Source organism: Daldinia loculata (assembly GCF_022478755.1).
Source record: "Daldinia loculata strain CBS 113971 unplaced genomic scaffold F4817scaffold_11, whole genome shotgun sequence".
NCBI classification, from domain to species: Eukaryota; Fungi; Ascomycota; class Sordariomycetes; order Xylariales; family Hypoxylaceae; genus Daldinia; species Daldinia loculata.
In genome coordinates this window covers 532,192-662,204 of record NW_026054865.1, presented here as the reverse complement: position 1 = coordinate 662,204, position 130,013 = coordinate 532,192, and the positions used below count along the sequence as shown (strand labels likewise).

The 130,013-nt window shown below is 47.9% G+C and overlaps 39 protein-coding genes and 1 non-coding gene across 40 annotated transcripts; 21 read left to right on the top strand and 19 right to left on the bottom strand.

The window, feature by feature from the left end:
• Positions 1–2,051: 2,051 nt before the first annotated feature.
• On the top strand, positions 2,052–2,906 carry F4817DRAFT_331063 (uncharacterized protein). The gene is made up of 3 exons (XM_049302469.1): positions 2,052–2,116; positions 2,182–2,535; positions 2,638–2,906. The coding sequence occupies exons 2-3, from the start codon at positions 2,245–2,247 to the stop codon at positions 2,710–2,712; spliced, it is 366 nt and encodes a 121-aa protein (XP_049161390.1). The 5' UTR covers positions 2,052–2,116; positions 2,182–2,244; the 3' UTR covers positions 2,713–2,906.
• A 183-nt stretch (positions 2,907–3,089) lies between these two features.
• On the bottom strand, positions 3,090–5,112 carry F4817DRAFT_28015 (threonine synthase). Its single transcript, XM_049299539.1, has 2 exons — positions 4,878–5,112; positions 3,090–4,819 (listed from the first exon to the last, which is right to left on the bottom strand). The coding sequence occupies exons 1-2, from the start codon at positions 4,974–4,976 to the stop codon at positions 3,275–3,277; spliced, it is 1,644 nt and encodes a 547-aa protein (XP_049161389.1). The 5' UTR covers positions 4,977–5,112; the 3' UTR covers positions 3,090–3,274.
• A 1,685-nt stretch (positions 5,113–6,797) lies between these two features.
• F4817DRAFT_331060 (OPT superfamily oligopeptide transporter) lies at positions 6,798–10,039 on the top strand. The gene is made up of 6 exons (XM_049302468.1): positions 6,798–7,163; positions 7,326–7,530; positions 7,595–7,716; positions 7,771–9,317; positions 9,373–9,485; positions 9,544–10,039. Exons 1-6 carry the CDS (start codon positions 7,027–7,029, stop codon positions 9,616–9,618), a joined length of 2,199 nt encoding a protein of 732 aa, XP_049161388.1. The 5' UTR covers positions 6,798–7,026; the 3' UTR covers positions 9,619–10,039.
• Positions 10,040–10,096: 57 nt separating this feature from the next.
• On the top strand, positions 10,097–11,254 carry F4817DRAFT_313790 (dienelactone hydrolase; the record flags this gene model as incomplete). Its single annotated transcript, XM_049300303.1, has 6 exons — positions 10,097–10,160; positions 10,219–10,261; positions 10,324–10,364; positions 10,439–10,590; positions 10,654–10,779; positions 10,829–11,254. The coding sequence occupies 6 exons, from the start codon at positions 10,097–10,099 to the stop codon at positions 11,252–11,254; spliced, it is 852 nt and encodes a 283-aa protein (XP_049161387.1).
• A 1,194-nt stretch (positions 11,255–12,448) lies between these two features.
• F4817DRAFT_27742 (heat shock 70 kDa protein) lies at positions 12,449–15,084 on the top strand. The gene has a single exon (XM_049299506.1). It carries the CDS (start codon positions 12,903–12,905, stop codon positions 14,850–14,852), a length of 1,950 nt encoding a protein of 649 aa, XP_049161386.1. The 5' UTR covers positions 12,449–12,902; the 3' UTR covers positions 14,853–15,084.
• A 98-nt stretch (positions 15,085–15,182) lies between these two features.
• F4817DRAFT_331055 (uncharacterized protein) lies at positions 15,183–16,607 on the bottom strand. Its single transcript, XM_049302467.1, has one exon. The coding sequence runs from the start codon at positions 16,125–16,127 to the stop codon at positions 15,348–15,350; it is 780 nt and encodes a 259-aa protein (XP_049161385.1). The 5' UTR covers positions 16,128–16,607; the 3' UTR covers positions 15,183–15,347.
• A 189-nt stretch (positions 16,608–16,796) lies between these two features.
• On the top strand, positions 16,797–19,808 carry F4817DRAFT_27704 (RNA12 protein-domain-containing protein). Its single transcript, XM_049299501.1, has 2 exons — positions 16,797–17,195; positions 17,296–19,808. The coding sequence occupies exons 1-2, from the start codon at positions 16,985–16,987 to the stop codon at positions 19,647–19,649; spliced, it is 2,565 nt and encodes an 854-aa protein (XP_049161384.1). The 5' UTR covers positions 16,797–16,984; the 3' UTR covers positions 19,650–19,808.
• Positions 19,809–19,988: 180 nt separating this feature from the next.
• Positions 19,989–22,828, bottom strand: F4817DRAFT_331053 (Mif2/CENP-C like-domain-containing protein). Its single transcript, XM_049302466.1, has 4 exons — positions 22,534–22,828; positions 22,311–22,480; positions 20,628–22,256; positions 19,989–20,567 (listed from the first exon to the last, which is right to left on the bottom strand). The coding sequence occupies exons 1-4, from the start codon at positions 22,611–22,613 to the stop codon at positions 20,449–20,451; spliced, it is 1,998 nt and encodes a 665-aa protein (XP_049161383.1). The 5' UTR covers positions 22,614–22,828; the 3' UTR covers positions 19,989–20,448.
• A 104-nt stretch (positions 22,829–22,932) lies between these two features.
• F4817DRAFT_27661 (ribonuclease H-like domain-containing protein) lies at positions 22,933–24,379 on the top strand. Its single transcript, XM_049299496.1, has one exon. The coding sequence runs from the start codon at positions 23,106–23,108 to the stop codon at positions 24,180–24,182; it is 1,077 nt and encodes a 358-aa protein (XP_049161382.1). The 5' UTR covers positions 22,933–23,105; the 3' UTR covers positions 24,183–24,379.
• F4817DRAFT_357360 (root hair defective 3 GTP-binding protein) lies at positions 24,360–27,101 on the bottom strand (the record flags this gene model as incomplete). The annotated part of the gene is made up of 4 exons (XM_049305911.1): positions 24,360–24,649; positions 24,699–26,449; positions 26,511–26,939; positions 27,010–27,101. 4 exons carry the CDS (start codon positions 27,099–27,101, stop codon positions 24,360–24,362), a joined length of 2,562 nt encoding a protein of 853 aa, XP_049161381.1.
• Positions 27,102–27,552: 451 nt separating this feature from the next.
• On the bottom strand, positions 27,553–29,773 carry F4817DRAFT_331031 (BING4CT-domain-containing protein). Its single transcript, XM_049302465.1, has 2 exons — positions 28,970–29,773; positions 27,553–28,918 (listed from the first exon to the last, which is right to left on the bottom strand). The coding sequence occupies exons 1-2, from the start codon at positions 29,660–29,662 to the stop codon at positions 27,947–27,949; spliced, it is 1,665 nt and encodes a 554-aa protein (XP_049161380.1). The 5' UTR covers positions 29,663–29,773; the 3' UTR covers positions 27,553–27,946.
• Positions 29,774–29,839: 66 nt separating this feature from the next.
• F4817DRAFT_331030 (DUF663-domain-containing protein) lies at positions 29,840–32,716 on the top strand. The gene is made up of 2 exons (XM_049302464.1): positions 29,840–30,190; positions 30,258–32,716. Exons 1-2 carry the CDS (start codon positions 30,082–30,084, stop codon positions 32,585–32,587), a joined length of 2,439 nt encoding a protein of 812 aa, XP_049161379.1. The 5' UTR covers positions 29,840–30,081; the 3' UTR covers positions 32,588–32,716.
• Positions 32,717–34,022, bottom strand: F4817DRAFT_331028 (urease accessory protein UreG). Its single transcript, XM_049302463.1, has 2 exons — positions 33,670–34,022; positions 32,717–33,474 (listed from the first exon to the last, which is right to left on the bottom strand). Exons 1-2 carry the CDS (start codon positions 33,855–33,857, stop codon positions 32,838–32,840), a joined length of 825 nt encoding a protein of 274 aa, XP_049161378.1. The 5' UTR covers positions 33,858–34,022; the 3' UTR covers positions 32,717–32,837.
• A 1,391-nt stretch (positions 34,023–35,413) lies between these two features.
• F4817DRAFT_t53 lies at positions 35,414–35,496 on the top strand. Its single transcript has one exon. It is a non-coding gene; the product is annotated as a tRNA-Asp (tRNA).
• A 3,023-nt stretch (positions 35,497–38,519) lies between these two features.
• F4817DRAFT_313780 (uncharacterized protein) lies at positions 38,520–39,758 on the top strand (the record flags this gene model as incomplete). The annotated part of the gene is made up of 1 exon (XM_049300302.1): positions 38,520–39,758. One exon carries the CDS (start codon positions 38,520–38,522, stop codon positions 39,756–39,758), a length of 1,239 nt encoding a protein of 412 aa, XP_049161377.1.
• Positions 39,759–40,113: 355 nt separating this feature from the next.
• On the bottom strand, positions 40,114–41,363 carry F4817DRAFT_27443 (uncharacterized protein). Its single transcript, XM_049299477.1, has one exon. It carries the CDS (start codon positions 41,081–41,083, stop codon positions 40,469–40,471), a length of 615 nt encoding a protein of 204 aa, XP_049161376.1. The 5' UTR covers positions 41,084–41,363; the 3' UTR covers positions 40,114–40,468.
• Positions 41,364–44,592, top strand: F4817DRAFT_27474 (uncharacterized protein). The gene is made up of 2 exons (XM_049299480.1): positions 41,364–42,055; positions 42,108–44,592. The coding sequence occupies exons 1-2, from the start codon at positions 41,643–41,645 to the stop codon at positions 44,452–44,454; spliced, it is 2,760 nt and encodes a 919-aa protein (XP_049161375.1). The 5' UTR covers positions 41,364–41,642; the 3' UTR covers positions 44,455–44,592.
• A 1,016-nt stretch (positions 44,593–45,608) lies between these two features.
• Positions 45,609–47,673, bottom strand: F4817DRAFT_313777 (uncharacterized protein; the record flags this gene model as incomplete). Its single annotated transcript, XM_049300301.1, has 6 exons — positions 45,609–45,810; positions 45,884–46,185; positions 46,251–46,527; positions 46,588–47,191; positions 47,248–47,512; positions 47,566–47,673. 6 exons carry the CDS (start codon positions 47,671–47,673, stop codon positions 45,609–45,611), a joined length of 1,758 nt encoding a protein of 585 aa, XP_049161374.1.
• A 1,456-nt stretch (positions 47,674–49,129) lies between these two features.
• F4817DRAFT_313776 (uncharacterized protein) lies at positions 49,130–49,835 on the bottom strand (the record flags this gene model as incomplete). Its single annotated transcript, XM_049300300.1, has 2 exons — positions 49,130–49,700; positions 49,756–49,835. 2 exons carry the CDS (start codon positions 49,833–49,835, stop codon positions 49,130–49,132), a joined length of 651 nt encoding a protein of 216 aa, XP_049161373.1.
• Positions 49,836–50,834: 999 nt separating this feature from the next.
• F4817DRAFT_27307 (HIRA-interacting protein 5) lies at positions 50,835–52,617 on the top strand. Its single transcript, XM_049299450.1, has 3 exons — positions 50,835–51,929; positions 52,155–52,339; positions 52,472–52,617. Exons 1-2 carry the CDS (start codon positions 51,147–51,149, stop codon positions 52,311–52,313), a joined length of 942 nt encoding a protein of 313 aa, XP_049161372.1. The 5' UTR covers positions 50,835–51,146; the 3' UTR covers positions 52,314–52,339; positions 52,472–52,617.
• A 5,649-nt stretch (positions 52,618–58,266) lies between these two features.
• On the top strand, positions 58,267–61,074 carry F4817DRAFT_313774 (uncharacterized protein; the record flags this gene model as incomplete). Its single annotated transcript, XM_049300299.1, has 3 exons — positions 58,267–59,680; positions 59,733–60,408; positions 60,459–61,074. 3 exons carry the CDS (start codon positions 58,267–58,269, stop codon positions 61,072–61,074), a joined length of 2,706 nt encoding a protein of 901 aa, XP_049161371.1.
• Positions 61,075–62,640: 1,566 nt separating this feature from the next.
• On the top strand, positions 62,641–63,766 carry F4817DRAFT_330993 (uncharacterized protein). The gene is made up of 4 exons (XM_049302462.1): positions 62,641–62,733; positions 62,803–62,926; positions 62,989–63,135; positions 63,195–63,766. The coding sequence occupies exons 1-4, from the start codon at positions 62,694–62,696 to the stop codon at positions 63,700–63,702; spliced, it is 819 nt and encodes a 272-aa protein (XP_049161370.1). The 5' UTR covers positions 62,641–62,693; the 3' UTR covers positions 63,703–63,766.
• Positions 63,767–63,989: 223 nt separating this feature from the next.
• On the top strand, positions 63,990–65,271 carry F4817DRAFT_330992 (60S ribosomal protein l15). The gene is made up of 4 exons (XM_049302461.1): positions 63,990–64,106; positions 64,176–64,267; positions 64,467–64,623; positions 64,689–65,271. Exons 2-4 carry the CDS (start codon positions 64,181–64,183, stop codon positions 65,054–65,056), a joined length of 612 nt encoding a protein of 203 aa, XP_049161369.1. The 5' UTR covers positions 63,990–64,106; positions 64,176–64,180; the 3' UTR covers positions 65,057–65,271.
• Positions 65,272–66,510: 1,239 nt separating this feature from the next.
• Positions 66,511–71,465, bottom strand: F4817DRAFT_27146 (ARM repeat-containing protein). The gene is made up of 5 exons (XM_049299430.1): positions 71,064–71,465; positions 70,896–70,910; positions 70,294–70,757; positions 69,428–69,623; positions 66,511–69,004 (listed from the first exon to the last, which is right to left on the bottom strand). The coding sequence occupies exons 1-5, from the start codon at positions 71,286–71,288 to the stop codon at positions 66,815–66,817; spliced, it is 3,090 nt and encodes a 1,029-aa protein (XP_049161368.1). The 5' UTR covers positions 71,289–71,465; the 3' UTR covers positions 66,511–66,814.
• A 4,659-nt stretch (positions 71,466–76,124) lies between these two features.
• F4817DRAFT_26967 (beta and beta-prime subunits of DNA dependent RNA-polymerase) lies at positions 76,125–80,109 on the top strand. The gene is made up of 3 exons (XM_049299401.1): positions 76,125–76,379; positions 76,446–76,458; positions 76,517–80,109. Exons 1-3 carry the CDS (start codon positions 76,253–76,255, stop codon positions 79,827–79,829), a joined length of 3,453 nt encoding a protein of 1,150 aa, XP_049161367.1. The 5' UTR covers positions 76,125–76,252; the 3' UTR covers positions 79,830–80,109.
• A 67-nt stretch (positions 80,110–80,176) lies between these two features.
• Positions 80,177–81,536, bottom strand: F4817DRAFT_330967 (uncharacterized protein). The gene is given in 2 exon segments (XM_049302460.1): positions 80,177–80,306; positions 80,319–81,536. 2 exon segments carry the CDS (start codon positions 81,274–81,276, stop codon positions 80,281–80,283), a joined length of 984 nt encoding a protein of 327 aa, XP_049161366.1. The 5' UTR covers positions 81,277–81,536; the 3' UTR covers positions 80,177–80,280.
• A 1,606-nt stretch (positions 81,537–83,142) lies between these two features.
• On the top strand, positions 83,143–84,858 carry F4817DRAFT_26923 (uncharacterized protein). Its single transcript, XM_049299397.1, has 3 exons — positions 83,143–83,576; positions 83,631–83,817; positions 83,872–84,858. The coding sequence occupies exons 1-3, from the start codon at positions 83,354–83,356 to the stop codon at positions 84,773–84,775; spliced, it is 1,314 nt and encodes a 437-aa protein (XP_049161365.1). The 5' UTR covers positions 83,143–83,353; the 3' UTR covers positions 84,776–84,858.
• Positions 84,859–85,344: 486 nt separating this feature from the next.
• Positions 85,345–88,689, bottom strand: F4817DRAFT_26819 (choline/Carnitine O-acyltransferase). The gene is made up of 3 exons (XM_049299386.1): positions 87,895–88,689; positions 85,835–87,838; positions 85,345–85,762 (listed from the first exon to the last, which is right to left on the bottom strand). Exons 1-3 carry the CDS (start codon positions 88,295–88,297, stop codon positions 85,611–85,613), a joined length of 2,559 nt encoding a protein of 852 aa, XP_049161364.1. The 5' UTR covers positions 88,298–88,689; the 3' UTR covers positions 85,345–85,610.
• A 2,568-nt stretch (positions 88,690–91,257) lies between these two features.
• Positions 91,258–94,108, top strand: F4817DRAFT_26892 (MFS general substrate transporter). The gene is made up of 9 exons (XM_049299395.1): positions 91,258–91,816; positions 91,872–91,909; positions 91,972–92,789; positions 92,841–92,879; positions 92,956–93,013; positions 93,062–93,253; positions 93,306–93,526; positions 93,578–93,625; positions 93,681–94,108. The coding sequence occupies exons 1-9, from the start codon at positions 91,563–91,565 to the stop codon at positions 93,888–93,890; spliced, it is 1,878 nt and encodes a 625-aa protein (XP_049161363.1). The 5' UTR covers positions 91,258–91,562; the 3' UTR covers positions 93,891–94,108.
• F4817DRAFT_26893 (uncharacterized protein) lies at positions 94,107–95,600 on the top strand. Its single transcript, XM_049299396.1, has one exon. It carries the CDS (start codon positions 94,497–94,499, stop codon positions 95,502–95,504), a length of 1,008 nt encoding a protein of 335 aa, XP_049161362.1. The 5' UTR covers positions 94,107–94,496; the 3' UTR covers positions 95,505–95,600.
• On the bottom strand, positions 95,545–96,981 carry F4817DRAFT_330937 (uncharacterized protein). The gene is made up of 3 exons (XM_049302459.1): positions 96,800–96,981; positions 96,378–96,725; positions 95,545–96,321 (listed from the first exon to the last, which is right to left on the bottom strand). Exons 2-3 carry the CDS (start codon positions 96,649–96,651, stop codon positions 95,696–95,698), a joined length of 900 nt encoding a protein of 299 aa, XP_049161361.1. The 5' UTR covers positions 96,652–96,725; positions 96,800–96,981; the 3' UTR covers positions 95,545–95,695.
• Positions 96,982–98,579: 1,598 nt separating this feature from the next.
• On the top strand, positions 98,580–99,476 carry F4817DRAFT_313763 (P-loop containing nucleoside triphosphate hydrolase protein; the record flags this gene model as incomplete). The annotated part of the gene is made up of 4 exons (XM_049300298.1): positions 98,580–98,813; positions 98,870–98,917; positions 98,979–99,206; positions 99,279–99,476. 4 exons carry the CDS (start codon positions 98,580–98,582, stop codon positions 99,474–99,476), a joined length of 708 nt encoding a protein of 235 aa, XP_049161360.1.
• Positions 99,477–100,276: 800 nt separating this feature from the next.
• On the bottom strand, positions 100,277–100,988 carry F4817DRAFT_330933 (uncharacterized protein). Its single transcript, XM_049302458.1, has one exon. The coding sequence runs from the start codon at positions 100,610–100,612 to the stop codon at positions 100,346–100,348; it is 267 nt and encodes an 88-aa protein (XP_049161359.1). The 5' UTR covers positions 100,613–100,988; the 3' UTR covers positions 100,277–100,345.
• F4817DRAFT_26750 (uncharacterized protein) lies at positions 100,277–104,288 on the bottom strand. The gene is made up of 2 exons (XM_049299383.1): positions 102,007–104,288; positions 100,277–101,945 (listed from the first exon to the last, which is right to left on the bottom strand). Exons 1-2 carry the CDS (start codon positions 104,142–104,144, stop codon positions 100,691–100,693), a joined length of 3,393 nt encoding a protein of 1,130 aa, XP_049161358.1. The 5' UTR covers positions 104,145–104,288; the 3' UTR covers positions 100,277–100,690.
• A 2,149-nt stretch (positions 104,289–106,437) lies between these two features.
• F4817DRAFT_330929 (WD40 repeat-like protein) lies at positions 106,438–108,602 on the bottom strand. The gene is made up of 3 exons (XM_049302457.1): positions 108,266–108,602; positions 108,043–108,208; positions 106,438–107,985 (listed from the first exon to the last, which is right to left on the bottom strand). Exons 1-3 carry the CDS (start codon positions 108,304–108,306, stop codon positions 107,017–107,019), a joined length of 1,176 nt encoding a protein of 391 aa, XP_049161357.1. The 5' UTR covers positions 108,307–108,602; the 3' UTR covers positions 106,438–107,016.
• Positions 108,603–108,673: 71 nt separating this feature from the next.
• Positions 108,674–111,591, top strand: F4817DRAFT_330928 (WD40 repeat-like protein). The gene is made up of 2 exons (XM_049302456.1): positions 108,674–110,667; positions 110,717–111,591. Exons 1-2 carry the CDS (start codon positions 108,826–108,828, stop codon positions 111,389–111,391), a joined length of 2,517 nt encoding a protein of 838 aa, XP_049161356.1. The 5' UTR covers positions 108,674–108,825; the 3' UTR covers positions 111,392–111,591.
• A 1,903-nt stretch (positions 111,592–113,494) lies between these two features.
• Positions 113,495–115,596, top strand: F4817DRAFT_26675 (uncharacterized protein). The gene is made up of 6 exons (XM_049299370.1): positions 113,495–113,824; positions 113,884–113,976; positions 114,035–114,071; positions 114,130–114,197; positions 114,277–114,677; positions 114,745–115,596. Exons 1-6 carry the CDS (start codon positions 113,705–113,707, stop codon positions 115,304–115,306), a joined length of 1,281 nt encoding a protein of 426 aa, XP_049161355.1. The 5' UTR covers positions 113,495–113,704; the 3' UTR covers positions 115,307–115,596.
• Positions 115,597–115,786: 190 nt separating this feature from the next.
• On the bottom strand, positions 115,787–120,556 carry F4817DRAFT_313758 (ABC-2 type transporter-domain-containing protein; the record flags this gene model as incomplete). Its single annotated transcript, XM_049300297.1, has 2 exons — positions 115,787–117,569; positions 117,621–120,556. 2 exons carry the CDS (start codon positions 120,554–120,556, stop codon positions 115,787–115,789), a joined length of 4,719 nt encoding a protein of 1,572 aa, XP_049161354.1.
• Positions 120,557–123,589: 3,033 nt separating this feature from the next.
• F4817DRAFT_330919 (uncharacterized protein) lies at positions 123,590–125,103 on the bottom strand. Its single transcript, XM_049302455.1, has 2 exons — positions 124,487–125,103; positions 123,590–124,419 (listed from the first exon to the last, which is right to left on the bottom strand). Exons 1-2 carry the CDS (start codon positions 124,717–124,719, stop codon positions 123,852–123,854), a joined length of 801 nt encoding a protein of 266 aa, XP_049161353.1. The 5' UTR covers positions 124,720–125,103; the 3' UTR covers positions 123,590–123,851.
• A 3,455-nt stretch (positions 125,104–128,558) lies between these two features.
• F4817DRAFT_313756 (uncharacterized protein) lies at positions 128,559–129,076 on the bottom strand (the record flags this gene model as incomplete). The annotated part of the gene is made up of 2 exons (XM_049300296.1): positions 128,559–128,738; positions 128,861–129,076. 2 exons carry the CDS (start codon positions 129,074–129,076, stop codon positions 128,559–128,561), a joined length of 396 nt encoding a protein of 131 aa, XP_049161352.1.
• Between the last annotated feature and the right edge of the window lie 937 nt (positions 129,077–130,013).

Here is a 130,013-nt window from a genome sequence, read left to right as displayed (position 1 = left end):
TTCCTTATTCGAACTCGAGTCTTTATATAGACATATGGTCTAGAGCATGAGACTGCTGTTTCCTGCCACCTGTTGCTGAAGCGGGGATGAGGCCGATTCGTACGGGTATTAGTTCGGCATACATACTATTCAGCTCTAATATGAACATCTGCAATTTTACGCTAATAATAGACCGCCAGTTGGCAAAGAGAATTAAGTCCAACTTCTTCTAGAAAAAGGCACGGGGTAAAGTGCATTTTAGCTCGTATGGCCAACGCATCGAATGACTTCTAACAATCTTAGGGGCGCAATCGAAGTATTTGGCAACCTACACGTTGATGCAAGACTCCCGAAGCTAACCATCAATGGGAGAATCAACTGGCACTAGGGCCAGGGCTAAAGAATCCTCTATTTTTAATGCTTAATGTCTTGAACTACCTTGTTTCAATTCAGCCGCATATCCTTTGTTGTTCTAGAATCTAGAAATACGGGACCAGCATTGAGTTTTAACCGTTATAGCTTCGGAGCAATAGCCTATTCGAAAATAGTCCAAGTACCTTCGAGACTTAACTACTGTCCTTCATTCCAGAAGCCTAATCAAACCGTTGCCAAATGTCACTTGTAAGAGACACCATGAGGCTTAATGGTAGCAACATACATATCATTCTATAGAGCTGAACTCGCTACCGGCTTTTATCGACAAGACATGTCCGTTTACAGCATGATTTAAAAGACAACAGCTAGATTTCGAGACTTGGAAGTTTAACTAAGAAGCAATTAAGCCAGTCTTGTCTTTGAATAGGCTATTGTTGTGGAGTTGTATAGTTGTCAATGCCGGCCCTAGCCTGCCTGGGCAGTAACTAGGGAAAACAAACGAGTGTAAGACGGGAGGATTGAACATACCATCTTGAAGTTGTTGACATCAGCATGATGCCTTCATAGTGGAGGTGGCAACGGATACAGTCGTTGAATCTGAGTAAGAATTGTAAGAGTGGCTGTTAATCAGGCCCGATTCGGTTCGTAACTCTCGAACACGAAGAATGAAATGTGTAACCTCTTACCCTACAGCCCGGATAATTTTCAACTGCGGCCGCATATTATTACGTGACACGATGTCACGATGTTCCCTCCTCACGCATAGATGAGCAGTTACGCATGTACTCACAGACCGTCCCAACATCACAGCACAGCACAGCACAGCACAGCATAGAAGTAGTCAGCAGGCTAATCAATACATAGCCTAATACCGATCGAAAAGAAGCAGTTAAACGGATCGGAGCACGCGGCTCTGGCTCTGTTACTACCCACGTAACCGTCTTTGCAAGGGGCGCGGGGCGGCACGCCCCTGTTGGAATACGAGCTTGGCGCTGCTGATCTTTCCCCCGTGTGCCGTCTGCCGGCTTCCAACGCGATCACAGATCTCAGAACACGGTCGATCCTCCACAATTTGGCGTGTTCGCAAGCATGGGTCTTGTTCTGCGGGCTACCAGCTGCATATGTATACTACCTACTACTTGCGCCGGATCGAATGGAACCCGAACCTAACCTGACCTGACCTGAACCTGACCTGAACCTGAACCTTCGACCGCCGGCCAGACGCTACGTACATATCGAACTAATCGTAAATCATGCACCACCCGTCCCCTCAATGCCCCGTAATCTCGGGATACGAGGCCGGGGAGGTACCTGACTGGGCCCGCGCGATGGGCACCTGTTAGGCATGTAGGGAGCCAGGTAACTCCGATTTGTAAGTCGCGCCGGGTCCAGGGGCTGCAGAGTGTGAATGGATGCAACGGAATTCCAGATGGGTACTGGTAGTAGCATATAACGTGAGCAGCCGGGGAGGTACCCTACCCTTCAAAGCAGGCCGGGAATAGTCTCAAGCTACTTACTTACCTACCTCTATTACGCTATACTACACTACACTACACTACACTACTACACGCCTCATCATCGACCGGCCAGGGATACATACATACATACCTACATACATACCTACATATCGTATTCGATCGAGTATATATAAGACCTCAGCATCGCCCAAGACACCGATCTTATTTATCCTCACCACTCAGCTTTCACCTACTTAATTCCTAGTAAGCAGTCGACTTATAACAAGCCCTCTACCTAATACTTAGTAAATAATATTCCCCCCCGTCACCAACCAAACCTCAACCTCACCACCACCCTCAAAAAATGCAGATCTCCGCCCTCCTCTCCGTCATCGCCTTCTCGGCCGCCGCCGCCCTCGCCCAGCCGCTCTCCATGGCCGCCAACGCCGCCCAGTGGACCATCACCGGCCTATCGCGCGCCGTCGACGCCGCCGACACCTCTAGCGACTGGACCTTCGGCATCGACAACGGCGCCGGCACCACCGCCGTCAAGTACACCGTCAAGGCGGCCGGCTCCACGCCCGCCACCCGATCCCCCGGCGGCCCCGTCACCGTTGGCGATTTCACCATCACCAGCGGCTGGAGCGGCCAGTTCGGCGACGACAAGGGCTTTACTACCTTCTCCGTCGTCGACAATGCGAAGCGCCAGATCGTGTATCCTGCCGTGAGTACCTAACCCACCCTATCTACCTACCTTTTCCTTCCTGTCTATGAAATATATATATATATATCGGGATTGTTTGCTAACACGATGCTATATATATAGTACACCGACGCCCAGGTCAAGGACGGCCAGGTCGTCAAGCCCGACCAGAGCTACCCCGTCCAGAACCTCCCTTAAGCGGCGAACTCGCTAGCTAGCTAGCAATGGGGTTCAGACCTGGGGAACGAAGTAAATGGAAACGACAAGCAACGAGGCTAGGTTAAGGGGGCAGGGTAGAGTCCGGGGTTCCTTTTTGGTCGTAGTATGTACATATGGCGACGATGGGGATTCGATTCATAGATATATATAAGTGTTAATACGAAAATGTATATCTTCTGAATTGCTTTGCAATATATTGCATATTTGATTTGATATTTGATTTGATATTTGCCAGTGTGATGATTATGAGCATATGTTATGTCGGCCGGGTAGAATCTCGATTGGTGTTTAATACGAATTAGATCTTAACGAGTAGTATTGCTTGCTTATATCAATAGCATGTAGGTAGACGCGAACTTGAATAAAAAGCCTACGTTATAACTGAGGTGTAATTTCTATCGTCGGTTGATATAGATTTCAAGGATATCAATTCATATAAAGTAGCCCACGTAGCGTGGGCGGATATGCAAGCGAGTGAGCCCAATGCAAGTTATCTAGGAATGCCACAATGCAGAAATCAAATACAATTCCAAACGCCGCCCTATGCCTGACCCTTTAGTTCTTCCTCCACTTGATTCTTTACGATCTCCCTGACCTTCTGCCAGTCGTTTTCTACTTCCGTAACCCTCTTTTCCTTTGCCTCTAAGCCTAAAAACTCTGGCGGCAGAACCTTCTCCTCGAAGTTAAAGCCGGGCTCATCTTTCAACGCAAGGTTAACGGCGCCGGCAAACTTGGCCGGGTGGGCGGTTGAAAGCGAGATGTGAGGAACCTTGGAACGCTCTAGTGACCGTAATGATGCGGCCACACCTATCGCGGTGTGAGGGTCCAGGACGTATTCGATCTTCTTAAAGTAATTCTTAATCGTATCGATCGTCTGCGAATCGCTCACCCGTTCGCTTTCAAAGTCGCGCTTAGCACTAGAGTGTACGTCCCGATAGACTGGACCAAAACCACCGCTCATCTTTAGTTGTTTCATCCATGCGGCCACCTCCTGGCCAGCCTGTCTCCTGTTCCACTCAGCGTCCATACCGGCAACGGCGGCGAACTCGTAAGCCAGGAACCAAAGCAATCGCTCGAAGTTACTCGAGACGAGGATGTCCATTGCGGGGCTCAGCGTTTCCTTGACGCCAACTTCGTGAGCCTTGACGCCATCGACCGCTAGACCCCCTTGCGCTTCCGGACCATGGGCGGGCTTTTTCTCGTATTTTCCGGTCTTCCAGAATCGGTCAAGGATGTCATTCTCGTTTGTCGCAACTACTAATTTCTCCGCAGGAAGACCCATCTTGTGCGCAAAGTAGCCGGCCAAGATATCGCCGAAATTACCGCTAGGTACAACATAGCGGATTTTTTCGCCCATGGTCAGACCGGATGACTTTACAAGCGAAAAGTAAGAGTAGAAATAGTAAACGATCTGGGCGAGAATTCTTGCCCAGTTTATCGAGTTTACTGCGCCAAGGTTAAGAGTTGAGTTAATGTCGGGATCGGCAAACAAAGCCTTTACTATGTCCTGGCAATCATCGAATGTGCCCTTAACTGCCAAATTGTGCACGTTTGCATCCAACACCGTGGTCATTTGTGCTTCTTGAATAGGGCTAACCCTGCCTTTGGGATGAAGGATAAACACCGATACGTCCTTCTTTCCTCGTAGACCGTAGATGGCCGCCGAGCCGGTGTCACCACTTGTGGCGCCTACGACAGAGAGATGGTGTCTGTCGGTGCCCGTCTTTCCCTCATTCTTCCGTACCAGGAAGTACTCGAAGAGGTTGCCTAGAAATTGGAGAGCGACATCCTTGAAGGCGAATGTAGGGCCGTGGAAAAGCTCTAGTAGGTATAGGTTATCGTGAAGGTGTCGTAGCGGTGTAGTTTCAGGGGCACGAAATGTCGAATAACTCCTGTCAATGATTCCCTTTAGGTCATCGCGTGGAATTTCCGATGGCGCTATATATAAAGATAGGACCTCGAGGGCAAGGTCTGGGAAGGATAAGTCTTTCCAGCTCTGCCAATCGCTCGCCGAAGGGATCTCCTCCGGAATGTAAAGCCCGCCATCGTTGGCTAGACCTTTTAGAACAACCTCTTCGAAGGAAAACTAAAGAAATCAGTTAGTGAAGAGTTACTGTAGATAATTGCACCACTATAACTCCTACATCATAGTCCTCGCCCCTGGTACTCAAATACCTTTGAGAGGCATTACGGTCGTCCGAGGAGCTGGCATCTGTCGTCTCGCCATTGGTTCCGTTCGACATGGTGGAAATCTAATACCAGGGACAATGGCTAGGTGTCTTACGATCTCCAAGTTCCCTCGAAGGGTATATTTCGCCTGGCGATGACGAAAGGAAAAAAAATAAAAAATGGAAGAGCGAATTCGGCTGATAGTTGATTACTACCCCGCACTAGCCTGATCTAGATAAATCTGAGTTGGGAAAGAGGGGACCACTTCCCCTAGTCCCCTATTCTCTACCTTCCTTTGTGCCTGCCGACGATCAAATAGAAGGAGGCCAGCTGAACAAGGCTCAGCATTATTGCCCCTGAACACTTGATTGGTTTAATCCTTGCATCTTACTTTCTTCCAACTCTATTCTATGCATATTCCATGTTGCTTTACGAACTGCATATTGTTTCTTTTTAATGACTTGCATAATTATGAATATACTTAACTACCTACTTACCCGGGTGGGGGGGGTTTTAAAACAAATTGATATTAATTTATTAATATTATAAAAAAAAGTTAAAATAATTTATTTAAATAATAAAGATTTATACGTTTTATATTAAATATTATTTAATTTGGAAATTTTAATTATTTTAATAAAAATATTTTTAAAGTTTTAAATTTAATTTAAATATAATAATAAAAATAATAATTTGGTAAAGTTAAATTAATATTATACTTTTAATATTATTGTGTTTTTAATAATGTTTTAATTGTAAAATTTTAAAGTTACACGAATAAAATGTATATTATATATAATTATATTATATATATAATAAAAACATTAATGCGATATATATTTTAATATAATAATAATAATGCCATTAATGTATTTATTTAATGGGTATTATATATTAAAAAATATATATATTAAAAAAAATATTTAAAAAAAAAGTTATTTTAAACACTTTTTATTTTAAAATTTTTAAAATTAGTTTTTTTTTTTATTAAATTACGATAAAATTTAAATGATTATAAATTAAATTATAAGTTAAATTAAAAGTTAAATTATAAATTTACGGGTTATTTAAATTAATTATAAAACATTACATTATATTATATTACATATACATGTAAAAAAATAATTTATTATTTTATATAAAATATATTAAAACGTTTATTTTTTTTAAATTAATTAAAATATTTTAAACTTTTAAAAGTTATTATAATAATTATATTAAATTAAAATTAACGTGGTAAAACAAATGTAATAACCGTATTAATAAATTTTATTATATTAATAAAAGTTACTTAATATCGACGGTAATAACATTTTATTTTTAATAGTTTTTTTTATTTTTACAAACATTATTTTTTTATAAAAGTTTTATTTTTATTTTAATTTTAAAGCTATAATAATATTTATTAAAATAGTATAAAATCAACAATATTAAAGCTATTTTAATTATAGTATTATTTTTATAAAAAGGGCCCGTGCTGAAATGTATGGTTAGTGCGTGTGTATATTTTTACGGAAAAGATCGGAAGTAAGGTTATCATTATTTTATATAATTCTGGTACAGCTCTATTAACAGGCTTTTCCCGAATTGACATTATAATACATTTCAACATTTTAAAGTTATACTGTCCTAAGACCCCCCCCACCCGGGTAGGTAGGTTAAGAGCAATAAGTATTAAGAACTTGTTTCTTTTTTTGTTGATAAAATGGCTAGATACATGTTGAAGTTGTTGCGATAATTGCGATAGACAGGTACGTGAGTGAGTATGGACTTACCTAATACAGCAGGTCTGCTGTGAGGCCTAGGTTGGCGTTGATTCGCGGGAATGTGAGATTGCCCATGTACCTATTTTAGCCACTGTGAGATAGCGCTTTCTTGATATCCCCGGCTTGGTCAGCAGCCATTATCGGTACCAGTCCTCTCGTTGTCCCATGCTTTCTATTTATTATTTCATCCGCTCAACTTAATTTCATCATTACATCAAGTGTGAACTATCCATCTCAATATGGACTGACTAATTATAGACCATCGTTCTTACGCAGTAGTGTTTTCTTAAAGCTATAGAATTGGCCCCTGCTATCTAAAGTTACAGCCTGTTATATTCCGACTCATCGCTTCGCTACTATGGCTCCCGGCAGAGCAAGCATCGAGGTTACGGCTCCCCCGTATCCGCCCGGGACCGAAGAAGAGGTTAAGTGCCTTCCAGAGGGCCGACATTTTACTCTTCGAGGTGTTGCCGCCGGTCTACTCGTCGGGCTGATGTGAGTAGCACGTATATTTCTTTATTTCCCTTTCATAGCAAAGCGTAGACGCGTCCCCATTTCTTATATAAGCCATTATTTTTAGAGTACGATGTAAACCCCTCCGTTTAGCAGTAGATAAAATGTATCAAAACGGTAGTCATTACTGACTTCATATTGTAGAATATGTTTCAGTAATATGTACTTCGGGTTACAGACTGGCTGGATTTCTATGATGACAATGCCTGCTAGTCTATTAGGCTTTGGTATCTTTAAGACTCTGTCACGTCACCTAACGTTTCCATTCTCCCCCGTGGAAAATGTGCTTGTGCAATCTGTGGCAGGCGGTATGGCAATCATGCCTCTTGGTTGCGGATTCGTAGGCGTGGTAAGTAGTGATGGGCCCAACAAGAAAAGAATAGCCATACTAACTAGATCTATTCCGATCCTAGATACCGGCTATGGAGTATATGATGGACTCATCAGAGCAAGGTCCGATAAGACTAAGCATGTGGAAACTCATAATTTGGTCTCTAGGTCTTTGCTACTTTGGTGTCGTATTTGCTGTTCCGTTGTAAGTCAACGGTCCTTTCTGATCTATTCGATATTGGCACCTAACCTCAATTAGGCGTCGTCAAGTGATCATCAGAGAACAATTGAAATTCCCAAGTGGATTCAGTACCGCGGTTCTGATTGGGGTCCTTCATGGCAAAGGACAAACTCAAAACAGCGGCGCATTGGATACATCGAAAGCTGCTACTTTTGGCAGTCTAGCACTTGAGAATCAACCACTTCTACAAACCGAAGGTGCCGATGACGGGGGTGATGTAGCTGATTCGACTGGTGGACTACCGCCCGCTGCTGAGTCGACAAAGCCTTATAACTGGGGTTCTAATATCCGGCTACTTCTGATTACGTTTGGAATATCTGGCTTATACACCCTCTGCACTTATTTCTTTCCCATACTTAGGAACCTCCCTATCTTCGGAACGGTGGCAGCAGACACTTGGCTCTGGACTCTAAATCCAAGCCTCGCGTACGTCGGTCAAGGTATTATAATGGGTCCTTCTACAACTATACATATGCTTCTTGGAGCGGTAGTTGGCTGGGGCATTCTATCTCCCCTTGCTAAATCTCGAGGCTGGGCCCCAGGGCCGGTCGATGATTGGGAGGAAGGTAGTAGAGGCTGGATTGTCTGGACTTCTCTTGCTATTATGCTATCAGATGCCATTGTCAGCTTAGGATATATTGCCTTCGCCCCCCTTCTAAAGAATTATCCGTCTATCTTTGCCAGCATCAGACGGCGATTTCAGTATGATGGGCTCAAGAGTTTATTCTTTAGTCGATCCAGAGGGTACACAGCTATTCAGAACAGCGAAGACGACCCGAGAACTTCAGTAGCCACGAGGCGCTCAGAGGACGTAGATGGTCTACCAAGCCCGTTAGTTGAGCGCAGGAATCCTTTCGACACACAACCGACTGATACCCAAAGAGCCTGGGATCAAGATGACGCACCCCCCGATCAACTAGTCGGAAACAGAACAGTTAGTGTTGGTCTCGTTGCATCGGTCCTCTTTTGCATCGCTAGCATTCATATCACGTTTGGCGATCTAGTTCCCCTATATGCCACTATCATAGCCGTTCTAATGGCAATGGTTTTGAGCATAATGGGAGTTCGAGCGCTAGGTGAAACGGACCTGAATCCCGTTTCCGGAATCAGCAAGCTAGCACAGCTTTTCTTCGCATTAATTATCCCACAGTCTCACAAATCAAGTGTCCTCATTAATTTGGTGGCTGGCGCTGTATCGGAAGCTGGTGCATTACAAGCGGGTGATCTCATGCAAGATCTGAAGACCGGCCACTTACTGGGTGCAGCGCCGAAAGCGCAGTTCTGGGGCCAGATCATCGGCGCGACTGTGGGTGCTGTTGTCAGTGCGTTCATCTATCGGTTATACACTGCTGTATACGAAGTTCCTGGGGACCTATTCCAAGTACCAACCGGCCGCGTGTGGATCGCAACTGCAAGATTGGTCACTGGGAAGGGATTGCCAGATATGGCCAGGAGTTATGCTATCGGTGGAGCGGTTATTTTCGCTATCTTCACTGCCCTTCGTGCAAAGGCGATTGGAAAGAGCTGGCATGCGTATATACCTGGCGGGATCGCCGTGGCAGTTGGTAAGAACAAACAAATATAATGAATTAGGTCTATTGCTAACAAAATACTTTTTAGGCATGTACAATGTCCCATCTTTCACATTAGCAAGAACTATTGGTGGTTTGATAAACTGGTACTGGAGGATATATCTGCGAAAGGATGATACACCGCTTATTATCCTTGCGTCGGTGAGTGACTTATTATTATGGTTAGCTTTTTGAATAGCATCACTGACATCAATTATAGGGTTTCGTTCTAGGAGAAGGAGTTTTGAGTATCGTCAATCTGCTATTACAGAGCTCTCGAGTTCCTCACCTCTGAAAACAGTAGCACTGGCCAATCGGGGGGTTTACGTAGTTCAGCCTGAAATAATCATACGATGTTTGGTCTATCTAGGTAGGTAGTATATATTTGTCCTATTTCTTAGTTTATATTACTACTTACCAAGCGATCTCGGTATGCTTACCAAATGGTATAACTGGAGAACATGAGACGATGATAAGGACAGCATCAAGTAGCATAGTAGCATAATATTTGGATATACATAAATCCATCTTTGTATGGGGCAGCCTGGTCCCGACGATCGGATATCATCTAATGTACCAGGAAATATCCGGGCTTGTGATCGCCCGATCTCAGCCGGAGCCGTGGTTTTGTGGGCTGATTTTGCCCCCGCATTTTAAGTTCCACAGCCGGCGCGGGGTCTTAATATATCGGTGGTATCCCTCTCGAAACGCGCGGGCCAGCAAAGTCTCGCATCTCACATCGTAGTTGGCCCGATCAGTGCTATACAGTCAAGATGCTGCTCAACGAAAGCCATACCGACGTGCAAACAACCGTGGATGGGAAGGAGACGTCGATGAGTGAGGAGGGCCCCCGCGACAGTAGAGGCTCCTGACTAGAGACGCTAACGTTGGGCAGGAATTTTCACATTTCATCCCACCATCCCGCAATATCCTGATGCGTAAGGCCTTTATTTTCTTTCCATTTAAGGACTTGGACATAAGTTTGCTGATGAGTTGGCAGTCGATTTCCTGGCATCGTGTTATTCAGCGAGATCTATCAAGGTATCATCATCGTCGAGCATCTAGCACGGCAAGTCGTCGACTACTATGCAGCTCGCTAACTAGCGTGTGGACAGTCACGGGTCCAGTAGCGCGATTCGCGCGTCAAATCGCAGGTCAGGGCTATATTGTTGCTGCTCCATCGTCGTATCACGACTTCACTGGCCCCGAAGCCCTAGCCTACGATGACCCGGGAACGAACCAGGGGAATGAGTGGAAGGTGAAGAAGGTAAGGTCGTGGCTCCATGTAACATATCGACTAAGTGCAGGCTGACCGCGAGCATGGTTGCAGACTCTTCAATCATATGACGAGGACTCTCACAAGGCGGTTGATTACCTCCTCAGTCTTCCTACGTGTACGGGCAGGATAGGCAGTACGGGAATGTGTCTGGGTGGCCATCTTTCTCTACGAGCTAGTGTACGACTCTTACTTTCGATTAAACCTTCTTGCGCTGACGTGCCCCTAGCTTGATCCGCGGATAAGCGCAACCGTTGCGTACTTTGCTACCGATGTACACTCCCGTACGTTGGGGCCTCATTCGGGGGCCAATTTGTCAGTCCAGGGCCCAGAAAACAGTAACCACACGATCGACAAGCTCGGCGAGATTAAGGGCGAGGTAGCCATGATTTTCGGCATCAAAGACACCCACGTCCCGGACGAGGGCCGCGACTTGATTCGACACAAGCTGAGGACCTCTGGGACGGTCTTCAGTTTTTACGAGTTCGCGTGGGCGCAGCACGCCTTCATCCGCGATGAGCTGAGCAAGGGTCGCTACGATCCGGCCATCACGAAGATCTGCTTCGAGGTGTTGCTGGAACTGTTCGGCCGAGTGCTAAAGTCAGACCTGGGACAGAGGGACAACAAGCCTCAGAAGATTGAGCACGTCTGTTGATGAGTCTCTGACATCGGCAGTCTGTATCAGTAAAACCGAGAACAATCTCCGTGGAAATATCCACCAACCTATTTCCTAGGAGTATTGATTAGCTACATATCCGCTCATTATCTATCCAAATTACATATTATGTATACCGACTTAATCCCCGAAAAATGGAGGTAAGGCAGGCAATACGTAAATCAAAACATGTAACCCTACTTAGAGGCTACTTGATATTTCAACAGGCCAGAAACGGCCGCTAAAATGCCTTACCATAAAGTAGATGTTGGACTTGCCCGCATTTGTTGAAAATGAGATATGTAGATATTCGAAACGTTTTCGGAATAATTAGTCGTCCGTTGGGGGCCGTTGTGGCTGATTTGAGGTCATTTCTGGTTACATTACAATTGCAGGTATGCGTCTCGAAGATAATATGCATATTTTCTCCTATAAGGCTGCCTACCGAAGTATTAAGTTCCCAAATAGGTATATGGAATATTGGAGAAATCAGGTATTGGTCAGCTTAGTATTTTGATATCACGAAGCCTCACATTGGTCTATGTAAAAGGTGGGCTTGCGAACTATGTATGTAATAAGAAGGCTGCTTGACGATGGTTGGTATGAGATGGTACGAAGTTACTTCTAGAGGGATTGTACACTTTTACCTAGACGATACCTGCCGCTTCTGAATGCGATTCTATGAATGCCATTGGATTTGAACTCGAAAACACGTACATGTACATACCTCATGTAACTACCTATTGTAGATCCTCCAAGAGACTTGAATCTTCTAGAATTACATAATGACGTCCTTCTCGCGGCTTTGTATGTACACAAATCAGACAAGGCAGGCAGATTGTACATAGAAGGCAGAGGGCAGTAGGCGAAGCAATTGGAAGTTGCCTTATCAACGGATCCGTTCCTGCCTGACAGCGAAAAGAAGAGCAGAGAAGAAAAAAAGGTACATTGGGATAGGTATTTTGTGTTTCGTGCATTTTTAGTGGGTCATAAGGCGGGCAACCAAGCAGTGATGTCAGTACCTCTTACCTTGTGTACTGAGCACTAGGTATGGCGGGGTAAGTACCCAGAGAGGTATCTATGTACTCAGAATATGTGATGTGCATAGTGTACCACCTAGGTAGAGAATAGAGACGATACTTAGAGGTTTGTACCGTAGGCCTGTTGCTCCTAGAGACCTCTAGAATTAACAGTGTACTATTACGAAATTCAATTCACTTATATCCTTAGGTACACTTCTGAGATGTAGGCCAGAAAATACGGTACATGCAGTACATAAGTGTGTACTGAAAATTCTATTGTTTTCAGTTACCTAGCAAGTTAGGCGGAAAGTACCAGAAGCGGGTACCAACTTCCAGCAATTCGAGAAGATTCCCTGGCCCCACCATAGCTTCCACTTCTGATTGTATAAACTCTTGCTCAAGTCCCAAGCACATTTCTCTTTTCATCATCAATCTCAGACATCAACAACACCAATTCACACACAAACAACGCAAAACACATTAATTTAGATACCCGTCCCATTTGGGTACAAAATTCTGTCGCGTTTTGACATATCTACAACGTTATTACACCTCTACAACGCACATCTTTCTATTACCCCGCCATACCTACTGTTTGACTCTAAAAAGTCGTCACATCTTTCACAATGGTTCCCGCAGTCGGAATTGACTTGGGCACGACCTATTCGTGTGTAGGCGTCTACCGAGACGACCGAATTGAAATCATTGCCAATGATCAGGGTAACAGAACCACACCCTCCTTCGTGGCCTTCACGGACACGGAGCGTCTGATCGGTGATGCCGCCAAGAACCAAGTCGCTATGAACCCTCAGAACACCGTCTTCGACGCCAAGCGTCTGATCGGTCGCAAGTTCTCGGACCCCGAGGTTCAGGCTGACATGAAGCACTTCCCCTTCAAGGTCATTAACAAGAACGACAAGCCTGTCATCGAGGTTGAGTACAAGGGTGAGACGAAGCACTTCACCCCCGAAGAAATCTCCTCTATGGTCCTTACCAAGATGAAGGAGACCGCTGAGGCCTACCTTGGTGGCACTGTCAACAACGCTGTTGTTACTGTACCTGCCTACTTCAACGACTCTCAGCGACAAGCTACCAAGGATGCCGGTCTAATTGCTGGCCTGAACGTCCTCCGAATCATCAACGAGCCCACAGCTGCCGCCATCGCTTATGGTCTCGATAAGAAGACCGAGGGTGAGCGCAACGTTCTCATCTTCGATCTCGGTGGTGGTACCTTCGATGTCTCTCTCCTAACCATTGAGGAGGGTATCTTCGAGGTCAAGGCTACTGCTGGTGACACTCACTTGGGTGGTGAGGACTTTGACAACCGACTTGTCAACCACTTCGTCAACGAGTTCAAGCGCAAGCACAAGAAGGATCTCTCTAACAACCCCCGTGCTCTGCGACGTCTCCGAACCGCTTGCGAGCGTGCCAAGCGTACTCTTTCTTCTTCCGCTCAGACCTCTATTGAGATCGACTCTCTATACGAGGGTATCGACTTCTACACGTCTATCACCCGTGCCAGATTCGAGGAGCTTTGCCAGGATCTCTTCCGATCCACCATCCAGCCCGTCGACCGCGTCCTTGCTGATGCTAAGATCGACAAGTCTCAAGTCCACGAGATTGTCCTCGTCGGTGGCTCCACCCGTATCCCCCGTGTGCAGAAGCTCATCACCGACTACTTCAACGGAAAGGAGCCATGCAAGTCTATCAACCCCGATGAGGCCGTCGCCTACGGTGCTGCCGTACAGGCTGCCATCCTCTCTGGTGACACCAGCTCCAAGTCGACCAACGAGATCCTGCTTCTCGACGTCGCCCCGCTTTCCATCGGTATCGAGACTGCTGGTGGTATGATGACCAAGCTCATCCCCCGCAACACCACCATTCCTACCAAGAAATCCGAGGTCTTCTCCACCTTCTCGGACAACCAGCCTGGTGTCCTGATCCAAGTCTACGAGGGTGAACGTCAACGCACCAAGGACAACAACCTGCTCGGCAAGTTCGAGCTGACTGGTATCCCACCTGCGCCTCGTGGTGTCCCTCAAATTGAGGTCACTTTCGATGTCGATGCCAACGGTATCATCAACGTGTCCGCCGTTGAGAAGGGTACTGGCAAGTCCAACAAGATTGTCATCACCAACGACAAGGGTCGTCTATCCAAGGAGGAGATCGAGCGTATGCTTTCCGAGGCCGAGAAGTACAAAGAGGAAGATGAGGCTGAAGGTCGCCGTATCGGTGCCAAGAACGGCCTTGAGTCGTACGCATACTCTCTCCGAAACACCCTCTCCGACTCCAAGGTCGACGAGAAGCTCGACGCTGGTGACAAGGAGAAGCTCAAGGCCGAGATCGACAAGGTTGTCGCTTGGCTCGACGAGAACCAGCAGGCCACCCGCGAGGAGTACGAGGAGAAGCAGAAGGAGCTGGAGGGCATTGCCAACCCCATCATGATGAAGTTCTACGGAGCTGGTGGTGCCGGTGGTGTTCCCGGTGCCGGCGGCCCTGGCGGCTTCCCCGGTGCTCCCGGCGGTGCTCCTGGCGGTGGCCAGGATGACGGCCCCACTGTTGAGGAGGTTGACTAAACGGTTTCGCATTCATGATATCTCTTTTCCTTTATTGTTCCGGCGTTTTCCTCAGGTGTTTAATGACACACTGTGTGGCGGTCTCGGATTTCACGGGTTTGCACTAGATTCTTACTGGTAATGAATGATACAGGGCAAAAGTTGCGGTTTATGACTTGCATGGGATGTATTCTAGGCAGGAATAATCCTTCTACGAAGCAATGAAGTTAATTCATAAATAAATACTGCGGTCTTCATGAATGTGATATGTGTGACATGATTATAAGCTTTGCTACATATTTAATGGTTTTCTATGGTTGAATTGTTATCATTAGATGTAGGACTTTGAGGTAAGCTTTAAGAAAATTTGTAAATTTCGTAGTGCTCCCATTTCCACGATGCCGTGTTGCTATATCTTGGTACACTACTGACTTAAACCCTACCTATTCAACTAAAACGAGATGTCTGACTGAAGCCTTCTATACTTTACATAAATGCACACATTACTATATTAGTCTAAGCTGACTCGCGCGACTGCAGCTGTTCCTGGACCCTCCGTCTCCGCTCAATCTCAAGCCGGCGCCACTCCTCATCGCTGATACTCGGCATGTCGAGGTGTTCGCGGAAGGCGGTATCAGGCTGGACCTTCTCGTCCCTGGGCTGCCAGACGTCGGCGCTGCTGGGACGTCCGGGGGCGTGGTACTTGAGGTACTCCTTGCGGCGATAGTAGGCGCGGATGGCTTCTTCTTTCTGGGGGCCCGAGTAGGTGCGGGTGCGCATGCAGAACCAGAAGTCGTCCCAGTGCTCGGAGCAGGAGCGCATGGTCCCGGAGCGGTAGACGGATACCCATTGGCCGCCGAGGGAGTTGCAGTGGTAGGCGGCGTCGAAGGCTTGGCGGCAGGACATGCTGGTTGGGAGGAGGGATTCGGTTATTGGGTCTAGGTGGGAGGGGATGGGGGGGTCGGTTGTGGTTGTGGTGGGGGAGGAGGTGGTGGTGGACCAGAAGAGGGAGGAGGAGTTGGAGGATTGGAAGGAGGAGGACTGTGATGTTGTTGTTGATGGGGGAGTAGATGTGCTTTTGGTCGATGGTTCGGGGGGAGGTTGTGTGGTGGCGGGTTTGCTGGTGCTGCCGAACTCTGCTTGCAGCTGGGCCATGAACTTGGCGATTTCGGGATCGCCATAGTCGGATTCGGGCTGCTTTGGCGGAGGCGCTGCGGGCTTGGTATTAGACTCGTCGGCGGTAGGATTGGGGCTCTTTGGAGCGGAGGGGGATTGCGATGACCACATCCAACCCATGGTGTCTGTTGTCAGCTGGTTTGCTGTTATAGCTTCGTATATGTAGATTTGCCGATTGGGATTTGCGATTAACTTTGCGCTTCTGTTGAATTGGTTCTCTTGGGAATGAAGACGGTAGTGATTCGTAAAGATGAAGCAGTTAGATTGAAGGATAGAACATAGGTGAACAAAGGAAGGTCTCAGTGTTCGGTCGAGTATGTGCGGGGGGTTGACGCGGGGTGCAGTATTGGAGTATAGTAGTATTTGCTCTCGTGATCGATTCCCTCGAAGGTGATGCGATTTTCTTTTTGGACCAATGACAGACAGAGTCGCTGATTGCAGCTCAAATCCGTGGTACGATGGATCTGGTACGGGAAGCAGAGATGGTCTGATATACGGAATAGTGACCTCAGATATGCAGGTGGGTTTTGGGTATCACTACATATGTAGAAGTTCTGTAGGTTGTTGCATATGCCCGTTCAAATTTCGATATATTCCTTAGGTACCTTTTAACTTCGTCTCGACGGTTTCTCAATTGCTTCGCGCTATATAGGTTAGAAGCTTTCATCCCACCAAGACTGTGGCTTAATAGCTGTGGCACACTATATATTCAGGTACATAATCCGTACAGTGGTGGCTTGACTATTTTGACAGGTGGGGAGGTACAATTACCTAAGATAATTTGATCTTAGCAAGAGCTAGCTATGACCTCATCGGCCTTTACGAAACTTGTTGAATTGAGCTGAACTAAATAGTTGAACACTAACTAACAATAATAAATTCTAACACGTTCAGCACAATCCCTACGGATCTCATATCTCCTCATCCGGCTCATTGTCGACTATGAGCATGGGGAAGAGCTTCAAACTATCCAGACGATGATCCCAAGATACCCATGTCTCGGCCCTAGGAGCTTGCCTGGGTTGAGGGGGTTAAGAACCCCGGGCTCATTCGCGAGACCTATTCTCACACAACGTTACCAGCCACGATGGACATCGGTACCGAGAGCTTGGGAGAGTACTACTACCGGAGAAGGGAAAAGTGGCCATATAGATGCTGCTCCGAATGAATCCATTCTTTGGATAGACAGTATGGCCAAATTCTTTTTTTTTTTTTTTTAATATTTTTTAAACAATACTACACCCTTAATATACTGAGATGAACTAAGATAACTAACCAAACCTGTTAGATTTATTCCCCCTTAAACTCTCCGGATTACTACGAGCACCATGGAAGAGTTCCGACCTGGACGTGGCCGAGCTTATGAAGCGATTTCAGAACTCAACTCTAGGCGCCCTTGACCCTATGAACATGGTCAAACGAGCCATTCCAAAGACTGCCCCAATTAATATTACTGAAATCCTACCTCGCCTTAAGGACGGTGGAGCTTTTGTGAAGTTCACACATCCTGCCGATGTACCTGCCAAGGAGATTGAGGCAACCATCTCTAAATACCTCCAGGAGAAGCCCGTAAGGCCATTTTTCAGTCCGTTCAGGGGAGTCCGGGCCGGACTAGTTAATGGTGTTCCCTGGCTAGAAGACCTGCATAGATTCCCTAAGGATAGACTAAGGGTTGAATTTGTCCCTAAGAATCCGGGTGAGGAGGCGGTCGAGTTGTCCCAGGAAACCTTGTACAGCTTGTTCCGCCGGTACGGAAAGATTGCCGACATCGTCTCACAACCATGGGATTCTAAAGTCCTCCCTAAATACGCCTATGTTGATTTTGCATCCGTTAGAGATGCTATCATGGCCAGGAACTGTCTGCATGGTTTCGTCGTGCCCGAAGATCTTGGCGGTGGCAAGTCGGGAACTAGGCTACGCATGTCCTATGAACAGCGAGTGCAACCACACCGGTTCTGGGAATGGATATCGAACCATCCGAGAATTGTCATTCCTGTCTTGGTCGCGTTACTAACTGGTCTCACTGTTGTTATATTCGATCCCATTCGATCATTTTTCGTCAAAGCTCACGTCACAGGCCGGTTCCGGCTCAGCAACAGTAAGCTCTATAGATGGCTTCGAAGGCGGACTGTTTATATCTTAAATCTCAAGAGAGAAAAAACGGATCAAGCAGGACTAAATGCAGTTTGGACTCACAGGAGGGACCTAATCGACCAGATTCAGAAATGGCTACTAGAAACTGCTGGAACTTTCATCGTCGTTCAGGGACCCCGCGGCTCCGGTAAGAAAGAACTGGTCTTGGACCAAGCCCTAAAGGAGAGAAGCAATGTTCTAGTCATCGACTGCAAACCGATAGTAGAAGCTAGGGGAGAATCTGGAACGATCAAGGAGATGGCGGCGTCTGTTGGTTACCGTCCTTTATTCTCGTATGCGAACAGCATGAGTAGTATGGTCGATCTTGCTGTCCAGAGCACAACCGGTGTCAAGGCAGGGTTCTCCGAGACTTTGGAATCGCAGCTTCAGAAGATCTTGCAGACAACAGCCGCTGCTCTCACGGACATTGGTATCTCGGATCGTAATAAGACGGATTCTGACGCTTCACTCCCTGTCGACGCCTACCTGGAAGCACACCCTGAGAAGCGACCCGTTGTAGTTATCGACAACTTCCTACATAAGGGCAGTTCTAACGCCATTGTTTATGATAAGGTGGCCGAATGGGCTGCTGCTTTAGTCCAATCTAATATTGCTCACGTCATATTCCTAACCACCGACTCGTCCTACTCGAAATACCTATCCAAAGCTCTTCCCGACCGTGTCTTCCGCCAGACTGCCCTGGGAGATCTCTCACCCGACATAGCCAAGCGCTTCATCCTAAGCCATATTACCAACGGAGAGGAGCAGACCGAAGCGAAAGAGGGCTTGAGCGACTCGAGCGAGAAGCAGCCAGCATGGGCCAGAGTCCTCCCTGACTTGGGAGAACTTGACGAATGTATCGGTACTCTAGGCGGCCGTCTCACAGACCTGGAATTTCTAGCCCGCCGCCTGAAAGCTGGTCAAAGCCCCAAGCAGGCGGTAGAGGAGATCACGGAACAATCCGCTTCCGAAATTCTCAAGTTCTTCCTCCTCCCCGGCAAGACGACCAGCGACGGCGAGCACAAGTGGTCCGTGGAACAGGCCTGGTACCTCGTCAAAGCACTCGCCGGCAACGATTCCCTACGCTACAACGAAGTCCTCCTGCACAACACCTTCGCATCCTCGACCTCCGTACCCGACGGAGAAGCCGCGCTCGAAGGCCTCTCCAACGCCGAGCTCATCACGCTGAAATGGCGCAACGGCCGCCCTGCTCTAGTCGCTCCCGGAAAACCCGTATACGCCGCGGCTTTCCGCCTGCTGGCACGCGACCCCGTCCTAGCCGCGAAAATGGACCTTGCGGTGCTGACAGAGCTCGCCAAAGCCGAGGCCAAGAACATAGATAAGGCGGAGACGGAACTCGCGCTGCTAGGTGCCTTGCCCAAGCAGCCGGCGCAGACGGCGGGACGGACGACGTATTTGCTGGGCAAGATTGACGCTGCGCAGAGGAAGGTCGAGGCGTATGAGAGGGAGATGGGGGTGTTGAAGAAGGTGCTTTGTACTGAGGCTTGATTGATGTTGGTGGTGGGTGGATGGGATGGATAGGTGGTTAGGAGGTAAGGGTGTTGTACATATGGGTAGTAGCATGACATGATTCCAGTCGATACCCAGCTCATTTACTCGGTTAGAGGAGAACAATCGGTATATATAAAATAGCAAATAGCATTATATTGCATTTCACATCTCGCACCGATTTCAACATCTACCTCTCTTACCTGTGCTTAGGTATCTTAGGAACAAGCAAGCACAAATTCTTCCCTTAGTCTACGAGAAGGGGATTTCGTATAGCTAGCTGACTATAGCTATTTATACGCAGGAAAGCATAGATACTAGTTAGTCAAAGGACAATAGTTATATAAAAAAAGAAACTTTTGATTTGGTATCACAGACGCAGCAGCAGCAGCAGCAGCAGCATCCGAGTCCATAACGACCCGGACTCTTCTAATGACTAGGCTAGGGAGCTCATTGCCAACAACCTCGCCTCCTACCATTGCAGGAAAACGCCACGAACGTAAGAAATGCAATCAATGCCCACACACGTACAGGACCTAACAACGCCGTAATGCCGCGGAGGGAGGGAGAGTACATATGTATGTAGCGAGTATGTGATAGGCGGAAACAGAGTATGTAGTAGTAATGACGACGACAGCGACGACGACAGTAACAACGATGCGATGAAATGTCCCCGAAAGACCGCGCACTTGAAGCCAGCCCTCTCCGACCAGCCCGTCCTTTCTATCTCCTAATTCGTAATAACCTACATACCTACCTAGCCTGAAAGCGAGTTAAATATTAAGCAAGGCTAGGCAGATTAGCCTATCTGCGTCTCCTCGACATCTCCGCCCTCGCCCTGGACGAAGACCTCGCAGCCCTGCGCGAAGAAGATGCGTGCGGGCCTGTCGGTGTTATTCGCGATGCTGTAGTGATTTCCTGTAGACAGGGGTTGTTAGCTTCAACTTGAACAGTTGCCGTGAGAGTAGGTGACTTTACCTCTGGGCACAAACCACATCCCTCCCATGCCAATCCTAAACTCCGTCTGCGCCACTGTAACATCGACAGTCCCCTTATGCACAAAAAATACCATCTGCATCTTCCTCGAGTTCTTAGTGCGCTTCTCCGAGCCGGGCGGCATATCCACGATTCCCGACCCGAAGAACGGGAGCGTAAGCGTCTTGGCGAACCGGAACGTCGCGTCCTTGATATCCTTGAGCTGGATGGCCGCTTCGGAGATCGCTAGTTCTTCTTCCGCGACTTCGAGCTGGTCCTCGTCCGCGGGCTCCGTCTCGTACTCGGGCCTCCAGTAAAGGCACTCGCCCGCGATGCGGCCCGGGTCGTACTCCCAGTCGTCGCGCTCCACCTCCTCTTCCTCGGGTATCGCGGATACGCGGCGCCCGGGTCTACCGCGTTGTTTCGAGGGGCGGCCGCGGCGTTTCTTCGTCGGTAAGTCTTCGGTTTCTTCGGTCCGCACGACACCATTGACGACGGGCATTACGAACTTTTGACCTTTGTCTTCGAACACATCTACGCCCTCTCGCACGGTATGCTCCCCCTTCCACCATTTTAGGGGCTGGTATGAAAGCCGGCCCGACCGTGTAGTCCGCATGTTGTCTTCGTCTTCCCGGCGTAGAGCGACCAGGCCGCGACCTTTGGGGAGGGGAGGACCGCGCTGCACGACAGGCTCCTCGACGCCAATTCCAGAAGACTTTCGCTTTCGACCGGGCTTACCCTTTTCCTTTGTCGCAGTTGGCTTCGACGAAGAAACCTTGCTCTCCTTTTCCACAATTCGTTGGCGCTTTGTCTTTCTTTCGTTGGCATTGTCCTCCACCTCCACCTCGTGCTCCTGTTCCTCCTCAACACTACTTTCGGATTGCCTTCCTGACCTACGCTTTTGGGTCTTCTTTGGAGGCTCGTGTTCTTCGACAGGTGATGAAGCCTTCGCGGGCCGTCCTCGTTGCTTCTTTTTGGCGGGTACATCATTGACTTCTTCAGTTCGTGCAGGTGGTGCTTTTGGGACTGATGGCTCTCCCTCTTCTTCTTGGACAACGGGTGATTTTGGCTTACGACCTCTGCGTTTTTTAGGCTGTTCGGGGGATTTTGGTTGCGGGATAGGCTCTTCCTCTTCTTCCTCAATTTCTGGTTCGAGCTCTAAAAGGGGTTCGTCTTGTTCCTCGGTTACGTCTTCTACCTCGTCACCGCCAGCATCAAGCACGTCCATTGGTTCCTCCGGTTCTTCTTCTTCTTCTTCTTCGATATCTTCTTCCTGTGGCTGGTTTCGTCTGCCTCGTGGAATAACCTCATCGTCATCATCGAAATCGTTGGCATGAGCATGGCCGTTAGTGAGCTTCCCGTTCCTAGGTTTCGGTCCGTTCACTCTCGGTTGTGGAAGGGCTGTCTTATTTGAAGAGCGTTTGGAGAAATCTAGCTTGCGATTTACAGATTTAGGAGGATTAGGTTCGCGCGCGGGTATAATGGAACCGCGAGCAGGTGATGAAGTAATACCGAGATGCGGATTTTGGCGCGCTGGTGACTGTAGATGTGTTTTGATAGGGGATCGAGCGCGCGGCAGTGATGGACGAGACTGTCGCTGTTTCATGATAGTAGCTGGTCCCATTTGAGATTCTACAAAGCGTGAATCAGCATGCAAGAACGAGAATCACGTAGAGCGCGGCATACCATCGTCTATTTCCATTTCTTGCTCCTCGTCAGATTCAGCGTTATGCCTTCCATTAGCGCCATTAACGCTGACATTGTTAACATCCTTTTCGGGCGAAGAAAAAAGGGAGTCGACAGCTTCGAAGCCATGTGCGTCGCGCTCGCGCTCTGCTAATGTAAGGCCCGTTTTTCTACTCTATATCAGTCTCAATTTCGCTGGGCCGGAGCGCAGTATGGTGAATACCTTCCAACTACACCGACATCGTAGACCTGTTCATTTTGCGACTGCGTTATGCGCCGCTGCGACTGTGCTTTCGTAGGCATAGCAACGGGGAAGCGCCGTCTACGGCAGTGGGACTTCGGGAAAACTATCAATCGCTCGAGTTTCAAATGTGATGATATATGAGAATGATAGTGGCTAGCAATGAAAGTCGCATTTAAGGTTGAAAACGCGTGAAAAGTATAAAATAGCGATTCCTTGCGGGGAAGGTGGTGATGTTTACTTTCTTTGATGAGGTGCACTTTCCCGTGGCTGCTAGGTGACCCAATTGATTTACTGCACGTCCCTGAAGATAATTATGGGTCGGATTTTTCTAAATATCCACTTTAATTGGCGGCACGGACGCGCTTTCAAGTAAAGACGCGACTATCGGAGGCAGCTTCTTCCACTTAGTCTTTGAATTACTACTAGGTAGTTAGGACCTATTACAATATTTCTAATTGTATTTCTAGTTACGCTCAGGTGTCGATGTACATAATAATATAATATAAAACCACAGAAAAACACCAATCCCTCAAACCTCTACAGCTCTCACCATGGAAGACACCCCAATGGACGACGGCACCGTCGCCCTCGAAACCCCAGCCGACAACGTCTTCGTCCCGCCCTCCATCCACCACGCCGCCACCCTCTCCGGCGAGACCTACACACACTTCTCCGCGGTACCCCCAAGTCTCCTCCCAGAACCCAACACCACCTCCCCCTCCCCCTCTAACCCATCCTCCAACCAACCCTCCCCAACCAGCCCCCCCTGCGTCCTCGGCGTCGACGAAGCCGGCCGCGGCCCCGTCCTCGGGCCCATGGTCTACGGAGTATTCTACCTCCCCGTCGAGCTCTCCGACCCTCTCCTAAAGCAAACGCACCACTTCGACGACTCCAAAGTCCTAACCCCCGCCGTGCGCTCCCACCTCATGCAATCCCTCTGCACGCCCTCCACCGACCTATTCGATTCCTGCGGCTGGGCCGTATCCTGTCTCTCCGCGCGGGACATCGGCGCGAACATGCTGCGCCCCGCCACCAGCGCCGCCTACAACCTCAACGCGCAAGCCTTCGACGCCACCGTGGAGTTGATAAAAGGCGTCTTCGCCCGCGGCGTCAACATCGCCGAGATATACGTCGACACCGTCGGGCCCCCGGCAACCTACCAAGCGAAGCTCGCCCGCGTATTTCCCACGACCAAGATCACCGTCGCCAAGAAGGCAGATAGCTTGTACCCGTGCGTCAGCGCGGCGAGCGTGTGCGCCAAGGTCACGCGTGACGCTGCGCTGGAGGTCTTATACGAGGCTAGGGCCGCGGGAGATGCGGCGAGAGGGGAAGAGGGAGAAGACGGGCAGGAAAGTTGGGGCTCTGGATATCCGTCCGATGCGCGGTGCGTCTCCTGGCTGAGGAGAAACATGCATCCCGTGTTCGGCTGGGGGCCCGAGTGCAGGTTCAGCTGGGGTACGGCGAAGGACATGTTAGAGACGAAAGGCGGCGTAAAAGTCGAGTGGCCAGTAGAGGAAGACGACGAGAATAGTCGACTTACTGATTACTTCGCTGACAGCAGTAAGGAGAAAGATGCCGATGAGCTAGGGTCTTGGTTTGGTACTCCAGCTGGTTTAGAGGCGTTTTGACCTAGAGAAGATTTCGTTATTGCATACCCAACTAAGCATAGGATCACGGCGTTCTGGAAGAGACAAATATTGGATTATCAAAAACTTGTTTGTTCGGATTAGGGATTTGTCCACGAGAAATATATCTTTACTATATCCTGGCCCGCCTAGCCGTCTATGAATAATCAACTGAACTTATTACATATCGTCGTCGTCATCAGTTGCCACACGCGACTTCTTCTTTCCCCGGCTGTCTAACGTGTCCATGCTGATCGAGTCGCTATCCCGACCCGCCATGCCAATTGCCTGTCTCGCAGTCTCATTGTTCTCGACGAACTCTCGGAGACGTTGCTTGCCAATATCCGAGGCCTGGTTCCAGGCAGCGTTGCTCATCTGCATCATAGGGCCTAGGAGATTAAGGCTGTACGAGACGTACAACCCACCGGCAATGATGACCAAGAGTACAAAAAGAACGGGGTTGCGCAGAACTGGTGAGGGTTAGCATAGCAACGGTAACATCGTGTAAAAGTAACTCACCTGTCAGGATCTCGTTCCACCCCAGTGCCAATAGCAGCCCGTAGAAATACAAGGGGACCTGCGTAATCCCACCAATGGCACTTCGCTTAGCTTCCACATACACACCATCGGCAGTCTTCTTGAACCTGACCACCAGATCTTGACGCTTGCTTTCGCTCAAGACAGTCATCTCTTCCTCGAGACTCTTCCCTTCTTCCTCATCAATACCACCAATAGGTGCCAAGTCGTCCTCATCTTCAGGCTCCGCCGCAGGAGGCTGGTTGCCAATAAACTCTGGGAGGTCCGGAGGTGCATATGTTGTGGACAGCCTGAACCTCGACAACAGGGGAATAAGGGTAAGAGTTGATTCTCGAGCACGAGTGTAGATGCCCTCGATGTCATCGGCTGGCCGCCATATGCGCGGGACACCCGCTTCATCGTATCGGAATTTATCCTCGAAGTTTTCGCGAAGCTTTAACAAAATGTTTCCTTCCATTACTTCTTCCTCGATCTTCTCTCGGAGAGCTACCCAACTCTTCCGTCGTAAACGCCATAGTCCGACCTCAACCTCGTCTTCACTCGCCTCAAAGCTCTTAGCCCTGTCTGCGAAGCGGCCCTCGGCTTCCTTGACAACAGAAGTAAAGAGGTTCCAGATACGATCCCAGAGGTCTTTCTCAGAAGGAGGCTTCTCGCCATCTTCAGGGGCTCCAGATCCTCCTCTTCCCGATCCAAGCTTATTGAATTCAAGACCAACCGAATCGCCTAGACGAGATTTGACCCAGCGTTCAACCCGATTCGCCAGTCTTCGCATTTCCTCTTTTCGCAAGCGAGAGCTGACTTCATCAAGTTCTTTCTCGAAGAGAACATATTGAGGCTTGAAGTTGGTCCACGCCACACCCGGGATAAACAAGTCCTGTGCCTCTTTCCTGAATGTGTCCAAAGTTCTAGTCTTCTCTGCATCCACGATCTCAGCAAATTCGTAGGCTCCTCCAGACTTTTGGCCCTGCTTAACGGCACCGGAAACGGCGTCGCTGAAGCTAGTAACGCAGGCTTTGTGGGCGGCAGACAGTTGGCCGTGATACAACGCCTTCAAACGCTGATCGATCTTCCCCTCCAAATCCGCTCGTTTATCCGAGTAAACTTTCTTGTGATATCGGCTAGCCTGCGTCTCGAAAGACTTGACGCATTTCTCCCTAGTTGAGCTGCCAATCTTACCGAGGTCCGGTAGAACGATGGGCCTTCCGCTGCGAGCGGATTCCGCCTGTTGCTCCTCCAGCGGAGTAATAGCTTCATCGAATGCTACGAGGACTTCTCGCGAAATCTCATCGCAGCGGAACTGGGCAAGGAGTTCTTGCTGTGTAGGTAGATCGAGATCCTTATTATGAACAATCTGGTCCCAAATGCCATTTGCATAATGGGAGAATCCATCGGCCGGGATTCTTCGGTGGTATTCGGGTAGGAAGACGCCACCCTCGAGTTCCTGTTCGCTGTGCTCGAGCTGGTTCTTCGAGTTCCGGCTTCCAGTCACAAACCTGCCTCCTAGGTTCTTGACTTCGGCTTCGAACTTATCTGGCTGTAGGATCTTATGAGGGAGCGCAGCAAAGGCGAAGTCGAAGTAATCTTCTATATTCGCCCCCTCCAAACCCGCTGGCTTCGAAATCGAGGACCAAATCTTAGTAAGATCTTGGATTAGGGTATTTCGAAGGTTCGATAGGGGAGTGTGACCAATATGATCACGGATAACGAAGAACAGGAGAGACCTAGGGGTAGATCTAAGTGCATACATATTAGACTTCCATCCGAAACATCAGTTAGGCTTCTCATGAAACTTACTGTTTATCCTTCAAGAACAGTTGGAGGTTGACTTCGAAGACGGTTTTCAACAAGCCCATATTGGCACCTTGATACAAACCAACTTGGTGCTCCCATACGTTGACAATAAGCACTTCGCTAGTTGCAAGCGCAAATAGTGCACTCTTCCTCTCGAAATCTTGGTCCTCGCCTCTCTCTCGGCCGTCAGTACCTTCTACATCCATAACTAGGATATTGTCGGCCATAGAGCCCCTTTTGTTTTTGGACATCCATATTCCCTTGGTGGTTTGGCGTCGTTCCACCTCGGACATTACATTGAACTCGGTACCAAATAGGTAGTTGAGCAAGGTCGATTTACCGGTGGACTGGGATCCGAACACGGATATGAGATGATAGTTGAATCCAGCATCAGCGACATCGGTTGCACGCAAGTAGGCATTGATATTCTCGCTATAGTTTCGTATGTTAGTAGAGTGCAAAGAGGACGGGGGCAGTAATAGTAAGGAAAAGGACAGCTTACTTGAACTCCTTGTCCTCGTCAATAACTTGGATGCCATGCTCGTATTGAGCTTGTGTTGGCTTCTCGCCAACAGAAGAGAAATGACCGTTCATGTCGAGGCTATCGGAACAGTAATCGGAATGAATTATTTACAAGTTTATGGAGCAAAAAGAAGAGTTGCCATCTCCCAGGCCTTAATTAAAGTTGTAGTTCGAGGTAGAGCAATAGGGAGGATCGGTTGTGTAGAAATGACATTTAGAACACAGCAAGGGCATCCTTGTTTAAACCGACCGACCTAAGCTGTGTGGCGGTTCTAATTCGCTGGCTTACTTAAATCGACAGCTGTTATCAAAAGTGACGGGCGCCACTCTGCCACTGTCACATGCACCAATGGAGGGTGATCTGGGTGATGTGACACTGCAACGAAGATAAAATGATGTCAGCTGGCAACCGCACATGTACAAATGCAACTATCCAGCAAGACTAATGCACTAAGTGTACTCGGTTCGTTCAAATACTAAAGTTGTTCATAGGCAGTTTCCATGCTTTCAACATTCGATTTTGATATAGAATGTTAATAATACCGAACGATAGAATGAAAGTCACTCGGTGCAAACATCCCCTAACATACATGCTAATACAAGTTAACAAGGAGGGTTCATTCTCCCAGAAACATATCCCACGCAGTCTTCACATTAGCAGGGCTAAAACACTGCGTTGTCCTATAAAACATGATGCAAAAGGCTAGTTGGAAGCATACCGCTCAAATTCCCCCAATACGATACGGTTATTGGTATAAAATCGTTAGTGTCTCTTTCCACCCGGCCACGTAGATGGCTTTATTTATTAGAACCAAACTTTCGACATCTCCAGAGCCAACAAATAAATCATTATGCAGTATATTAAGACAGCAAGCCAAAGCCGGATTGGATGTCCGTGGGTTTGTATTAGGTTCTGGTTAATCTTTTCTGGCAAATCTTGCCAGAGCCGGGCCGAGCTCAACCTCTTTTTCCTTCTGCTTGTTCTCCCGCTGCTGTAGCTGTTCCTTCCAGAGTTCGTCAACCTTAAGCCTCTTCTCATCAATAATATTCTTGCCTCGTTGCTTTCGCAGATATCTGCGGAGCGCACTATTCTTTCCGCGGGCCCTATTTCTAATTTCTGTCTCGATATCAACGGGTTTCGCATCAAGGTCCTTCTCAGCTTGGCGTTGCTGCTCAGAACGTAGATCAAGGTTTCCAATGAAGTTGGGATCCAGTGCGATCATCTCAGGTTGCAACTTGTTCAATAACGACTTGACTTCGGTCTCTTGTCGTTGCTTAGCCGTCTCAAATGGATTGACTTCCAGAGCATCAAAGTTAGGTTCTCCAGCACCAGGGACAATGATCGACGAAAATCCTTCGTCATGACCCAATCCTAGAATATCTTCGAATGGACACCAACGCACGCGCTCGATGCGCTTACCCTCGCCGCCCCAGGCCATGTATGGGCTCTGGATCTTCTCCTGCTCGGCAGCGTGCTTGGAGTAAAGGCCTTTCCAAATTGTCGTCTTCGTTCCCCATCCTACTGCAGTGAGACCTCGGTCTGATATTGCGATCGACGATGCGGGTTGTCGCGTAAAATAGCTATTGACTTCTTTGAACATCCTTATATCCCAAACTGCCATTTTGCAATCTTGCCCCGCCGATACCATATATCGGCCTTCCCTATCCACGGCCAATGACCGGACGGGGCCTTTATGCGCCAATAGCTTCACTAGTGGTTCGGGTGAGTTTGGAGACCATAATGTAACAGTTCCATTCTGGTGACCAGCATGTAAGACGGCGTTATAGGGGTTTTGTGTAAGAGACACTGGTGCTCCGAGCTTCGTCGGTATTTCCGTCACTAGTTGACCGGTAGATACGTCCTGGTACTTGAGAAAACCCGACATTCCCTAGCCTCGTAGTTAGTATCAATAGAGCCACGGTACGCCAAATTTACTAACCAGGGTTGCCAATAAAAAGTGGTACGGCAGGAATTCCATATGCGTTACTTCTTGGTGTTTCCTTAGGCAATGTACTTCAACTCCCTGACGATCGTATATATAGACATGTTTCTTTTGCGACACGGCGAAAAACTGGTTATTGTGTAGCCACCGCGCATCACGGACCGTTTCTCCAAGTTGTAGCTCACATCCCAACTTGCCTTCGCGCCAATCCATCGTAGCGACATGGCCTCGGCGCCCTGCCAGTAGTAATTCTCGACCAGTTCGGGAATACTCGAAAACGTAGGGTCCAAGTTGGTCAAGTTTCAACTCGAATCGCTTTTTCGCCGACTCGGTGGAGACTTCATCTAATATTTCTTCTTGTCGCACTCTGTACGTCCTCTCTAATTCGTGCTCGGGTTCTAGGAAACCGCTAGTATTCTCGAGAAGTATTTCTGCATCTTTTGCCTTCACTGTAGCCTCCTTATACTTATGCTCGAGAGATTTTAGGTTACTCCGTAGCTTCTTGTCCTTGACGGCTTTGACATTGACTCTGCTCCCTCGGCCATAGTCTCTTTGCGCTTCCTTTAAACGTCGTCGCCTCTCGCGCTCTTCTTTTGGAACAAGTTCCGTTCTAGTTCGCTTAATGACACGCGCGCCATTGTCGTAATCCCTCTTAGGTGGCTTGTTCGCGACTTTCGTTTCGGCTTCCATCTTGGTTTGTAAGGTGGTTGTTAAGAAGAGAAGTATGACTTGTAAACAGTCAGTACTTGGGAGGGTTTGTAGGTCGGCATTTAACGCCAAGCCAAACTTCAAGGCGCAAACCCAAAAATTTCTGAGCAACAGAGACGATAAACCGATAAGAAATGCAGTCCCATAAAAAAGTTGTTATCGGTGGATAAAGTAGCTCGATAAGCGACGATAACTAAACCGCACAGAAAAAAATATTATGATAAGACCCATTCCGGCTGCCGATATCCTCAATTGCCCCTCCGCCCCTCCAACAGTTAAGCCAATATTGGCCCAGTGAGGTTCTTGACGTAGATTTTGATGTTGAAAGGCATTTCTACAGTATAAAACTCTCCAACCTGGCGTCGCTACCATTCCGATTCAAAGCTGGAGGCGACGGGAAAATGCCTTCCGTAGTAGCCACTCATTCTCATCGGCCGACTACGAAAGTCGCGCCCAAGACTTTCAAGTCCAAAAAAGCCACCAAAGGCGCTCTACGAGATCAGGCTAAAGGTGAGATCGCAATGATTTCTAGATGTGCTAAATGACTTTTCTCTTTACTGATACCTTAATTATAAAGGCAAAGTACCCAACGACAAGGGCCAGCGCAAAACTCCCCATCAACAAGTCATGTCTAAGTTCGATCGTCGCAACCAAGCAAAGCAGCGCCAGCTTGCGAAACACAAGGAACACCTAAAAGAAACTTCGGTCTTCTCTGGACGGGATGGTGCGCCAAGAATAGTTGCTGTAGTACCGCTCTGCGCCGACATTGACGTCTCCGCGGCCATCAAAAGTCTTAACAGCAGTCTCGATATCGAGTCCGACGCCTCCGAGTCCAACTTCCGAGTATCCGTCGACAGATTCAAACAAAAGCTTCAATATGTACCAGTCACGAGAGATCTCACTGCGTGCATTGATGCAACAAGAGTCGCAGACTTTGTGCTATTCATATTATCATCAGAGACAGAGGTGGATGCTTTGGGAGAACTTATTATCCGGAGTATCGAGAACCAGGGCATGTCTACATTATTCACAGCCGTCCAGAATCTAGATAAAATCCAACCCGCGAAGGCCCGCCCAGATGTCGTCAAGTCCCTGGTCTCGTTTATGACACATTTCCATCCAGGACAGGAAAAGATATATAACCTCGACTCGAGACAAGAATCCTCGAACCTCATGAGGTCGCTCTGTACAACGACGCCAAAGGGAATCAACTGGAGAGACCAGCGATCGTGGATGCTTGTTGACGATGTCCGGTGGCCGTCAACTGAAAATGAGCTGACAGTATTAACGGGTGTCATTCGTGGAAAAGGTCTCAAGGCCGACCGATTGGTTCATGTGGGAGATTGGGGAACCTTCCAAATTGAGAAGATCACAGCCGCACCGCTTCCCACTAAGAGACGGAAAGATGACGGAATGGCCATAGAGGAAACAGAAACCGAGAACGTCCTAGAGACCCCGGATGAGGACCAAGATGATCTTGCTGAGCTAGCCCCAGAAGAAGCGATGATGGATGACGCAGATATGGAGGAAGAGATAAAAGAACCGACAATCAAAAAGGGTGTATTGCTAGACGATCATCACTACTTCTCTGAGGAGGAGCGGGAGGAGTATGCACAGCCGAAGAAACTACCTAAAGGGACATCATCCTACCAAGCAGCCTGGTACTTAGATGATGTGTCAGATTCTGAGTCGGAAATGGATGATCAAGAAATGGAGGATGCCCAGGATGAGGTTATGCCTGCGGCTCCAGAGGACGGCATGGAGGGTTTGGCCAACGCCGAGCCCACAGAGGCCGCTATGTCGGAGTATCCTCAATCGGAGATGTTTATCGAACCAGACGAGGAGGAGGATGCTGCACAGTTAGAAGCATATCGTTCCAGGAAACGTGATGAGGTAGAGGAAGACAAAGAATTTCCGGATGAGATCGAGTTACATCCGAACGTCCTCGCGAGAGAAAGGTTAGCAAAATACAGAGGATTAAAAAGCTTACGGACGAGTCCTTGGAATACGGAGGAAGATCGTCTATTTCAGCCCGAGGAATGGTCAAGGTTATTACAAATATCAGACTACCAGTCTTCTCGAAACCGCTCAATAAGAGAAGCTCTAGTCGGCGGGGTGGCCCCTGGAACGAGGGTCCACGTTCACCTCAGAAACGTCCCTAGGGACCTGGAGAAGTCATATAACCCTTCGCGGCCAGTCTCGCTCTTCTCACTCCTACGACACGAAAACAAGAAGACTTCATTGAACTTTGACGTCACTCACAAGGAGGATTACGAAAAGTCTATCAAGGCCAAGGAGGAGCTCATCGTTCAGTGCGGCCCTCGACGATTTATCGTCAACCCCCTATTCTCGCTTCCCGGTAACACGGAGAACGACGTACACAAGTACTGCCGGTACCTCCACCCGGGTCAATCTGCTATCGCGACGTTCATGGGTCCTATTACTTGGGGATCTGTGCCGACGTTATTCTTTAAGCGAACAATTTCCGAGGGAGGAGACGGCGAATCAAGTGTTCCTCTGCAATTAGTAGCCACAGGAACAGCTCGTGCGCCTTCCACATCAAGGGTCGTCGCCAAGCGTGTCATATTGACTGGTCACCCCTACCACATCCACAAGAAGGTCGTCACTATCCGATACATGTTCTTCAACCGAGAAGACGTGGAGTGGTTCAAGGCGTTACCCCTATGGACGAGGAGAGGGAGAAGCGGATATATCAAGGAGACTCTTGGTACCCACGGATACTTCAAGGCTAACTTTGACGGAAGGATTAACCCGCAGGATGCGGTTGGTGTCAGTCTATATAAGCGGGTGTGGCCGAGGAACGCCATTCCCTTCACGGGACCTCTCCTGGAAGAGGGAGCGTCGGAAGTGCAGAACGAGGAGGCTATGGACGAGGATGTCCTATAGATACCAGGGTATATGGGTTATAGTGTATGTCTATGTCATCTTCCAGTCACATCGAAGACATACCATAGAGTCTTTAGATCTCAATCGTTCGGACTATCATGAGAGAAATGAGAAACGGTTCCAAATCTAGTACCTATTTGGTTACACATATATTTCTCGTTCAAGTTCAACCCGTCTCAGTGCCACACTTAAAATAGCATAATATGGCTAATAGTGAATCTTTAATTACCTTATATTCAACATAACCTACCTAAACCAACGTCTCCAACCCAGCCGTCGGCTTCGGCCCCCCCTTCGCCTTACACACCTCCTCAGCACCACTAGCCTTCCACGCACTAACAATCAAATTAACAATATGGTCCACACCAACCCCCTTCTTCACCTGCGCAAACACCGTCGGCCCCCCCTCCCTCATCTTCCTAGCATCGCGTTCCATGACGCCCAGATCCGCGCCCACGGCCTCGGCCAAATCCGTCTTGTTCACGACCAACAAGTCGCTCTGGGTGATGCCCGGCCCGCCCTTCCGGGGGATCTTATCGCCGCCGCTGACGTCGATGACGTAGACGATGAAGTCGGCGAGCTCGCGGCTGTAGTTGGCGGCTAGGTTGTCGCCGCCGGACTCGATGAGCAGGAGGTCGGTGGCGAAGGCGCGGTGCAGGTCCTCGAGGGCGGCTAGGTTCGCGGATACGTCCTCGCGGACGGCGGCGTGGGGGCAGCCGCCGGTTTCGATGGCGCGGATGCGAGGGGCGGGGAGGGCAGAGTGCCGCGTGAGGAACTCGGCGTCTTCGCGGGTGAAGATGTCGTTGGTTACGGCTGCGATGGAGTATTGCTGGCGGAGGGCTAGGCAGAGGGCTAGCATTAGGGCGGTTTTGCCGGAGCCGACGGGGCTGGGGGGGTGTTAGTTGTTTTTGTTTATTTTATTTTAAATATGGCATTGGTGATAATATAGGTAGGTAGGTTTAAGTATCGCGTAATTAGACGGGTGTGTATAGATTAGGTAGGTATATGTGTATACAAATATTCCCCTTTTATCTCCTTTAGGGGGGCGGATATGTATATGGGAATACTTAGACTGGACTTACCCTCCGATTCCAACGGTAAAGGCTCTCTCGTTCCAATTACGGCCCTCGATGATGGGCATCTCTCGCCCGAGGAAACTCCCAGGCCCATCGAGGATCTCGTGTGAGTGCCCGTGCTCGGCGACCGAGAAGCCATCGTGGGAATGGTTGGTGGCGCCTCCGTCGTGGGAGTGCAGGTGAGCCGTCGCCATTGCGGGGTTATTAAGGACGTGGTGAGTACGATAAGAAATTTCAGACTACGAAGATAGATACGTTTGTACGATGTAGTAGTATGTTTATGAGTCCTCAACGAAGTTTGCAAAAATAAAATATTCTCTCGACGGTGTTTTTGAAATTTCTCTTTTAGATTTGTTCTATCAAGCCTAGGTAGATTTTGCTTATTACTTACCTACACATACGTATTAGGTATCCAACTTGCTCACCGAGAAGGCGCTACAGCTATACTGCTCCTTCTCTATCCCGCTTTCCGTCTCTCTATCTCTACCTATGTATCTCTCCATTGCGATTATCTTATCTCTGGTGAGGGGCAGAAGATCTACCCCACATTCGACGAGCTAGCTAGGGGCATTGGAGCTGGTTTGTACCTATTTTAGGTGTTTGTTACGTCTGTCTTGGTCTATCGTTCTCGAATTCGTTTGAGTCTAGCAGAGCGAATATTCGTCAGAGAATGTTTCTATATATCTTATAAGTGAAGTTGAAAATTGAGGCTTTCACGATGTCGACGAGCAATGTCTTTACTAACATCTGTTACGTAAATTGATAGATACTGGCCTGTAATTGAGTGCTTGCCAATACTTGCCAAGTAAGAAACCGATGCCCTACAAGCTTGGCTACAAACCGAGGGCCCCCCGTGTGCGGGACCACAATAGCCCGACTTTTAGCAAGGCTTATGTCATCCCCGTATACCTATTATCCCCTTACGTTATTTCTTCCGAAATTTAGCTGCTTATTCCCGTAAGGTTACGTGCTGCTACGCCGGGCTGCGCGGGGGGGGCGCTCGGCCCTCGTTTTGCAAGGGCCTCGCATCCCCCCCTCGCGCGGCCCGGTAGCGGCGGCACGATGCTCTAGTTACTTTAAACTATCCTCTCTTGTGGTCTTTCCTTATTCGTGTAAAAAGAAAAAAGAACGTGTGGGATTTAAACCTGGCTTCCTATAAAATAAACCTAAGTTATATGGTGTTGTCTCGAAAAGGTTTAGTTTTGTACTAAAAACATGTAACCTTTATGTGGCCTTGTATTGGCATATAACCACTTAATATGATTGGTTAAATTTTTAGCATAAACCTAGTATACAGGCCACTTTTTTCCCCAATTTTTTTATCTTTTTTATTAAAAGCTTTATCCTTTTATCGGCTTATTAAAGGTTTTATCAAAAGTTTTATTAAAAGTTTTATTAAAGGTTTTTTTAAAAGTTTTATTAAAAGTTTTATTAAAGGTACGTACCGTTTAAAATATTTACATTAAAATTAATTTAACGTTAATTATATAGCTAAAGCCTTAGCTTTATATTTCAGCCAATAAAAAGCCTAGGATTTAAACGTTAATATAATACACAAACAAATTGCCTAATTAGGAAATACCATTTTGGCCAAACACAACATCCCTTTTAAAAGTCGGGCATATTAGCTTAGCTTCCCTTGGCTACATGTTCCGCAAGCGCCTACTAGTCTGCGATATATATGCGCTTTTTACTTACGGTTTTCCAACAACAACAACCCAATCACCATTCTCCAAAGAATGGAATTTGATCTCGATTGGTCTAGTGGTCAGGATACCTGCTTGTCATCGAACAAGTACGCAGGTGGCCGGGGTTCGATTCCCCGATCGAGAGCATCCTTTTGTCAGTTGAACATCGTGTTTTTTTTTTTTTTTTTTTTTTTTCTTTGCTGCTTCTTACTTTAAACTTGCCTCTGCTGTTAGCCTCAATAGCTCCATGTGGCATAATTATATGAGAGCTTATTTAATATTTTAGATGTCCCGATGTCCTAATATCCAATGTGTAGTCAAACCGCCTATTATTCAACAATACGCGAGCACATCTTTACCATTTTAAGGAAGATCGGGTCTCAATATCGCAATAGTTTCAATCTTAACCCTCGTAGTTCTATACCTTTTCCAGCACCATATATTAATTAGGCCAGTTAATTTGTACCTATCATTCGGTACCATCCGAAAGTTTGAAACCCTAGGGTTCTACCGCTGTCGATCAAAAACTGTCGATCAAAGAGCTGTTGGTCGACGGTTGTCAAAATCTCCGAGCCGCCATTGTACGGCAGGGAACACCACATATTGTCTCGAACCCACCCGAGATCGTGTATCATTCCTGGACCAGCGCCTCACGACTGCTTCTAACCTACCGCAGCCAGTAATCCACATATGGTATCGGTACTGGCCCGAAGAATACGCAATACCCTTGCTGCTTTATACGCCATCCTCGTATTGGGTCGAAGCATAAGCTACGGATTACAGATGCGTGGCTTTGGCGGCTCGAGTACGTAAGGTGTTGAGCAATACGTGCGTCAGCCATGACTGCAATTATCACGCGGTTCAGGCTGCGAGTAGCTGTCGTCCGCCAAAGACTACGTTCGGAATGCAAATAGAATGTCGATATTATCACGAAGGAGGCGTTCCTGGCAGGATCTACTACCTAGGTAGCTTCAGGGAATACGACAAGGATGTCGTATTTACCACAGTGTGATTGTCATTTGCCTCGATCCCTCGTGATAATTACCTTACCTTGGGCACTTACATACTGGTTGGTTAAGGGGATTACCTAACCAGGGGGCAATCTGGGTATGGCTTTAATTCCCTTCGAATTGAATATTAGATGATACCTAAGATCGTCATCTAATATTCGCTCCTCGGTTATCTCTGCAATATCAGCTTCCAAGTGGAAATAGAAGCGCCCAGAGTCTTCGAGAACGATGATTCGCCTACGGATGGATAGCTCAACGATAGCACGTAAGCGCATTTACAGGAGCTACGTTGGTCGAACCAGGTCGTTCAACCGTCTCCATCCTCTCCAGATTTGTATACCTGGCAACGGGCAAGTGGTTGAAGAATCGATAGCAATACATAAGACATAATAAGCATGGGTTACCGATTGGTATCCTTTCTACAGGGTTACATGGCTTTTCCTCGTCAGCTAGTCTACAAGAGGAATTGATGCATCCAGGCCTGCAGGTTTGTTGGTATGGTTTTCTATGTAGCAACCTAGAGTGCCGCCCGGCGAGACTCGACGGCGAGCAAGGACATTGGCGAGGTTCGAGCATATGGAGATATGTATTTGTCTACATACATGGTTAGGTATTCTACCTCTAGTCTCTCGTCTCCTTAGCGGTCGTACCACCAAACCCGTGTCTAATCGGCCTAGATCCCGCAAGGGACGCCAGTGTTCGGGACCACACTCTCAGTACAACAGGAACAAACGCAGGAAACAAAACACCGAAGCCACCACGGGAAGATACAGCTGAGAGAAATGCCGTGCAACTTACATTAGGGAGTATCCGTCATCCTTCGCCCAGCAGAATTTGGAATGAGGACGTTTTCCTATCTCGATACTGGTTCCATTCCGCTCTCTTCCCCTTGGGGAAAACATTGCTAGGATGTGATGCTACATAGGGTATGCTAGGGTACGTGCATGCGAGCTTCGTAGCACGAGCCAACTTGAAATCACAGCGTATTACTTGGAACTGGGGTCGATATGTACGACAAGGGTTATGGACAAGGATCCAACCGCCGTTGTCCCCCCATTCGTCCCCCTTCCCCCATTCGTCTATGTATATGTATCGACCAGGGTGCTCCTAAGGTTCGAAATTCAAATTCATACATACACTACATACAACATACATGCTTACCATGCTCCATATTCCATGCTTTTTAGCAGACCGCCTCTCCTTTGGCTCCCACAAGAGAGCCTGAGGTCGCAGTGCAATCATAGATCCAGAACCGGGTAAATTATGACACCAGAATTGCGTCTCGGCTCTAGAGCCAACATGATTTCCAACGCGCAGATGAAAATCAGGGCAAACAAAGGGAGGTTTAGTGTTTGCTTGGTCTCTTTTTTTTCTTCCTGAGCTAATGTAGCCTCTCTCTCTCTATATATGTACATATTATAGATGTAGATGTAGAGAGGTAGCTACTAACCGTTAGGTAATTAGTGTAATAGCTGACGATACCTGATAGTCAAGTGATGGACCGACCACTGCCGTTCGGTACCGCTCACGCGCCCCTGTATCCATGCTACCTTGGAAATAATAAGAGGCTTCATTCCCTCTTAGCCAAGCCGGCCGGATTCTGCACGCCTCTGCCCCAGATTTCAATAATAAGAGTCGACCTCCCTATTGTGGTAAACGATGGATCGCCTTATCCGTCGTTCCTAGGAACTAATGTAACCTACATATGTATGCATGTGTATGCAGGTATATATTCTTATACTTTCGCTCTATAACCTTCATGTTAGTCGAGAAAAGGTTTATCTACCCCTCGTGAGCTGAGCTGAGCTTCCACCTATAGCTCGTACAGATATACCTAATTATTAGGTCCGCCTTTCAAAGTCTATCGCTACTGTCTTACTTCTAACTCCGGGGGAATCAAGCTCGTGTCTTATGAGACGAGTTATGCATGTCATGAGACGTATGCAGCAGAACTAGTAACTTAAGAAAGGATCAAGAATAATAGTTTCTCCCAATATTTGTTCGCTTCCCGGAAACCCAATACGAACATCCGGCTTATACTTTCGTCATCCGATATTACGAAATTTGATACCCTCATTGTCGGTCTATGGAATATTTTTACAACTATATTCCGTCGAATTCAGCTGGGCAGAGACAGACGGATATAATGCAACTCACAATGGGTCGTTCCGCGAACGATCACCGGGCGTCGATGCCGGCTAGGCAAGCCGTTCCCAAGTCGGATCCATTTAGACCTAGCAGCACGAGACAACAGCGGCATTCTAAGTCGCAACCTTTTGATGCTGATGATTTGCGACGACGACTGTATATAGTTATTGAAGAACAAGAAGCGCAGAAGAAGAGACAAAAGCGAAGACCAGACGAGAGTTACCAGAGTCAAGAGCAGAGTAGATCTATGAGCAGATCAGAGGCGAGACAGACGGATGCTATAAAACCAGGAGCTAGCGAAAAGAGCTTCGCGACACGGATGGCAAAAAGCAAAGTCACGATAGCAGATTCAACAAGAGAGAACGATACCCAGCCACCAAAAATAAAAACCGGCCGGTCAATGTCAAAATCCATCCAAGACAGACTACGGCGCCGACCGTCAGAGGTAGACCCGACAGCGACCGAGAGCGCGGTCAAAGCAACATCATACCAGCACGTGCCCCAAGAAGCCGCCGCGCAATTCGAACGGACGGCAACAGCCAACAGCATGCGGGAGAGGAATCTCGAGCATAGTATATCCCAATCAACACTCAAATACCACGTCGAACGCTGGCCATCATCAGATCAACACGACCTCGACTCCAGCACATCTACCACGCACACATTAGAACGAGTACGAAGCAAACGGGAGCTCTTCCACGACCGGAACCCCTTCCAGACCCCGCAGTGGCACCCAGCCGCCGAAGAAGAACTCTACCCTCACCCTCACCACCAACCGCAACCACAACCACAACATCAACTCCGCCGCCACAGCGCCCCGCTAGTCATGCCCCCGCGCCCCTGGCGCAAAAACAGCATCGGCACCGTCCTCGAGGACAAAGCCATGGACGAGATCTCGTCCGAGGAGACCCTCGTCGTAGACCCCTTATTAACCACCACCACGATAAACGAGCACCGCGTCGACTGGACGCAGTGCGACGAGAAGCCGTCGGTTGAGGCCACTACTACTACTACTACTACTGCGACGGGTGGGGGCAGGATCCCGCTGCTAAGAAAGGCGGATTCCCTCTGGACGCTGAAGAAGCTAGGCGGGTTTAATAGGGGTAGTAGTGTTGCTCGCGAGAAGCAGCAGCAACAACAGCAGCAGCAGCAGCAGCAACATTTGCAGGATGATGGGAGTCCGACGGGTTCGTCGCCGTCGCCGCTGAAGTTTCCGCGGTTTGGGTTTTTGATGAGGTTGAGACGTTAGTTGGTGGTGGTGGCTTCGGCGGCTTCAATGACTATCAATTTACCTAATTCATTTGTTCAATCTGGGGGAGTGGTGATTGTGGTTGGTTGAAGAGACTACACTACCTAAGTTTGTGTGAGATGTATACATGTATAATATCCCGGCTGAAGCTGCGAGGATATGAATGATATCGTGATACCGTGTAATGACAAAAGTATTGATGAGACGAGGGACTGAATTATAGTTGGACTTATTATGAATCTCTCCTCTCCCGACATTGGTTCGTGTAACTATTCTAACCTAGGTACATAGGGTTTATATCATCCTGAGACCTCGTGTGTGGTAGTTGTTGTAGGCTTGATGAGTTTAGTCTACCGTCTCACTCAACAACACAAGACATATAAACTGCAATACACAACACATCCATCACATACGACTATAGGGTGTAGCGGCCGTTACGAAAGTATCGTCAATAATTCACGTAGCTAAGCAAGGTCTCTCTGACTCGTAAACGCTGCATGTTGCGCCATCTACTTTCTTAGCTTGATTTGCATAAGTATCCCCATATCGACTGCAACGATATTGTTCAACAGCGCCCAAATCTGTCGTGAGGTGCTCATATTTGCATCGACATACACCATATTACTCGAGCACTCAACCTTACCGAATGCCATCTCTGTTCCTAAAGCTGAGTTGCCGCCGAGCTCATGTTGAAGACCCTGGAGCTAGAGCTATACCGTCAAAACAATATTATTCATCTGAGAAAGTAGAAAATCATCATCTAGAAGCTCAGATTCTGGTTCCGAGTCCTCCTTAACAGTCTTGCCATCTTCGTCCCAAGCCATATCATGGTCCAGCAGCATAGTCTTACCAGTCAGGACGTCGAACGACTGTGTTTCAAACTGCGGGATTGAATGAGTCAGGATCCTTATGGTTTTAGGGGACGCCATTCGGGTTGCGAGAACTTCTGCCTGTTCCTGTATGTCGGCTATCAGTTGAAGCAGTCCTCCGGCTTGGGAACCGCATCGTTTAGCGTGAGCCGCGGACGTTATCCCCGGTAGGTCGGTAGGCAGATCTAGCACTAGGACGCTCAGATTCTCTAACGAGAGTAAACTTTGCATCGTAGGTAGCGATAGATAATCCTTCGGACTATCGAGGATCCCAGAGGCAATCAGGCTCCACAGGGTCTTCTGAGAAAGTGTGATGCACTTGAAGCACGCAGGAAGAGCGAATTCGAACCATTGGTTGCAAACTGTAAGACGGCCTAAATCCTCGCGGAAGAAATATGAGCCAATTTGATCAAAGATTTGTGTTAGAGTCTCGGGAGGTAATCGTAAAAGCGACATTGTGAAAACCGAGCAACGCGAGCCGTAGAAAGTTGTTGCAGTAGCGACACGTAAATTTGATTTATATTTTGCTCATTACAATTTACCGAGATGATGTCGGGTAGTTACACAAGGTTGATTATGTAAACTCGGGCTATTGTTGTAAACTCGGGCTATGGTGCAAACCCGCGGGGTGGCCTCCCGTATATGGTTTTTGGTGTTTTATTCCATAACACACGCTAAAAGGCTAAAAGTTTGGTGACAGCTCCATGCTTAGGTACTTATTGATATTAACTAGTTGTATTATATATCTCATTACTGGTATCATTTCTAACTATTGTGCCTTGGGTATACGACATACGTTTGCTGCTTCGTATCAAACGCTACTGGAATTGGAAGGGTGGCGATGCAAAAGGGGCTGGCTGGCTGATCAGATGATTGGGTATCAAATACCTTGGGTACTTAGACGAGGCTGTTTCTACCCCGACTTTGAGTAGGATAACAAATTTCTCTTCGTTATCTCATGGCAAACCTAAGCAATTACCAGGCGTACAACTTGACTTGTTGAACAGTCTCGGCCATGGCGGATCCTTTCACAGCTCTTGGAACGGCAAGCAGCATCCTTACCTTCGTCGAGTTCACATGGAAGCTATTTGCCAGCACATACACGATCTACAAATCCGCAACTGGCGAAAACGAAGATACCACGACCCTCTTGACTATTACAAAAGATGTTACCCGTTTTGGAGATGCTATCATCCTGGTACCTGGGTGCGAAGACGATCTACGTGTCCTCGTCGAGGAGGCGCAGAGTATTGCTCGTGATTTACACGAGGCACTGAGCAAACTGAAAGTCCGGGGCACCAACACCGGTTGGAAAAGCTTCAAGGCTGCTTTAAAGGAAGTGTGGCAAGGCAGCCAAGTCAAGACATTCTCTGAAAGACTTTCAAAACTTCAAACTCAGATCATTTTGCATATCCAGATGTTGACTCTGTAAGACTACTAAAAAGTCTCGAGGCAAAGCACAATACTGAACATGACTTAGGAGCCGCGTCTTGGAAAACTCCCACACGATTGCCCAATTTGAAAACACGAATAGAATCCTAGGGGTTGAAATGCAGACCGGATTCCAAGAACTACGCGAGGACGTTATTGCCGCTACAACGAAATTGGTGCCCGAAGATTCGATCTCCCAGCCCATAAAGAAGCATCCCAAAACCCAGGACGCTACCGACATAGTAAACGAAGACCACGTTGGCGAGATATTAGCAAATCTACAAGATCTATCCGTGAAAATCACTCGTCTCTGTGAAGCTGGCGAGAATACCCCGGACCATCAGCGCGTGCTAAAGAGCCTCTACTTTATCGGCATAGGGGCGAGACAGCAGAAGATACCGGATGCACATGCACGGACATTCGCATGGATCTTTGAGGGGAAGCCTCCGGGGTTTATCGACTGGTTGCAACATCCAAGTGGCATATTCTGGATCCAGGGGAAACCAGGTTCAGGAAAGTCTACTCTCATGAAGTTCCTCTCCAGCCACGACGACATAATCCTCCATCTGGAACCGTGGGCGCAGGGCAAAAAGCTCGTAGTCGCCAGTTTCTTTTTCTGGAACGCAGGTTCGCCGCTTCAGAAGTCCCAAGAGGGCCTCTTCCGTTCGCTCTTATTCGAAATATTACGAAGCCGTCCCCATCTCATCCCACGCGTATCTGCATTGCGGATCGAACTGAGGGGCCACTGGGATGACGATTGGTCTTGGACGGTTAATGAATTGTACCACATCTGCTACAAAATCCTTGAAGAATGCACAGATACTAAGTTCTGTTTCTTTCTCGACGGTATGGACGAATATGGAGCAGAAAAGACAGAACTAGGAAATCTTGTCAAAAGCGTCCAGAGTCTCGCTTTCCTCCCTAATATCAAACTGTGCGTTTCGAGTCGACCCTGGTCTGTGTTTGCAGAGGCTTTCGGCCAAAATCCCAAGTTGTCGCTCAAGGTTGAAGACCTTACTCGCGATGATATCCGAATATATGTCTCTGACAAGTTTGAAGGAAATCGTCAATTCGTTGAGCTACGAGATGAGGAACCGACTGCGTTCAACTTTACCGATGAAATTTGCCAGCGAGCCCAGGGCGTATTTCTTTGGGTTTATCTCGTAGTTCGTGACCTCCTCGAAGGATTTACCAACGGCGATTCTCTAGGATTTCTGCGAGACCGACTGGAAAGATTTCCGGAAGACCTCAATGCCTTTTTTCGACACATGATCGGTGACATAGAACCAATTTACCATCGGTCTACAGCGAGGATGTTTGAAATTGCTAGATTAGCAGCGGAGCCTCAGCTCTCAATTGCCTATTCCTTTATTGACGATATCGAGAGCAACCCTAAATTTGCAATTGAATTGCCCGTTGAGCCTATGTCTAAGTCCGAGGTGCAGAAACGGCAAGACATAATGAGACGACGATTGGATGCACGAAGCAAAGGACTACTAGAGTTCATGACCTATAGTTCTTCAGATCGTTTCGGAAACCTTCTGGGAGACCTTCTCGGACGTGTTGACTTTCTTCACCGTACCGTCCGTGAATTCCTTGATCGTCCCGACGGTCTAAACTCATTTCTAACACAGAATCTTGACGATTCGAATATAAGTTCGATGATGTGCAATGCAAATTTAGCAACGTTCAAGCAAATTCCGCGTGAAATTTATTGGGACGACGTCATGGAAAGCCGCATAGTCGAAAATATTATCGACTGGGCTGCGAAAGCGGAATATACTGAAACATCGAAGTCGTTCTTCGAAATCCTCGAGGCTGCAGAGTCTACTTACTACAAACATACTTCGCCTCGTGGTGAAACACCATCCGGTATTGACTTTTTGGGTCTAGTGTGCGAACGAAATATTCCTTCCTATCTCGAGGCAAAACTTAACGGTAGCCTGCCGCGTATTATTACCCACGGATCGACTCCCCCGTTACTATTCATGGCTTTAATATGGGAGGACTCGGCGGACTACCCAGAAGATGGTCATTATATTTGTCCGGGAATGATCAAAATTCTTCTGGATTACGGAGCTGATCCGAACGAGACCTACCATTCCGAAACCATTTGGGTACGCTTTCTCCGTTACCTAGACAGAAGAACCCTCGAAAGATATGATATTAAAAATGCTATTGAAAATGATATTAGATATGTGATTGAGCTTCTCGTAGATCATGGAGCAGACCTTGAAGTACCTACTTCGGAAGTGATCAAAGGCTGGTTCACCGAAGACGAATATGCTGCGCTATTAATAAGAGCCTCACTGCCGATAAGGCGTAAGCCTAGAAAGTCCAAGAGGCGCAAATTGAAATCTACCTTTCGCACTCTGCTACTAAAAATAAGGATATAAGTAGAGGCTGCAGGGGGGGAAGGAGACGCGAACCGAAGGCGGCTAGGCTCATCGTTGCATTTTAAACATATAAATGCATCGACATACCTCGTTCTGAGAACAAGGGGAAGGATAGCCCCAGATGAGAGCATAGACCGATTGTTATACTCAAACTGGAAATTTATGTAGGCACACCAGCTCCTACTTATACCTGTTAGGATTCTAACGTCACTGTTAGCTCTTTTACAAAGCAACAACGTAGGCTTCTCAACCCTAAAGAAAAGGCCTATGCTGTTCGGTCGAATATGACCGCGACAACTGGCATGATGCCCACGGCCTGTGGTGTCATATGAATGAGTGGCTATTTCTAGCCGAGGACGATAGACGCCCGGGCCTTATGGATCATACCGGATGGGAAGAACAGAGGTTAGTATCCCGCGCGGGATGACTTTGCCCCTTATCCCATCTACTGTATGTTGACTTAATAATAGTCTCTCACCATTCGGGATCCTACGGCGGCGGGTTGATGATGTGCGGTGGGGACTAGACGCCTTGTTCAAATATCAGGACCAGTCGCGCCCGCACATTATCTGTGCCATCTCTGATATCCTTCGCTGGTTGACAGCTACCCCTGTCGGCGATACTTTATGGAAGTTTGAGAGTGGCGTCGGGAATAAAGGCTAAGGGGAGTAATGGACTATTTTTTTTTTTATATAGGTGTATTTGGTATGGGTTTATTATGAGTGTATAGGGTTTTGTTAAATGTGTTTTCATATGAAATCGCTGGTATAAGCAAGGCGTTGGGGAAAGGAGGAAAGGGGGAAAACCTGGTTAGATGGCACACAAGCAATTCGTGTAAAGCATGATAATTATCTTAGAATCAACTAGGCAAATCCTCGTTCGTACGAACAATAGCATAATAACTAGGGAAATGAGGCATAGGGGCTTGGAATACGGGAGTTAATTCTCGGATCGAAGGAGGTCCTTAAACGGTAGCCATACTTCCTATAGGCAGCTCAGTACTCGAGGTTAGGCTTATATTATCACATACGTGGGTAATTTTTATTTTCAGTAACTATCTAAGTAGGTACGTTCATTCCCCATCGCCGTCTAAATGGCAATCGTCCAATTCTATGAGCGGTAGAATCCGATCCCCAATAGACATCTTTCTTACACTACGCCACCCTCTTCCACTCAACATAGCGTTCAACGCCAGTACAAGAAGACGCAAGAGCATCATCGAATTCCTCCTGGGCCCCAGGCTGTCCCGGGCATAACTTCAAAGCCGTAGGCCACGCGTCGCCAATCGTATTCTGCTCCTTCATCGCGACATGCAAGTCCTTCTCAATATCCTCGAAATGATTCGCAGCCATGTACCTAGGTAGTTAATCAACAGTCAGTCAGCCAGAGAGTCCTTCAAGCAATTGTTTTCTCAAGAACAACGACATACTCGCGGAAGAACTTATCCGCGTCAAGCGTGAAGCTCCGCGCGTCCCAGATCCGGTACATCTCGGCACCCTGCGGATTGCTCACGAGGCTGATGTCCTGGACATTGGTCAGATATTTCCGGATACGCGCGATATCGAGTTCCTTGCCCCCCCGGTTGCTGCCCTGGACGGTCTCCATCACCGCGTTTAAATACACGGTTATAAGCGTAGCGTGAGGATTTTCCGCCGGCGCCCTAAGAAGGGGCGATAGGCAGCGCAGGGTCTCGCGGGTGCCTAGCCAGCATGTATCTGAGATGTTGGAAGCCTGCCTGGTTAGCCTCGTAGAATGCTGATTTATGCGAAGCGGCATAGGGGATAGGATGAGCTCACCTCGATCCTGTCGTATGAGCCCTCCTCCAACACCAAGCGTTGGATCAGCTCTGTCGCGTTGAGGTTGAAGAGCTCAAAGTGTATTTTTCCAGTCGCAACACGGCGGAGAAAGGCGCTGAAGACGCCGCGGAGATAGGAGAATAGCTTTCCGTATATGTCTTCGGGAATGCGACTTGGTGTTGCTCTGACCTCGCTGAGAGGCCAGCCACCGAGGGGGTCTGCTTTATCGTCCAGAGGCCAGGAGGAAATTGTTTGGAATACTGTCTGGAATAGGGTCCTGGGACGTATTAGACTAGCGATTCTGGAGTTTAATACGGCTGCGTGGATAATAGCTCACGGATTAGGATAGTCAAACCCGATGCGCGGGTGACCAAAAGCCAGGAGTAAGCCGTCCTCTCGATACCGCTGCTTAGCGACGCGCATAGAGGGCGATACATCTTTGAAGTACCATCGATCTCGATAGTCTTCCCGCTCGGGTGCCAAAGTAATGGCCTGGCGTATCTTGCGAGCTTTCTCCAGGGTTAGATCTTCGGGCACGTCAAGGAATTCCATTACCCGAGCCCAGTCTTGCTTCTTTAAGACCAGGAGGAGACTACTGCCTGACTTGAAGGTCCATGTTTTTCCTATTAAGATACCTGGCTGCTTATCGACGGCTCGCTGGCACACGTCGCTTATAAGCGGTTTGACTCTCGACTGCAGCTCAGATAACGTGTCTTTCGTGATGGTGGCCGAGTACCAAACGTGGATAAGCGTTTCTGCTAATCTTTCAAAGTCGATCTGATCGGATTCCTCCTCTAATGAGCTCAATGCCAGAAGCAATATCACAGCGTTCCTTGCCGTGACATCAAAATCCCTGTCGTTGATTGTCATCTTGACCTGGCGCTCAAAATCAGGGGGCAGGTTCCGAATCGTTTGTACAGCGTTCCTCACATCTCCGGATGCTACTCCTCATTAACGTCTCGCTCGGAACCAAATGAAACTACCAGTCAACACGTACCCGCGAACAGGACTTCTACATCCTTATCGTGGGCTGGCCCCTCATTCCGCGGTAACTGGAGCACGTCCATCGCCGGCGTGTTGCCCCAGAAGTGCTTATTCGGCCCAAAGGTGTTATGTAAGTTAGTAGCGGCCTCTCCGCGAGACCAGGCAGGATCTCGTCGTTCTCGGTCCCAAGCCGGGAGCCAGGTGGTTTTTCTTAGTGGAGATTTGCACTCATTCTTGTGCTCACTCCAGTGCTTTACCTGACAATAACGACTGCAGTACTAGACCACCATTAGTATCTGTCTGTAGTGTCTACGAAACTATTTTCACTTACCAAGATTAGCTTACAGCCCCCGCAAACAAGCGTGCCCTCGCGAAAACAGACGCTACCCCCATCCTTCCAGTTGGCACATGGCGTTGGCACCACTGTGGTAGTTGACATTATGTCTTATATGTCCTCGCGACTAGAAGATTCCTACTTGTGCGATCTCGCTTCCTCGAGCAATCGTAGTTTGACAGGGGATTTCGTGGGTGCAGAATCCACGTCCTATTTGTAAATGTAGGCATGGCGATTAATTCTCCAACGCGATGTGCTGTGCCGTAGTAGCTTCTGTACAACGTCGGAGACTTGCATAAACGACTTGTCAGATATACTGTAATAGCATAGCATATACGCTACGACTCATAGCCATCTGTAGGAACGGGCTCCTACTCCTCGGCTCGATTATCGACTGGTCAGCTGGGAATGCGTGGTTTGCTGTCAGCCTCTTGCGCAATGATTATGGATTCCTACCGCATGTAAACGGGCGCCTCTGTACCGTGGCCGTTTCGTCCGATAGGCGAGGAGCGCTTATATCTTGTTGTGACGCTCAACGATACCCGGATAATCACACCTGTTGCTTTTGGCCAATCAGATGTCTTAATAAGAGTTGGGTAATAATAAAAGAGCAACAATGTCGATCTCGATGGGTGAGATACTTGCATTTTCCCATAAAACATAGTGCTTAGTAAAACCTACACCGCACAGTACAGATTGTAGCTTGCCCAAGGATATTTAAAACTACCGTTAGAAGCTTTCTTTTAATTTCTATATCGTGTATAGGATGTACTTAGCTTTCCCTCCGTATAACCTAGTCGAATTTCCAATGAAATGTCAGAGAAGTAAGACGCAAGACTCCTGGAAAAGCTTAAGTGATTAAAAGTAGTAACGCTAGGTCATAAATAGATGAAGAATCTCACGTACCTAAGGTGGTAAAAGCTAGGAGCAGTAACGAGCCAAGGCTTGGTAATCTAGCTGGCCCCCTGAAACTTACACTAGAATAGCGTCTATGCTGAACGTAGGAATACCATTCACATGAAATAAAAGCACACATATAAAGATATTTAGACTATATCTTAATTAAGCCACGGGTAGGGTAAACTATAAAGAAACTCATGCTTCTAAAGCTTTCGTTGGCGGCGTCCCAAAACTGTCACCACAAAACGCAGCTCAAAATAGGGGTTCTAGAACGACCCCTGAATGCCAAACCTAAGTACAGCAAGTATTTCCCCGATCTTGCCCAAGTTACTGGCTTAGAATGGCTTGCCTCTTTACGAGACTCAATTGATTAAATAGCCGTATACCATTTCATATACTGGTGAATATCGCGTCCATTGATGGTATGGTGGAACGCGAGATCGGCCTTTTGAAGAGCAGGTCTAGCCTTAGTTAGATGTAGCTCATACGGGTTGATCAGGTATGGCGAAGAAAAACTTACATAATCCTAGGTTCGTTTTAGTACGAAATATGCGTATCGTATGTTGAAGAGTGAAAATGCAGGGCAGTATGTGCTAGCATCAAGGCAAATCATTGTCAGTTGCCAAGATGTGTTGATTCAGTCGACCCGCAGAGAAACTCGTTAAACGTCGGCCTTTTCGGTGCGTAAAAGTTCCCCGATGGCTCTGGCATTATCTCGAGCGAGCTGCTGTCGAAGATCGGCATCCATATCGGCAGATTCTCGTCTAAAATTCCAGAGTCGGACCAGTTCACAGTACTCCTTAAGGGCGTCTCTATCGCTTCCAGGGGTATCTCGAACCTGGCGGAGCACCTCTATGCCATTCTCGTAGCCCGTTTCCTTTGACCATGGTTGAGCCGCCTTACGGCTACCTTTATTAGAACTAGGGAATGTGCTAGGCTTCCCGTTGTTATCGCCGCCAGTGGCTGGAGGGTCTGTGGCTGCAGCAATATTCCAAAGCAGACGTTCCAAGTTAGGATACTTCTTGGTCAAGACTCTGTACTCTGGCATGTCGGCGATTTCCGAACCCTTGGAGGTGGATTGATGCGTCATAGTTTCGCCGGTAAAATTGTAATTAGGTTGAGACTTAACGTCGTCTCCTGGTACTACAGATAAGGTATCTTTTGATTGCGGTGTAGGGGACTCTACAGGTGGATGATTGTCCCGATGCTCACGGAAACATGAGAGCGAGCACCTATGTACCGAAAGTTAGTAAGCTATACTAACGTCAAATATGAAACTATACTTACGTGTATAGGTTGCAGCGGGCGCATTTGTATTTGCTTTCAGTGCTATCGCAAACTAGGCATAGTGGTCTACCGTTCGCCATGGTTGGGATGAATACCCGAGGTTTGTGTAGGACAGGCGACTCGATGCAGATGTCCGAATAGTACCTAAGTATTGAGAACTTATCAAGGTCGTCCTAATTATTATCTTATTACCGAATATTAGATGAAGGTGAAGAATCTGCGCTTCAGTTGATATGTGATGAAACTGTACCATAGTTAATAACGAAAAATGTTCTGCTAATGCGAATATATTACTTACCGAAGTAGATGATAGATTATTCTCCTGAGTAGGCGTGCTGTATGCTAAAACTTAATTAATATTAGTTAGTTAATATATCTTAGGATTTGTATGAGTTTTTGAATAGCTCTTTATGAGATGTTAGACGTAAACATACCTTTTTCGAAAGGCAACACGTCACGGAAGTTTTTGATACCGCCCTCAATTGCACCGTGCTACCTGTTGCTTATCACAACCGAGGCGGGCAGTTGTATTCTGCTGTGGTTAAATCGCGAATATCTTTGAGAGCAACGAGGGGGTTTCTAGTTGCGCCTAGATCTCTGTGATTCAGGCCGCCTTATAAGACGCCGAATGATTGGCCCAGATAATTCCAATTGTTGTAGTCGAGGACAAACTACGACGACTAAGGGCCTGCCTAACTAGTGATGTTGACTCTTTTCTTCAAGAACACATTCAATGCCTTTGGTTATCACCGAACGGTAAAAGCATTGGTCACTTCCCTCTTCACAAGCGGACAAGTTTCAGACTGTGGCCTCTATGCAACTAGGCTTGAGAGATCGTTGTACTAGCATGGCTGACTGATTAACGCGGTATAGTGGTTGCCTTGTCACTCAAGTCAGTATCAGTGAATCAAATCGCAGAGCTTTAACGCGGCTGAATATAATATAAAAGTTATGAGGCTGAAAGTTCAAGGCGGGTAGGCAGTCAAGGTGTGGCTTAGGATCTACGAAAATGTCCAATAGGTAAGGATGAAATTGGAAACAAACGGTTACTCGATGGCCCGGTATATCTCTGGTAGATAGTCCCGCAAACCAATCAAAACCTGTGCAACAATCGGTTTGTCATCCGTACAATAGCCCACCTAAAATTCGAACAATGCGCTAGTTGCGTCATTGCCACTGATTGATAATCTACGGCTACTCTTATCGGCGTAATTCGGCAAACGTCTACCTACAATTAATCGCGCCTCCGATTTCACCTAATACTAATATTTAGATCTTTGTCTTATACTAGAATATATCAGACGAAAATATTCGCAGTCGCAAATAATTATCTTTACGTGTTATAAAGCCAATTGTCCCCAAAGGCGATCGGAATATCTAAGAGGGCGACTATGCCTTCAAGTCGACTTGTCCGGCCGGCAGCGGCTCTACTGTCCGCGACTACAAGAAAAGTCCGGCCCGCTACTTGCGGCCGGCTCTACGAAGCTGCGCGACATGCGCATACGAGTTCACAGGCGTTGGGTATATCAGCGAGGTCAAGACCAGTACTACAAACAGCCTCGAGGTTACCAACAGTAGCGCCGCGGGGTGTGCGAAGCATTTTCATCCAGACCGAGACCACGCCGAACCCGGATGCGCTGAAGTTTTTACCGAATCACAGGGTGGTGCCTTCGGAAGTTCCTACACCTTTCATCGAGTACCTAAATCCGCGGAGTACGATCGCACCGCCATACCCGTCGCCGCTTGCCGCACAGTTAATGAATATCGACGGGGTGACGTCCGTGTTCTACGGGCCCGACTTCATCACGGTGACGAAGTCACCCGATGCCAACTGGGTACACATCCGGCCGGATATTTTCAGCCTAATCACTGAGGCTATAACGTCGGGGCAAGAAATAGTCACTGTGAGCAATAAAGAGGGTGGAGATAAGGGCCAGGAGGTGGGAGAGGAGGACAGTTTGAGCTATAATGAAAACGATAGTGAAGTCGTGGGTATGATCAAAGAACTACTCGAGACTCGAATAAGACCCGCGATCCAGGAAGATGGCGGAGATATTGAGTTCCGTGGTTTTGAGAATGGGTATGTGAACTTGAAGCTCAGGGGAGCGTGCCGAACTTGCGATTCGAGTACCGTCACTTTGAAGAATGGTATTGAGGGAATGTTAATGCATTATGTGAGTACATCCCTTCCTCGGACCATCTTGCAACTTTCGCGTAGCCCAGTCACTTTGCTTTTTTTTTATCTTTTTTTAAAAAAAAGCATGAGACATGAGATTATTCAACTCGAGCAAGTTGCGAGGGTTGCTGAATAATCCAAAAACCCAATGATCTACGAGCCCCCTTTTCAACCTCAATAAAACTCTAGATGTATGATGCAAACAGTGCTAACAAGACGACAGATCGAGGAGGTCAAAGGTGTACATCAAGTAATGGACCAAGAGGAGGAGATTGCGATTCAGGAATTTGCAAAGTTTGAGGAGAAGCTTCGAGCACAAAAGGGGCCAGATGCAGCACCGACTACACCTGGCAAGGACTCATTGGATTCGGTCCCTGGGTAAAGCCTGAAAGACATGCTTCGTCCGATGTATGATTAGAGCGTCGTCCCAAGTACGTCATCTAGAAGAAATGAAAATACCCTAGTGTTGGTTTTTTTTAGGATGCAACTTCGGTTACCAACCTAGCTACCTAGGTTTTTGTGACAATCTCGTACCTTCAGCAGAGTTTACATCTGCCCGTGAGCCTAGGTGCCACCAGCATCATCAGCATTTCTGCGCGAGGGCTAATGCGGTCACCGGCCTATCGACCTTTTTTTCGCCATCTCTGCGTCGCGAATTAGGTTTTAGCTTTTTCTTTAGGAACCCTATCCGGCTGGGCAATATTAACTTTCACGATTAAGTAGGAAGTTGGCGGTAGGGCGCGGCATTGGCTTGGTGCATACATACATAGGCCAAGACAAGCTCCAGGATCGACCTTCTGCGCTGCTCTGCTCTGCTCTGCCTTTCGAGCCGCATCCCCGTCGTCCAAATCCCGGCGCTAGTGGTTAGGGCAGTTTCGTCGGTTACTCGTAAGTTTTATCCCATGAGGCAAAAAAGGGATGACACTACCAACTACCGGAAGGCGACGGACGCATACATATTGGACCGTGGCGGGTAGCGATTCGCACGGGTGTGGCAATGGGGGGCGAGGTATGGCTGGGGTTGCGTGGGTAACGTCCGCGTACGAAATCTCCCCGCGAGCCATGGCCATGTAGGAGGAGGTAGGAGGAGGTATGTATGCACGATGGGGGCCGGTCGTCTTGTTAGTTAGCTTGGTAGACTATGGGTTGCAGTACGTCTTACCCCGCAAAAGCTCTACCAGAAGATACGTCAAGATGCATGGAATACCGTGGGTCGTCCTTAAGAACGTACGGGTCTGATCTAGTAGAGCATCCTATCCTGAGCGTTATTACCACCTACCTTACCTAATGTGTTACTTTGGGGTCTAACAGTCTAAAGTTAGCGAGCATATCGGGGATCTGGATCATCTTAGATTCTTTTCGTTTAGATTATCCACTATACGCATATGTCATATTTACACTTCACTTACGACATCGAGGCTTCATGCGCCGAGACACGCACTTGGTAACGAGGATACCCTCTTAAAGATAGTAGCATTCAAGAGCCATCGAAGATGCCTTGTGTCTCCATGAAAATGGTGTACCCTCTAGAGTCACGGGGTCATATGTGAGACAAAAAGGGTATGTGGTGTCCAAGATACCCGGGCATATGTATTACGCATAAATGCTAAGTCTAGATGTTGTGTGAGGTCGGCAAGGCAATTCTCTCCGCGGAAAATAAGATGCCATCTCCTCTCTTCTGTAGTCCGGCGGGTTAGCGAATTCAACGTAGTGTCTAATAGAATCATCATTAATGGGGTCGTGTAATTATCTCAGGGTGGTATCGTGTTGCTGATTAGGGAATGACGATAGGTCACAATAAGTTAAAGTTATTCTCATAGCATTAGAGAAAAGACAGCTTTTCGCTAGTTTAAGCCCCTTTAGCGTCTAGGCTCTCCCAGTTGAATGTAGCAATCGGCCGAGAATATGCGTTGAGATGACCACTAGCCGTCGAACAAACACCCCGTATTATGTATATAGGAACTAGAAAAGGCTCTTTAGGTTAAGTTATGGATCTTAGCAAACAAATATAAGTTTATACTAATTAGTTAGTTAATTATAATAATTTGCTGCTGCTTTTCCGGCAAGCTTAGTGAATGACGCGGATTTCAGACCCCGTGCAGGCTCTTAGTTCTCGACTTGCTCTTCTCTATAGCCATACGGACCTTGTAACCAACAACTGCCCGTTCATGGATAGGGTTAGTAAACATGAACTGAAAATCTGGGGTAAAGCCCCTAGGGGTATACATATGTGCGACACCTTTGGGTACGGGTTATTGCGAAGCTTGCGCCACCTCCAAGGTTCGTGCAAACTAATCGTGTGACGACATCGTATATAGGTCGCTAAGGCCAAATGGTGGTATGTGTTGAACACGATACTAAGCTCGAATATCTAACAGGACTTCTAGGGGCTTGAGTATTGTATCGAATAATCCAGCAAGCGTAAATTCTTGGAAGAGCCAACTTCTGATTTAGGCTGAGGCTTGCAGGAAGAAATTGTCAAGAAATATAAAGGGTCACGACCCCTCCACCATCCCCCGGTTCAGGTCGCTTAAAGCATGCAGGAAACTGTGATATCCGCTATGCGTAAGAGGTTGGGAATACAAATAGTTGAAAATTCAAGTTTCCTTGTGTTCAAGTTATGCAGAGGGAGTAATAAACTTGAAGTATGTAATGCGACTCGTAATGCGACTTTGAAATTATTTGCTTGATGTTGACCTTCTTTTGGAGCACACAACACCATCGTACTAGTCTATCGAAGTTTCTGTAAGTCGGATCGCCGAAAGAGGGTGCGGGAATCGTTCGTTGCATCTGCTGGGCGTTGCGAGGAATGGTCCGTTACCCCTCCCCCTGTCGTCTCACAATCGGCTAGCATTAGGAGAGGTTCTACTCACTCACACCTCCACAATGTTTCTAATAACTTACCCAACTATCCTGTACCTTAGGTTTCTAATACTGGTTCTGTTGCTATATTCATACGAAGACCCCGAACGATGAGAAGCCCGTATTTTACCCGCTTCCGAATCCAATGGAGTCTCAGCGAGCTTTCTGATCGTCGAAGAGTTAAGCCAGGTAGTATTAACCCCGGAGTCTAATGCTATGTAAGGTAACAACAGTTTTGACGTGCAGTGCATGCATCAATCAGATATGCAGGAGGGCTGGCGCAACTTTCGTCGGGGTGCCATTCCCCAGATACGTGTAGTGAATGTAGTGAATGTAGTGAAAATGGAAGCTGGCCAAGTCCGGTTAAGACGGCTGCGTCTAACATGGAATAAAGGACTGACTCGCAAGCCTGGAGCTTTCGCGTCCATGCATGGCCTTTGGTACATGTACTCGGTCAGGAGAAGGCCCTATTCGCCGCACCGGGCGAGTTTTTGTCGAGATCTTCAACGGTGGGCTAAGTCGTTAAGAAATGACATCCCAACCCTTGACTCTTGATTGGTGTGGCTTATGCACACCTCTACGGAACAAGACCTTCGGTGTGTATATAGCCTAGTTATCGATAGTTTTGGAAGAGATACTAGAGAAATCCTAACCAATCTGAGTTGCCGTACGTACGGTCTCAATTCCTCGCACGAAGACTGTCCTTGTCATCCGAAGTGGCCGTCCAAAAAAGAAGGCATGTTTCGAAAGGCGGAAGCCAAAAGTCTTTTGGAGAGCAGCAGCTAAGCGCCATCATATGTCATAAATGTACTCTTTGAGCTCTCACCCACGGAGTAAATGTACATATGGATGACAACTTGTCTTATTCTGAACAAGCATATATATCAGTCCGCAGTATAATAAAGAGCTCGACGGAAATATGGATGTGCATCTCACTGGATTTGATATTGGAGAAGATTTCTGTGAAGGACTACGAACATATCAGACTGACATGTTATTGGTTGTCTTCTCGACTCCCCGGAATAGCAAGGATCATTAGCAAACCAGCTCGAGCCAATAGAAGTCTCTTGCTTAACCTCTCTCTCGCACGTTCGATAGCTCAAGATCAATCTTCCCCACACTCTTCGTATGTCCCAAGTTAGAAGTTAGAACCAAGATGCTTGAATCATCGGCATCATCGACTGGATAAGCTTCTTGGATGGGTCTAATTATGATTGCATTATACATAATAAAAGCGTATAATTGGGAAAATGTCAACTCTTGGAAGGATACTGTGTGTGAGGTACGGTGTATAAGCGGCTCGGGCTAAGCCTGATGATCATCCTTTGTGCCCTAAATTAATAAAACCCATCTGTAGGACCCGCTCGTCCCCAGACACCAAATTCCTACGCCCGCCTTTCCTCGATTTGGGAAGGTCAAGTGGGTCCCTCGCTTTGTTATTTCTTGAGAGTATTGAACCTGCCTCCACTGCTCCAGCAGCCCAGGTACAATCTTACAAATAGGTAAGCAGTTGCCTACCTAGGTACATGTAAGTACCTACTTAGAAAAATTAATTTTCTAAAGGCGCACAACCTTACCTAACCTACATGTACCTAGTAAAATACAACATACGAATTCTTTTTTCGAGACCCTTTTTTATTTTTACACATGAACCATATACGGGACAAGCTTATAGACAAGCAAGCTTGCATCGCCGGCCATCCCATCCCTATCCGCTCATCCACCCTCGAAAAATCCACTCTATTACTGCACATACACCTCCTTCGTGCTAAGTTACCACCTTACCAGCTACCTACGTGCATACATACTTACATGTATCTGCCTGCGCACAGCATCGTCAGTTCATGATCGATGTAGCCACCTTTTTCCTACCTGATCATACCTGACCACGTCTGTCCCCTTCTCACTATCTATACCTATTGGGTCGATAAGTTCCCCTCGCACTCAACTGACACATATATTTTGTTTCCGGTTTAATTCTCTCCTCTCATCTCGTTTTATGATTTCAGGTTTATATCCTCTTTCGGCCTATCTTCGCATAGCGCTGAGTTAGGCATAGGCGCTACGAGGTGTACCCTTTTATGATTTGCAGGGAGCTCAGTTACTGCTAAGACACCCCCCAAAGCCTCTGAAGACTGGTGTCTCTCCCGGGATTTAGTGGGGGAGGATTACCGCTACCGTATGTACATACATATGTATCATCCCTGCCCGCTGTTACCAGCCTAACTTTAAAACCCAGCTTCCGTTCCCCACTAGCCACTTTCCTTCATACTTTCCCTCACGCGAGGGTCTCGTGTCGCAACGTTCAACTGCTTGCACGGGTCCTGGATTTGTACTGCTAAACCAATCAGTTACTCCTACGAATTACTTGCCTTAGGTACCATACCTAAAGACCTACCTAAACTACTTCCCTTCCCCGCTCTTCAATTTCAATACCCTCCAACACCCTCCTACGCCCTCGTCCGTCCATCTGCAATTGCCGGTCTACGACAATTACGGCGACAAATCCACATCTCTACGGACCATTTGCGTGTCTTTGCTCAGCAACGGCCTTTGTGCAAACTACTCGTCACCACAGATTTCCCCGAGCCAACGATGCGCTCTTCCGAATAGCTTCGTCGCAAAGCATTCGAGGTCGTACTCATACGCCTACGAACTGACAAATTCGCACGTACGAAATCTTATTTTAGATTGCCCCCCAACACGGCGCCTCTACCTACCGCGAAGACCAAAAAAAAACTTGACAAGAAATCAGCTTGGACTGCATCTGCGACGAAAACTTCTCCGTCCTGTCCATCCTGACAACTCAATTTAGAAATCGAGAAGGGTCTTTCTGGTGGCGTTTTTGGATTTGGGACTGGCGATCAATACCGTTACTTCACTTCGGTCGACCATTCTTTTTTTCCCTTGAGATTGCGTTGCCTGCCGGCCTTTCATTTTCTCAATAGACACGGATTCTTCGATACCCTATGAATAGATCTAATATTTTTCGTTGACACCAGTAAGTATTAAATCTCTTTGTTTTACGCTATGTCCACTCTTGACTAGACCGGCTATCTCTTGAGGACGTAATTTGGTCTGCGCCGGCGTTGTGTGGTTCATTATATATAAGGGGCGTGTGGAGATGGATTCGCCGAGCACTGGCGCTCAAGATAGGAAACGCCAATCATACCTCCTTCGTCTAGACTTAAATCATTTGCAGCATTTACTTTTGGCGGGGTGATCTTCTCATTTCGTTTTCATTTTCATCTCAGTTTTGGTTCTGGTACCGTAGCATGACTAACACATCGCGTAGGTTTACACGATTTACTGCCGTCATAGACGCTCGAACACCTCCCCGGAAACCGCCTGTAAATTCTGGGTGTTATTTTTTATTACTATTTTGAGGTCTTGGTCGGTTATTGTCATTGCGTTTCAGTGTGGTTTTTTTTTCTTTCGGCGATTATTAAGCCGAAATCGATCATCTGCAGACCATGAGCTCCAGCAACATCAAGCCCAGTACCGCAACCAAGGCCGGCCAGAGCGCATACCCAGGAGTTGCGCCAAACAACCAGTCTATTCTTCTTGAAAAGCTGAATGTTCGAAGATCTACACCAGACTCTGAAGCCCTGGCAAGTTCGGACGACGAACCTGACCCTCATCGACAAGACGCGCATCGACCACAAGTACAGCCTCAGAAGCCTGTACGTCGTGCTTCTTGGTTGAATGATACATCACAAACTACGTTACCCCATCCGAGGAAAGGTTCATTTGCGAGCAGTTCTATGTCACCAACAGCCTCACACCCTAGTACCCCATCAGCCGAGCCAGGTACGACCGCTTGGGGTTCTCATACTACATCTTCGGCGGCGATGGGAAGAGGACATCAAGGACCGCCGTCTTTCCCATGGGGAACAGGCATTTGGAACACAGAGCGTAAGGAGCCGCCTTCTCGATTGACCGAAGTCCTCCCTTCGCCGACATCTACTGTCCCCAGTAATGCTGGTTTCTTCGGTGAAGATGGTTCGTTGGCGCAGACATCGCCCACTCCACGAGAGCAGAATCCTAACCCACAAATTCCTTTCGCCATTCCCTTGCACCCAACCCCCAAGACGTACCGTTCCCAGTCATACTCGGTGGGTCAGTTAGACCCGGATGCGACGACGCCGACGATTCCTACGTCCTCGGTGCTATCGGGAAGACCGCGTGCTCCCCTTGGGCATCCTGGATTGCAGCACAGACCCTCGCGCCCGAGTATGTTGAGTGAGATGTCCAGTGAAGGTGCGATGCTAGGTAAAGTGAAGGAAGTTGAGGATGACGATGATGAGAGTGCCAGCGACACAGCTCAGGCATCTCATCTGCAGCAAAGTGCCGAGGCGAAGACAATAGAGATGCTCACTCGAGAGAATGCTATGTTGAGACAGCAGCAACAACAGCAATATCACAACTCTCGGCTCAGACCCCGTGCGTCAACCGCCGCTACTTACGGATTAGGTAACGGATACGGCGTCCGCGGACCCGTTCCCGAGGAGTCTGACTTCGCGATTGATGAATTAGATGAAGCTGGAGAGGGCCTGGACAGTGCCTCGAAACGAGGATTAGGAAGGCGCATGAGCGAATACGCGTCTGCGTCTGCGGCTTTCCGTTCCCCTTATCCCCTAGAGAATAGAAAGCTCGAGAATGTTAAGAAAGCATATTGGCAGAGTTCTCTAGGTTTTGGCGGTTTAACCGAGATTTCACAGAGTCGTAGACATTCGTTTGCCGACGTGCCTACGCGACAAGGATCAATCGGTTCTGTTGGCGAGGGTATTTCCCTTCATGATGCGACTTCCGCAGAGGCAGCTCAGTCTCATTCTCAAGACTTTGGCGGGTTCCCCGAGGGCGCAGGCTTTCAAACCGCTAGTCCTGGTAAGTAAATCTCAGCTGTCTAGTTTACGTTCAGGGCTAACTTTATCAACAGTATCCTATTACCCAGGTGGAGGCAATGCTCCTAATGCACACCAAGCTATTGCGTCGTCCGCTTACGGCAATCCGTACCAGTCGGCCTACGGACTTCCTTCAACCTTTGGTAACCGTCCGCCATCGCCTCACAGGAGTATGTACGGAATGAGCCAGCCCAGACACAACCAACTGCTGCATATTGTTCTTTTCAAGTGTTCTAGGGCAGATGTATTCTACATCCAAGAAGGAACTGGCCTCACGGTTAAACCTGGAGATCTTGTCATTGTAGAGGCGGATCGAGGAACTGATCTTGGAACCGTGGCTCGCGACAATGTGGACTGGCAAACAGCTAAAGAATTGAAGGAGCACTACGCTGAAGAGCACTACAAATGGTTGATGATGTATTCTCAAAATGCCGCGGCCGCTCAGGAAGGGACCGGGGCTGGTTTGATGGCTGCATCTAATGGTCTTCAAGGCAGCGCAATTGGCGGAATGGGACCACCAAGCCAGCATCATATGCAAGAACCAAACGCGGGCGAACTCAAACCGAAGCTCATCAAACGCCTAGCACAGAGTCACGAGATTCACAACCTTCGAGATAAAGAAGGAAACGAAGCTAAGGCGAAGCGTATGTGCATGCAGAAGGTGAAGGAGCATGGTCTGAACATGGAGATTCTCGATGCCGAGTTCCAGATGTGAGTAACTATTTCTATATTTGACCTGCTACGTCGCTAACGAATTTTAGGGACTGGAAGAAATTAACCTTTTACTACTTCGCCGACTCGTATATCAACTTCAACTCGCTAGTCACCGATCTTTTTAAGATCTACAAGACGCGAATTTGGATGTCCGCTATCAACCCTGCCTCATTTGCCAGCCCGACCTTGGGGCTGCAGGCGCCCAGCGGCATCGGCCCAGGTGCTGTCGGCCTTGGAAGAGGAAGTGGATCCGCCAACACAGAACGAAGATCCAATCCACCCCAGGACTCACAGGGTGCCTTTACCAGTCCGGGTGCTGCAGGTCGACCGTTTCAGCCACCCTTCAACCAGCCATTTGGCGGGCCAGATCGTCCTTCAGTAGCCAGTTCTGCATATCCCCCGTCCGGTTTTCCATATTCTGCCTATGGTGCGTTCAGCAGTGCTCCAAGGTCCGGCGCAGTGCCATATGTCCCGAGCGTGATGCAAGGGATGGAGGCATACCCCGGCGGCTTCTCCCAACCTGGGGAATTCCCCCCAAGCATGCGAACGCGTTATCCGAGTCCCCACACGGCTCCTTCCCCTCACGATCAGTCAGTGCCTAACATGACAGGACAGAACGAATGGGTTGGAGCGTTCCAGGGGCTCTCTCTGAACTCCCGCTGAACGCGAGGAGTTTATGGAATTAGTTCCATTACGGCCTTCGAGAACTCCCTCTCGTTACTAATGAACCTGGAGATACTTCCGATTCGCGAGGATATTGTGATACCCCTTACCCCTATTGTGGTTCAACCTCGCTCTAAAATTCATTGACGCAAACATTCATTACTACCATACGGTATCTATCTTTGTTACGCACCTTCTAAAGGCACCTTTTTTTTGGAACCTCAATCATCCAGTAAAGACAAATGTCGTACACAGTAACCTCGACTCCGATTTATCATTACACTAAAATTCCATTCTCGTATTATACTTCCCTCGTACCATACCATCACTATTATACGATCCGAGACTACAGAGACGTATTACGATCGACGGATTGACATACATCCATTTCCGTTCATTTGATTTTTTTTTTATTCTACAGTTTAATTCTCTCCTTTTTTTCAGGTGGCCTTGCGGCCCCTTCAAGTTGTTTACATACAGTCAATTATTCCTAGAGGCGCCTGTGGTACATATAAGTCACAGTACGCCTAGGCGAAAACTCCAGAGGACCGACGCAATTATCAGACTTTTGGCGTTGGTCGGCACCGGCATCCATCAATTCCTTGGAATTCCTTGATTTCTCAACCTTTAAAGATTTCGGAACGAGGCCAGACGAAGACGAGTTCGAGTTCGAGTTCGGGTTTGAGGCGAGGCGAGAAGACGGACCGAAGACAGAGGGCCATCAATCATTTTGCGTCATGACGACACGGCATAAGAGAAACCATAAGACAAAAAGTAGGTTTGCGCTTGAAAGGAGATCAACATAGACGTGCTGCACAAGCATATGTGTAATTTGATATTCAAAAGGGACGGTTTGCACGAATTGTTGGGTATGGACGGATTTTGTACGACCAGAAAAGACTTTGCCACGCATGAAAGATTACACCCATTTGCCTTGCGAGATGCATTCAGGGGGGGAGTCCTCTGTTCGGTTTGTCCACTTTCACTGTTAGTTTAATGGCAGATTCGTTCTAGATAGGGTTCTAGTTACCTCCGATGGCTAAAATTGCTATAATTGCTATAATTAAGCTTTCTAATAACTATAGTCGCTGAGTTGCATGTGTCAAATTTGAGTAATGTTTAATACTGTTTTTTATACAACACTATGGATCTGAACTACACCTGAGCCCTTTATAAGTGAGTCCCTTATAAGTAGGTACTCAAAGTATACTGATGTAGAAGGAGCATTCTACTTAATGTTGGTTGTTTAGCACATGACCTCCTATTATGGAAATACATAACTGTAGAAGGAGTAAATCATATGTGGACACCCACGTACATACCCTATGTACCTAAGGTTAAGTAAGAACCTGCCATCAGGGAGGAAAGAACCACCTAGATACCTCTACGTCCTACTTATGTCACCAAGTAGAATAATAAAATGAGAATTTCTTGCCCCCGATTCTTACACACGATTCTGCATCTCCTCAATTCACAGTGCTATATGTAGCCTTGTTGATAATAATGAATTGTTTGAATCGCATCATAGTCCCCAGTTCACCTTTCATCTGATCCCGGTTTTGTTTCTATAGCGATTTACCGAAACCAGCCTATTCAACTATTATACATTTGCAACCACCATGTCGAAGAGAGTAACTAAGAGAAAGGTTGATCCCGAGTGTAAGTACGCCGCCGAGAGAACAGCGGGTTGATATAGTTCGTAGTGCCAGGCATATTCACATTTTACAGCACTGTCAGACGACCCTGAGGCGTTGATCAAGGAAAACAATACCAAGAAGCAGAAGACTGGTACGAACAGACGCCTTTCACGACTCGAAGAGTACGATGAAGACGAGGGCCGAGAGGGTAGCCGGTGAGTACTAAATTGGAAAATAATTCACAAGTCTGGCTATTGATGGTACCTGGTATATACAGAAATTTTCAACGATGGGCCGAGATTTTCGAGGGCAATACCCAAGGCGAAGTTACGAAATCAAAGACTTTCATCAAGAACTTTGCAATGAAAGTCAAGAAACAGACAGATAAGGTGCGAGAGTATATTCAAGAACAGGAGAAAGAACTGTGAGAACACTAGACCTCGCAAACTAGCAATTCAAGGAATTTAATCTAACTATCTATAGCGCCCAGAGCAATGATAAATTGGTAGAAACCTTTGGAGAGCTTTACTCAGGAACCGTTCTCTCTTACGGATTAGACGGCCAGGCACGTAACACAACCAAGGAGAGTCATATCTTATTCCAAGATGCGCAGTCTATCATATCAGGAAGCTATAAATTGCTCAGAAAGTTCAAGGAGACGGACGAGCAACTCAAGAGTTATAAGTTCGAGCTTCCCACTGCGAAATGGAAGCAGGATAAGCAGGATATGAAAGACCTTCTCTTTTGCGGCCGCGAGTACGGAGAGAAACTCGTCGAGGATAAGCTTACCCCAGAGGCTCACATATCTCGCCAGCATGATAGATCCAAGGCAAATGAAAGGGAGAGCATGGCTTCAGATCTCTTTAAAGAGAGCCGCATGGCGTTAGACGGGGATACTTGGGGTACAGTTGCAGCGGAGCAAGTCAAGAAATTCACGGCTATCGCGAAGTCTGTTCCCTTGGGAGCAAATAATCTATCGCGGGGACAGTAGAGGAGTACATAGATTGAGAATCTGTGATGATGGGCTGTAACTATTAGCTTGTATCATATGGAGCTTTAGATTTGCTATTAACCTCGAGTTTCTTGATATGCAATTATGAAATACATCTTAACCTAGATCTGTACCTATGTACATAGGTATTGTGGAGACAGGAAGGGTTCGAAGGTAAGCCAATAAGCCAAGTACCGATGTATATATGGTCAATGCACTAATAAAAGTCACACTATCCCATTCCTGGGCTAGCCCCGGGTCGCTTAATTTTCCCCCCCAAACGCACTCCCACAAACTTTGGCAAATTTCTTCACTCAATTGAAGATTTTCGCATTCCTCAATTCCTCACACCACACACAACGACACACGACCATCCATTGTTGCAGGCTTCTATTCCCAACCTGGTTTGTAGCTCTCTACTCGACATAACCTCTTTGATATTATTGCTAACCTTTGCCTTTTTCACCGCACAGTCAAGATGGGTGCCCTCAAGTATGTCGAAGAGCTTCAGAAGAAGAAGCAGTCCGATGTTCTGCGATTCCTCCTCCGAGTCCGCTGCTGGGAAGTATGTTGAAACCTCCACGATTGCTTTAAACCTTCGACACGAAAAGCGTATCATACACACGAAAATCTACAACAGTCCAAGATATTGGCGTGGATGATTATGTGGACGCTGTCTTCCCTCCTTTGCCTTTCCCCGGCAGGGAGGGAACGTGTCTCTGCTATACACTCGTTGAACATTAGCTGAGAGTGCATCAATATAGCTTCGTCAATTGAACGTCATCCACCGCGCCTCGCGTCCCTCGCGCCCCGACAAGGCCCGCCGCCTCGGATACAAGGCCAAGCAGGGCTATGTCATCTACCGTGTGCGTGTCCGCCGCGGTGGTCGCAAGCGGCCCGTGCCTAAGGGTGCCACCTACGGTAAGTCTACTACGAAACTGAGATACTATTCTCGAGGCAGACGACTAATCATGTCGAAATTACAGGCAAGCCCACCAACCAGGGTGTGAACCAGCTGAAGTACCAGCGATCCCTCAAGGCTACCGCTGAGGAGCGTGTCGGCCGCCGCTGCGCCAACTTGCGAGTCCTAAACTCGTACTGGATCAACCAGGACTCCACCTACAAGTACTACGAGGTTATCCTCGTCGACCCCCAGCACAAGGCCATCCGCCAGGACCCCCGCATCAACTGGATCGTCAACCCCGTGCACAAGCACCGCGAGGCCCGTGGTCTCACCGCTACCGGCAAGAAGTCGCGTGGTCTCAACAAGGGCCACCGCTACAACAAGACCAAGGCTGGTCGCAGAAAGACCTGGAAGAGACACAACACCCTCTCCCTATGGCGTTACCGATAAGCGCGTGCGCCTAACGGAGGCGGAGGTGGAAACTAGGGGACGTGCGACGACGGCTTGGTTGTGGATGTCGTGGTTACGGCAGGGAACAACGTCTTTCTTCAGGGTCAATAGGGCATGCGTCGGGCTCATGAGTTATGCCTGGAGTTACTGCACGTAGTCTACATAGGAACAAGATTCTTCCTGGGACGAAAAAATTATTTGCTTTCGGCTGTTTACATTAATACTTCGTGCCTGATGACACTATTTTGCTAAATGTGACTTCGTATCTCTTGTCGTTGAATGAGGCTTTCCTGCGGCGGCTATTAGCTTAAAGCAATCGACATTCAAGAGCTGCATAACCCACTACTTAGGCTTATCATAAGCCTTTGTACGGTAACTTGAACGTGATAACCTATCTGCTTTAACTATACGCGATATAAGCTACCACGGCTATAGTCTATGGTCCGTTTTTATGTCTTGTACGCCATATGCCCTATTTGCATTATAATAACTATTGCAGTACTTGTAATAGTTTTAGTAGTCTTGGTGACTTTGTTGACTTTGGTGGTGTAGTTGTTATACGTATAAAGTACCTCAGATAAGTTGTTATATTAATCGATTTAGGTTACTACGTTAAAGGTACCGGCCTCTCCACTATGTTATATTCTACGGTCATTAAATGGCAACTTAGGTAGGAAGCAGTAAGTCCTGAAAAATCATGTCACAGAAAATGGACTCGAGAAATATTTTATATGCCTCTATTAGGCTATCTGCAAAGTACAGGCGAAGAGGTTCTTCCACGGGGGAAGATACCTAGGACAGAAAATCGTTGCCCAATATCGCCAAATCAGCGAGACCGGCAAAATCCGTCGAAAAAGACATCGCAGAACAAATCCTGATAAATGAGCCTCAGTGTAAAACACAAGCCAAGATCATCTGGAACTGGTATCCAGTCGCCTCCCATCTGTATTTAACGACGAGAGCTGTTACATCTTCTGGGTCCCCTGAGCTCATCACGCTTTGCTGCAGCCGTAAGTAGTTGATTTAGGTTTCCCATGGGAGAAACATGTAGGTGTACAAGAGAACCCATTGATGCCAGCATCCCATAGCCTGCTGTCGTGTGCCATGATACGTTCGTACGAGACCAGCATGTATAGAAAGACATCTGCATAGAGCTGGTTCCTATAGAAACTGGTCGAGGAGATTAGGTGCGAGCGTATGTATGTCTATCGCAGAGCATACGTGATTAGGGCAGTGGTAGACATCACGAGAAGCTATGACGTCGAAATACCGGCCTAATGCGTGTAAAATAGGAGTAATGCATGTGTCTGCCGAAAAAGCATCCCGCAAACCGAGAAAACAAAAAGGAAATCTATGCCGAGATGTTTGAGTACACAGGCGCGGGCCACGATTAAATTCGATATGCTGTTGTGAAAGCTGGCCTTGGCTGGGGTATCGAGAATCGTGTATCGAGTGCGTAATATACAGAGCAACCCTAGGAACAATGGGCGCTAACAGTGGTACTCGATGACGCAAATGAGTTTGTGTGATATCTTGCGTAGAAAGGAAGTAAAGGTGACATGTGGATGGCGCGAGAAAAGGAAAGCGGTGTCATCAAGCTCGTATGAAGCATCTCATTCATTCTTTGCGAAATGGCCACGAAGGCCACAAAGACCACGTAATCGACCATTAGGGAAAATTCCACCGGAAATGGTTTATCGTCCGAGTTCATTATCGTACCGTTACAAGTATCATGACCGCCGTTGGCATGAGAAATATCTAGAAGAAATCACCTTCGCCAGATCCAGGGTTAACACCAGCACCAGGGTATGTAGGGTACTGGGCCATTCGCGGCGGTTGCGGAGGAGCATTACCAGGGACGCCAGGGACGCCCATGCCATTAGGGGGCGGGTATGCCATTCTGCCTCGAGTGCCGTTAATACCGTTGGGGCTGTGGCCATTCGTGTAGGGACCAGGTGGCGACACAATAGACTGAGTCGTCATGGCGCGAGTGTGGGGGGGACGAATCGCAATCTGACCCTGGGTTGCGTCGGCGGGGGTGGCCTGTCCGCTGGTATTGGCACTTCGAGTGTCGTGCTGCTGGATCTTGGCCTGGAGTCGGCGACCGTACGGAGTGTTTCTGACGGTGGGAACGATCGGACGGATGGCTTCGACCAGCGGAATCTTCATGGGGTACGTGCAATGGTCCAAGGCGGTCTGAACAACGTAATTACCAAACGAATCGCGTAGCAGGCGCTCCATCTCGCCCGGGGCCAGGAGCTCGTTGACCATCATGTCTTTAGAGTCGTCATTGCCACATCGGATGCACTTCTCCATAACGTTGGAGCTGAACTTGTGACGGGACAACTGGCTAATCTTGCCACGGAATTGCTGTATTAACGGCTCAGTGAAGACACTCTCGTTCAGGTCAATGATGTATTGAACCACATAATTGCCAAAGGGGTCTTGTACAAGTCGAGTGGCATTCTCAGTGATTTTAGTAACAAGCCACATCTTTTGTTCTCCCGAGGCGTGGTCAATGCATCGTTGGAGCACGCAGCAACCATGACGGTGGGTACCCACTTCAATACAGTTGTTGCCGACTGCACTGAAAATGAACTGGGCGTCTTCCGGGCTGAGCTTGTTAAGACACTTCTGGATCACATGGTTTCCATTGAGATCTTGGATGAGTTCGACAACTCGATATCGCAAGGCCTCAATGATGAGCTGAACATGCGTGGGAGTCGAGACAAACTCAATCATCTTCTGCAAGGCTCGCGTGCCGTGCTGGTTGAGCGCGATACGGACCATCTCTCCAGACGCGTTCTGAATCAGCACAGTACGCTCGTCGTCGTCGCAATATTCCAGAAGCTTTTGGCACAAGTAATTTCCAAAGGGGTCCGTCATAAGCTCGACGACATGCTGATTCGTCTCTAGCCAGATCATGTGGACCTGTTCGGGGTTTCGGTTCTCGAGTTGCTTCTGCAAGTATCGGCAGCCGTGCTGATCCTTGCAAAGATCGTAGATTGTACCTCCTACCTGCTCCAATGATAGGTTGGCATAACGGGTCATGGCCTCATTATCCTGAGCACGACGCTGCTGCATTACACGCTGCTGAGAGTCTCGAGGCTGCGCATGGGGCTGGTACATGGGGCCGTAGCCGACATAGTTCTGAGGAGGGTAATTGTTCATTCCCAAGTTCTGCATGCCCATTGTCATCATGTTCATGTTATATCCGGGGCCGGGGCCAGGGCCAGGACCGTTAGGGTTCGGCTGGCTGTACCCGCCATAGAATTGCTGGTAAGGCCCAAGAGATGAGGGCGAACCAGCAGCGGCTGTTCCAGTTCCAGCAGAGATAGGCGCCTGAATAGCGGCCTGGCTGGATGCAACCGGGCCAAACGCAGGAGCACCACCCTGCAGCTGGGATGAAATTGATGGATATGGTGCACCAGCTTGGGCAGCGACAGCGTGATTATCATTGGAAAGCTCACGGCTGTGGCGTTTCATAGCGCCAGGGGGGATTCGGCCAATGCTTGCATTGTGGTTGTGGAAGTGCTGTTGGGCATGGGCATTCGCATTGCTCGAAGGAGTCAAGGCAGCGCTAGGGACGTTCTTGACGGCAGCCATCTCACCTGCGGAGAAGGAAGTCTGTAGCTTGGGAGGTGTGGAAAGCACCTGAGTAGACGAGGGAGGCATGGTTGAGGTAGTTGCGGTGTCGGTACTAGTCTCCCTGTACTGACTCACGTCGAGAGAGTGACGGAAAGGGCGACTAGCAACAGAGGTACTGTCGGTCGATGACCCTGCTTGGCCAGTAGACATGCCGTCGGTGGTATTCATTTGGGCCGATCCTAGAGTAGATAGACTCTGCTGTTGTCGATGACGTGGAATGTTCGCCCAGCCGTTGGTAGGGGTAGCTTCACCACTTGCGCGGTGAGATGCGAGATCAACTGCGGCGGAAGAAGCAGATAACTGTGGGAAGATTAGCGTACTGATAACTAGCGTCCTGATAACTAGCAACACTAGATATCTGACGGAAGGGACGAGTGAAGATGCAACAGCGTTTATCAATTGGGAATAATGTGAGGAGTGAAGAATTCTTGTAAAAGATATAATCTCCAAAGTAAGGTGGAAATTGATATGTGTAGTAGCTGTGTTGAACGTGCGCTGAATTAAAACACTTCCAAGCGCAGTTCGCCTGACAAGTTCCTCAAATGTTGTTCGAGAAACCGGGAGCACAGACCATAAACAGGACAAACAAGCAAACATACAGTAGGGAACAATGCGTGACTCAGGTAAAGTGAAAGAGCAGTGAAGGAGCGACGAAGGGGCAACGAAGGGGCAACGAAGGGGCAACGACGGCAGGTGTGAAAAGTGCCTGAGGCGTTAACTTACCACGTTGGGATTTCCTTTCTGTGCGTAGAGCTGAGGGAAACCGTCCTCACTAGCGTCAATGTTAGAAATGTTAGAAAAGTTGTTCAAATCCATCGAGGATTCGTCGTCTCTGAAGAGAAAACCAGTTGTGTTGGTCTGATCGATGTTATCGTAGAGATTGCCACGACGTGTAACGGGCATAGAATACCGATTAAGACTGAAAAGGGTTCTACGTCAGTAGCTGCTAAATACCTGCAGACCGGCTGATGAAGTGCGTAAAAAGCACAAGAATGGAAATATGTTAAAACCCCAAGCGTACAGTGGTCAACAGCGCGACGTTTGGGTGTTAGGTAGAAATGGTAGAAAGGAAGGAGATATTGGTGGAGATGGGACGTATGAGTATCCGGGAAATGTGCTGAGGGGGGGAATTTATTTTTCTAAGAGAGGGATATTTTTTCTGCTTAGGTAGAAGTGGACGAAATGGTGTATCTCGAATTCAATAGGGCTTGCCAATTCAGGGCTTGCCATAATACAATGGTATAATGACAAGAGAATTGCATGAAAAGAGAGGTTGGGCCAAGTCGAGCACCTCGCTGACATTGTTTGTGAACCCAAATCGACGAACTCGCGCCCAATTAACCACCAAGGATAAACAAGACACCCGTACCATCTTTGATGAAGGAAATCCCTAGCCTTATCTACCTTTCTTGCGTCAAACACAAGGGTTTTCGCTGCTATAAATGCAAATTTGCCTTGACCGCCATGCATGGAGGTCTAGACATGACAACAATCGGTGTCGTCGCTGACAAATATTTCGGCAAGATTGCGCGTGGGTAGAAACAATGGATAAAACAAGAAAGCAGAATTCCAGGAAGTATCAGACTTACGCGTTAGTTGATCGATGACTTGTAGGATCCTGGCGAAGAGCCTCCTCCTTCTCGTCTTCGTCGCTGTTCCTACGAGAGCCCGGCACGGAGCGGGATGGTATAGCGTCGTCGAAAAAGCGGGATTGAAGAATGCCCGACTGGGGAGACGTGAGTTGAGAACCAGATCTCCCCGGTCGATTGAAAAGCCCTGGCGGAGATACGAGACCAAGGCTAGGAGTCGAATATCGGTTAGGACGAGAGAACATGGTAGGGAATCCCGAGCTCGTCTCTCGATACTCGGGCGGCGTCGTCGGCTCGGACTGGTGACCTGTCAACCCTAAGCCGTTTCCTCGGCCTAGATCCTCCTGCATCTGGGCAATATCGAATTCATCCCGCCGCTGCTGCTGGTCCAATTTATGCATCTCGGCCTCGAAGCGCCGCTTCTGCTCTCGAAGCTTTTCATACTCGATTTTCTTCTTCTCTAACTATACAGATTGTGAGCACTAACTCAACTATGCTAAAATAACGATAACCGCAAATAGGAATCTAGGTACTGAGCGCATGCGCAGAGGTGCGACTCGGGGAATGGACAGAAACGACAGGCGGCAAAGAGACAGCCTTACCAGTTGTACTTTATACTGCGTCTAGGATAACCAATGTCAGCTATGTGTTTCACAAGGGCAAGACATGCAATTAGGAGCATTGAGACATGCTCGGGGCAGTTCTAGTAAGGCCGAAGGCCTATCCCGACCACAATATTTTGCGGCATGCCCAAATTCGGGGAGACTCACGGCAGAATATTCTTGTGGTTCCGGCATTCGCTGGGAGGTAGATATAGTGGACAATGTTGGTACACGCCCCGAATCGGTGGTGAACCGTCGAGGCAAAGTCGTTCGAGGGTCTTGCGAGACTGGCTGAGGAGGCATGGGCCTGCCATTTCTCTGCGGTGAGACGAGAGAATTCATCGGCGCCTCGTTTCTCGGAGACTGCTGAGTGCGAAATCGATAATCATCCATGTTATTCTGTTGTTACAACACCAAAAGCTTTCGTACAGGCCAAATTGGCAATCACCGGATTTTTCTATAAACTGGAGAGTTCCAGAGGACGACGGTCAGCATGCTAGGGATACCCAATGAAACCAATCGCAAGAAGCCGACATCAAAAATTTTCCTCTATCCAAAATGCAGTGAAGGGATCTCAGGAGAATTGGGCAATTAGCAAGATTTGCGCCGCGCTTCTGCTGTATCGCGAGCGGCATATCCCTCGTTCGGCACTCAACTTGCGCTGGGCAGGGTAGGTTGACTTGACGATGTCTTAATGGGGGGTTGGAGAGGGTTGTCTTCGGCTATTGACAATATAGGTTAGACTCACTCACCTTTGATGAGAACAACTATAGCACACAACGCAAAATGCAGCCCTGGAGAGCCAGGAGCGGCAGCGCAGCACGGAAAGAAAAGAAAGGGTTGCAAGTCGCAAAATGCAAATAATAATAAAAGAGTGTGGAGTTGTGCGAAGAGAAGGAGATTCAAATGTTTCAATTGCTGCAAGTCTCCAAGTCTGCAAGTCTACAAGTGGACGAGGCACAGGGAGCGGCTTAGATGGAATTAGGACAAAGACGCAACCAACCCTCTTTCCTTCTTCAGTCAGTCTTGTTCCCCCAGTGTGAAAGTCCTGCGTCTTGTCTCCTTCCCACCCCCCTGGTCGAGGTCTGTTTGGTGGTACAACCTACAACCTACGGCCTAGAATACATCACTCAGTGCTTGTAGGTATGTGGTATGTACCTATTGTACACTACGGTCCTTCAGGGCTACAACTCGAAGGAAGTACAAGGCAAATACATGCGAGATGGTGGATTACGGTGGGCAAGAGTGGGCGTCTCCATGTCTTGTGTAGTACAGATTGGCCCCTCCTGCCCTCGCAAGCCCCTGGTCCCTGTCCGTTTTCCTAGAGCTAAGAGCCTGATGCTTTAACGCTTCGTGTACTAGCGGACACGCAGACTAGCATACTACCTAGGTACCTAGTCGCGGCGTATTGCTACCATTCTTTCGTGCTTACCTCGACATACCTGCTTCGATGCTTGCGTTTCATCGAAAGCATCTGTCGCTGGTGAGCTCTTATGCTTATTTTCTTCTAGTGTGTGTGCTACCTACCTAGGTAACTACATACATACTTGCGCGTATATCGACTAATAAGTGGCAAGCCGCGACTACATAAGGTATATACGCAGAATGACTATTCTGGAGAAACGTTGTATATTTCAAGAGCACCAATCGATACGCCAGAAGAGAGCAACAAAGCGGTTGTAGTATAAAAAAGGTGGGATGGGATGAGAACATCAGAATATATTGATCTATGACTACGGACTACCCAAGTAGGCAATTACCTACTTGATAGGTAGAAGCGGCTTCTTAGATCGTTCGATGGATTGACTTCATCCATTCATCCTCAGGGTCTTCCCTCCTTTGTTTCTCTTTAACCTAGAGAATTCGATCGCGACAGCGCTGGTTGCGAACTCTACATATAGGTAGTAACCAAAGACTTCAAATAGGAACCAGAAGGGTGAAGTTGGGGTCCAGCCCAGCTACACAAATTGAGACGGCTGGAGACGGCCTTGGTACTAATAATTTCATTCAACCTCCTGCATAGGTAAGGTAGGTAGGTTCAATTGTCTAACCTACGATTGTTCCTATTTACGACGCTAGGTAAGTCAGATTTCCAATTAAAATAGGTTAGGTACTCATACTCGACATCTAGGTAGGTAAAAACCTATAGCCCCCTCCTATTAAGTAGGTGTGTACGTGACCGTTTTATTGTGACGGTATTCAATACTGATAAACCCTTTTGAGTAACTATCCTAGCTACCTGGTTACCCCTGGCGTCGCTAGCGGCCGAGACTGGTATGTTAGGTATGTAGCTGGGAGCAGCTTGTTCAAACCAGAGGGGAGCGGTGAGCGGAACTTCGGTTTACCTCCTACCTGACACCAAGAGCTATTGAACAAACCAGTGCCGCCCAAGTTTCCGGCTTCAAACACCAGCGCAAGCCATGGCCGATATGCGGACTGTTCACACTTTGTCGATCTTCAGTTTGGTGCGGGGAATATTTGAGCTGCAAGCATCACGAATCCGAACCTATATACAACGATAAGATTTTGTCTATCGCGTGTAGGACCGTAGGGATACATCTAGATGTGTTTGGACTCGAGGAATCAATTCAGCCCAACTCCATGTGCTAGATGATTCACCCATCCGTTTTTTGCATCCGTCCGGTTATCCAATGCCGTCCTGCAGTCAAAGGCACATAAGCATACGCCTACATCTACATCAGTATCACCAGACGGTATATGTATGCTCTGTCTCCCGGTTTAACAAGCTCCACAGGGACGGCATGCATGCAAGTATAAATTGGGGATGTACATCAATAAGCTCTGGTTGGATGGATGCCTTACCCACGTTTGATACCAGTTTGCTCGCAGGTGGCTTCTCATAGGTCTCTTAGCAAAGGATCTCTAAGGGCCTCGAAGTTTACGAGCGTTTTCCCTATACCTCTCTATGTACCTTATACTGACCCGACAGGAGTGGATGTATTTATCCGGTTAGGGGTACTGGACGAAGAGTATGTATGTGATCGAATACTCTCGAAGCACCCGCGTCCAATGCAGATACCTATGGGCTAACAGCGCCATCTAGTGAATTCTGAGACATTGCTCGACATTCATTAGAATATTTTGTTACAGAGGCTATTTCTTCCGAGCCAAGCCCCCCCCGGCGCTTGCTCCGGCGTCGATTCTTAGCTGTTTACGAGCACCTCACCATGAAGCGCCACTTTCACATATTGCCGAGCGTAGTCTGGCAACCGTCTCATACGTCAGCTCCTTGCTTTATTAGGGTCCTTCCTCGTTAAGGTTTCGGATCGAGCCTAGACTTTCTTGATCTTAATGGGCTCTTAGCGCGGCTCAATACTGATAGACCCTTGTTGAGATGAACGTTGCCTTCTCGATCCCATTTCCTACTTAGGTACTCCGTGTACGTCTTCTACCCTATTTCCTTTTGTAGCCGTCAGGATTGCCGTTGGCATCTATCGCGTTGTCGAACAGATTCGAGGCCGTAAGCAGAGCTAAAGAGCATGGCTTTTCCAAACTACACAGCGCGGCGATCACCGATTCCGAGTTGCTCTCTAAACGTGGCTCGCAACTAGTAGTTCTCAACTATGACCGCCCTAGTGGCGACAATGAGATCGTCTGAGGTAGACTGTTCTTCGCATCGTTACATACGATGGGACGGCGAGCCTTTGGCTATGTACTCTTACTTATGTACAAGCATAACTACCTCGATAAAGGTTTGGGCGGCTACGCACAGTAAACCTATCCTTGTTCGGCTCACCGACTTTTGCCCACATACGGAGCATCTATAAACCTGCCCTAGCGAGTCTGCACGTCACCCAACCAGCCCCGGGAGAGAAATAGCCTCTTCCCCCGGATACTCTGGATCACGATGTGCGTTTTGTGGCTTGCATACGCTGGACCCAGGTGAGCTAACGTAAACTTTCCTATAAACACTAATATGTATTAGCATCTTATAAGATACAAATATCTCATTAGTATTTCTTTATTTTCCGAGTGCAGTTCTATAATCAAAACACATATTTGTGGATACGGTTAAGAGACTAGCAATACGAAGGGTCTAGATGCGAAGAGGGTGATCTTCGCTACGGATCAAGGTCTGGAACTAGCTCGAGGGAGTTGATGAGATTACTAACAACGGCGTATTAGGTAGGCATATTGATGATCCAAAACAAGCCCAGCGACATCCTGCAACCTTTTCTGGGCATTTGAATACATACTCACCAAATATCCTCGCCTACAGGCCCCTCTTCTATACATGCTTCTTATTAGACGGTCACTCGAGATATGACGAAGTAGCTGCATAGCCGTACTATTGCTCTTTTTGCAGTTACTTTACATATATAATATAGCGAAATCTTCCCTGTTTCCACATCCAACCTGAGAGGATGAGGCGGCTTCACAGACCAATGCATGACGGATCGATCTGCCAGCACAGCGTACTATTTCCTGCAGTGAGTTATGCAAGGCAAGCTGCAGAGGTGGTTAAGACGAGGGGCAGTAACTCTACGGACGAAGTTGATGGAGGGGTAAAGAGGGGTTCAAATGGCTCATTATATGGTTGAGCTTGGTTCTTGGCATTCGGCCAAACCCCGTCTACCCGCTCATTGGATTCTTTACACATGCATGTCCCTGGTAGCTATCGAAAGGGAGGACAGCCTTTGGGTAAAAATAGAGATGATTTCCAAATAGGAAGCTTGCATGGCAGCGTGGATGTTGGGCGGAGAGAAAGGTCCCATCGTGGTGACTCAAATGAGTACCGAGATAGACCTTGATAAGCGTGACGACATTTAATACGCGTATATATATATGTGTGTGTGTTGACGTAGAGAAATAATATTCCCCGGTTTCTTAGTATGGTTCCCGGTATTATTTCAAATTATTAATCCCATCGGAACATGTAAATACCAAAGAATGTGGATTTTCGGATTGATATCGTTAGGTGAGACGTTAAAAAAGTCCCCGGGTCGTATCTGTTTGTCTCATCAACTCTTTCCCCGTGGAGTCATCCACAGATTCATTTAGCTACATGTAGTTCCATAATTTTGAAAGCTTCGATTTGTTCGACGTGGGCTATAATTTAGAGATAAGATCCTATTCGCGGTACCTAGGTACATGTAGAAAACCCCATCCAAGAATCTTATATAATCATGTGCTTATATAAGCATTCGAGGTCTAAGGTACATATGTACGTACCTAGGTACTTAGTGGCGGCCCCTCCATTTTTTTTTCTTTGGTGGGGGACAGGAACAGGCCGCCACACGCGACGAGCTCTTCATTAAGGAGGCTGAATTTTTAAGAGTCATCTCACAATCACTTATCACTCAGACGCCAATATATAAAAATGCTTGGCCGTCAAAATGCCTTATATCGATGACGGATTTGAGGCTCTATTAGAGCCTTTTTACAACGGAAAGAAGTTGACGGACCCTATTTCGACTGTTGATGATAAGAATCAACTACTTCCGGCTTTTTTGAAGGTCAAAGGTATGTATGCGATCTGCATTGTGATCAAGCGGGTATTTACGGTACGCTAATATATTATTCTATTAGGTCTGGTCAAACAGTACGTTTCGTCTGATGGTTATGATATGCGGCTGGTTGATACTAATTAATGGGCTTAGACATATCGACTCCTACAATTTCTTCGTAGATCATGAAATTAAAGAAATTGTCAAGGCCAACCGCACGCTTAGAAGCGATGTTGACAGCAGCTTTTGGATCGAATTTATAGACATCCGGGTTGCACCTCCGGATCGTTCCGACTTCAGTGAATATAGGGTCGAAAATGATATCACCCCTATGGAATGCCGCCTACGGGATATCACTTACTCTGCTAAGATTCTCGTGGATATTGCATACACACGAGAAAAGCAGAAGATTATTCGCCGCAATGTCGAGCTTGCTCGTATGCCTGTTATGTTGCGGAGCAACAAATGCCGGCTGTACGGTGCAAACAATGCCCAGATGGAGCTCATGAACGAATGTCCCCTTGATCCTGGAGGGTATTTCATCATCAACGGGACGGAAAAGGTTATTCTTGTCCAGGAGCAGCTGAGCAAGAATCGAGTCATTGTCGAGGCAGACGAGAAGAATAGTATAATCACAGCTTCAGTGACGAGTTCTACACACGAGAGAAAGTCCAAAACATACGTTACCCTGAAGAAGGACCGGATTGTTCTTCAGCACAACGTTCTCGTCGAAGCTATACCCATAGTTATCATCCTCAAAGCTCTTGGTGGTCTTACGGACTACGAGATCATGGAGCTCGTTACTGGTTCCGATGGAAGGTTCCAGGATGATTTTGCTGTAAATTTCGAGGAAGCAACCAGGGTCGGTGTCTTTACTCAGCAGCAGGCTTTAGATTACATCGGAGCAAGAGTGAAGATGGGCGGTCGAGCAAAACAGCCTGGAGGACCGCCACAAGCTCGGCGTAGTACTATCGAGGAAGGTCTCGATGCCTTAGCTAACCTCATTATTGCTCACATACCGGTCGAGGGTCTAGACTTTTACCCAAAAGCTATCTATATCGCTCTCATGGTTCGCCGAGTACTTATGGCCCATTACAACCCTAAGCTTGTGGACGACCGAGATTTCGTGGGTAACAAGCGACTAGAGTTGGCAGGGCAACTTCTGTCTTTGCTTTTTGAAGATTTATTCAAGAATTTTATGACACAGCTCAAGTTCAACGTCGAGCACTCCCTGAGGAAGCAAAATCGGGCAATCGCCGTAGATCCTCTGGTACAGGTTGGTGCTCAAGGAAAGCACATCACTGAGGGTATGAACCGTGCTATTCAAACTGGAAATTGGAGCGTGAAGCGATTTAAGATGGACCGTGCCGGCGTAACACACGTTCTGAGCCGTCTCAGCTACATCAGCGCCCTCGGAATGATGACTCGTATAAGCAGTCAATTCGAAAAGACGAGGAAAGTCAGTGGTCCTCGTGCTCTACAGCCATCTCAGTGGGGTATGCTTTGTCCGTCTGATACACCCGAAGGTGAGGCCTGTGGTTTGATTAAAAACTTGGCCCTCATGACGCATATCACGACCAACGTGGATGAGGATCCTGTTAAAAAGATGGTGTTTACATTGGACTCTGGAGTTGAACCGCTCCGATGCTTCTCCGGTGCTCAGATGCATAGGAAGGGCACGTATATCGTCCATATTAACGGCACTCCATTTGCTCTCTCCCGATACCCGAAGCGGTTCGCAGCTAAATTCCGCACTATGAGACGACGAGGGTGGATATCCCCATTTGTCGGCATTAATGTCAACACCCATCTTTCAGCTGTGCATATCGCAACCGACGAAGGACGTATCTGTCGACCGTACATTATAGTGAAGAACGGCGAGGCGAGAATAAAGGATAGTCATCTTAGATTGCTACAAGCTGGAAAGGTCACGTTTGATGACTTTCTGAAGCAAGGCATTGTCGAGTACCTCGACGTCAACGAAGAGAATGACACGCTAGTAGCACTCTATGAAAAAGATATCACGAAAGCGACAACGCATCTGGAAATTGAGCCATTCACGATACTTGGCGCTGTGGCCGGCTTAATTCCATTCCCTCATCACAACCAGTCCCCCAGAAATACGTATCAATGCGCTATGGGTAAACAAGCTATCGGAGCTATTGCTTACAACCAATTCAACCGCATCGACACCCTCTTATACACTATGGTCTACCCTCAGCGCCCAATGGTCATCAGTAAGACCATCGAGCTTATTCACTACGACAAGTTGCCTGCCGGGCAAAATGCGACTGTTGTCGTCATGTCATATTCAGGTTACGATATTGAAGATGCCCTTGTTCTGAACAAGGCATCCTGTGATCGTGGATTTGGACGAGTCCAAGTGTTCCGCAAATACACAGCGGATCTTCAAAAATATGCCAATGGAAGCCGAGAAAGGATCGGCGATAAGGATGAAACTCAATCCAAGTATAATGCGCTCTCCAATGACGGTTTGGCCGATGTAGGGTACCCCGTTAGGAGTGGTGACATCCTCATCAAAAAGGAGAGCCCGGTGGACATAGCACCAGTAGTCGGAGTAGGCCAGAGGACCCAAGAGTACCGCGAAACACCATTGTCGTACCGACTATCAGATCCAGCTTACATTGACAAAGTTATGGTTACGCAGACTGAGAGGGAGACACAGCTCATCAAGGTCCAAACGAGACAGACCAGAAGACCTGAATTAGGCGACAAGTTTTCGTCCAGGCACGGACAGAAAGGTGTTGTTGGAATCATTGTGGACCAGGAAGATCTGCCGTTCTCGGATTCAGGCCTCGTACCTGATATCATCATGAACCCCCACGGTTTCCCGTCTCGTATGACAGTCGGCAAGTTACTGGAATGCCTAACAGGAAAAGCCTCGGTAGTCAAGGGGCGCAAGGACTACGGATATGGCGATGCCTTCAGGTCTCATCCCCTCGAAGCCATGAGCAGAGAACTAGTTAATGCCGGATTCTCTTGGGAAGGCAAAGATTACTTTACCTCGGGAATAACAGGCGAGCCGCTCCAGGCTTACATCTTCAACGGGCCTATCTTCTACCAGCGACTGAAGCACATGGTCCAAGACAAGATGCACTCCCGCTCGCGCGGACCCCGCGCCATCCTCACCCGCCAGCCTACCGAAGGTCGTTCCCGAGACGGTGGTCTGCGTCTCGGTGAAATGGAGCGCGATTGTCTCATCGCGTACGGTGCCTCGCAGCTCCTCCTCGAACGCCTGATGATCAGCTCCGACGCGACCGAGATCGACATCTGCGAGCGGTGCGGCTTGTTCGGGTACAAGGGCTACTGTAGCACGTGCCACAGCAGCCGCGAGGTCGCGCGCATGACTATGCCGTATGCCGCGAAGCTGCTCATACAGGAACTTATTAGCATGAACGTCGGCGTGCGACTACAGTTGGAAGACGAGTTCCCGCACCCGAGGTAGTGGAATAGGTACATATATGTAGTATGGAACTTATGGAATGGAATGGAAAATTACAGTTGCGATTGCAAGATATCACTTATATGCATTGGGCGGCGTACCTTTTTGCTGGCGTGGCATTGGCTGGCTTGGACTCATGTTATGTATGTATTAAATCAAGCTTGTATGATGAAGGGGTATTCGAGATAAAAAGAAATTGCGAGTGGTTTTATTGTTTATAAGAGAACTCTTCTGGTGAACGTGAGCGTAGTTATTAAATATTCATTCTAAATTTCGTGTTGAATTCTAAGGAAAATTGCAACAGGAACATAATCGAGGCTATATTTATATAGCTCTTATTCAAAGTGGTATGTATGCAATTTGTTTATTTACTGTAGTAAGGCTTATATGTATATGCCAAGAGTCTCCGAATTCATCCATATGATATACATAAACCCGGGCCATATATTTATTCTCACGCCTCTCTCCCCTCGTCCTCTTCCTCTTCCTCTTCCTCTTCCTCTTCCTCTTCCTCTTCCTCTTCCTCCCCGTCTGCCCTCTTTCCCTTTCCCTTTCCCTTCTTCTTCTTCCTATCCACAGCCCGCAATCCCCCCATCGTAACCTCAAACTCCACCGCCCCATCCAGTCCCGGCCCCGTCCCCGGGACATGCGGCGCGAAAACAACTTTCATCCACCTCCGCCAATTCCGCAACACGGTCGTGCTCTCCCCGTCCTCGTCGTCGAGTACTTCCTTCCGCCCGTAGACCGGCCTCTTGAACAGCGCCAGCCGCGCCGCGATCTGCGTCGACCAGATCAGGCCTAGGCTAGGCGTCTTTAGGTTATGATCGCCGCTGCCGAAGGGGTACGGGTGCTCGTCGCCCCAGCCTGTGAACCACCGCTGCTGGTGGTCGAGGAGCAGGGCTGGAGGGGCGGGGGTTTCCTCGGGAGGTGGCTCCGGCATGCTGGAGCGCAGGAGCTCGGCGGTGCCGCTGCTAGGGGGCTCCAGGCCGGAGAGCTGCAGCGGCAGCGGCGCCGCGGGCCTGCCTCTGGTTCGGCTTGCGAGCGGGCTTTCCTGCGACACGCGGGGCAGCGAGAATGGTAGCGGGGCACTGCTCTTAGCAGGCCCTGCAAAGCGGTCTGCGACTTGGTTCGCTACTACGACGGCGAGATCGTGTCTCCGCGCTAGATCGTGCAGTTGCTGGCCCAGGCGCACGAGCTCGTGGCTGCGGGCGGCGAGATTAGCGCCGCCTTTCGCGCCGCCGGTGCCGCGCTCGAATTCGGCCCGGTAGTTGGCTGCGACGGAGTCTAGGATTAGGAGGCCTACGTTGCGCCGGGACACTTCGACCGGGACCTGGAAGCTTAGGATGTGGTCCTGCGACTCGAGGTCTGGAGTCATGGTGCCTACGATGCCGTCGAGAGTTGGGCGCTCGGTTGGAGGGAGGGTGCGCAGATAGGGGTGGTTGGTTAGCATTTGAGACAATCGCTGTGTGGAGAGCGGTGCTTCGGTGGAGATGTACAATGCGGGACGGCCGAGACCCCGGGGTGGCGGGAGTTGGCAGGCGAGGAGCAGTGTTAGGAGGAATTGCGTCTTGCCGGCGCCGCTTTCGCCCGTGATCTCGGTGATATACCCGGTAGGGATGCCGCCGCCAAGAGCACGATCTAAATCGTCGTCTAGAGTGCTAATGGAATTCCAAGGTTTGGCCAGGAGCTCGGAGCCGGTCTGTCTCAAGACGCTGGTAGGGCCCCTTTTCGCCTCGTCATTATTATGAGCATTACCCCCCGGCTTCTGCTGCTGCTGCTGCTGCTGCTTCTCGGAAACACCAAGGTCGACATGCAGGGCCTCTAGCACAGCGGCACATAGACGCTTGATGTCGAGGAGCGGCAGCTGAGTACGCTTACCGATGTCGGGGACCTGGAGGGTGAGCAGGTCGGCGGTGGTCAGGCCGTGCTTCTCGATGGCGGGCAGCAGGTTCGCGTACCGGCCGATTGGGAAGTCCGGCAGGATCCGCGACAGATCTGTCATGGGGCTCGGGGTCCGGGCATTTGTATTTGCACTTGCATCTCACTATCCAGTGCCCTTTAGCCGATCCGACCTAACCGCGGTCTGCCCTCGGAAGATCGTCCACCACCGAATGTCTGGGTTGGTGTGGTCTCACGATATCAGGTGACCTCGGTATAGGAAAGGAAAGGTTCAAGATAACTAAGGGATAACTAAGGGAGATGTTAGGTTTAATTTAGGCGGGGTTTAGGGCAGTTAGTGGGGTTGTTAAGGTTGGGGGCAGGTAGCATCCCGATTTCAAATCACACTCTTCGTAGGCTTAAACTGACCGCTAACTAGTGCAAGTGGGTTATCGCCTAAGTATGCCTCATTAGTGTTAGTTACCTGTTAATATCGTTTAGGTGATATCCCCTCTATCCTGCCGCACTTGATCTTATACAATTCATCGGGGTCTTTTTAGAGTTTGCGATCCAAAATTCCACAATGATACGCGATTTCATTATTTCATTTCCTGTTGTTTATTGACACTTGCAACAACATGCAGTAGCTAGCATTTATTCCGTACAAATACTAGCACTTGCAGACCTTCCTTTATTTGAGACTTAGCCATGCTTGGCAAAGGTTCTCAGACCCACAAACAGTTTGAAGACTACTAAATGTTTGCTTCGTACGTGGTAACCTGAATGCTTACCGACAATGTCTACTACATAGACATATCAAGGAACAGTATCCACAGTAGGCCTCCAACATAATATATTCTGTCCAACGAAACGACGAGGATAAAAGGAAAGGAAGCTGAGAATTGCAAATCTTTGCACTGGCTGTGTGTTTCCAGCCGCAGTGTAACATTGGACTGCACGACACATACAAACCGGGCACCTAAATACATGGGTCTCTCATGGATTTCCCATGTGGTGAAAACGCTCTGGGCTCCTCCCGAAGATCATGTCGGCTTTGTTTGCGAGGGAGCGAAGCATGCCTATCGATGCTGGTCGAGTCTTGTCACATATCTGATGATTCTGATCAACATTAGGAATTTCAGCTCGCTCTGCTTTACTAAGCTGATATGGGAAGAAAATCAAGTCTGGTCAGTGTCAAGAGGTCTCGCGGGGAGCTATCGAGTATAGCTTCTTGGCGTAGCCACCGAAAACCCTTCGAGGCTTTCAGCTTCTGCAAGCCATCTCTAACATTGCTACACCACTATTGGTTATGACTACTTCTATCCTTGCTAGTTAATCTCCCCCATACGAGAATAGGTATGGCTCAAGGCTGAATGGTGTCGCTTATCTATGTACTGGATAGGGCGGGAGGTAATACCTACTGTAATACCTACTGTGCCAATCCCGTCCGAGGTCCTCGTTCCTAATAAGAGGGCGTGGATGCCCTACACCCGCGCTCGCGTTATGCCTTTCTCTCTTTTCGTCTCTCTTTCCGTAGCTGACCGTCGTTTTCTGTAACATTCCGTGGTCGAGTAGAATTCCGATATATTCGACCTAGGAGAGCTAGACGTCCAGTTCTTACAGTTACGTCGCCCCCCCAGTATACCAAAATGGCGAGCCTCCTATCCATCGCGGCGTTAGTCACCGCTGTTCAAGCCTTGGCTCTCGACGCAAACCATCCTGAGCCAACCCTGGTGTCCAAGCCGAATCCAACCTTCCAGTCTCCCAAGATCACCCTACCCCCTAGTATTCAGGAATTGGCCAAGAGACAGAACGGACAAACCGTTCTTATAGGACCTGACAACACATGCGGATACGTCGATGGACGACCCGGTAATGAATCTTATACCTATCTAAAAATGACTACCTAACTAATAATGACCATAGGCGCTGTATACAGCTGTAACGGCAAGGATGTAACTTGTGCCCTAGTCACCACATCGACATACGGCGCCGTCGCCTGTTGTGATAGTGACGGTTGTGGTCTTCGAGTCGCATGTATCGATTATAGGGATTTCGTGTACTCGAGCGCGTGTGACAATGGGTGTATTCAAGATACCTACACGGTCAAGTGGTAAGTTTCACAGTACTAATAACTAGGTAGTATAAAATACTCATGATCTGGCAGTACGAGAAGTAGCGCTCCGTTTTGCGGCACCGTTACGTTCTCTAGCGGCATCGTCGATTATTACTGTGATACCCTGTCGGACTCGACGCCGCAGCAACTCTACACTACGTGGCACGGTGAAACAGATGGCCGGACTTTCACTCCTGTTGTCGTCACATTGGACGATTCGGTCGCAACAACCCCGTTTCCCTCCGCGACTCAGACCGGCGGCGACGATGATAATGGCAACGATAGTCAAACGTCAAGTGCAGGCTCTGCAGGTGCGACTACACCGGCGGATAGTGAGGATGGGAGTTCTTCGAACTCAAACACCTCTTCGAAGTCTTCGACGAATGTAGGAGCTATTGCCGGTGGTGTTGTAGGAGGAGTTGCCGGGCTTGCCTTGATCGGGCTCGGAATCTTCTTCCTCATCCGTCACAATAATAAGAAGAAGCGCGACATTACTGCCCAGCCGCCCGCCGCCCAAATGCAACAAGGCGCCGGACCCGGTATGCCGCCAACGCAACCGGTAGCAGGCGCTGCTGGCTACCAACAACCCTACAACCCGCACTACAGCCAGCAGTACTCGCCTCAGCCTCCCGGATACCCTCAACAGCCATACTACGCCGACCAGAACAAGCCCGCCGGATTCGCCGCCGTCGCACCCGCCCAGCTTCCCGACCGGAACGACTCGACCAGCCCCACCAACTCGCAGTTCACGGACAACAGGCAAAGCCTACAACAAACCACAAGCCCGACTTCGACCGTCAACTCCGGCTGGCAGCCCAACCAGCCCTACCCAGGCCAGCAACACTCTCCCATCCCCAACGTCCCGCCTACCGTGCACGAGGCCGGCGGAAACGTCGTCGGCGAGCGGAATTACAACGATAATCATCATGGTCAACTGCATGAGTTAGGGAACTAGGGAGGTTGTAGCGTGGAGGGGATAGGGAAGATGAGATGAGATAAGAAAGAAGCATGGGTTGGGTTGGGTTGGGTTAAGTTAGGTACCTAACCTACCTATGTATACATTTTCTATGGTTCATAGGTAGTTCATAATGGGATCGCACGGTATTTGCATTGTGGCGTTTTTAAACTTCGTACTCGGTCGGACGTGTGGTATAGAGATATAAAACCAAATGCGGAAACGTGGTCTGTGAGATGAGATGCTTGATAATGGGTTTGGGTCTTGCATGATATTTGGTGGTTTTTAGTGACTGGAGAGTATATACATATTTAATTCTAACTTGGTTATGTTCGATACTGTTTCTTATACGAAACGGAGTTATATGTATAAGTCGACATCTACCGCTATTGCCAGCTGCGAAGCTGTATCTACAAGGTACCTTTATATATATATAAGGTATATATATATATAACATACTGTAAATGTTATACACCAACAACCCAGTCTAGCCTAGGTAGACATTCATCACCGACTCGTATACTTATCACGATATCTGAAAACATAGTACCTGCTTAAGAGATATAGGATACAAACAAGAAGTAAATAAATAGTATTCAACGGGTAACTTGTACACTATATGAAAGCCCATGCAGCCAACCACGCTAGATATAACCAGAATCAAAGCAACAGAATACAGAATTCCCCTTTCTTCTCATACTCTCCTATGCTCCCATATATTCCTAACAAACACCCACCCACCCACTGAGTATTGTATGTAGGCACCTATATACAACACGCCACACCACCTACATACATACATCCCCTCTAAGCTCCTAGAGGGTTACCGTACTAGTCAATACTCAACAAGCCGCAATTTCTTCCCAATTTCCCTCCTGCGCGCGTTCGCTGCCGCCCGATCCGAGGCCTTGGGCTCGTTCTGCTGGTCGAGCGCCTCGCCGCGTGCTTTGAGCGCTTGTAAAAGCATGCCTGCGTCGAAGAAGCCGTCTATATGTATTATATTAGCTCTAGTCATCTAAAACTCCAGAGGAAGAAATGGGGAGAAGAAAGAAAACTTACAGCCGCCCAACTCATCATCCTCGCTCATCATCAAACTCTCTTCCGTCGGACTCCTTGTCCCGGTCGACGACCTCGCCGCCAGCGCGCGCAAGTTATCCGCCCCTGTAATCATACGGCCACGGGTTTTGTTCGGACGATGGTGTCCCGCACGCGGCTTATCCGGGTCGATTTCCCTAGCGCGCGTCTGCCGTGAGGTCGTGCCGCGTCTATTCGTGATACGCAGTATTCGCCTAATCTCCAGCAGATAGCTTTCAAGCGTGTCCACGAACCGCTTCGTCTGGCGGTGTTTACTCGCCACGCAGATATTGATGCCCTCTTCTTTGATGATGTATCCGATGCCGAAGCCGCCGCCCGATGTCGGCCCGAACCCGAATTGTCGTAGCGACGGGTTCCCGCAGTTGGAGGTTGATAAGATCGTGTTGTTTAGCTTGTCCCATCCCTGGTCCGCGAAGATAGCTGGCACTTGTTGGTCTGCGAAACGCGAGTTTATGCTATCGCCGCGCTGCCGCATTCGCGAATCTTCGTTGTGCGATAGTACAGATTCCTTGCCAGGACTGCCAACCACGGACTCGGTGCCTTGCTCCGAGCCAGTTTCCATTGGGCTCGAGTACCCCAAGCTACTCTCCGAACGACTTTCCCCGTCCAGAAACCTTTGCCACACACAGAATAAGGCGTATAGATGCCGATCGCAACCCCGTCCTTTTGAACATTCCTTAGTAGCGTTAACATGCTGCTGGCATGCTTTACGTAGCGCTTCTACTTTCGCCTCCGCGGGGTTATCCGCCCAGAACGCCTGGACAAAATTTACCGCCTCATCTGATACCGTCCTAACAGCCTCGGTCCTACCGTGAAGATAAGCCTTGGTCATGGCTGGTTCGTAGGTACATTCCACTCGCCCGTATAGCCCATAGTAGGCTGCTTGGAAGGCCATCTGGACGAAAGCATCTGGAGAAAATCCTGCGGAGGTGATAAAGTTCTTACCGTAAGCGCTGAAGTCCAGGCATTCAAACTCGTTCTGGCTGATGAGATCTGCAAGTCGAGTTTCGGCAAACCGTATAGCAATATTAAGCTCTGGCGATATGTCCCATTCTAATTTATGAGGAGTCGTGGTAACGTCCCCAAAACTCTCCGGATCACGCTTCGACGGGTCCGGACTTGCCGTTTTCCAGAGACTGGGGGCTTGGCCATTGATAGTCCTTGCGAACCGTAATATGGTGTCTGTGTAAAGGTCACTGGCGAATCGAAGTACGGTGTGACCATCAACGCCAGTGTGCTCAAAATTGATACCCGCACTTCCGTTTTTGCACACGATGATCTGAAGTTTATCGTACCATCTATTTATGCAAGTGCCAATTTGTACTCCCTTCACTACGTCGTTCGTACCGCAGAGCATATTCTGGCACAGTGCAGCTGCTGTAGAGGGCTCCGTGTAGTCGAGACATAACACGAATAAAGCCGAGTCGACAATACCGAGACAGTCTGCGTTATTGGACCCCTCTTCCTTAGTGAGAACATCCCTTAACCCAGACCAGGTCTTTCGATTTTCTGTACTTAGAATTCCAAGAGCCCCTTTGGCGGCTTCCTGGATAGGCGTTTGAGCTGCATCGTCTATTATTGTTTGGAGGTTGATCGAAAGATCTCTTTCGCTCATAATAAGATCCGAGCTGTCATCAAGTACGTCAAACCAGTAGAATTGACCGTGGCATAATACAACAATGTGCGTAGATTCAGGGTCTTGTTCGATTTGGCAACCATTTTCAGTCGGTACACGAGCAGTGCCGAAGAGCCGTGAATATTGATACATATCTAGCGGTATTCCTTTGACTGTGTCCGGTGGCAATTCCTCTCGGCGTACTGCTCGCACGAACTCTAACGCCGATGAGACGAGGGATGCCGCGCGAGTGACCTGGTTATTCCTCGCCGGCGTGGGGTCATCTTCTAACAAGAAAAAAGGATTCAGGTTTAGGACGACAGGATTATCGAAATTTAGGTACGAATCATACCCTTATGTATAGTAACCGTTAGTAAAGGTGATAGCCATATAGTAAGAGTCAACTTACAGAATTGTTCTATATAACTTGTTTTTCCAATAGCATACTCTTGTAATTTCCTCTGAAGGTCAGGTCCATCTTTCTTCAAGAACTCTTGGACGGCGAGCTTCGTTTCAGAATGCTCTCTGGGTCCTTGCAGCGGCTTCAGAGCGGCTAGGTACTTCTTGCACGTTTGTTCTAGGTCCGGTATGGGTAGCTTAGGTAAACTGTCTTGGTGAGCAAACGTGATTCCGCCTTCCTTAGGCTTCTCTGGTATCGTCTCCATTATTGGAATTCGGCCCCTGAGTTCAGGACTTGCCGGCCTCTCGTTTTTGCGTTCTTGGGTAGAAGGAAGCGTAGGTGTTGATGAGCTGCCACTGAGAGTCTCGCCAAGAGACTTTGGCATAGCAAAAATACGAACTTGAGTAGGCATAATGTCAGCCGACTTCTAGTAGATTAGGTATATAAAGGCGAGACACAGGTATTGATATTCAGGCCGCGCAAGGCCGTGCGGTAAAAGTAATGACAGTCCTGAAGACAATAGGGCGGCATCACACTTGAGCTACGCCCTGGCAAGGGAAAGGGTTAAGTAGTATCATATAATAACGAGGGGAAAGGCATCGAAGGGGGATAGAAGCTATAAATCAACTCGGAGGCCGAGTATATATGAGACAAGAGTCTTCAGTGAATAAGCCAAGGGTGGATCCATGACCGGAGACCCAAGTCCTAGGATGTCAACCCAATTGCATATAGTTCGCTATCACATGTGTGAATGGAGCTGCTAGTTGGTGGCACATCCTTTGCGTAAACAAAGGGATATGATTGGTCGTGGTGCAATAAACCGAACCAGATACTCATCCGCAGGACCGACAATATATAATATGAATGGAGAAATGGGATAAACTGCCGAGAGTTCTGGGTAAAGGTACTAGAGGTGAAACAGAATCTCACACACCTCCAACCAGGATCGCGTGTCTAGCGAACCGCCCGGACGGGTTGTATATGCGACCTTAAGGCGTTATTGTAAAGTGGATTTGTATTAATCAAATAACTTAATCGCCAGAAATATTGTAATATATCACGGGTTGCTTTCTCTAGAATTTGTATTAGTACTTGTATCTACTAGAACGTCACGCAGGGACTACACTGAATAGTAACAATGATGCCAAAAATGGCTAGGCACAGGACAGGCAAAGAGATGAGGTCAGAGCTCGAACACGATAGAGAAGGGTACATACTATGTAATTCGAGAACCCACCAAAGATACCTTCCTAGCCTGTCGCAATGACGACTGACAAGTAACCATCCCCACGGGGTCAGCCTGGCGTGAGTCGTAAGTGTAAAGAGCTCAAAGGACAAGTCTAGGTCGTGGGGTAGACTTCGGACAAGTGGATGAATTCTGGTTGGGTAATCGGGGGAAAGGCGGCCTTAAAGCCCTCGTGCTCGTGGATTCGGAATGGGGTCGCGCTAAAGCAATCCACCTCGAAAAGAGAAAGTGTCTTACTATGTACCGTAGTCTGAAGGATTTTGGTAACGTTCTCGCGAAGGAAAAGGCGTGCTGCTCTCTTCGTTAATCGCGAATCGAATAAAAACTGAAGATGACGGATCTGGTTCATCTATCGGCTAAGCGATTGAGGTCGCCTCGTTTATAGTAGTGAGGTATATTGATATATAAACGGGCATAGACCTTGAGGAACGTGACCAATGTGACCTCAGCTGACGATGCAGAGCTGTGCCTAGGCAGCCCAGGGGTCCTAAAAGGAGAAAAAGCGGAGTTAATTGCTGCGCACTCTGCAGTGTTAAGTGCCAGAGTGTTTGGGACCCCGGAATCCTTAAAGTAACAACCTGTTTTCTTCCCTTCCTTACGGTTATTCGAGAATGCTTCTCACTATAAGAGCCAAGCCATTATTGGTGCGCACGGGGGTTAGATGACGATATGCAGGGCTGCGACGCGTGCTAGGAGAAATGCATGTGAATCTGGCTTAGATTAGGTAGGCAAGGTGTTAACAAGATTGCAGAGTCAACAACCTTGAGCACAACCTCGTCAAAGAGGAAAAACAACAGCCCATATCTTATACCCGAGGACGAGCAAGGCTATGAGTTCGGTCTCTACCTGCGCCTCGATCCGAATGCTTGATCGCCTTTCGGTCGGACGAGTGCTTCTTGAAGAAGCAAACCGATGTGCTAGTATTCGAACTCAGATAGGATAGGATAGGATAGGACAGGCTTAGTCGAATCCCGGGCAAATGGACCACGGAAACCCCCGCACCTGACGATCCTTACAATAGCTTCCGGACGCTAGAATGGTCCCGCCCCGATCTACAGTTGTTTGCTTATCATTGCTTCGGCATCTTACAGATAGATAAAGGGCCGTGAGTTTGGAGACGGTACGGCAATCGCTCGTGTAACAGAGATGTTAGCCGTTCCGGGAGCCGACGTTATTCGTCGAATGATATAATGCGTATCGCGAGGTACTGGATATTTGTAGGTGATACTGAAAGCAGTTCCTTTTTTCGGTGCTTCCCGGCTATCTCTCGGTGATTTCGTCTTAGTGAGCGAGACGGAGTGGTGTTTCGTGTATTTGACATAAGATAATTACCTATCTACCATTGCTGGTCTTGTAGTAGTCATATGTTATCCAACGTTATAGCTGAGTGCATGTGAAGACTACTTGCGTTCATCCGACGAGACCACCGGCTTGGATCCGAAACAACCTTGGAAGTATAAAGCCAATAATAGTGTACTTCAAGTGAATTGAATGAGGGTAAGGTATGACAAGATCATATGTCACCGCTTGAAAAGAGCTCGACTGCCAGGTCTCATAATAATATTTATCGATCGGTATCTTAAAAGTATAAATTTTCAAAGTACGAATATGTAATGCAGCCACTACAGAAATGAGATTAATGCGAGCTTAGTCGCAATTGGACATTGCGCTTACCCTTAGCTGAGAGAAGCTGACCATCTGTATTCCATAGAAAGATAGAAGCGAATCCGAAGTGGATCCAATTTAGTATAGGACCTAGGGTTATGTAAGCGGGGAGTCGATCGACCATACACGAGTCTTACGTAAGTACCTCTATACATAATTTCAAAGGGGGATATCCATCTTCGGAATTTTGTTCCAGTTAAGGAGATAATAGATAGGATAGTAGATAGGTACCTAACATAGCCACAACCAGAAAATCAAGTGTCAATTCGGATGACTCTGCCACTCTGACTCTGGGGTTCTTGGTGGATGTTTTAAGAAATTACATAGGGTGAGGCTCAAGTTTCTATTTTCCGCTCAGATCTCCACGTCCTCGCACTCGCTTAAGGCTGATGGACGCTTCTTTTAGGTAAGCAACCCAATTGTATGACGTGTTGACCACTCAACGCACCCAGCCTCTGCCTATTCCAGTAAGAAAGACCAATGCTACCTAAGGCGGATCATCCACCTTCGCCCTATGAATAGTCGCTTCTTTTACCAACAGCTTGCGAATGCGAACTTTGCATTCCAAATACTGAAGATAGGATCGTGGATATAGGATATGATGGCTGTCTTCCGTCAAGGGGCTGCGCCGCTGATGATTCGCGCTGTTGGAAGTATATATGACAATGAGGTCGCTTCACTTAGCTCTCTTTCGAAATGTTAGATGATTGTCAAATTCAAGTCATTTTTTTGGACATATTGCCTTGTATAGGGATATCTGACCATTATGTTGATTACTCTACTAACCCGAGCCTTCAAGTCGAAGAAGGATAACAAACAACAAAACAAACCAACAATACCATGTATACACGAGAGGAATATCGAGCAAGACGGACTAAACACACAACCCATAGAGGAGACTTTCCAACCCGGGAACTGTCTCCAATGTAAGGCCGAGGAGCGAGAGGCTTCCAAGTATCGATGGAAACTTGTGCTATGTCTACTCATGCCCTATGCTCTTCAAGCACTCGACGTAACCATGTACGGTAGATCATATTAAATCATCCGAGTATAATGGGACTAACTTGTATAAAAGCGTCGCTAGTGCGTTACCATGGATTGCTGCTGATTTCGGTATGAGACTATTTTCCACAACCGCTGAAGTGGTTCAAGTGTTCAGACTAACATAACTTCAGGCGAAATCGCCCAACTTAACTGGATCATCTCAGCCTTCAACCTGACTTCGGCCGCATTCATCCCCTTCTGGGCGCAGATGGCCGATATATTCGGGCGACACTGGTCTCTCCAGATGTGCTCCTTTATCATGTTAGTCGGCAGCGCCTTATGTACCGGTGCTCCCACGACCGCCTTCGGCGCTTTTCTCCTCGGTCGAGCTCTCCAAGGTGTTGCCTGTGCGGGACTTAACACGATTATTCGTGCTATACTAGCAGACAAGGTTTCGTTGGAAGAGAATGCGAAGAATTGGAGTCTCTTCTCGCTAGTAGGGGGCTTGTGTTATGGACTCGGCCCCGTCATCGGCGGTTACCTCACTGCGGCTAACTGGAGGTGGTGTTTTGGGATTAATCTACCTATCGCCTTCGTTGGTATCTTGGTTATCTTTTTCTTTCTGAGGAATGATCTCCTAGGGCCTCAGCCGATCCCCGAATTAGACGAGAGTGGGACCGGTCATCGAGAGAGATTTGCCAGGCGCATTATGACTCTTGATATCGGCGGACAGCTTCTATTTCTGTTCGGATTTGGTCTCATAATCCTGGCCTTGACGTGGGGTGGTGCAACTTACGATTGGAACCATCCCGCGGTGCTTGTTCCTCTCATCGTCGGTACCTTGATAGCGTGCGCTTGGCTTTACTACGAATACTCGATGGCCCCGGGCGGCGCATTGTCGTTGAAGTTGTCTACCCAGCGGCCAATGTTGCCCTGGAACGTGATGAAGAACCGAAATATTGGCCTCTTATCATACGTCAACTTCGCCACGGGGATGGCTATGTATAGTGTAAGTAAATTGCCATATCTAGAAGTAAAGCCAACTTGCTAAACTGTACAGGTTCTTTACTTTGTCGACATTTACTTCACCATTGTCAAGGTGAGATTTTATATAGGCTAGGATAGCTCAGTATTTTATCTACTTGTATATACCTAATTACTAACATCGCTTATAGGGCTTTCTTTCTGATAAGGCCGGTGTTCAGCTATTGTATTATACGCCAGGGCTTGGAGGTTAGTCAAAGTAGCCCCTATTCCGAACTATATGGCTAACTTTTGTAGTCGGCGTATACCTCTCGATGTACTTCTGCAACGTCTGGCCTCGTCAAACATTCTTACCCTTATTCCTCGGCTCCCTAATAGAAGCTATCGGCGTCGGTATGATGGCGTATGCTCTATATTTCGAGCACTCGCCTACTATATACGGCATGATGGCACTTACTGGTGCGGGTACAGGTCTACGATTTATGCCTTGTGAGTAGACGTCCAATTCTTCTAAGATAGCTCATCTTCTAACTCATATTAGGCAGTCTACATGCTGTCGGTTTCTTCCCGGACCACGTCGCAACGGTAATTTCCGTAATGGCTGTTGCCACGACATTCGGAGGCACATTGGCTCTTACCATCATGTCCGCTGTCTTCAACAACACATCGGACATCTCGAAGGATTCACCTTTCCAGAACGACTACGATGCTTTGCATAAGCTTCCAGATGAGATAAAAGCCCACGTTATCGAGGGCGCCAAGGTAAGTACTTATGTCACTCTTCTCTAATCGAATTGACTAACTATTGTGTAGAACGGAATTACCTGGGCATTCGTCGCATTGACGCCCTTCATGGTTCTTGTAAGTTCTAATATAGCCACCTATATTTTTATCACAGTACTAACATATCAAATAGTGCGTACTCGTGTCAGCGTGCTTAGGCAACGTAACCATTATCAAGAAAACCGACGGTGCTGAGGCTGCTAAGGCTGAAGCCTCGGGTGATCATCTGGTGCATGGAAGCTACTTACTATCTCTGATATACGGAAAGAGTGATCCGGAGAAGAGCATAGAGCTTGGAAACGGGAGGTCGGATCAGCAGCCTATGATAAAGCAGATGAGTTAAGGCCGAGATAGAGAGTTATTTGCTATACTATGAATATGATACCCTTCAAATCGAAACGGTTTGGTTTTTATAAAAATGAAGAGATGCTTGGATACATGATTAGATATATAGATTCAGTAAATATTACCAAGGTAGAATTTCAGGACATATAAACATAGGTACCTACCAAGTGTCTGTGTAGATACATAGAACTAGTACACCTAACGGATGCCGTCGCTACGTCACTGATAATTTTGAGTTCCCCGAACTAATCTAATAGTGAAGCTATAATTGCATAAAGATAGGTATAAATGACGAGTGTAGTAATGAGCTAGGCCTACAAAGCTCGGGATGTACTTGTACTCCCCGCTCCGAAATATTATTCTCACGTCTCACAACTTTATACTCAAAACTCGCCAAGAAATGCTAACTGCATCATTCGTCTTGCGCTTAGACACATGGATTATACGGACGCGGGGAACAAACTTACGTATATCACAACTACTAGTGTCGCAGGTATTAAATTAGTGGAAAGGAGCTCCTTGCGATTAAGTAGCGAGTGAGCCCTAACCTCACTCGCTCACTCACTCATCAACCACCTAATCTCACACCCCCTAACCCACCGCAATGGCACCCTCATCCTCACCCCCTCCACGCCCCCGTTTCCGCCTCGAATTCCGCACCATAAGCGACGGCCAGGACACCGCGCGCGCCCAAGCCCTCACCCACGCCGGACACCACGCGCACCACAGCACGTTCCCCCAGTTCCCCCTCCTCCCGCCCGAGCTACGCCTCAAGATCTGGGAGTACCTGTTAGCGCCGCGCATCGTAGCAGTAGCCTGCATCGACGACGCCTCGCCACCGGACGACGACGACGACGACGAGCCCCCGTCTCCGTGGCCCTCGTTCCCCGACCTGCAGGTCCCGCCTCCGAGCGCCGTGCCTGCTCTTCTGCTCGTAAACCACGAGACTCGGCAGTTAGCGCTGTCGCGCTACGAACCCGCGTTCGCGTGGAAAGTCCCGTACGTCTTCGTCGCGAACACCCCGTCTCACGGGAGCGCGACGTCCACGACTGCGGCGGCAGCGGCAGCAGCAGCAGCAGCAGCAGCGTGGTCGCGGCCGCGCGTCTGGTTCGATTATGAGCGGGACGCGCTGTACCTCGTCGGCGAGCTAGAGCCGTGCGACAGCTACGGGTTCAACAGCGCGATGGCGTATTTCCTGCGGCGCGAAGAAGCGCTGCGGGTACGACGGCTGGCGGTTGCGTTCGGCGCCCTGCGGTACGGGGAGGCCGGGTCGCAGCATATTTTCGGGGCGCTGTTCCACGTCGTGGATCGGTTCGCGGGGATCGAGGGGGGGAGGGTGTTGGTTGCGGTTGTGCCGAGGGATGAGCTTACGCATTTTCTGATAGGGGGGGAAGGGCCGTTGGTGCGTCCGGAGGCCGAGGTAGGGAGTAGTTTTAAGAATAGGCCAGGGGATGAGGGGAATATTGTGCAGAGGATCTGGAGGGATTGGTCTAGGGGCACGTCGACGCTGACGAATGCGCAGTTCGAGTTGGTCCCGGAGGCGGATCTGCCAGAGCATATCGCGAGGCCGACTAGGTCTGCTACGACTCGACCGTTGCAGTATCCTCATTAGGCAACATTGAATATTCATAGAACATGGTCATATGATACAATACGACTACATGATTTATATACACTGCCCTCTTAGGTTGAGTGGTGACTGGCTATTGCCAGAACGACACGTATAGTACATATTTACATTATACATTCCCTCCAAATTTTGTAGTTCTGGTCGTCAAACTCGAACCTATGGCCATCTTTGCTTTACCGTTGGTCTTTTTCTCGTTTGTTCATAACTCTGCATAGTGCAGGGGCACCGCTATCTTCTGGGCGGCCTTTAATACCTCCTAGTAGCCAATCTGTTAGATTTACGACTTTAGCGCCTAGGCCCCTTTCCCATTCTCCGTGCTCGTCTACGTGCTCGATCGTATGACTTATAATTCGGCCCTCTTTGTCGAACTCGAAGATGAATAGTCCTGTAAATGCCTTCTTCTCGCCTATGGCCTGTGTGCCTCTGAGGGTATCGTCGAGCCTTTGTTCGCCCTCTTCCGTCACGGTTGGATTGGGGCTTTTTGGCTTGCCATCTGCCGTTCTCCATTTAACCACTAATTGTTCGCCGCATGCCTCGGATCGTTTTGGGGAGGAGTAGAATGGTTGGCTGACCATCCGTTCCGAGAGTATCTCTAGCTTGACATTACCGATTATGGGAACTCGATTCCATGCTAGCGGGGACGTCCATAATGCTGCTATGTATGCAACTCGGCCGGATACTGTAGGGAGGTATGGATGTGTCGAAGGAAATAGGTGGAGAGAGATATTAGGCGATAAGATCTCTTGCGGCAGTGGAGATTGTAGTAAAGTAGGAAGTCGTTCTTGAAGAATGCGCAATGCTGGAGACGAAGTTAGCCTAGCTCGCATAGGTTAAATATGGGAAACGGAGTCGTACTCTTCCCAAGCTTGACTTTCCGTTCGTCTTCCGGTCCTCGCGAATCACCGGATCCGAAGCGTGGAAACGAAGAATTGAACCATATTGGTGGTAGGCTCTGATGTGGTGAGAGGTGAGCTGTGGTAGGAGGAAGTTTTGACGCTATAGTCGGCGTGGTAGGACATGGTGTAGGCGAGGAGGTAGCGTAAACAGCGGGTGTGAGAGCGCGCAAAGCAGTTTTTGAGCTTGCGGCGTTGGACTGCGCTCGAATAGCGGCGCTGGCTGAGAGGGACATGTATCCGGGACCTCGATGGCAACTTTTAACAAGCTAGGAAACGCATCAATTCGCTTTGGGAGTACTAGTCCGAGCTGAGAAGAGGTTAATCTAACTGACTCTAGGTTCGCAGAGGCTCAGATATGGACAAAAAAGCATGTAGAAATACATAGTCGTAAGTTCGTTATTGATATTTAGGGATTTTAGAGGTATGATGTAAGTGAAGCTTCGGCTTCCTAGTCGAATTTTAAGTATGGTAGTACCCGGTACCGGTACGCCGAAGCATAGCGGGGTTCCACTAAAAGTATACCGAAGATGTGGGAGTACAGTAAACACTCGATATAACGAATCTACTACATAGCGAATTCAGGATATAACGAATTTGATCCTATGTTTTTAAGAATTTGTATGTATTTTAACGAATTTTTTTATATAACGAAATTCGTTAGTTTTGGTGATTAGTCACCACCAAATTCGTTATATAAAATGTGAGGTTATACCTTTTTTAGCTTAACATTTAGCTATTTTAGGAAAAGTTTTGCTTAATTTCGCTTAAGCTTATAATTGTAAGCCCGTGCCTAAGCACTTTACCTTTTTGGGAGGTACATCATCAATGTATCTTTTCTGCTTAATAGCGAATTCAGTATATAACGAATTTGAACCCATGTTTTTTGCGATTCGTTATATCGAGTATTTACTGTACAGGGCTGCAGGGGTTGGCGTTGGCTTTCAGAGCTGTTTCTCAGCCCGGAACCCACCGAACCCTCACCTAATTCAGCTGATGTTTCTGGTCATTGCTTTTCTTTTCTTTTTTCTTTTCTAAGATAAGTTCCTCAGCTGATCACCTGTACGAAATAATTCTGCATCGCTGGTACCCGTGTGGACGTTCTAGAATAGTTCCGTAGCGTGATCGATGATGATATACACTAGAAAAGTCATGGAACAGTTGGTTGGTGGTACTTAACCGGATCTTACCGATATTATCTCTATCGAAGTCTTTCTCTATCGAAATCTTTCTTTATCGATATATTAATCAAGAGTTCTTAATACAATATATAGTACATAATATTGCATATTTAAATACCTATGCATGTGTTGTTTGCAATAATATCTCGCACAAGTGTTCGTGGGTGAATGGTTGAAACATCCTTTGTCGTAGAAAGGCCAAACGAAACATTAAAGGATAACTAGAGTCGAAAGCGATACAGTTGGGTGGGTAGATTAACACTTGCCAATCATTAGCTTGCAGGTGTCAATGTAATGTCCTTTTCATATGTATATTATGTACATGTAATGTATTTCCTTAGTTAAAGGGGGCTTTTGCCTCGTGATTAGATCCGGTGGTTAGACCGACTTGCCGACTTACGTTATGTACATAGCAGCTGGCAATTGTAGCACGCCAACAGTCAGTGTGCAGTCTTAGCCTATCTGAGTCCCCGGTCCTGTTCTATCTCAGTGTGCACAGGGCAGTTGACGGTGAATGCAGGTGGCCCTTGACGTTCCTTGACGCAGCAGCCTACAACTTGTCTCATTAATTCTCTTTCTACTTCGTACATCATCAACGCTAACGATCGTTCTCTTCTTTTACATCGTCCGAAGAACCGTTTTCCTTCGCACATCGCACCCATCTACATTAAATCTAACCTAAGATTGTTCATCGACTTCAACCTGATTATCAGCGCCTATTTGACCGATTAGACTACCTTGTTGTCTTGTTAAGGCAGCGCACTTATCCCCGTCAAGATGAATCCTGAGTAGTACGTACGCCCCTTATAATAAATAAGTCGCCCAGCGACAGCAACGTCGACGATGATACTGACCTGATACACAATAGTGCATACCCCACGCCTTGTCCTGTATTTTCCTATGTCCTTTCTTCAGCATGAATCAACCAGGCCCCCAACCAAAATACCCGATGCTGTACTAAGAACATCGCAACCTCGCCAACCATGGAGCCCTACCACACTCCCCAGGTTCCTGGTCTCCAGCCACAAAATCAAGCCAAGCTACGCGAGGTTTTAAGTTCCCAAGGTTACCCGCTAACTCGCCCTCTCGATAGATACGATTACCTCTTCAAGCTCCTCCTCATCGGAGATTCCGGTGTTGGAAAGTCTTGCCTTCTGTTGCGATTTGCCGATGACACCTACACCGAGTCGTACATCTCAACCATCGGTGTTGACTTCGTATGTGGAGTTCACCGCGAATACCCTTTCTCAGTATAGGTGCTAACCACGTACAGAAAATCCGAACTATCGAGCTTGATGGAAAGACAGTGAAGTTGCAGATTGTAAGGATAATATTCCGACTCATGCACCCTTTTCCGGGCACATTTGCTTACTAGAAAATAGTGGGATACTGCTGGCCAAGAACGATTCCGGACTATCACTTCCTCTTACTACCGAGGTGCTCACGGTATCTGCGTTGTCTACGACGTCACCGACATGGACAGCTTCAACAACGTCAAGCAATGGCTGCAGGAGATTGACCGATACGCTACCGAAGGTGTCAACAAGCTGCTCGTAGGCAACAAGAGCGATATGTCGGACAAGAAGGTTGTCGAGTACACAGTTGCGAAGGTATGGAGTTCTCCATCACGCTACTCGTAGCCTTGCCTGCCATGACAACATGATAGCTAACTGAACCTATAGGAGTTCGCTGACAGCCTTGGCATCCCGTTCCTCGAGACTTCGGCCAAGAACGCTTCCAACGTCGAACAATCTTTCTTGACCATGGCCCGACAAATCAAGGAGCGCATGGGAACCCAGTCTACCACGAACACCAAGCCTGGCGTTCAAGTCGGCCCCGGACACAGCGTCTCCAACTCGTCCAGCGGTGGCTGCTGTTAAATCAGCAAACTATGATACCCTCGTACAGCAACATCCTCGCATCCATTTTGATTTCCTGGGACGGGCTGGCAGGAAAGGCATGCATGTGTAATCAGGATGGCAAGGGGGTAGGATGTGTTTACTTTTCGCTTTTGACTGCGGATAGATGAAATGATCACTTCACTTGGATCCTACCTAATCGCCCAATCGTCCACCGAATCGTTCTGCGGAGACGCAATGCGTCACTTCTGGCATGTGAGAGCGGGTTCATATAATGGTCGAGGAAAGGCTGTCAGCCTAATTCTCAGATGTTACGTACTAATGCAATTTTTCTCATGACTCGGGCGAAGCCTTCTTTGTACTAGAATTTGTCCGGCTGCTTTCTAGAAACCTCTGGCATTTCTGCGGTTTGGGAGATGATGATTCTACGTTCGTGTGTATTTTCCAATGGTCTCGGAGGGGGGAATCGAGAGAAACGACAAACAGGGAAAGATAGTCGACGTTCCCCGTTCTTTATGACCATACTCTCGTTCCTTTTTCCGGTGTAACGCATTCTTTGCAAATCAGGGGCTACTTAATCAGACAGACTTGCGCATAGGAATTTGACTCTGCTTGTGATGCTGAATTTGTGCTATTTTGATATACCCCAAGGCAGCCTAATCAGTTGCTACTTGTTCCAGGTAGCATCGACCACTGATAATAATGAGAGTATAAGCTGTTGCAAAGTCCTATAAAATGTAGGCCTTGTTAAGCTGCCTACCATTCATCGAGACTAACCATTTGGCTAAAGATACACACTCAAGTAACAACGAAGATACGGTGTCTAACTGACTTTGACTAACTACTATATATGTCCTAGATAGAAGCACATACATATAAAAGAATAGAGGCTACCCTCCAAGAAAGCATCGAATCGTAAATCTTCCTGTATCGTCACCGTCCCGAGCCATCGAGTTAACCCCTTTTCCCCATACAACGCTGGAAAATACTACCAACCACCTCCTACTCAGATACAGACATCGTGGTCCTAATATAATATAGTACAGTACAATGCAACAAAACCAATACCCAAGAAATATAACCACATACATGGGGAGGTAGACGTAGATACCGCAGTACAGTACCATCAGAACCAACCAACCCCGAGAGCCGTACATGTATAGAACCGAACCGAAAGAACTATCCCAACATCCAAGCCAAGAGAAAACAAGGAAGAAGGAGGGGGGGAAAAACCCTTATGTAGCTAACCCGAGCCACTTCAACGCCTTCCGACTGCTCCCCTTGCGCGGCCCGCCCCGCCGTCCGTACAGCGGCATGTACTTGCGCGCCTCGGCCGCGAGCCGCACGTCCTCTTCGTCCCAGCAGGATTCCCACTCCCATACCTCGTCCTTGTCCTTATCCTTATCCTCGTCTATACCGCCGTTACTAGTATCCGGCTCCCGCCCTAGGATGCTTCGGAGCTTGTTCCGCTGGCTACGGGTGGTTCGGGTGGTTCGGGTCGAAGTTACGGAGCCTTTGGAGGATTTGACGGGTTTGGGATGGGGGGTTTTGGTTTCGGAGGGGGGTGGTGGTGGTGGTGGTGGTGGAGGGGGTTGGGGGAGGGGTGCTTGGAGGGGAGATGGAGGGGTTGGGGCTGGGGAGGATGGGGATGGGGATGGAGATGGAGATGGGGATGAGGTTGGGGTTGATGGAGAAGGGCGGTGCTTGGGCGGTGGAGGGGGTGGGTTGGTGTCGGTGTATACGATGCCTGAGTTGTACTCCGGCGGAGTATCATCGTCACCAACACACTGCCGCCGGAATCCCATGATAGCTGAGGCATTAGCCAACGAAGCAGGCTGTTGCAAAGTATTTATCAACGGCGTCTGAGCCAACGGCCTCCCCTGGCTATGAGAATGCAAATGCGAATTCCCCTCCCTCTTAGCATCCCGCTCAGCATGCATCGAAGCCCTCGACGACGCCACGCCCTCCGGGATATAAAACGCCGAGATATCAATCAGGATCTTCCAGATCGTCGAGATCAGCGTCGCGATCTCGGACTCGTTCGCCGAGGACGTAAGCAGGAAATTGGCCTTGGCAAACGACGGCGTCTCGCGGTGCCTGGGGCGCGTCGGGGCTAGAAGCGTGGCCCCGGATCGCGTGGTGCTGCGCAGGATGTCGGGCCCGGAGTCGGTGCGCGGGTGCGTCGCTGTTCGGGGCGGGACTTGGAAGCCGGGGTACGGCTGCTGCGGCGAGGGGTCTGCCGAGTATAGGATTCCGGCTACTTTGAGCAGGTCGACGCCGACTAAGCGTTGCAGGGCTAGGACAGTGGATAGGTGTTCGGGGGGGTACTCGAGGAGGAGGAAGCGTGTTGCGGAGTGCGCGGCCATGTACGTCTCGAGGTGAGGGATGATCAGCGTGGCTAGGAGGAGAGGGTTGGAAAAGGGGTTGTCTTGGGTTTGGTTGGTTAGGGGTTGTGCGGTGAAGGCTTGCATGGCGTTTGCGATGAGGAACCTACATCGACGACGTATTAACTTCATACTCATTACGGCTGTTAGTTTGACAAAATGCTCACCTCAAATCCAACCTCCCGCTCCGACTAACACCATTCGGCTTCGTGCCCAGCTTCTCCAAAGAACCGCTAATCGCCCCGAGGAACTCCTTATCAACACCCCGCTGCGCCCCAATACCGAGGATAAGATCGACTTTCCGCTTCCGCTGCACAACCGTGCCCGAGTCTGCTTCCCGAAAGACGGGCTTCCAGAGGCTGCTGAGCTCGGGGAGCAGCGGGAAGTTGAATTGGTGGTAGCCGGCGTCCTCGGGCGGGAAGTAGATGTTGAGGATGGAGCGGAGCGAGTTCTGCATGCACACTGCTGTTCGGCAGTCTGTTGTTGTGAGGTCGTGGAAGCACTTGTCTAGTTTTCCTATGGCTAGGGGTGGTGTCTGGGCGGGGGTTGGTGGAGTGGAAGGTCTGTGGTTGTTTAAGTCTGGCTTGAAGGGCCAGACACGGGATGGCTGGGGGTATTTCTCGTACGCGAAGGGGTCGTAGTCATCGGAGTCCATGTGACAAGCCGGTACCACTTCTGCATGTTGGACACGGCTATGTCTCTTGTTGTCAGGGGCCGTAAGTTCCGGATCTTGTTGGCTTGAAGGGCTTGATTGATGACTAGTCCTTTCTGCTTCAGGTTCTGGCGGCGGTTTAGATATAGGGTATTTGCCCTCCCTGAAAGATTGAATCGTTGCCTCCAGCCGAGGATCATTCTTCTCAGACTTGAAGAATATTACCAGGTTTTCGACCATAGGTAAAATTGGCTCGTAAGTCTCATGGGGGTCGGCTTCAGCAGGAGTTTCAATATAGAGAGATATGGAATCCCTTGTATCAGACTTGGAAATCCCACCGGCTGGTTTCGACTCCGTAGCCGTACCCCTATCCACATAGCCATTCCTTGGATTTGTACCGCGATCAACGTAAGTCGCCGGCCGTAGCCGCCCTTTCTGAAGCCTAAGAGGGGAGGGAGGGTTTCGTCTAACCATAGACCTATTCGGTGTGCTGAAAGTAGGTCTAGGAATTTCGGTCGTGAACTTGGATCGAGGTGTTGTCTTGTCCTGGCGGACCCCTAGACTTACATCCAGACTTTGCGGCCTCGACCGGGGCGGCTCTGGAAAACTGCATAGTAGAATGTCTTGGTTGCGTATGGTGCTGGAGTAGATCCGATCAACAGGCTTGACCTTCTTATGGCAAGCGGTCGTGGCAGAAGACCGAACTTGGACGGCAAATGCTTCACATATTGATGGTGTGTTTGGGATCGACTCAAGCTTGAAAGATCGCGGGCTGCTCAAGTCCAAACTCGCAGGGGACAAATTACTTTTAGGATGCTCCTCTTCCGGACTACCTGGAGATCCTGGTTGGTTGTCCAGTTCATTCGTTTGCGACCCGGCCGGCTCCAAGGCTTGCCGAGTAGTCTTCCGTGAGTCTGTGATAGTATGGCTGCGACGAGGAGTCTGGGGAGGATCCGAGTTGCGAGTATTCCCCCCTTTCCATTTGCGAACCCCGAAGACATAGAAAGGGGTTGCGTTTTGGAAGTCGTCGACCACCCGATAGGTCGGTACACTCGTGCTTCGGGACCGAGTTGTATTCGTAAGATCAATCTCATTACTGGGTTGCAAGGAGGCAGTCTGGAGGTCGAGTGCATCGGCAGCTCTCATAGCCTCGGATGCCGGATCGCTAGCTATCTCTCCATCTCGGTCGCTCGGCTGTGGCCTGGCAGGGATGATTCGCGACGTCTCAAAATCTACATTGGTTGTATAACGACTCTGTAGTCCAGAGGCTCCGTTTCTAACAAGCCTGTTGAAGATACGTTCGGCTTTAGCAAAATCCCCGCCTGTCAAGTGCTTGCTGATGTCGGAAACACATTCCATCTGGGCGCTCGCCGTACCCCCGTTCATGAATACCAGTCGCTTATTCCTTGGTGTAGAGTTTTGTAAGAATGACCGTGCTACTTCGGCTCTGTCACTACATGCGTTGTGTACCGCTAGAATATGCGACTGGGCATGGAAGGATGTTTCCGGGTTCTCTTCCTTCATGAATTGTTGGAGTGGTGGGATGATCAAGATATTAGGTGAGCTCGGAAGCAGTCGGAGCTGAGTTGATATGGCATCTTGAGGCCCTTCAAAAGCTATCAAGCTCCCATGGTATTGAGATATAGCATCCATAATGTCGCCTTAGACCTCCCCATGAGTTTATGCGGTCTATACTATGGCTCTATGTTATTTATAAGGACCGGAAGACTTGCACGCTCCAGTTAGTATACAAGACCTGTTATAGAATTGCAACGTCTAGTCGCCTTAGTAGGCTACCACGCCACATTCCAAATTTCGACCAAGGCGTAAAAGCCCAATCCCAAATTCCCGAATAGGAACTCTTAGGAGAGGCCGGTGAATGTGGGATATGGACTGGGGTCGACCATCTGAACCGAATAGCAGCTCTTGTTAAGCGAAACCACTATAAACTTGGGGGGTTCGGCATAAATGGATGGATGGGTAGTAATTTTGGGGCGGAGAATCCCAAACGAGGAGGAACTATACAAATCAGATAGACAGGATCGTGGAAGATGCTGATGATAGTACGACCGAGAAGGAACTTTAAGCCCCAATAGGAAATTCTTAGAGAAGCAAGTAGCAGAAGACCAGTCGAGTGTCGAAGAAGTGGTAAAAAGAAGTCACCTGCATGCTCGGCGTGCATTCCTGGGGATAATACTACAAACGAATGGTCTCGAGCTCTGTACATGGTACACGGCGATATATGGTGTCTGGAGTTATAAGTGCAGCAGCGAGAACGCTTTCCAAACGGTTTTCTCTTTCATACTGCTTGGACGAGGGGTATCACGGGTAGCAGCATTAGAAGTAATGTTAGCATGGCATGGCCTGCACGGTTAGAATCTTAAAAGTCGCATGGGGTGCGTCTAGAGTCTCCAAACCCGAAATCAAACTTATTGTTTCCCAAGTACGGTAATTCGAAGGGCGGCTACTGCGGACTAATAGATCTGATATGTGACTACCGAAGAAGAGTCTGGGCATCTGCACTTGAGTTCGGTGAATATACATGCATGTGGTAGGCCAAGCCATCTTTCAGCAGTAAAGAAAAAAGAAAAAAGTAAATATAGGTTGGGGACAAGGCAAGGAGTCGGTGTTGGTTCGAGTAAAGTATCGTATAAAGTAAGTTACCATTTCTATAAATGTATGTGATCCCGCCAGGACGAGCAAACGCCAGTCTTGGGTTTGTTGATGAGAATAAGGATCTGCATGCTGAAAAATACCGGACTTTGGTGTGAACTACTCCATCTTTCTCCATAGGAATGAATACTTATTTCTATCTCTTAATTAGGATACTGGTGTAGTAGTAGTAGTAGTACCTACTGCTTGTGCTATTCGTCTATCAGTTTGTATATTAAACCACGAAGTCGTGCTCAAATATCCCCAAGAGTTCCACCGTATATTCTCGTCCAGAACAGTAAGATCCATTCATCTAGATTGAGTTTAGAATACCCGCTACACGATACTTTCGGTATGAGATGAGGTAGAGGTATATTTAGCAAGGTCCAGATGGACCTTAAAGTACCTACCTTGCTCATCCCCGGGTTGTAGGCAAATTTGGCGATCCGTGGAGATTGTGGCTGCATGGAAAAAGTAAGAGGTAATTATACCCCGTACTTTATGATTTTTTCATGGCATCGTAGAGTTAGTTGGACGTCTTCAGACCCCGAAACTAGGTGGTTCACTAGTCCTCCAACTCTAAAAATGATATGTATTCTAACTACGAAGTAAGGGGTAACAGCAATAATAACAATAGGTAGTTTAATGCGAGAGTTAACTTTACCGACCGTACCTATTTGCGTCAGATGAGCGGCCTTCCGCATAACTACTAATGTGGCTTTCCAGTTGGAGAGACAGCCAGAACACATTCTTCATCGGTGCCGTGTCGCAGATCGTAACAAGCGAGGTAGATTGCTCCCTTGCACCTTATTAGACCCTGTGGCGTGCATCAGATTTATGAGGTCTTGGAGGGTGTTTTTGCTTATTATGTGGCCACCTCTCCCGCACGCCATGACCAACGAGAAGAATAGAAATGTTGATCTGGATTACCTAGCTTGATCGCTAACAGGATACCCCCTGACCTATTGCTTGTGTCGATCGAGTACTGGATATGTATGTATGTATGTATTCTGCACGGCCGGCATGGCTTTTTTACGCCGCCCAACATCATACATTAACTACGGGTGCCAAAACGCAAACGGCGGAGTTCGCTTACAAGGGCGAATCGTTTGCATGTTGGCGTACATTTCCTAGTAGCCCGGTCTGGATGATCGTATAGGAAAATATATTGATGAGGTAAGAGTTGATCCTTTGCAACTCGCGTTGAAGGCCATCTAAGGATATAATGGGACATATCTAGAGACATACACAATACCTCTCCTTACACACTTCTACGAGACAGTTTATGCGAAAAGATGCAAGTTGCCCATTTAGGCTTTCATATCCTAGTACCTTCATGTGAAGATTTCTATATTCTGTAGAGAAATTTTAAATTCGGCTTGGCAACTTTCTATTAAGCCTGGCTACTAGGATGAGGAGGTTTGACGATATATGATGTATTTCTTTACAGAATATCAACTATTGCCGCAGGGGACCGTCAGGCTGTTGCCAGCCGTATGGTGTGACTTAGGTGGAATCGAGTAGCACATGGGATATCCTCAAACTCAGCCGCCTCTTTTAATTCGAGTCAGACAAACTGTACCAACGAAATTCGAGTGGGAGTACGAGATTAAGGTTTCAGGGGACACTGGCCTATGGTCTATGGTCTATGGGCCGCATGGCCGCATGGCCGCCTCATACACGTGAACTTTTTTCATTCCATTGGGGTGAAACAAGCCTCCCGTTCATTCGGCCGACAGCCGCGATTATAACCGCCTTTTCCCGAAGAGGTCTCAAGCAGATTTATACCTGTCTATTTCCGTATCTAGTAAAAGATACTCATGTTTTCGAGTAATTCATCGCTTGCCTCGAAATGTCTCAGGGCTCAGGGGTATCATTCATCATCTTCCATCAACTCAAGAAGTTCGGCTTCTTCTTCTGCTGTCATAACCCCTTTTTTGGGCTCTTCTGGCGTTTCATTCTTAAGCCCCTTATCCTCCCTATCCTTATTAATCTTGTCGAGCTCGGCCTGGCCAAGCGACCATGTCCTTACCGTGCCGTCGATAGACACCGAAACAATTCGCTTGCCTGCGTTGAGGACAACTAGGTCGGTAACTTCGTCGTAGTGACCCTCTAGTATACTGTATAGTTTCCCGGATGAACGATTCCAAACTTTGATATCCTCATCCCTTCCAGCGGTGATTATCCATTGGTCCGTCACAGCAACGGCCCGCACGTGGTCACCGTGGCGGACGGAATCGTCAGTTGTAAATCCCTTGATCCGTGATAGACACTTTGCTGTGCCGTCGCCACTCGATGTCCATAGGTCGACCTCTTCGCTTTCGGAATCAAATACCACTTTATATACCGTAGTATCATGTTCTAAGACTGTGTGACGAACCGCCCCAGGTTCATCCGGCGAGGCTTCCTTGATCTGTTCAAAGCCATCAAGCCGAATGCGCCATCGACGGATGTGAGGGTCGCTACTGGCACTGACAAGTATGACTTCGTCAGGTCCCGATTGCACTGGGTCGACGACAAGGTCTTGAATGGCCATCATTGACACAGCCTGGTCTTGCAACACATGGAGTCGAGATCCAGTTTCGAGGTCCCATACAATAATCTTCTTGTCTGCACCGCCGCTGATTAGGATGTCCTTTCCTCCAATCTTGGCTGTCACAACGGCCTTAACAAAGTCCGAATGACCATCGTATTTGCGACCAAGTGTTTTAGAAGCTAGGTCCCAAGACCATATGTTCTTATCCCAAGAGCCAGCAAAAAGTGTATTATTACCGGGCCCGCCGACAGCAACGCAAGTCACTGGTGCTGATGGACCTCGGTACACCTGCTTGGTATCCCCCGTCTGAAGTAATTAAATCAACACCTCTGCTCTTATTAAGATGTCTTTATGTTAACTCACATCAACATTTACCCTACGAACTGATCCAGCAGACTCGGCAACAAGAACTGAGGATGGATCGGTAGGATCCGATATGGCAGCTAACAGCTTTGATTTAAGGACGATGGGATTGCCATTCTTGTTACCAGCTTTCGCCGCACGTCTTTCTCTCTTGGCCTGCTCGGCACTATTCAAACATGGTTAAAATAGATGGACTGATAAAATATTCTTGGATATAGCCTACTCGGTCTGGAAGAACTGGTCTGGGGATGTTCCCTTGTTCATGGTGACGACTATGGAGATCAATAGTATAAAGTGATGATACTGAAGGCAGAGTCTTCTGTGTTGGCACTGACGACTACCTCTTCGTAGCGTAGCTATCTACGATTTTATAATATTTCTTTAAATCGTTGCCTACGTAGGCAGCTACATTCATAGTTATACTACTAGTGCTGCCATTAGAAATTCGCCCTCTTATTAGTAAAATCGGATTGAAATGTGATGGAGTACGAAGTACCTAACCTTAGGAAGAAATGGTATTATTGCATTATCGCTTTATCGCGTTAGAGCTAATATTGTAGATTTGGAGAAAGGTGGGGTTATAAAATGCACCGGCCACGCGGGAGAGGGGCATCCCTGTTTGCTCTAACGCGCTTTCGTTAATTGAATTGTCGACGCGCGACGCGTTTTCTGCCATACATTTTCTACTATCTTAAGTTAGACCTATCTAATTCAACTTTTTAAGCTCACTCTCACTTTTTGACTGTTAATGTCGTTTAATTAAAGTGAGAGACGAATATCAAAATGGCTTCGACAGCACCTCTTCGTCCTAGAGCAAGGCCGGCCCATACTCAGGGTTCAACCCATTGCGCTTACACCCCTGACGGTTCCAAGCTGGTAACTGTCGGTTCGAATAATACGATCCGACTGTACAAGACAGGTTTTGATGGCGAGCCTATCAATATCGACGACTGCCAAGAACAGAACGTTAGCGTAGACGCTTCCGACGAATTCTTCGTTGTCGGCTCTGAAGACGGTACCGTCAGTCTCTATTCGATACCCGATGCTACCTTCGACAAGTTCCTCCTTCGATGTTCTCTTCCAATCCGGGACGTTGCACTTTCGCCAGACTCAAAGTGGTGCGCCGTAGCCAGCGACGAACTAACTGTGAAGCTCGTCCGAACCGATGACAATAGCCAAATCCGCCACCTCAAGGAACACAACAAGCCCACGAAACATCTCGCTTTCGATACTAAAGGGTCAACTGTTACACTGGCTTGTACCGACGGAATCGTATATGTGTATTCAATCTCATCTGATGAGCCAGAACTTCTAAAGAAAGTTGACGGCGTCATTGGCGCATTGGATACCGAGTCAGATGTTAGTGCAAAGATCGTATGGCACCCCGACGGGCGTGCCTTTGCAGTCCCAACTCCGACAAGAGACATCCAAGTTGTCTCTAAGAACGACTGGGAGAAGCAACGAATATTTTCCAATGGTCACAATGGAGAAGTTACCGCTTTGGCCTGGTCGCCGAACGGTGCCATATTAGCTTCCGCCGGCAAGGACAAGAGGATATTGCTATGGGAGACCAAGACCCAGAGCGTTATTGCCAGGCTCGACTATACCAACGTGATAGATATAGCATGGCATCCTAGAGATAATCTAGTATCGTTCACCAACTCGGATGGTGAGGTCTACATTCATCCAGACTTTGTACCAGAGCAGTTTGTGCCCCTATTAAAGCTTGGAAAGCAACCTGCCCCTTTCATTCACGATCCCTTATCAGAAATTGGAGCAAATATCAGAAGGCCTGCAGAAACGATTGTGCCCGTGCTCGATCGAAGAAATAGAGAAGGAAGTTATGATTCTCTTATGGATGGACCAATGCAAGACGACGATGATTTTGTAATAGATGACGACGGAGCTGGATATGTGATTAATGGAAATGGGAAACGCATGCATGATGATATTGACCTTTTTGGCGAGCCGATAAGCAAGCGACCTCACCTCGAACCGGAATACCACGAGGCTTTCCAACCTGGGTCGACGCCGTGGCGAGGCAACCGAAAATACCTTTGCCTGAATCTTATCGGATTTGTCTGGACAGTAGATCAAGATGGACATAACACAGTTACTGTGGAATTCTACGACCACGAATTTCACAGAGACTTCCATTTTACTGATACTTTCCTTTACGATAAGGCCTGCCTAACAGAGAACGGTACTCTGTTCTCTTGTCCGCCTAAAGATGACACACCAGCGACGATCTTCTATAGACCTCATGAGACGTGGACAAACCGTACCGATTGGAGGACGCAATTGCCAAAAGGAGAGGCTGTCCTCGCCATGTCACTAAGCGAGTCTTTCGTAACTGTCACGACCACCGCGAACTACGTTCGAGTCTACACACTCTTCGGCATCCCTTACAAGGTGTACCGACCGAAGAGTACTCCGATGGTTACTTGTACAAGCTGGAGAGACTACGTAATGACGATCGGCAATGGCCCTGTTGGTGCGGACGGGCATACCAGACTTTTATATACCATCGAGAACGTAAAGAGGGACGAAATTTGTCAAAATGAAGATACCGTAGCACTACCTGAGGGCGCAACGTTAAAGAGTGTCTTCTTCTCTGATAACGGCGTAAGTAAAATATCCTCATTCTCCGTGGATAATGCTAACTTAGCAATAGGACCCGTGTATTTATGATTCTACGGGAACACTCTTGACCTTGCTGCATTGGCGCCAACCGTCAAGAGCCTCTTGGATACCACTGCTGGATACTAAGCTTCTTCCACGTCTCGCATCCGGTCGAAAGACAGAGACTTACTTTCCGATCGCCGTTGCGGACAACAAATTCCACTGTATCATCCTCAAGGGCGGCGACCAATACCCATACTTCCCGCGCCCCCTCCTCTCCGAATTCGACTTTTCTATTCCGCTCACCTCTGAACCACCCAAGCAGAAGAATCCCGACGCCATGGATCAGGACGGTACACCGGAGCCCGAAGATGACGACTCGGAGTCGCGCAAGTTGGAGCAGCAATTCCTGCTTAAGGGCATCACAGCAGCACAACTACAGGACCTGGCGGACTCAACAAGCGGTAGTCACACGCAACGGTCGAACCTCGCGCGTCTCGAGCTCGAGATTGACAAGACGCTCCTACAGCTTCTGGCCATCGAGTGCCGTGAGAGCGAAGATCGCGGCATGCGCGCTCTCGAAATCGTCGAGCTCATGCGCGACCGTACGGGACGCATGATTGAGGCCGCGAATAAGGTTGCCGAACGTTACGGAAGATCCATTTTGGGAGAGAAGATACGCGAGGTTGGCGAACGTAGGGCTAATGCTATGGATGATGATTTTTGAGAGAACTTGTGGTGAAGATTCGGTTCGCATTTTGATTATGCCGGCGTTACGAGGGTTCCAGCTCTGCTATGAGAGCGGCGTAAGGAGTGTATAATATTAAGTTACGATTATATACGTTACTACATAATGCCTGGTCGTAACGGCCAGGAGAATGGAATATATTAAATATAGGTAATCCTTTAGACATGCTAGAAGTTGGTGAATGACGCTTGATATGAAGGCATTCTGATATCGGTGATATCTTGCGAAGCGATCCTACAGATGTTCTGTTCGACTTGCATTCATGTACTACATAGGTATCCAATCAACTCTCAACCGACTACGACTCTGTAGCTATCAAGCGTATATTATTCCTAGCTTATCAATTTTACAAGTATATCTCCCTAAAATAGATGATATTCACTATTACACTATCTATATAAGTCATAGCCAGGGGCTTTCGTCGCTTTTCTCCATTTTAGCAGCGCCTATGATTTTACTGTACATAGGTAGTATTGACGATAGCTTCAGATATGGATCTAACTACGGGTTATGATGTTCCGATATTTACGATGGCCCTACGCTTCAAGTTAGACCTGTAGATATTTCCCGATGCGATAGATCATAATCCGTGCGGAGATCGAAGTTTATCTTCAATAAGGCTATGTATTATTACCATTTCATCCAAAAGGGCATCGTAACCCGAGTAGTACGAACTGGCGGTATACGAGTCGTTATATTCCCCCACGTGGGCGTTGATCAGGGGCCAATGACAAGACTATGTAGGTACATATGTAGATGCTTAATGGCCCCCGCCTTGGGGTCTCCCAATATGTATATGGCTCGTGTAAAGGGGATGTAGTGTATACGCGGAAGAACGGCTAAACTACCTAGGCACTGCTCACAGACGCGATTGGCGTGATTGACAAGGACTTTCGGAATATACCTTATTATAACGTTTGAGTGATACCTCATCACACCGTGGGATGGGAGGATTATCATACATACATAGTACCACAAAGCGACGTAAAGGCCCGATGGAGAAATAGATGGCCGGTAGTGTGGTGGTGATGTGCTCTACTCGATCATTCGCCATGTTTTAACTCGACCGAACCGAAGCGATGGTAGCTCGTCTGCATAACGGCGTTGCATCATGCGGACGCGTCGTACGCAGAATACCGATATCTCCAAATGGCACAGATCTGCTGCAGATATGTCGTATAGGACGATGTGGTGGTTCGGCTTGTCCGACTGGGGGCTGAATTAACTTGATGTTATGGAAGTTTGGAATAACTTGGAAGCTGTATGCTTGGTATAATAGTGAAATAGTATATCATGCGTAGCCTTGCTGATACTTGGACCCTTGGATGAACATATAATTATCGATGTGGTTTGGTTTGGTTGAAAGACTGAACAGGGTACGCATTCTGATATTAGTGATGAGGTCTATTAGTGTAGACGATGCTATCATTGCTATGTACTATACTACGTCTGTCGCATTATAGTAAGAACCTATGCATATAAGTCCCGATCCTATCTACATCCGCCCACGGTAACGTACCCTTTCCATCACAACGTGCAATAATAATAATAATGATAATAATAAATTTAATTAAGCCGGATACTTCTCGAATGCTGCGCCGCTTCCAAGTACGCACGCAGTACTACCACACCGCATATATACATACCTACACAATAAAGTCTCACGTGGTATAACCCTCCAATTAGGCTAATTAATATCGTTGAGCCCCGGAGCCTTGCCCGCGTTTTCAGCCAGCATGGATTAGAACCGCGACTCGCCCCCATATGTAGTGTATAGACAGGGGTCGCTAGTGCAGCGAACTCTCCCGCCATCTCGTATGTATGTAATGTATGTATGTATCAAACTTCTGGAACAATGTCGGTGGGCCTGACGACCAGAAATACGCCATGCGTGACATCCACACCCCTTGTCTTTTACGGTATGTATGTAGGGATTGGCTATTCGAGATGCGGCTAGACGCAAAGGGGACCTCGTCGGGGAGAGGATCAACTATATGTATATATGTATGTGTATATGTGTATGTATGTGTATATGTATGTATGAGTAGTAACGTGAGTGAGTGCAAACACGGTGCAGCAGCGATCCTTCGGCTTAAAACAAACGGGTGGCCCGGACCTTCGTTTGCGCTGGAGACGAGGCCGGCCTAAGGCCGCCTTTTTTAACAGTTCCCGACACGTACGTAGTCACGACGACGATGAATATGATGATTATGAGGTGGTGAGAGTAATAGCGACGCGGAGCATTAATGGTCGCTGCCTCTGGTATATGGAGAGCTCATCGACGGCTCGAACATGCCGACTGACGATGCCGCGGAGCTCGTCCGCCTCATGACGGCGTACGATAATTCTCACGAACCGAGACCGCTGCTTAATCACCGGGCTACCGTCTATGGCTTGATAATCCCTTTCATGGTGAGGATCACGTATCGAAGTAACGCTGGACTGGCTGTTCGCTAACCATGTCAACGCAGGCCGTCTCTTATATATGTGTGATACTTAGAATATACACACGGATCAAGTTACGCTGTTTAGGCTGGGACGATCTATTCGTGGTGCTCTTCAGGGTAAGTCACCCGCTTGAACGGCCGTCTAAGAGGACGTCGAACTAACTGTCGAGTATAGATATCGGCTACAGTTGGCTCGATATTCTTGTGTCTTTGTAAGATATCGCCTTTCACTCATCCCCAGGAAGAACTACCAGCTAACTAGAACCCCAGCGCTGAATAATGGGTTCGGCGAGCATATCCTAAAGATCGGATACGACAATATAGTCGCGTTCCAAAAGGCAGGCACTTACTTCTCTAACCATATCACCCCCCTTATCCACCAGCTCAAATACGTACGTACTAACACTCCCTCCCCAGAAATTCTACGTCTGCCTAGCAACCTACACCATCTCAACCACCCTAGTAAAGCTCTGTCTCCTATCGCAGTACCTCCGGATCTTCGAAGCCGGGTCCCGCGCGCGAACCGTCTGCTGGATCGGACTCGCCGTCGCCGGGATCTGGGGCACCGGCTTCTCCTTCTGCGCCCTATTTCCCTGCTTCCCGGTCTCCGGGTTCTGGGACTGGGACTCGCCCGCCCATTGCTACGGCTTCGGCTCCAAGGTGCCCGAGGAAATAGCCGGGACCTTTGCCGGACATACGGCGTCGAATGCGGTTTTGGATGCCTTGGTGCTTGCTATTCCCGTGCCGCTATACTTTAGGAAGTCGACGGCGTGGAAGCAGCGGTTGGGGATTGGAATTCTCTTGATTCTAGGGCTTGTGTAAGTTCATCTCCTCAGATACCAGTTACCACCTAAACCCAGCTCGCTAACAAGAAAATCCAAACAGCGTAAACCTCCTCAGCATATGGCGTCTCCAAACCATCGTCGCCAGCAAAGCCGGGACATACCCCGTCCTCGACCCAACCTGGTACGGGCCCAAGAGCATCATCCTCGCCGCCCTCGAAGTCGACCTAGCCAGCATATGCGCATCAATCCCAACCTTCTGGCCCACCCTCACCGACGCATTCCTCAACAAAATCTTCATAACGCAAGAAGTCCACATAACACACCAACATCGACGCCTCTCCTCTTCCTCCTCCTCCTCCTCCTCCTCCTCCTCAACATCATCCCCGCATTTCAACCCGCAGCTTTCGTTCCTGGAGCACGGACGCCAAGACAGTAAGGCGTATGACCGCCATTACCGCGACGACTTCGTGCTGCACAGAGTCATCCCGGCGAATATGATCGAAGACGATAAAGATAAGGATAAGGGCGCGGAGGCCTGCGGCGGGTCCCAGATCCGGTCCGAGGGGCACCGCGGGTTCAAACGCGAATGCGAGCGCTTAAGGCTGGTGGCCGTGGAGAGTAATAAAAGTAGTGAGAAAAGCGAGAGGAATCCAATGGCTTGAAGGAGGTAAATGTTAGGCGCATTGATGTTTTGATGATACCCCTGAATTTATTTTTTGATGAGTCTGCTTTTACTAATAGCATTTCGTTTCGGTCTTGAAATTCTCTACTTGGATTCTCCGTAACATGCCTACATTTAAGGCTATGAGCACCTTCATGGCAAACATCTCATCACTAGTAGAATTACTACTCAACTATCAGATTCTACTCTGTCCCAGACTTTTCATAATATACATTAAACAATATGTTTCAAAATACACGGTACTCACCACAACATGGGGGTACGTATACTAAATAATCGATACATCTATGTATATTACCCTATTCATAGTCTCTATGTCGGCCCAACCCTATGTAATACCCCTACCCTTTTAAACCAGGCCCAGCCCCTATTACTCAAACAACACAAACACGCGGGAGCAGCCTCACAGCCTAACCCAGACTATATAAAGCCGTGTCATGATAATTACACCACGCTTCTTTTACTCTCGCGCTTTCCTCTGCTTCATCTTCGCCAGGAACCCGCTAACGGGATTCTTGCCCCTAAATCTTAGGTACGTAGCGAAGTAAATCACAGCATAATTGAACACGATGTAAGCCCAGACGATGCCGAAGTCGCGCCAGATATTGCTGTAGTAGACGCTGAACTGTGTCCCGAACTCGTCCCCGTTCTTGTATTGGCAGTATTCGCAGAGGCCATCATTCGTGACGCTTTGCAATATTCCACTCGCGCGCGCAGAATAACCCTCGGTGTACGATTCACAGCTCATGTTAGGAGGAGGGCGGAAGCGCGCGAGCTCGGTCGGTTTACACGTGACAGGTTTATCGTGGATAGCGACAGCGACGAAAGCTTCCAATAGGTAGTGGAAGGGGGTGAGCGGATACATCCACTTCTGCCAGAAGTATGGGAGCGAGGCCGGCGGCACGGCCACGCCACAGAAAGCCACGACGAAAAGGAAGAAGAGGGGGACGAACAGACTCGCTAGCAGTTGGTTAGGACTGAAGGCCGCAATGGCCTGGCCGAAGCTGACGTAGTACAGCTCGAAAATCATCATGCACAGGAAGGTAAACCCGGACGGGAAACCAGTCATTTTATAGCCCATCAATCCCCACCACCAGCAGTTGTAGTAGATGGCACCTCCCACGATAGCATAAGGTATTTCTGCCAGCACCGCAGCCGTGGTCCATGCAACCCAGGAGTAAATCTTCGCGTTGTTCTCGCGAGACTGGAAAATATTTCGTGAGTTGAGAAAGACGGGTTGAAGCTGTTGAATTAGTGGAGGTGAGATCGTAAGGTTCATAAAGATTGAGAATAAGCGGGATTGCATATCGATGCTAGCATCGCCTAGACGCCAGAATGTGAAGGTATTAAAAAGACCAGTGAATATATGCAGAATCATCTTGCCCATAATGTAGTTTGGTGATCTCCAATAAGCAACGAAGGAACGCTTGACGACCGCCGTTGTCTGGGTCCATAGAGGCATGGCATATTCGCGGTCATCCTGGATGTTCTTCGAATGTTGAACATTCCGCCGCTTCTCATTCATCTGAGCTATCTCCCTTGACTGGTCCTCAAAGTTTTTAGATTGTAACCAGGTGTCGCCCCAGTCTTGGCCTGCGTAATCCGGGTTGCCAGCTCCGATAGCCTCCAGCATCCACTCAGCCGGGTTTGCATTGGGAGGGCATTTCGGGCCACCGTTCGACTCAAAATATCCGATCAACTTCTGGCTGTCTTTTCCGAGCTCGCCTGCGTACGCCACGCGGCCTCCAGATTTGAGCAAAATCAACTCATCAAAATTTTCGAAAAGCACAGCAGAGGGCTGGTGAATGGTACACAAGATGGCCTGGCCAGCATCAGCCAACTTACGCAAAAATCTAACGATATTGAATGCTGCCCCTGAATCGAGACCAGACGTGGGCTCGTCTAGGAACATCAGCAACTCTGGCTTTGATGCAAGTTCAACACCAATGGTAAGTCTTTTGCGCTGTTCTGCGTTAAGGCCCTCGCCGACCACGCCTATTGTTGCTCCAGCGATATCGTGCATCTCAAGTAGTTCGATAATCGTTTCACAGTAAGCATACTTCTCCTTTGTTGGTACTTCCTTCGGTTGACGAAGAAGCGCAGAAAACTGTAGGGCCTCGCGTACGGTTGCAGTTGGCTCGTGGATATCAAGCTGCTCCGCAAACCCCGTGGCCCTCTGGAATGATTTTGGAAGGGGTCTTCCGTCTACTAAGAAGTCGCCTGTCACAACACCAAACGTAATCCTAGAAAAGGAATTTAGTACGCATTTCTCTTTGAAGTCATGGTATTCTTACCTCTGAGCCAAAGTATTCAGTAACGTCGTTTTTCCAGCTCCAGAAGCTCCCATAAGTGCTGTCAATTTCCCGGGCCTGACAAAACCCTGGACATTGTGTAGTAGCTTTCTCTCGCCACCTTGGAAAGGAATCGTATAGTTGACGTTTTGAAACGTGAATATTGTCTCGTTCTTGGCGACTGTCTGCATGGCCTCTTCATCTCGTCTTTCTTGTGCTGCAGAGGCTTCTTCGGGGATGGTAACTTTCTCTCTAGAACTTGCGGCTTCCTCGTCACCTTTATTACCTGTACGGCCTCCGGTCTCGATAGATTTCTGGAGACTCTTTGGGACCTGTCCACGCTTGAAAACCGTCACGGCAGCGCCTCCGGCGTTGGGTTTCATCCTCTCCATGCCTATCATTGCTATAGCAAGGAAGAAACCAAAGAAAGCCCACAAGAAGCCGAAGTTCCGCCAAAGATGGCCGCGCGAGTAATTGAAAGACGCCTGGATATAATCTCCTCCATTGACAAACGCCTCTCCAGGCCTTGAGCCTGCTAATGTGCATGACTGATATTGTGTTTCAGCACCTTCGACACCATTAGGGACGAGGAATGGCACTTTACAATCCAGTTGTAGGTTGTAGAACTCGTTGGACATGAGACACTCGAACCCGTACTGGAGCCAATTAACCCAGCGTAGCCAACTAAACCATGGGTGCATCGAAGAAGGCGGGATTAGGTATCCGGTATAAACAATGATAACCTGAATTGCGACACCGGTCACCTTGGTGGCATCGTCTAAAGTCTTGAAAAGTGCCGAAATCGCGCGGAAGAAGGCGTAAGTCGTCATTGTAATCATCCAGAGGATCAAGAGCGAGATGAAGAATTGGGATGGGGAGGCAGAGAGGCCTGCCATCCAGTAGATAATGATATCGAACAGAAACACCTGAATGAATACTAGGGGTATGTCCACGACAGTTTGCGCCAAGGCGTAGGCAGAAGGCCGATAGAAAGAAAAGTTCTTGTGCTTGAGCAAGATAGGTTTAGATTCGAATGCCGCAGTCTGTTCAGCAAGCGCCATTAACGCGTTGAACAGCAAAACAAAGAACAAGACACCGCCTCGCGTGAAGGCACCCGCTGCTGTAGGTGGGAGTTGGTAGAATAAACTTCCCACTATAAGACTCTGGAAGATGATACCGCCCCATTTTCCTATAAGGGACGCTTTATCTCCCAACATAATTAGGGCTTGACGTTTGGTGAGAGCGATCACTTGTTGGGGGAACGATATAGTGTAATTCTTTTTCTTGTTCTTTTCTGACGTATTCTCGGCCCGAGCAAGCTGCTGCTCTTCGAGATGAGCTTCGTAGTCCTGGATATCATCAAGGTTACGCTGATAAGCTTCACTTTTCCTGAAAATATCGGCGAATTCTTGGGCTGATCGTGGAATTCGATCCTCCCATCCCGACCTGACACTGCGCTCGTGGGGGTCGGTAACAGACGTAAGAAAATCGGCCGTGGTCCACCGATCAGGACAGTCAAACCCGAGATCCAGGAAATACTGTTTGGCGCTGTCGGAGGGTCCATAGTACAAGCATTGGCCATTGTCAATTAATAAGACTTTGTCGACAAGGTTGTATAAAGATTCGCCAGCTTGATACAGCGAAACAGCAGTGGAAACCTGGGCCATGTTCGTAAGTGCTCGCAATGACTGGACATACTCGACAGCGGTAGATGCATCCAGCCCCTTGCTCGAGTTGTCCCAGCCTTGAACACTGGCCCGAGTAATGAGTGCCTCGGCAATACTGACTCGCTTGCGCTCTCCACCAGAAACCCCCCTAATATACTCATTTCCGACCTTGGTATCCATTGTATGCTCAATCCAAAGTAGCTTTGCTGCCACTCTGAGAAATTCCCTTACGTAATCTTCTCTACTTTCGCCCTCCATTCGCGATTCTTTTCCAGGGGTACGAGTCCGGAGAGCGAAGGTAAGGGTATGCTTAACTGTCAGTGTAGCATAATGTAAGTCATCTTCTGGATTATAAATGATTTCTCCCCTGAAATCCTTGGCCATGCGCTTCGCATCTGTACCACCATAAGTGACATCGCCTAAAACGTCTTCGAAACCTGCTCGTTGGTTACAGAAGGTCTTCAAGAACGTCGTGCAGCCGGATCCCGGTCTACCAAGAACAAGCAATATTTCACCAGGTCGGACACAGCCATTGAAGTTACTGATCAGCTCTCTTACGGGCGGCTTTCCAGCGGCGGCTTTAGGTCCTTTAGTCACCAGATTCCATAAGAATCTCGGTAGGTCGAGGAAGATATCGCCAACCGTAGGCTGTAAGCTAGCCCCAAGGCCAGCACCCTTAACTGTAAGATTTCGGAAGATGACACCTGCGTGCCTTGTCTTTTCTTCTTCGCTATGCTGCTGTCGAGCTTGGCCAAACATACGCGACATCAGTCGCTCGACTTCGTCGTTCTCTCCTTGCGACTCGGCATTTGAGGTAAGGCTACGACGCCGCGAGAGGGCACGGAACAGATCATCTTCGGTTTTGGCTTCACTCTCTTTGCGTTCGAGTTTTGGTCGATCCGTCGTCGACTTAATAGGTTCGAAGCGACGTTCCACCTCAGTTTGCTCAGATTCATCAGACGATATTTCGCCAGGGGCTGGGTGAGCTTGAGGTGCTGTAATAGTGTGCTTAGAAGAGGATGGACTAGGATCACTCGGTCTAGCATTCCCGCCATCGACATTGGTATAATTCACATCATCGCGTTGCGTCGACGGAAACGCGTCGGTACTGACATTCAACGATCTAGCAGCTGATATAGAGCTTTCTCGGTTGGCAGCAAGTGAAAACTCTCGGCTGATAGTCGAGAGACGTTTGGCTGGGATGGAGGCTGGGGTCTCAGGGTACCCGCCAGGGATATCTGTATCTGCTGGAGTAGGTATGTCGCCGTCCATTGTGACTTACATAGGTAGACGAAGGGCTCTACACACCCGAAAAGAAGAGAGACGTGGCTCAGACACGTATGGGTTTTAATTAAGTATGAAGTAAAATCTATAATAACCACATCATAGGTGTTGGAGGTGTCTAAGATCTCTAGCTTCTAAAAGGAAACAAATGAGACATAAAACAATACATCATCATAGAAGCCAGAGCTGGTAGGAACAATAAAGAAGATAACCACATGTCGGAACCCGGGGACCCTGAGAATGCGGATCGGAGTTCGGACTCTAGAAACGAACGAGATGGGTTTGTAAGACTAAAAAGAAAAATACATATACTAATGCCATTGACTACTGCATAGAAGTCGGGCAAGCGCGATCTGTAGGGTTGGACTAGGTACGTGAATGCTAGGTTAGTTGGTTCTGATAAGTCTTCTTTTGGTGTAAAAAAATCGAAGGCGTCAAAGGCGTCAAGCCTCATGTGGGTCCCCGGTGGGGTAGATGGTGATGACATAGAGCATTTACATAGCTGCAATTAACTGCACTAGTAAAGGTACCTACATCCATAGGTAAGTCCATCCGATCGGGTCTTTCAAACGAAACGTCACGTTTGTCAGTGCAAATCGATAAAAGGCTAGGTTAGAAGCTTTGGGAGATTGCATGTACCTAAAGCATATCCCCATTAATAATGTCAAATCATGTAAGCCAATTAGACTCAAGGGATTCGCATTCGGAGGATGGTTCCGATCAAACGCCTTTATGTACCTAAGATCACTTCTTATGTCTTGTTGTTATGCTTTTCTATAAGATGCAATGCTAGTTAAACCAATGCAAAGCTTCGTGTAAACATAACTATCTCACCAACACTTTCGCTCAGCAATCTAAGTTCTATATTAAATGTGATTGTAAACCTTCATATTGTCAGTTCAAAGAAGGCCAAACTGTCTCTTATGTCTTCAAGAAGAATGAGACGTTCGATATGTTTGCTCATGGTTCGTTCCGAATAATTGATAGCGAGAATAAATTTACAGAGAGACGGGTCTCCCTCGGCTTGTTCCGTGTGGGGAAAATGCGCAGCGATACACAAAATCTTAAAGAGCTGGGATATAAATTCCTAACAGTGTCCAGAGACCGGGTCGCTGGTTATGGCCACGCAAAAACTAGGCCGGAACCGGATATTTGGATATGAGGAAGAACGTTCGAAGGATGACTTGAAGCCCAGTTATAAGTTCCGAATCGGACTCAATATGAAATATATTGGCACGTCCTAGTGGTCTTTTAAAGACTTGGGAGGTTATCTAAAAATTCGCAAGTCCTATGTGTAATGCGAGGATGACCTCGGTGATTAGAGGCTAGATGATGATGCTTTCCCCCAAAAGTAACCGTAGGAAACTGCCAAATCAGAGGTCGTTTGAAGGAGATACCGAAGACATCAATGCCATGCTCAAGATTATTGAATAGATGAAACACGACCGTTTGGTGGGCTTGCCGTTCATCTGCGCGGGAAGAAGTGGGATCAGGGTTGATGTTCATGGCCTCAAACGCCGAGAGGCATTTCAGAGTCCGGCGTAACACACCCACCATCGGCTCTCCCACAGGGCAGTCCGGTTACACAATGTCTTACATAACAATGGTTTGATTCGAAAATTTTGTGTCTCGTAATGATTGCGTGTAAGCCGGTTCTATTTTAAGATGAGGTTGTAAATTGCAAGGCTTCGTCTGGCTTTTTATAAACATCGCATGTTGAAAATAGCAAGTGTATCTGCTAACTCATACGGCGATACGGTTTCTATAAAACTGCTAAGTGGTTAAGATAAAATATTAATGATAACTTTATAGATGGACAGCTATTACTTAAGTAACTTATAATATGCCATTAGATTTGTTAAGTCTATTGTCTCTTTAAACTTTGCCATTTACACTTTCAAGCAAACCCCAATCATTCTCTTTCGAACCGAGTTTCTTATGATATTAAACTAGGTACCTAGTTAACTAATAATAAACTAAATCTTCTTCTATCGTCTAATAAGTATGCCGTTTTGATATTATACAGGAGGTTATACCACCGCTACGCTATATCTTTAACCATTATAAGGTTGTCGGAGTCGACATTAACATATGCTTTCTTAAAGGAAACGCCACCAACTCTTAGCACTCATTTTAAGCTACTGTTGGTACTAGCATCGGGAAGTAGTGACCAGATGATCCAACGCCGACATCCTTTGAAAGTGATTACTTATATACCTAGGTAATAACTGAACTCTCTCTAGAGCTGTATAACGTAGCAAAGACTAAACGGCATAATCCTTCGATTTCGGACCTGTACCTTGCTGAAAATGGCCGTTGGATGACTTCCCCGCGTAGCTTCCTGCGATAGAGGATTCAAGTTTTGTCCGCCTGTCGTTGATTATGAATGCTAATTAACTACCATTTGCAATAGAATCTTAGCTGCAATTAAGTAGTCCTCATTACGGATGACCGACAGGACTGTTCTCCTGGAGCTTGCTCCTCCCCATTGTGTGATTCCGTCTCCAATTAACTGATACGTTTGGGGAGCTGAACAATCCTCCTTGATAATGTAACTAAGCGGCACGTAGGTACACTTACGTAAACGTGCCATGTCTCTGAAAAATCGCTCACTTCATAAATAATTATTTTAATAACGCGATCTGAGTAATTTGAATACTCTCAAATTACATGCATCATTATTATGATATATGCGAAGAAGGGGTGGGTTGTTGAATTTTTGAAGTTATTAGGTACGTAGTTGGCTCGTTTGTTTGAGGGCAGAATTTCAGGGGCTTGAAAATAAGTGCTTTAAAATATCTTATGCTTGCGGTCAAGTTATGGTTATCATGTTTCTTATCGTCAGACAGATCTGGCGCCATCCTGGTCCCAACTTGAGTCTAACAGCATGAACGGTAGCGAAACCGTAAAGTTACCTGTTATGGTATTTTAGGTTGTAAAGAGCTTAGTTTAACACCTGAAAGATCGACTTGTCGTGAGGCTAATACTACTATCAGTCCGAGCCTCTTAAAATATCTAAATGCCAACCTTTACCCACTTCAAAACATCAAGTTCATCGAATTAGCAATAAGTCCTGGAGAAGCTTGACGAGAAGCTTATATTTATTAACGGACCCGCTTAACTGTTAGGGTCTTTGGTCATTATAACTTGAACTGTTTGAAATGCACATTTGAAGCCGGTAATCTACCCTTGTACCATAACCCGTTTGACCATAGAAAATCATCGACTGATGTGAGGTTTAAATCGCTATGCACAAGATTGAACGAAAAGAGATCCTAGAGTATCATCCATCTCTCCTATCTGGACTGCTGGCCGGTACCTCCGCGGGAAGTTCAATATGCGTTCTCGTGCCTAGTTCGTGTATACCGGAAGCGTTGTCCATCATGCTCATTTTCGTCGCTACTGTTCCCGGATGAGTTTGTTGCTGTCCAGGTGCTATATACGGTTGGTAAGCAGAGCCTTCCTGTTCGCTAGCTAGTCGTTTGTTTCTGTATCTTCGCCATGCCAGCCAGCCGAGTATCAAGAACAATATCAAACCACCAAGACCGACACCAATTCCTATGCCGATCTTAGCTCCTGCCGATAATCCGTCGGAATCTGAGTCGTCGGAATCACTAGGCGAAGTTGACACAGGAATTGGCGATGAGGCGGAAGACGATGTGGGAGTAGCCGTGGCGAAGATGTCGGAGGAGTGAAATGCGACTCTGATGGAATGCGCATTCACGCCACCGGTCGTCACAAGCTGCGATGTGAGGGTGTTTCCGGCGCGATCGGTGTAGGTCACGATGTAAGTCTTGCTTGTCTGACCACCCGAAATACAAGAGTAGAAGCCGGGGTCACAGGAAAATCCTCTGTGCGCAATTAGTCGCGTGAACTAGCGGGTGCGGCATTGGTATAATGCGTATAAGTGTAACTTACGTTGGACAGCACGCCCATACCGTCTCGCTGTCATCATTTGATGGAGAAGCATTGCATGCGCTGGTATATCCGACCGGACAAATTGCAGGCGAGATCGTCGTCGATAAGTCCCTCTTACCGGGCCAGCAGCTCGAATCAAACGGGTTGCCGAGAAAAACTCCCGTGTTAGTCCCAGATGAAGTTGCCCATACGTCCGTCACGCAGGACGTGGGGATCGCTAGAGAAGTCAACATCGCGAAGCTACTCTAGATTATATAACATACATATCGTAGATAAAGAGGTAAAAGGAAGAGAATTCACATTTAATTCTACGCCGGCGAAAAGGTCCAAAACGAAGGAACGGCTCAAGATTCATTCGTATCCACCCTGTAACACGTCGTATATATAGCCAGCCAGACAATCCAAAATATCACCCCTGTTTGATTGCATGTGGGCCTTCCAGTAAGGATTATCGGCATACCTACACTAATGCCTTCGAGGCTTGGAAGTCTTATACTCAGTATTCTCATATCCTTAATTCGTCGTAGCGGGACAATAATGCTTTTATAAGAAAGTCCCAGTTAAACATATGATCTTCTATTACGAATTGTTCAACTCTTGAGCGTGGATGACATTGTACCTACTGTAGGTTACCATCGTCTGACTCTTACGCGTGTGGCTGAATGGTTCAAACCTTTCGCTATGAATAGACCAATCATAGAGCCAAATATCCGTGTCACTATTCCTTCCGGCAGGTTGCGTGCCGATTGTCGCATTACCTATATCAGCTTACCTACTTCTCTTGGCTCAGGTCGACACAGTACTATACAGTACTATACAGTACCGTCAAACGCTGGTGCTTGGCAGCGTCAATAGGAAGGATCCTGGCTCTCACGTGCTGATGGTAAGTTGTCGCAGAACTATTATAAGTCAATTAAGGTAGCCATCAACTATTTCTATTCTCGGGTGTCTATAAGTCAAAACAAGCTTCCTGCCAATGAGAACTATTAGGGGCCGGCAAGTTTATATTCCGCCTTTGCATCGTATATAGAGGCGGGATCTTGTCTTTTGTGTAATAGCGCAATGACATACTATGATAGGTACCTTCTTCCTTACAACTCTAAGAGATGGAGAATTAGTTACGGGATAAGAGTTTATTAACCAATAATCAGGTTGCTGTATTCGCGGCCCCCTTCTTCTGAACTATATTATCCGAACCTATCGTGCTCAGCCGCGTAGCCGGGAATACGAATCAGGTTGCGGGTAGCTCTGGTTTGCTGGCCTTATGATAGACCTTACATGTAAACTCTATTCAATCACCCCTTATATGACGTTACTACCTAATAAAATGTGTATAAATATCTCATTAAAATGCCGTGCTTCTAAACAGTATACCATCTTCCATCTAATACCTAACGATTCGGCAACTAAGATATGACTGCATTGTAGGACAAGTGACGGGCTTGATTATTCCTATATTATTAATGATAAGGAGAGTTTATATTTCTTTATAGCCTTGTATTAAAAGAAAAAACTAAATATTTTCATGGCCATGTTACTCTATATATCTTAATACCCCTTAATCTCATCAACTCGAAGTTCATCCCATAAGCGCTCTGATTAGGTGTAAACATATTGATGTGCCTAACTTTGTTACAGATACTTTAGTAGCAAGCACTATAGTCATTATAATCACCATGCTAGTGGCCTCTCGCAGCCTCTAATAGCGACTTTAAGGCCATGAAATAGCAACAAGCTGGATATCATTAAGCTAAATACAAGAGCTGTCCAAGGTCATCATGAAAGAAATACTAGATATATCTGACATATTATATTAATCACGATAACGGTGGAAACTAAGTTCTGGCTGCATCATAACGCCATTCTAACAAGCATAACTAATAACAGGCGCATGGCCTGATAGTAAGGTGTACGATTGTAACACCACATCAACCTCTGTAAATTCCGTAGTTATCCCCAACAAGCTCCTTTTTGTTAGTATTAACTCAGTGGCAAATGATAATGCAACGAGAATTTATCGACTCCATCAACTACCCATTCCCTAGATGTCTTCCCATTCCTCATCAAGAATACTCAGGCAGTCAAGAGTTAAGATGTTATAATTAGGTAGACCATTGCCATGATATAGGTAGTTCCCAGCTTGGTTAAGATCCAAGCCTCTTGTCACCGTAAGGACCCTGTAGTCACTCGACCGGCGGCTAATATCCAGAAACCTATTAGGATTCTAGTTGAGACATATAGGACAAAGGATATATTTCACTGGCCTCATTATTCTAGGCCCAGAGCACCTCGTAGAAATAACGAAGTTATTTCCACGCCTTTGAGGTCCACGTTGTGATACCTGATATATTCTAACCCTACAGTACCATAAGAGGGGACTAGGGCCTTTGAAGCCTTCATCGCCGTGTGTACATGATCTTTATTTAATATTCTTGGAGAAAGTGACATCACCCTCTACTTCAAAATATCTAATATTTTAATAGGTAAGCTAGCTAGTTAGACATTGCCCAAGCCTTCGAGTACTCGACCTAGGACCTCATAAAGCTTGGGCATAATAATAACAACACCCATTGAACACTAGAGACTCGATTTACCTCTCGAGAAGTTAGGATCCACCATCTACCTTATGTGCTTAATATAAACCTCACCCCTTACTAATTCAGCAAGTATGTATATAGTTATATGTATTATATATTTTAAAAGGAGAGGGACCAGTTTTATTTCGCCAAAATTTTGAACATCGTGAGCATAGCAAGGAAGTGTATATCCGTATTCGAGTAAGAAGGCATAACCCCCTGGGTCATCAAACCTTTACTCTACGTGCTACGATAATCACTGCGAGAGATAGCACTGGGGCTAAATATATCTCATAACACTAATATTCACAATTCCTTTTTGAGCAAACGCACTTCCTTTACCCCGGGAAGCAGATAGGTAATATCTGAGGTATAGCCCCCCCCCCTTCTGAGGATGGCTACGCCCGTTCGACTCCGATCACGGACTTCTCGTATACGAATGCCTACCTAATGTAAGATGTTTAGTAACATGAATCACGGAGAATGTATATGCTATCGCGGACTATATTCGAAACCTGCGTCTGATTCCAAGACATCCTGCTTAAGTCGCCCTTAGTTCACATACCAAGCTCATGCTCTTCTATACGAGCAAGAGCCCGGTCCCCCTTGATAAGTTTCAAGTTTCATGGGGTCATGGGCATAATATTAGAGGGTATAATAATATGCTATAGATATTGGTTGATCTTATACGCAGGTCCCATTCTCGTACGACATTCCAACTTATAGACGTGCACGGACATTTGAATGGATACCTCGTAATAGCGTCCCTGACATGAAGAGGGGCGGCCGCGGATCCAGATCGTTGGGGGCTTTCCTCTAGATGTTTAGGAGTAAATGCAGCCAGAAACAGAGCCACATTTACCCCCAACTGCTAAACATTTCTGCAGTGCAGCCAATTATCAAAACACCGAAATAACTCTTATCATCGGTGATACCATTACGGGAAAGCCGATAGATGTCGAAGGGTAATTCTGCAGGCCTAAGATGCAACCATGCAGTCCACCGAGGGATCCAGGAACGGGGACATGCTGGCTCGGTGAGGAGGACTGCCGATACGTCTGAGAAAGGCAGTTCCTGGGTATAACTTGGTTTTAGGTGGGCTTGAAACATTTCAGCCCCTGTGTTACTTTTGGGAAATATATATATTAACCCTATGTGTATTAGGTGGCATTCTACAAGTTCAAGATACCACTATTCTAGAACTAAAGAAAAGGACTATAACAATCGAGGTTTAGGGCGTAGCCGCGGAAAAGGAACCGTAAACGGTAAAGGGAATTCCTATGATTTTTATGGGGGCGTGTCGGCTATGCTGGGACCGTGGGACGGAAGCATAGTAATCGCCTAGTTGCAAGTTTCTTAACACCGAATTAAATAGCAATTATGTAGACGTAGGAGGTATTCCGTAGTTTAGCTTGCAGTTGGCTTAAAAGCTCCTGCATGACAACTCATAGCCCTAATTTCCGGCCTCATCGTCACATTCGCATAGCAATATCTTACTACACGTAGACTCTCATAATAGGCTTAGTTAGCAAGCACACGACTAACCCGCTATAGATACATGCCTTAAGCAGGTTGAAGATAACCGCGCCGGGCCGTGCCGCAGCTTGTGCGACTAGGGTTCCGCAACAAGAACTGAAGCCGAAGCCGAAGCCGAAGGAAGCGCGCAGATGACCGCGCTAGTTTGCCGAATGATCAGTTAGTCGACAAGATCATCGCGCATACTGAAACAGTAGGCGGATTGCGACATCACGCGACCGGGGGTGTGTTGCCAAAGAAGCGCCCCCGCGTCTCATTGCACATTTTTGCCGTCCGTTGTACCCGTCCAAATCGCATGCATGGCCCCAAAAACTAGCAGATCTGGGAAACGTAGCGTGAGCCAATCATGAATATTCTTATGTTGAAAAGACTCGATGGTTAAATGGTCTTTCTTATTTGTTGGCCAGCCGCGAAGCGTGGGGCTGGACGACGACTTGGCAGCCATATCAACCGTCTGTTGGAACTTACGGTTCAGCATCGCTATTAGGTTTTCATAACCTCCATCAACGTGATCAGATGGAGGCCTGGTGTAGCACTATTATGGATCCGACTCTGGATGATGTTTTCAGTCTAGCCATTATCGGAAGGAAAACGTAGTGTCATGTAAGTGGCAAGGCAAGCCGAGTGCCAACTCTGATAGCCGGTACAGCACGTTTGGTATCATACATTAGTATCATACTCTAGATATGCGAAGAAGCAAAATTGGCTAGCGAGAAAGTTGAATATACCATAATTAGCATGATCTCTGCCCTAGTGCCAACGTGTTTGCCCTGCAGGCACTCTGGAGTCAAATACTCCCAGGTTGAATGCTTCTTTAAAAGCTCTTGCATTGCCGGGAATAATTATACTGCCATAGCACAGCCAGCCTTATGCAGGGCGCCTCCTGGGTGCTACGTAGAAGAGAGCAGGCTTTGGCGCAGCAAATCGGACTCGAAGGTATATAGTAGCTGCAGAGAAAACAAGGATAGATTACCCCACCGCGAGGCATCCAATCCACGACATTAAGTATTGTATTGTATCTCCGTAACCCCCAACGAAGATACTTGGTCACATGGTATTTTCGCGAAATAAGTAGGTTGTGGAACGCGAACTACTTGCGTCAAGATCCCTCGAGTTTTGATAGTAGACGTAAAAGAAGCAGGCAGACTTCTCGGTTGTCTATATCGGTAATCCTTCCTGTGCTACTTGTTCCGCGCAAAACGACTTGAGGTGGAATCAAGCCGCGCATCGGTATAGACTCGGTAAATAGTAGTTGGATAATTATAGTAGCTGTTGACGGCGAGCTAAAGTAGGGTGAATCATTGTCGGTCGTCAAAGTATAAGGTCGTATAGTTGCAATGAACACCCAAGCGATCAGAAAGCCCCTTTTCAGTAGTAAAATTAGATGATCCAAGAATCATCGATGCGTATACTAA

Coding starts and splice junctions, on each gene's coding strand:
- F4817DRAFT_330929 (XM_049302457.1), bottom strand. CDS start 108,306: ATGAACAAGGGAACATCCCCAGACCAGTTCTTCCAGACCGA. Junction 108,209..108,265: donor GACCAGTTCTTCCAGACCGA/GTAGGCTATATC, acceptor ATGTTTGAATAG/TGCCGAGCAGGCCAAGAGAG. Junction 107,986..108,042: donor TTCGTAGGGTAAATGTTGAT/GTGAGTTAACAT, acceptor TAATTACTTCAG/ACGGGGGATACCAAGCAGGT.
- F4817DRAFT_26750 (XM_049299383.1), bottom strand. CDS start 104,144: ATGGATGCTATATCTCAATACCATGGGAGCTTGATAGCTTTTGAAGGG. Junction 101,946..102,006: donor AGCGGGAGGTTGGATTTGAG/GTGAGCATTTTG, acceptor TCGTCGATGTAG/GTTCCTCATCGCAAACGCCA.
- F4817DRAFT_27443 (XM_049299477.1), bottom strand. CDS start 41,083: ATGTCGCTTTTACGATTACCTCCCGAGACTCTAACACAAATCTTTGAT.
- F4817DRAFT_331063 (XM_049302469.1), top strand. CDS start 2,245: ATGGCCGCCAACGCCGCCCAGTGGACCATCACCGGCCTATCGCGCGCC. Junction 2,536..2,637: donor GCCAGATCGTGTATCCTGCC/GTGAGTACCTAA, acceptor CTATATATATAG/TACACCGACGCCCAGGTCAA.
- F4817DRAFT_330967 (XM_049302460.1), bottom strand. CDS start 81,276: ATGCTAACCAACCACCCCTATCTGCGCACCCTCCCTCCAACCGAGCGC.
- F4817DRAFT_331055 (XM_049302467.1), bottom strand. CDS start 16,127: ATGGGTTGGATGTGGTCATCGCAATCCCCCTCCGCTCCAAAGAGCCCC.
- F4817DRAFT_26675 (XM_049299370.1), top strand. CDS start 113,705: ATGCCGACTGACGATGCCGCGGAGCTCGTCCGCCTCATGACGGCGTAC. Junction 113,977..114,034: donor TATTCGTGGTGCTCTTCAGG/GTAAGTCACCCG, acceptor TGTCGAGTATAG/ATATCGGCTACAGTTGGCTC. Junction 114,198..114,276: donor ATATAGTCGCGTTCCAAAAG/GCAGGCACTTAC, acceptor CTCCCTCCCCAG/AAATTCTACGTCTGCCTAGC.
- F4817DRAFT_28015 (XM_049299539.1), bottom strand. CDS start 4,976: ATGTCGAACGGAACCAATGGCGAGACGACAGATGCCAGCTCCTCGGAC. Junction 4,820..4,877: donor CCAGGGGCGAGGACTATGAT/GTAGGAGTTATA, acceptor TGATTTCTTTAG/TTTTCCTTCGAAGAGGTTGT.
- F4817DRAFT_331060 (XM_049302468.1), top strand. CDS start 7,027: ATGGCTCCCGGCAGAGCAAGCATCGAGGTTACGGCTCCCCCGTATCCG. Junction 7,164..7,325: donor GGTCTACTCGTCGGGCTGAT/GTGAGTAGCACG, acceptor TTCATATTGTAG/AATATGTTTCAGTAATATGT. Junction 7,717..7,770: donor GTCGTATTTGCTGTTCCGTT/GTAAGTCAACGG, acceptor AACCTCAATTAG/GCGTCGTCAAGTGATCATCA.
- F4817DRAFT_27704 (XM_049299501.1), top strand. CDS start 16,985: ATGATCCCAAGATACCCATGTCTCGGCCCTAGGAGCTTGCCTGGGTTG. Junction 17,196..17,295: donor ATCCATTCTTTGGATAGACA/GTATGGCCAAAT, acceptor CAAACCTGTTAG/ATTTATTCCCCCTTAAACTC.
- F4817DRAFT_26819 (XM_049299386.1), bottom strand. CDS start 88,297: ATGCCTACTCAAGTTCGTATTTTTGCTATGCCAAAGTCTCTTGGCGAG. Junction 87,839..87,894: donor AAGTTATATAGAACAATTCT/GTAAGTTGACTC, acceptor ACTATACATAAG/GGTATGATTCGTACCTAAAT. Junction 85,763..85,834: donor GGATGATGAGTTGGGCGGCT/GTAAGTTTTCTT, acceptor TAATACATATAG/ACGGCTTCTTCGACGCAGGC.
- F4817DRAFT_26893 (XM_049299396.1), top strand. CDS start 94,497: ATGGCACCCTCATCCTCACCCCCTCCACGCCCCCGTTTCCGCCTCGAA.
- F4817DRAFT_331028 (XM_049302463.1), bottom strand. CDS start 33,857: ATGGCGACGGCTCACCTGCACTCCCACGACGGAGGCGCCACCAACCAT. Junction 33,475..33,669: donor TTTACCGTTGGAATCGGAGG/GTAAGTCCAGTC, acceptor ACACCCCCCCAG/CCCCGTCGGCTCCGGCAAAA.
- F4817DRAFT_331031 (XM_049302465.1), bottom strand. CDS start 29,662: ATGGAAGCCGAAACGAAAGTCGCGAACAAGCCACCTAAGAGGGATTAC. Junction 28,919..28,969: donor ACTTTTTATTGGCAACCCTG/GTTAGTAAATTT, acceptor CTACGAGGCTAG/GGAATGTCGGGTTTTCTCAA.
- F4817DRAFT_330993 (XM_049302462.1), top strand. CDS start 62,694: ATGTCGAAGAGAGTAACTAAGAGAAAGGTTGATCCCGAGT. Junction 62,927..62,988: donor GAGGGCCGAGAGGGTAGCCG/GTGAGTACTAAA, acceptor TGGTATATACAG/AAATTTTCAACGATGGGCCG. Junction 63,136..63,194: donor CAAGAACAGGAGAAAGAACT/GTGAGAACACTA, acceptor AACTATCTATAG/CGCCCAGAGCAATGATAAAT.
- F4817DRAFT_27661 (XM_049299496.1), top strand. CDS start 23,106: ATGGAAGACACCCCAATGGACGACGGCACCGTCGCCCTCGAAACCCCA.
- F4817DRAFT_330933 (XM_049302458.1), bottom strand. CDS start 100,612: ATGTACGGCTCTCGGGGTTGGTTGGTTCTGATGGTACTGTACTGCGGT.
- F4817DRAFT_26967 (XM_049299401.1), top strand. CDS start 76,253: ATGCCTTATATCGATGACGGATTTGAGGCTCTATTAGAGCCTTTTTAC.
- F4817DRAFT_27146 (XM_049299430.1), bottom strand. CDS start 71,288: ATGGATGATTATCGATTTCGCACTCAGCAGTCTCCGAGAAACGAGGCG. Junction 69,624..70,293: donor AGTCATCGATCAACTAACGC/GTAAGTCTGATA, acceptor AACCCTTTTCAG/TCTTAATCGGTATTCTATGC. Junction 69,005..69,427: donor AGAAAGGAAATCCCAACGTG/GTAAGTTAACGC, acceptor ATCTTCCCACAG/TTATCTGCTTCTTCCGCCGC.
- F4817DRAFT_330992 (XM_049302461.1), top strand. CDS start 64,181: ATGGGTGCCCTCAAGTATGTCGAAGAGCTTCAGAAGAAGAAGCAGTCC. Junction 64,268..64,466: donor TCCGAGTCCGCTGCTGGGAA/GTATGTTGAAAC, acceptor GCATCAATATAG/CTTCGTCAATTGAACGTCAT. Junction 64,624..64,688: donor GCCTAAGGGTGCCACCTACG/GTAAGTCTACTA, acceptor TCGAAATTACAG/GCAAGCCCACCAACCAGGGT.
- F4817DRAFT_26892 (XM_049299395.1), top strand. CDS start 91,563: ATGTTGATTACTCTACTAACCCGAGCCTTCAAGTCGAAGAAGGATAAC. Junction 92,790..92,840: donor CGGGGATGGCTATGTATAGT/GTAAGTAAATTG, acceptor TAAACTGTACAG/GTTCTTTACTTTGTCGACAT. Junction 93,254..93,305: donor AGGTCTACGATTTATGCCTT/GTGAGTAGACGT, acceptor AACTCATATTAG/GCAGTCTACATGCTGTCGGT.
- F4817DRAFT_27742 (XM_049299506.1), top strand. CDS start 12,903: ATGGTTCCCGCAGTCGGAATTGACTTGGGCACGACCTATTCGTGTGTA.
- F4817DRAFT_27474 (XM_049299480.1), top strand. CDS start 41,643: ATGGCGGATCCTTTCACAGCTCTTGGAACGGCAAGCAGCATCCTTACC. Junction 42,056..42,107: donor CATATCCAGATGTTGACTCT/GTAAGACTACTA, acceptor AACATGACTTAG/GAGCCGCGTCTTGGAAAACT.
- F4817DRAFT_330937 (XM_049302459.1), bottom strand. CDS start 96,651: ATGTCCCTCTCAGCCAGCGCCGCTATTCGAGCGCAGTCCAACGCCGCA. Junction 96,322..96,377: donor GAAAGTCAAGCTTGGGAAGA/GTACGACTCCGT, acceptor CTTCGTCTCCAG/CATTGCGCATTCTTCAAGAA.
- F4817DRAFT_331030 (XM_049302464.1), top strand. CDS start 30,082: ATGCCTTCCGTAGTAGCCACTCATTCTCATCGGCCGACTACGAAAGTC. Junction 30,191..30,257: donor TCTACGAGATCAGGCTAAAG/GTGAGATCGCAA, acceptor TTAATTATAAAG/GCAAAGTACCCAACGACAAG.
- F4817DRAFT_27307 (XM_049299450.1), top strand. CDS start 51,147: ATGCCTTCAAGTCGACTTGTCCGGCCGGCAGCGGCTCTACTGTCCGCG. Junction 51,930..52,154: donor AGGGAATGTTAATGCATTAT/GTGAGTACATCC, acceptor ACAAGACGACAG/ATCGAGGAGGTCAAAGGTGT.
- F4817DRAFT_331053 (XM_049302466.1), bottom strand. CDS start 22,613: ATGCCTACGAAAGCACAGTCGCAGCGGCGCATAACGCAGTCGCAAAAT. Junction 22,481..22,533: donor GATGTCGGTGTAGTTGGAAG/GTATTCACCATA, acceptor GATATAGAGTAG/AAAAACGGGCCTTACATTAG. Junction 20,568..20,627: donor GATGTGGTTTGTGCCCAGAG/GTAAAGTCACCT, acceptor CCCTGTCTACAG/GAAATCACTACAGCATCGCG.
- F4817DRAFT_330919 (XM_049302455.1), bottom strand. CDS start 124,719: ATGTTGACTTCTCTAGCGATCCCCACGTCCTGCGTGACGGACGTATGG. Junction 124,420..124,486: donor GTATGGGCGTGCTGTCCAAC/GTAAGTTACACT, acceptor AATTGCGCACAG/AGGATTTTCCTGTGACCCCG.
- F4817DRAFT_330928 (XM_049302456.1), top strand. CDS start 108,826: ATGGCTTCGACAGCACCTCTTCGTCCTAGAGCAAGGCCGGCCCATACT. Junction 110,668..110,716: donor TCTTCTTCTCTGATAACGGC/GTAAGTAAAATA, acceptor ACTTAGCAATAG/GACCCGTGTATTTATGATTC.
- F4817DRAFT_26923 (XM_049299397.1), top strand. CDS start 83,354: ATGGCGAGCCTCCTATCCATCGCGGCGTTAGTCACCGCTGTTCAAGCC. Junction 83,577..83,630: donor ATACGTCGATGGACGACCCG/GTAATGAATCTT, acceptor TAATGACCATAG/GCGCTGTATACAGCTGTAAC. Junction 83,818..83,871: donor GATACCTACACGGTCAAGTG/GTAAGTTTCACA, acceptor ATGATCTGGCAG/TACGAGAAGTAGCGCTCCGT.